Raw genomic sequence first — 144,179 nt, 5'->3', positions numbered from 1 at the left:
AGGTATCCCACGGGGACGAGACGCACGGTTTACCTTTGTGGGTCATTGCAGGCGATGGGCCGACACTCCTCAGCCGGAGGTGGATGGGGACGGTCCGTGGGAGCTGGGAAGGCTTCACCACGCCACAGGCTGCTGCTCCCCGGGGTGCTGCTGTGCCCTGGGCCCCAGAGAGCAGCACCGGCCAAGCTGGAGCTGCAGTCTCAATCCACCCACAGGCAAGCAGAGCAAGCCCCAGCCCTGGACCTCACACAGAGATCCTGCAGCCTCAGCCCCCACAGGCAAGCAGCCCTGCAGAGGCGGGCCTAGTGGGGGGGGGCGGTGCGGGCCGGCGGGGCGCTGCGGGCGGGGTGCGAGGGATCCAGGATGGCCGGCGGATCGGAGTGGTCCACGCAGAGGGAGAGTCGGACGGAGGCAGCAGCTGGAGATCGGCGGCCGCAGGGGGGGGTGGGGAGGCGGCAAGTGCGGCTGCTGGAGAGGCCACGATGGCCGCAGGGGAGGTGGCTACGGTGGCCGCCGGTGAAGCGACGACGACGGCCGCAGGAGAGGCAGCAAGTCAGGTGGCAGCGGAGGGGAGTGGAGGCTGCGACGGCGGAGGGCATCCGGAGCGACGGAGAGCAAGATGGCAGCGGCCTCGTGTCCAGAGCAGCAGAGCATCAAAGATGGCGGCGCCCAAGGAGAAGCCTCGAGGAATCCTCCTGCATCAAAGATGGCGCCGTAAAAAGAAAATGCACCCGGGAGTCTAAAAAGGGCCTTACCATGTGGTGGTCCCCACAAAGGACTTCTGTAAGGCAGAGCGAGTCTAAAATGAGCTATGTTAATGCGAGATGGCGGATTTATAATAAGAATTCATATTTTAATGCTGAATGGCTACTGTATTTGTGTAAAATAATGGATATGAAGTACAATTAATGATAAGAGCCAACAAGGAAATCAGGGATCCGTTACCAGTCAATAACTAGTTAATGTACCAGATAACATGTACCATGCTAACGCACTGTCTATGCCTACCTGCCTTCCGTTGGACAAACAAGGTCGAGATCTCGGCAACGGCTTCGGGTCTGGGGGGGGGCGAAGTGTGATGTTATGTATTGATGTGTGTATCACCCTGGTACCTTAAATGTAATATAAGCACAATGGTACACCACAGAGGGCGCTGTGGTGGGAAACCTGAAAGTACCTGCAAGAGGCAATATAAAAGGCTGTTCAATAAAGGACGAAGGTCACAGCAGTTAGATTAACACTAGACCGTGTGGAGTCAGTGATTTGTGTGCTACATACACCACAAGTTCACAGGTGTTTCAATGAAGGACCTGAGGTTCCAGATCCCGAACTACATATTGAAGATCGGAAGATGCCTGTGCGTGGATTTTTTTAACCTGCGGTGGCCGCTGCACACCAGCCACCACACGGGCGTGACAGAGCTAGGTCTTGTTCCAGTGGCAAGGATTAACCAAGACGACTGGAGACCAGCTCTGCTGCACGAACCTAGTGCGCACACATATCGCAGTGTGGGCTGGCCCATGCTGCCCTTAGGCCCTTGCCTCTTCTGGGCCCTGAATTCGCGCCTCTCCTGGGCCCCGATCACATTGCTCTACAATCTCTCGCTGCTCCATTGCCCCGACCATCCCATCTTCTGACATAACGACTTGTTCACACTACTAAGAGATAATTTAAATGTTGTGACTGTGGATCTAACCCATGCTATACCTGACCTGCAAGTGTTTGATAGGACAGTGCAGACGGAGCCTTACTCTGTATCTAAACCATGCTATACTTGACCTGCGAATCTTCGATGGGACAGTGCAGAGGGAGCTTTATTCGATATCTAACCCGTGCTATACCTGTCCTGCGAGCGCTTTATGAGACAGTGTAGAGCGAGCCTTATTCTGTGTCCAACCTGTACTACACCTGCCCTGAGAGTGTTGATGGGACTGTATAGAGGGAGCTTTAATCTTTATCTAACCCATGCTGTACCTTCCCTGGGACTGTTTGATGGGACATTGTGGAGGGAGTTTTACGTTTTATCTAACCCATTGCTATACCTGACCTGTGAGTGTTCGATGGCCAGTGCAGAGCGAACTTTACTCTGCATCTAACCCATGCTGTACCTGACCTTGCGATTTTTGATGGGACAGTGTATTGAGAACAGTACGTTGTATCTACCACGTGCTATACCTGATCGACTGTTTGATGGGACAGTGTAGACAGCTATTTATACCTTATTTAACCCATACTATGCAGCGCTCTGATGTTTTAATTGAGATGTCGTAGAGGCAGAATTATTCTGTGTCTAACCTGTGCTTTACCTAACCTCGGATCTTTTGATGGACGGCTTTACTCTTTATCTGAATTGTGCTGGAGCTGCCCTGGTACCGTTTGGTACGACATTGTAGAGAGTCATTTGCACCATACCTAAACCGTTCGATATCTGACTTGGGGCTGTTTGATGGGGTAGTGTGGAGGGAGCTTTAATCTGCATCTAAGCTGTGCTGTACTTGATCTGCGAGTGTTTGGTGGGATACTTTAAAGGGAGCTTCTCAGCTTCTAACCCGTGCTATACCTGCCCTGGGAGTGCTTGATGAGTCAGTGTAGACTGATATTTATGCTCTAACCCGTGCTTTCCCTGCCATTTGTATTTCATGGGACAATGTAGAGAGAATTTTACTCTGTATCTAACAGGTGAATGTTTGATGGAACAGCTAAAGTCTGTATCTAACCCATTCTATACCTGACCTGTGAGTATTTGATAGGTCAGTGCAGACGGAGCTTTACTCTGTATCTAACCAGTGCTATACCTGACTTGTGAATGTTTTATGGGACGGTGTAGAGGGAGCTTTACTCTGCATCTAACCCGTGTCATACCTGACCTGCGAGTGTTTTATGGGTCAGTTTAAAGGGAGCTTTATTCTACATCTAATCCGTGCTATGCTTTCCTTGGGACTGTTTGATGGGACAGTGTAGAGGGAACTTTACATTGTATCTCACCCGTGCTGTACCTGCCCAGAGACTGTAAGATGGATCTCTATAGAGGGAGCATTACTCTCTATCTAACCCGTACCATACCTGAATTGGTATACTGCCCTGAAAGCGTTGATGGGACAGTATAGAGGGAGCTTTATTCTCTATCTAGCCTGTGCTGTACCTCCCCTTTGTCTGTTTGATGGGACAGTGTCGAGGAAATTTACGTTGTATCTACCACGTACTATACCTGACTTGAGTGTTTGATGGGACAGTGCAGATGGAGCTATGCTCCATATCGAACCCATGCTGTAACTGTTCTGTGAGTGCTTTTTGCGACAGTGTAGAGCGAGCCTTATTCTGTGACCAACCTGTGCTACACCTGCCTTGAGAGTATTGATGGGACAGCATAGAGGGAGCTTTACTCTTTATCTAACCTGTGCTGTACCTCAGAATTAATGTTTCAGGTTAGATTCTGACGAAGGGTCAACCTGAAACGTTAAATCTGTTTTTCTCTCCGCAAATCCGGACTGGCCCACTGAGATTTCCAGCATTTTCTGTTTTTATTTCAGGTTCCAGCATCTGCAGTATCTTGCTTTTGTGTTGTGCCTAAGATTGTTTGATGGGACAGTGTGGAGGGAACTTTATGTTGTATCTAACCCGTGCTATACCTGACAGGAGTGTTTGATGTAACAGTGCAGAGGGAGCTTTACTTTTTATCTAATCTGTACAGTACCTCCCCTGGGATTGTTTGAGAGGACAATTTAGAGGAAACTTAACACTTTATCCAACCCGTGCTATACCTCACCTGAGCTTGTTTGATTGTACATTATAGAGGGATACTGTCATGTATTCAACCAGCATTGTAACCCATGTATAAACTGACCTAAGTTGTACACCGTGAGAACACTGACCACTAGGTGGGAGACACTCCTAACCTGGACCTTCAGGTATATAAGGGGAAGCTCCACCCACCTTCATCACTTGAGTGCTAAGGAATAAAGGACAGATCACAGACTGACCTTCTCTCAAGCATGGGCCTCGTGTGCATTTATACTGTATAGTAAGGACGTATCAATGGCGACAAGAAACTGGGATTTAAACCACGCGAGCATGGCCACTAGCAGAACAGACGAGAGGTACTGTGTTAAGGAATGGTTGGGACAGAGATTCAACATTGTTAAAGCAGCACACAGTTCTCCAGGCAGACAAGGGCAGTCGGGCATGCCCCAACATGTAGTCGAACCCAGAGGGGGAGTTCGACAGAGACAATGGCAAGCTGAACAGCGATTCACGCCATTGCAAGGGACAATGCAGCCAGTAATGGGGCCATCAACACCTGTTAATGGTGCACTCAAGGACAATAACAGGGGCAGTCAGGGACGATCGACTGGCAAGGGACCTTTTGTTTCAAACCGCAACTCATGCTGGAGGCGTGGAGGCATACATTCAGCCGGAGTTTGCAGAGATGAGCAAAATACCTGCAGAAATTGCAGAAATGGACACTGGGGGAAATCGCTGGAAGCTGAGGTTCAGCGAGTTCATGTGGAGCACGTATACAGTTCATACACCAGGACGCCACCGATAATGATGAAAGTGCTCCTCAATGGCATCCCAGTATCAATGAAGTTAGACATGGGTGCCAGCCAGTCCCTGATGGGTATCAAACAGTTCAAAAAGTTGTGGGCATCCAAGGCCAGGAGGCCAAAATTATTGCCGATTGACGCACAGCTACGGACTTACACAAAGCAGATCATTCCAGTGCTAGGCAGCGCCACGATAGTCGTGACCCACAAAGATTCGGAGAACAGGTTGCCACTCTGGATTGTCCCAGGGGACGGTCCCGCACGACTGGGGAGGAGTTGGCTTGCTGTCATGAACTGGAAATGGGGCGATGTCAATGCAATTTCCTCTGTGGAGCGAGTATCATGCTCACAGGTCCTGGAAAAATTTGACTCATTATTTCAACCCGGCATTTGCACTTTCATGGGGGCCAAGGTAGTGATTCACATAAACCCGGATGCTAGACCAATACACCACAAGGCCAGAGCGGTGCCGTACATGATGCGGGAAAAGATAGAAGGCGAATTGGACCGCCTGCTGAGGGAAGGCATCATCTCGCCAGTCGAATTCAGTGACTGGGCGAGCCCGATTGTGCCGGTGCTCAAGGCGGATGGGTCGGTCAGGATATGTGGCGATTATAAGGCCACCATCAATCGGGTGTCACTCCAAGACCAGTACCCGCTACCGAGAGCGGAGGACCTCTTTGCGACGCTATCCGGTGGCAAACTTTTTTCAAAATTGGACCTGACCTCAGCTTACATGACCCAGGAGCTGGCGAGTGAGTCGAAGAAGCTGACCACCATCACGACACACAAGGGGTTGTTTGAGTACAACAGATGTCCGTTCGGGATTCGCTCGACCGCCGCGATCTTCCAACGAAATATGGAAAGCCTCCTCAAGTCGATTCCAGGGACGGTGGTTTTTCAGGACGACATCCTCATTACGGGTTAAGATACTGAAGAACACCTCCACAACCTGGAGGAAGTGCTACGCAGACTGGACCGGGTAGGTCTGCGACTGAAAAAGGTGAAGTGCGTCTTCCTAGCTCCAGAGGTAGAATTCCTGGGGATGAGGGTAGCAGCAGAAGGGATCAGCCCTACTGCATCGAAGACGGAAGCGATCCAGAGAGCACGCAGTCCCCCATAACACGACGGAGCTGCATTCATTCCTGGGGCTCCTGAACTATTTTGGTAACTTCCTTCCCAAATTGAGCACGCTGCTAGAGCCGCTACACGTGCTCCTACGCAAAGGTCGCGAATGGGTCTGGGGGGATAGCCAGGAAAGGGCTTTTAATAGAGCACGCAATTTGTTATGTTCCAACAATCTGTTAACGCTATATGACCCATGTAAGAAACTTGTGTTAACGTGCGATGCGTCGTCCTATGGGGTCGGGTGTGTGTTGCAGCATGTCAATGCCAAGGGTCAGTTACAGCCGGTAGCTTATGCCTCCAGGAGTCTGTCCCAGGCAGAAAGGGGCTACGGGATGGTAGAAAAGGAGGCGCTCGCATGTGTATATGCGGTAAAGAAAATGCACCAGTACCTGTTTGGTAGGAAATTTGAGCTGGAGACAGATCACAAACCCCTAACGTCCCTTTAGGCCGTCAACAAGGCCATAAATGCAAACGCATCGGCCCACATACAGAGGTGGGCACTCACGTTAGCTGCCTATGACTACACAATTCGGCACAGACCGGGCACCGAAAACTGCGCCGATGCACTCAGCAGGCTCCCACTAGCCACCACTGAGGGGGCTACCGAGCATGGTGCTGAGATGGTCATGGCTGTTGAAGCTTTCGGAAGCGAAGGCTCACCCGTGACAGCCCGTCAGATTAAAGTCTGGACAAATAGAGACCCGCTATTGTCTTTAGTCAAGAAATGTGTCCTGAATGGGGACTGGGCAGCCACGTACAGGGCATGCCCTGAGAAATTTAAACCATTTCACAGGCGCAAGGATGAACTCTCGATTCAGGCCGATTGCCTACTGTGGGGAAACCGCATAGTCATGCCCCAGATGGGCAGAGAGGTGTTCATCAGAGAACTCCACAATGGGCACCCAGGCATTGTCACGATGAAGGCAATTGCCAGGTCACACATTTGGTGGCCAGGGATAGATGCAGATCTGGAACTTTGTGTTCGCAGGTGCAACACGTGTGCCCAGCTGGGCCATGTGCCCTGGGAAGCCCCCTTTAGCCCCTGGCCCGCCAAGCCTTGGTCACGCATCCATGTGGACTACGCAGGTCTTTTCATGGGGAAAATGTTTTTGGTTGTAGTAGACGCCTACTCCAAATGGATCGAGTGTGACATTTTAAATTCAAGCACATCCTCTGCCATGATAGAAAGTCTACGGGCAATGTTCGCCGCCCACGGTCTACCGGACATCTTTGTCAGCGACAATGGCCCGTGCTTCACAAGCACTGAATTCCAGGACTTCATGGCAGGCAATGGAATTAACCATGTTAGAACGGCACCGTTCAAGCCGGCCTCAAACGGTCAGGCAGAACGAGCAGTGCAGATAATCAAACAGGGGATGCTCAGATTCCAAGGGGGTTCCCTACAAACCCGCTTATCACGCCTCCTGTTGGCCTATAGATCTCGACCACACTCGCTCACAGGGGTTCCACCTGCAGAGCTACTAATGAAAAGGACGCTCAAAACCCGATTATCCCTTATACACCCCACCATGAAAGAAATTGTTGAGAGCAGGCACCAGTCACAATATCACTACCATGACAGGAATGCAAGGGCGCGATGTATTGATGTAAATGATCCTGTTTTTGTCCTCAACTACGCTGCAGGGCCCAAATGGCTCGCAGGCACTGTGGTTGCCAAAGAGGGAAATAGGATTCTGGTAGTTAAACTTACCAATGGACAAATCTGCCGCAAACATGTGGATCAAACAAAAAGGAGGTTCAGCAACCCCATAGAAGAAGCAGAGGAAGAACACGATATAGAGTTCACTCCACCACAGGTGACCGAACACCGGAACCAAAGGGAGGAGAGCCCAGTCACTGTGGGCAGTCCGGACAGGCCTGAGGCACTGCAAACAGCAAACACTCAGACCAGCGCCCAACAACCGGAGCCCCAACTCAGGCGCTCTACAAGGGAGCGTAAACCACCAGAGAGACTCAACCTGTGATCCCAATAAGACTTTGGGGGGGGAGGTGATGTCATGTATTCAACCAGCATTGTAACCCATGTATAAACTGACCTAAGTTGTACACCGTGAGAACACTGACCACTAGGTGGGAGACACTCCTAACCTGGACCTTCAGGTATATAAGGGGAAGCTCCACCCACCTTCATCACTTGAGTGCTAAGGAATAAAGGACAGGTCACAGACTGACCTTCTCTCAAGCATGGGCCTCATGTGCATTTATACTGTGTAGTAAGGACGTATCAGATACCATCTGGTTGATGAGACAGTGTAGAGGGAAGCTTTACTCCACATCTAACCTGTTCTGTACCTGACTTGGGAGTGTTTGATGGGATAGTGTAGAAGGAAATGTATCTTTATTGAATCAGTTCTGTTCCTGACCTGCGAATGATTGATAGGACAATGCAATGTAAGTGTTAAGTGTTAATCTCTGCTAAACCTGATGAGAGTATATGATGGAACCATGTAGAGGGTGCTTTACTCTGTTTCTAAAAACTGATGTACCTGTGACTGTTTGATGGGACTGTGTTGATGGAGCTTTACACTGCGTCATGTATCCTACATGGCTACTGTTGGTACTATCACAAGGTGTGCCACCAGAGGGCACTGCAGTGGGAGACTTGTAGGTTACCTGTACAGGTATGCCTGGCCTAGTATAAAAGGCAGGCCACCAGGTGTGATCCTCACTCTGGAGTTAACAAATAAAGGACTAAGGTCACTACAGTTCAAGTACAACATTTTGTCTCATGGAGTCATTATTCGAGCATCCAAGGACACAACAATTGGCGACGAGATTACGAACTTTCACATGAAAATGGCTACCCTTGGTACGTTACAGCAGTTCGCCGATGGTGATGATTGGGACGCCTTTGTGAAGAGGCTCGACCATTTCTTCACAGCAAATGACCTGGCAGGCAACGACACGGCCACACTGGCTGATAAGTGCAGAGTTATCCTGCTAACCAGTTGTGGGCCCACCATCTACGGCCTCGTCAGGGACTTGCTGGCACCAGCGAAGACAACCTCCAAGACGTACGAGGAGCTCGTAACCCTGATCCATGAGCAACTCAAGCTCAAGGAGAGCATCCTCACAGCCAGACACCGGTTCTACACCCACCGATGGCCCGAAGGCCAGGAAATCGTGAAATACGCCGCAGACCTCAGGAGGCTGGCGGCACCGTGTGATTTCGGCAACCATCTCAACAAAGCGCTGCGGGACATTTTTGTCATTGGAATTGATCATGAGGGCCTTCTTCATAAGCTACGGTCGGTGGATACCACAGTCACAGTGCAGAAGGCCATCTCTGTGAGGCAGGCATTCACAACCTCGACCTGCAGTTCTTGGCAAATGACTCCCCCTCAGGACTCAAACCCAGCAGGTACTGTGCACCGAGTGGTGCCATGTTTAGAGGCTGGATTGTAGAACGCGAACCCTCTCAGGGGAGAAAGAACAGGCCCCCCGAGTCCCTTAACTCAGAGTCCACTGAGGGGGGCTAATCGAGTAGCTCCATGCTGGCGTTATGGAGGAAATCACAGGGCTCACCAGTGCCATTCTAAAGACTATGTATGCAAAGGCTGCAGCACAAAGGGCCACCTCCAGCGAACGTGAAAGAGAAATGTGACTCACTATGTTGATGAAGAGTCTGCAGATGGCCATGAATCCAGCGCGGATTACAAAAAGATAAGCAGAGAGGCAGCTCAGCCCCACGATGAGGTATATAGCATGTTTACCTGCACCACCGAGTGTTCCCCGTTGAGGATGCAAGTCGAGATAGATGGCATTCCAGTCTTCATGGAAGTGGACACGGGGGCCAGCCATTCAGTAATGAATCAAGAAACCTTTGAGAGGCTATGGGATAATCAAGCTGAACGACCCAAGTTGGTCCTGGTTCAGGCAAAGCTGATTAACTTATCCCAGTCGTTGGTAATGCGAATGTAAAGGTACTCCATGATGGCGCGGTGCGCACAAGTTACCCCTGTGGATTGTTGCAGGTGATGGACCAACGCTGCTCAGCAGAAGGTGGATGGAGAAGATCTATTGGAAGTGGGAAGACTTCACCCCTCCAGCGATCGACATTCTCAGTGTTCGGAGGCACAGCAAGCTCTCACCTGAGGGTGGGCCAGGCACCAGAGAACAGACCAGCACAGCACCCGAGGCACAGACCGCTCAGCACGACTGCGTGGAGATGGTCCAGCTGAGACGACCCGAACGCTCCTTCTAGGCTCCAGTGGCAGGACTTTGGAGGAAGAAAGACTAAAACTGTAAGCAGTACTCTAGGCGTGGCCTCACCAATAACCTGTAGAGTTGTAGCGGGACTTCTCTGCTTTTACACTCTATCCCCATTTGCCTTCCTGATTACTTGCTGTACCTGCATGCTAACTTTTTGTGTTTCATGCACAAGGACCCCCAGGTCCCTCCGTACTGCAGCACTTTGCAATTTTTCTCCATTTAAATTATAATTTACTTTTTTATTTTTTCTGCCAAAGTGGATAAGCTCACATTATACTCCATCTGCCAAATTTTTGCCCACTCACTTAGCCTGTCTATATCCCTTTGCAGATTTCTGGTGTCCTCTTCACAATTTGCTCTCCCATCCATCTTTGTATCATCAGCAAACTTAGCTACATTGCACTCGGTCCCTTCATCCAAGTCATTAATATAGATTGTAAATAGTTGAGGCCCGAGCACTGATCCCTGCGGCACCCCACTAGTTACTGGTTGCCAACCGGAAAATGACCCATTTATCTCTACTCCCTGTTTTCTGTTAGTTAGCCAATCCTCTATCCATGCTAATATATTACCCCCAACCCCATGAACTTTTATCTTGTGCAGTAACCTTTTATATGTCATCTTATCGAATGCCTTCTGGAAATCCAAATACACCACATCCACTGGTTTCCCCTTATCCACCCAGCTCGTTACATCCTCAAAGAACTTCAGCAAATTTGTCAAATGTGATTTCCCTTTCATAAACTATGTTGACTCTGCTTGATTGAATTATGCTTTTCCAAATGTCCTGCTACGGCTTCCTTAATAATAGACTCCAGCATTTTCCCAACAACAGATGTTAGGTTAACTAGTTTATGGTTTTCGGCTTTCTGTCTGCCTCCTTTTTTAAATAGGGGCGTTACATTTGTGGTTTTCCAATCCGCTGGGACCTCCCCATGATCCAGGGAATTTTGGTAGATTACAACCAATGCATCCACTATCTCTGCAGCCACTTCTTTAAAGACCCTAGGATGCAGGCCATCAGGTCCAAGGGACTTGTCCGCCTGTCATCCCATTAATTACCGAGTACTACTTTTTTAGTGATCGTGATTGTATTAAGTTCCTCCTTCCCTATAGCCCCTTGATTATCCACTATTGGGATGTTTTTAGTGTATTCTACAGTGAAGACTGATACAAAATATTTATTCAAAGTCTCTGCCATTTTCTTGTTCCCCATTAATAATTCCCTAGTCTCATCCTCCAGGGAATAAAAAGATTATGAGGAGGCTTGACAAGGTGGATGCAGAGAGGATGCAGATAGGGGAGACTAGAACTAGAGGGTATAATCTTAGAATAAGAGGCCGCCCATTTAAAACTGAGATGAGGAGAAATTTCTTCTCTCAGAGGGTAGTAAATCTGTGCAATTCGCTGCCTCAGAGAGCTGTGGAAGCTGGGTCATTGAATAAATTTAAGGCAGAAATAGACGATAAGGGGATAAGGGGTTATGGGGAGCGGGCAGGGAAGTGGACCCGAGTCCATGATCGGATCAGTCATGATCGTATTGAATGGCAGACCAGGCTCGAGGGGCCATATGGTCTACTCCTGCTCCTATTTCTTATGATCTTATAAACAGAGTTGAGGGTCTCCAGTCAGAGCTTCAGGAACTAGGGAGGAAGTTAAAAAGCAGGTCCCCAAAAGGTGGTAGTCTCTGGATTACTCTCAGTGTCACATGTTAGTGAGTATAGGAGCAGTAAAATAAGGCAGGTTAAAGTGTGGCTGGAGAAATGGTACAGGAGGGGGTCTTCAGATTCCCTGGCCATTGGGACGAATTCTGCAGCAGGAGGGACCTGTACAAGGTGGGTGGATTGCATCTCAACAGGGCTGGGACCAATGTCCTTGAGGGAGCTTAAATAGTACTGTGGGGGTGGGCTTAAACTAATTTGGCAGGGGGAGTGCAACAGGATCAAGATTAGATATAAGAAACAAGATACACAGAGGGCTGGGAGAGACAAACAGATGAATGCTTGGCTGGAGAGATGGTGCAGGAGGGGCGGCTTTAGATTCCTGAGGCATTGGGACCGCTTCTGGGGGAGGTGGGACCTGTGCAAGCCAGACGGGTTGCACCTCAACAGAGCCGGGACCAATATCCTCACGGTGGGGGGGTGGGGGAGGCGGTTGCTAGTGCTGTTGGGGAGGGTTTAAACTAGCTTGGTAGGGGGATGGGAACCTGAGAATAGATTCAGGAGGGAGGGGAGTAAAGCTGGATTTGGAAAGCAAAAATGTAGAAAGTGAATTTGAAGGACAGAGGAAACAAGGGCTAGAAAATAGTCAACAAGGAGGTCTGGCTGTACTAAATATATACTTCAATGCAAGGAATATAGCGAATAAGGCACATGAGCTGAGAGCACAGGTAGACACTTGGGAGTATGATATTATAGCTATTACAGAGACATGGCTAAAACAGGGGCAGGTATGGCAGCTCAACATTCCTGCTTACAGGATCTTCAGACAGCATAGAGAGGGGGTTAAAAAGGGAGGGGGGGGGTTGCAGTATTGATTAAAGAAACTATTACAGCTGTGAGGAGGGATGATATGTTAGAGGGATCATCAAACGAGGCCATATGGGTCAAACTGAAAAACAAAAAAGGGACGATCACACTGCTGGGAGTATACTATAGACCTCCAAACAGTGAGAGGGAGATAGAAGAGCAAATATGTAGGCAAATTTCTGAGAAGTGCAAAAACTATAGGGCAGTAATAGTAGGGGATTCCAACTATCCTAATATTAACTGGGATAAAATTAGTGTGAAGGGTATAGAGGGTGCGGAATTCCTAAAAAGCATTCAAGAGAACTTTTTTAGTCAGCATGTAGCAAGTCCAACACGGGAGGGAGCGGTTCTGGATTTAGTTTTAGGGAATGAAGTTGGGCAGGTGGAAGGGGTATCAATAGGAGAGAATTTAGGTGCTAGTGACTATAATTCAGTCAGATTTAAGGTAGTTACAGGAAGTTACAAGGATAGACCAGGAATAAAAGTTCTAAATTGAGGAAAAGCCAACTTTGCTAAGCTGAGAAGTGATTTGGCCATAGTGGACTGGAAACAGCTACTTGAAGGTAAATCAGTGTCAGAGCAGTGGGAGGCATTCAAGGAGGATATCCGTAGACCTCAGACCAAATATGTGCCTTTAAAGAAAAAGGGAGGGACGGACAAATCTAGAGCCCCCTGGATGTCTCGGGACTTACAGGGTAGGATAAAGAAAAAAAGGGAGGCTTATGATAGATACAGAGGGTTAAATACTGCAGAAACCCTAGAGGAGTATAGAAAGTCCAGGAGTGAAATTAAAAAGGAAATTAGGAAAGCAAAGAGAGAGCATGAAAAATTCTTGGCAAGTAAAATCAAGGAAAACCCAAATATGTTTTATAAATATATTAAGAGCAAGAGGATAACTAAATAAAGGGTAGGGTCTATTAGAGACCACGAGGGTAATTTGTGTGTGGAGGCAGAAGATTTGGGTATGGTTCTTAATGAATACTTTGCATCTGTTTTCACAAAAGAGAGGGGTGATGCAGACACTACTATCGAGAAGAAGTGGTGTGAAATATTAGATGAAATAAACATAGAGAGAGAGAGGAGGTAATAAGGGGTTTAGCAGCTTTGAAAGCAGATAAATCTGCAGGCCCGGATGAAATGTATCCCAGGCTGTTAAGTGAAGCAAAAGAGGAAATAGCACAGGCTTTGATGATCATTTTCCAATCCTCTCTGGCTTCAGGTGTGGTGCCAGAGGACTGGAGGACTGCTAATGTGGTACCTTTGTTTAAGAAGGAGAAAGGGATAGACCGAATAATTACAGGCCAGTCAGCCTAACCTCAGTGGTGGGAAAATTATTGGAAAAAATCGTGAAGGACAGGATAAATCTTCACTTAGAAAGACACGGATTAATCAAGGACAGTCAGGACGGATTTGTTAAGGGAAGGTCGTGTCTGATTAACTTGATTGAATTTTTCGGGGAGGTAACCAGGAGGGTCGATGAAGGCAAAGCGTATGATGTCATGTATGTGGATTTTAGCAAAGTTTTTGATAAGGTACCACATGGCAGACTGGTCACAAAAAGTAAAAACTCATGGAATCCAGGGCAAAGTGGCAAATTGGATTCAAAATTGGCTCAGAGGCAGGAAGCAAAGGGTAATGGTTGATGGGTGTTTTTGTGACTGGAAGGATGTTTCCAATGGGGTTCCGCAGGGCTCAGAACGAGGTCCCTTGCTTTTTGTGATATACATCAATGATCTAGACTTGAATGTTGGGGGGTATGATTAAGAAATTTGCAGATGACACTAAAATTGGCTGTGTGGTTGATACTGAAGAAGAAAGCTGCAGACTACAGGAAGATATCAATCAACTGGTCAGGTGGGCAGAAAAGTGGCAAATGGAATTTAATCCAGAGAAGTGTGAGGTAATGCATTTTGGGAGGGCTAACAAGGAAAGGGAATACACATTAAATGGTAGGATACTGAGAAGTGTAGAGGAACAAAGGAACCTTGGAGTGCATGTCCACAAATCTCTGAAAGTGTAGGCCAGGTAGATAAGGTGGTTAAGAAGGCATACGGAATGCTTGCCTTTATTAGCCGAGGCATAGAAAACAAGAGCGGGGGGGGGGGCGGGGGGGTTATGCTTGAACTGTATAAAACGCTGGTTAGGCCACAGCTGGAGTACTGCGTGCAGTTCTGGTCACCGCATTACAGGAAGGATGTGATTGCACTGGAGAGGGTACAGAGGAAATTTATGAGGATGTTTCCAGGAGTGGTGAATCTAAGCTATGAGGACAGATTAGTGAGGTTGAGGGGAGACCTCATTGAGGTGTATATAATTATGCGGGGCCTAGATATAGTGGATAGAAAGGGTCTATTTCCCTTAGCAGAGAGGTCAACAACCAGGGGGCATAAATTTCAAGTAATTGGTAGAAGGTTTAAGAGGGGATTTGAGGGGAAATTTCTTCACGCAGAGGATTGTGGGGGTCTGGAACTCACTGCCTGAAAGGGTGGTAGAGGCGGAAACTCTCTCCACATTTAAAAAGTACTTGGATGTGCGCCTGAAGTGCCGTAACCTGCAGGGTTAGCCTCTTGTTGGCCAGCATGGACATGGGCCAAAATGCCCTCCTTTCATGCTGTAATCTTTTATGATTCGATGAAGGGACCGAGTGCACTGTAGCCAAATTTGCCGATGATACAAAGATAGGTGGGAAAGCAAGTTGTGAGGAGGACACAAAGAATCTGCAAAGGGATATAGATAGGCTAAGTGAGTGGGCAAAAATTTGGCAGATGGAGTATAATGTGGGAAAATGTGAGGTTATCCACTTTGGTAGGAAAAATAAAAAAGCAAATTATTATTTAAATGGAGAGAGATTACAAAATGCTGCAGTACAGATGGATCTGGGGCTCCTTGTACATGAAACACAAAAAGGTTAGCATGCAGATACAGCAAGTAATTAGGAAGACAAATGCAATGTTGGCTTTTATTGCAAGGGGGATGGAATATAAAAGTGGGGAAGTCCTGCTACAACTATACAGGGCGTTGGTGAGACCAGACCTGGAGTACTGCGTACAGCTTTGGTCCCCTTAGTTAAGGAGGGATATACTTGCATTGGAGGCATTTCAGAAAAGGTTCACTAGGTTGATTCATGAGATGAAGGGATTGTCATATAAAGAAAGGTTGAGCAGGTTGGGCCTTTACCCATTGGAGTTTAGAAGAATGATTGGTGATCTTATTGAAATGTATAAGATTCTGAGAAGGCTTGAGAGGGTAGATGCTGAGAGGATGTTTCCCCTCGTGGGGGGATCTGGAGCTAGTTGACATTGTTTCATAATAAGGGGTTGCCTATTTAAAATGGAGATGAAAAGGAATTTCTTCTCTCAGAGGGCCGTGAATCTGTGGAATCCTCTACCCCAGAGGGTTTTGGAGGCTGGGTCATTGAATATATTTAAGTTGGAGATAGACAGATTTTTGAACGATAAGGGAGTCAAGGATTATGGGGAACGTGCAGGGAAGTGGAGTTGAAGCCAAGATCAGATCAGCCATGATCTTATTTAATGGCGGAGCAGGCTCTAGGGGCCAAATGGCCTACTCCTGCTCCTACTTCTTTATGTTCCCTTCCCACTGTCCATGGCCCCAAACACTCCTTCCAGGTCAAACAGTGATTTACTTATACTTCTTGCAATTTAGTGTATTATATTTGTTGCTCACAATGTGGTCTCCTCTACATTTGGGAGACTAAACGCAGGTTTGGTGACCGCTTTGCGGAACACCTCCATTCAGTCCATAAGTGTGACCCTGAACTTCTTAAAGGGCCCGTCACTTTAATTCTCTGCTCCTAGGTTGCTGAGGAAAGTAAGGGTGGAGATAGCAGATGCTTTGGCCATAATCTTCCAATTCTCCTTCCATATGGGAGCCAAAACACCAGAAGACCCCTGTTCAAAACTGGTGAGAGGTATAAACCTGGCAACTACAGGCCAGTACACTTAATGTCGGTGATGGGGAAACTTTGAGAAAAATGTAATTGTCACTTGGAAAAATATGGGTTAATAAATGTTAGCCAGATTGATTTGTTAAAGGCAAATTATGTTGGACTAACTTGATTAAGTTATTTGAATTAACGGAAAGGATGATGCGGGGAGTGCGGTTGATATTGTGCATATGAACTTTCAAAGGTGTTGATAAAGCACCACATAATAGACTGGTTAGCAAAATTAAAACGCATGGGATTAAAGGGACAGCGGCAGCGTAGATACAAAATTGGCTAAGAGACAGAAAGCAGAGAACAGTGGTGAACAGTTATTTTTCAGACTGAAGGGAGGTATAAGGTGGTGTCCCCAGGGGTTATTATAACTACTTCTCTCTTTGATACATATTAACAACCCAGACTTGGGTGTTCAGGGTATAATTGCAAAGTTTGCATATGACACAAAACTCAAATGTAGTAAATAATGAGGAGGATAGAAAGGCAATATAAACTAAATGGTACAACTTTAAAGGGGGTGCAGGAACAGAGAGACATTCACAAATCTTTGAAGGTGGCAAGACACTTTGAGAAGGCTGCTAAAATGCCATATGGGATCCTTGGATTTATAAACAAAGGCATAGGACTAGAAATTTGCCAACTTTGTATCGGGATTTTGGCGATAATTCATCATATTTAGCGAAAAACAAGTCGGCGGGAAATTTGGTGACTATACTGGTACGTACTTTCCACATACTATACTGGGAAGAGGAGCGCTGCCGTGCAAGACCCGAAATAGCGTTTTCGACAAAAATTTGGCTTTCTCCGCACCTGTATTCTGTGCTCAGAATACTGACAGGATAAAACCTGCCGTGCAGCCCTGCCAGCAGTGGTAAATATGAAGACCTGCAAAAAAGGTAAGTTAAAGATTTTATTTTTTAATTCTTTTTCAGCGATTCAATTGATAAGTGTCTTGTGAATGTTTTGTGAATTTGTTTTTTTCCAATTTTGGTGGGGGGGGGGTTTCGCCCCTCTCAAGGCCTCTCTCGCAGCACTATCGGCCTCGGACTAAAGTTGGCGAGGATCGTGGTTTACTGTTGCGCAATTAAAGGTTGAATTTTTGGCCTACTAGTGGCAGCGAAGCGAAAACAGTAATTTTGGTGAAACAAATACCGTTTTCACTGAAAACCGAATTTCTAGCCCATAGAGTACAAAAGCAAGGAAGTTATGCTAACCCTTTATAAATCACTGGTTAGGCTCCAACTGGAATATTGGGTCAATTCTGGATACTTCACTATAGGAAGGAAGTCAAGGCCTTAGAAAGGGTGCCGAGGAGATTTATAAGAATTATTCCAGGGATGCAGGACCTCAGTTACATGGATAGACTGCAGAAGCTGGGGTTGTTCTCCTTAGAGCAGAGAAGGTTGAGAGGAGATTTGTTAGAGGTATTCAAAATCATGAATGGTCTAGACAAGAGTACATAGAGAGAAACTGTTCCCATTGGCAGAAGGCTCGAGAACCAGAGGACACAGATTTAAGGTGATTGGCAGCAGAACCAAAGGCGACATGAGGAAAAACTCTTTTATGCAGCGAGTGGTTAGGATCTGGAATGCGCTCCCTGAAAGGGTGGTGGAGACAGATTCAATCGTGACTTTCAAAAAGAAATTGGATAAGTTCCTGAAGGAAAAAAAATTGCAAGGCTATGGGGAAAAGGCGGGGGAGTGGGACTAGCTGAAATGCTCTTGCAGGAGCTGGCACAAGCTCGATGGGCCGAATGGCATCCTTCTGTGCTGTAACCATTCTATGATTCTAAGCTGGAGTTGTTCTCCTTGGAGCAGAGAAGGTTAAGGGGATATTTAATAGAGGTCTATCAAAATCATGAAGGATTTTGATAGAGTAAATAAGGAGAAACCGGTTCCAGTGGCAGAAGGGTTGGTAACCAGAGAACGCAGATTTAAGGTATTTAGCAAAAGAACCGGAGAAGAAGAGGAGACATGTTTTACGCAGTCAGTTATGATGATCTGGAATGCACTACCTGAAAGAGGAGTGGAAGCAGATTCAATAATAATTCAATTGGAGCTTGAGCAGAGCTTGGAGACAGAGCTGGGAGATTTGTAAACGGAGTGATTCGCAAGCAGAGTGAGGAATTTTGTGAGCACAGGAATTTGGTGCAGGGGAGAAAAGTGGTGGAGACATCTGACTGAAAATGAGGAGTGGAGCCACAGAACCCAAGGTCTCTAACTTAGTAAACACAAGAGATGACCTGCGGGACAGCGAGAGGAGTGGCCGTAGATAAAGGTAGGCCCAAGAGCCCACAGGGACGCGAGTGTCAGTGAACGAAGTAAGTGACGTCAGCGCAAGGGAAGGCACTGATTGGTGAGTATTGATGATTGTTTCTTTTTAAAGTTTTAAGTTTATTTCTGTTAAGTTACTTTAAAAAATGTTGTTAATAGTCAAATAAATAAAGACTTGGCAGGCAGCTCGGTCCAGTGGAATATACATCCTGTGCCATGTGGGAACTCCAGGACATTTCCCATGTCCTGGACAACCACATGTGCAGGAGGTGTCGTCAGCTGAAGGAGCTCGAGCTCTGGGTTTCAGAGCTTGAACAGCAGTTGGCATCACTGCAGTGCATCCGTGAGGCTGAGAGCTATGTGGATAGCATATTTCAGGAGGTTACCACCCCGCAGCTAAGGAGTGCGCAGGCAGAGAGGTAATGGGTGACTGCTGGACAGAAGGAGGACCAGGCAGGTAATCTCGCTCTCAACCAGTATTCAGTTCTTTGTACTGGTGAGGGTGATGGTTCCTCTGGGGAGTACAGCCAGAGCCAAGTCCTGGCACCTCAGATGTCTCAGCTGTACAGGGGGGAGTGGGGAGGGAAAAGAGGAGGGAGACAGGCAAAGCAATAGTGGTAGGGGATTTGATAGTTAGGGGAGCAAACAGGTGTTTCTGTGGCTGCAGACGTAACTCCAGGATGATATGTTGCTTCCCTGATGCCAGGGTTAAGGATGTCATTGAGTGACTGCAGAACATTCTGAGGGGAGAGGGAGAAAAGCCAGAGGTCGTGATCTATATTGGTAGCAACGACATAGATACAAAGAGGAATGAGGTCCTTTAGGGAGCTAGGGTAAAAAGAGATTAAAAAGCGGAACTTCAAAAGGTAGTAATCTCTGGAATATAGAAATCGGAAGATAGAGCAGATGAATGCGTGGCTAGAGAGATAGTACAGGAAGGAGGGCTTCAGATTCCTGGGCATTGGGGCTGGTTCTGGGGGAGGTGGTACAGGCCGGAGGGGTTGCATCTCCACAGAGCCAATACAAATATCCTCACGGGGAGGTTGGCAGGGGAATGGGCACCAGGATGTAGCATTAGAAAGGAGAAACAAAAGGTACAAAGGATTGGGAGAGATGGGTAGCACTAAAGCAAGAAATAGTAAGGCATTAGGTGGGGTCAGACTATGAGAACATAGGATGGTCTAAGATAGGTTTACAGTATATGTATGTGAACACACAACGCATAGCAAACAAGGTTGGTAATCTGCAGGCACAAATAGCTACATGGAAATATGATGTTGTTGCAATAATGGAGACCTGGCTCAAAAAAGGGCAGGATTGACTATTAAACATTCCTGAATATAGGGTGTTCAGGAAAGATATGAGGTGATGTGGCAGTATTGGTTAAGGAGAATGTTACAGTGCTGGACAGGGAGGATGTCCTGGCGGGGTCAAGGACAGAATCTATTTGATTATAGTTAAAAAAATAACAGAGTAGCCATTACATTACTAGGTGTATTCTATCGGCCACCAACTAATGGGAAAAATATGGAGGAGCTAATGATCTGCAGAGACATTACAGAGAGAGGCAAGAACCAAAGAGTAGTGATAAAGGGAGATGTCAACTATCCTAATATAGACTAGGATAATAATAGTGTAAAGGGCAGAGAGGGGGAAGAATTTCTGAAGTGTGTGCAGGAGAACTTTCTTGATCAGTATGTTTCCGGCTCGATGAGGTTCTGGTTCTGGGGATTGAGGTAGGTCAAGTGGAGTGAGTGTCAGTAGGTGAACATTTAGGGCTCAGTGATCAGACTATCATAAGGTTTAGATTAACTTTGAAAAAGGACAGGGAGCAATCTTGAGTCAAAATACTTAATTGGAGGAAGGCACATTTCAGTGGTATAAGAATGCATCTGGCCCAGGTAAATTGGAATCAAAGATTGGCAGGCAAAATTGTAGTGGTACAATGGGCTGCCTTTAGAGAGGAAATAGTTCATGTACAGTCGAGGTACATTCCCACCAGGGGAAAGGTAGGGCAACTAAAGTCAGAGCTCCCTGGATGACGAAAGAGAGTAAGATGAAGCAGAAAAAGAGCATATATGACAGATGTCAGGTCGAGAATACATCTGAGATTCAGGCTGAATATAGAAAGCTCAGAGGAGAAGTGAAAAAGAGAAGAGGGGTAAAGAGAAGGTATGAGAATAGAATGGCAGCTAACATAATAGGGAATACAAAAGTCTTCTAAAAGCATATAAATAGTAAACGGGTAGTAAGAGGAGGGGTGGGGCCAATTAGGGACCAAAACGGAGACCTACACATGGAGACAGAGACTATGGCTTGGGTACTAAATGAGTAATAAAAACAGAAAATGCTGTAAATCTCAGTGGGTCAGACAGATAGCATCTTTGGAGACAAAAAGAGAGTTAACGTTTTGGGTCGATGACCCTTCGTTAGAACTGGCGAATGTTCCAAAAGAGCACATTCTTAAGAAGCACTGAAAGGGGGAGGGGAAGAACAAAAGGGAAGGTCTGTGATAGGGTGAAAGACAGGAGAGATTAGAGAGACAAAAGGGATGATGGGCCGAATTGAAATGGTAATGGCTGGAGTTAGAAGGTGGTTAGTTTAGATAGGGTGTGAATGGCGGAATAATGACCAGCTGCCATTGGAGACAGAGAGAAAAAAAACCATAAGCTCGGGGGGGTGGGGGGGGGGGGGGCGGATGAAGAGAAACAAAGATGGTTATGCTCTGAAATTGCTGAACTTGATGTTGAGACAAGAAGGCTGTAAAGTGCCTATATGAAAGATGAAATGCTGTTCCTCGAGCTTGCATTAAGCTTCATTGGAATAGTGCAGGAGTCAGAGGACGGAGATATCAGAGTGGGAGTGGAGTGGAGTATTAAAGTGACAGGCGACCAGAAGCTCAGGGTCACACATACAGATTGAATGAAGGTATTTCTTAAAGCGGTCACCCAATCTGCGCTTGGTCTCCCCACTGTAGAGGAGGCCACATCATGAGCAGCGAATACAGTATACTAAATTGAAAGAAGTACAAGTAAATCGCTGTTTCACCTGGAAGGAGTATTTGGGGCCCTGGATAGTGGGAAGAGAAGATGTAAAAGGGCAGGTGTTGCGTTAATGTTTCGGGTCGACGACTCAATGAGTACTTTGCATTTGTCTTCACCAAGGAAGAAGCTGCAATAGACGTAGTAAAGGAGGAGGTAGAGAAGATACTGAATGGGATAACAATTGATAAAGATGAGGTACTAGAAAGGCTGGCTGTACCTGCCCCGACCTGTGAGGGAACATCAGCGGCAGGTCGGGGCCATAAAAGGAGCGGCGAGCGACAGCCATGGGCAGCATGGAGGCATGCTACTGCAAGGTACAGCATGAGCTGGTGCAGGAGGGTGACGACTATGAAGAGTGATGTAATCAAGATCCAGGTCGATGATTGGAGCATGGACAGATACAGCAGGAGCAGTGAGGTCGGGGCAAAGGAGCTGCGAGAGACTGTGGAGGGATGTGATCGGGGCCCAGGGGAGACATGAGTTTGGGGCCAAGGGCAGCACGGGCCAGCCCACACTGCGATATGTGAGCGCACTAGGTCTGTACAGCAGAGCTGGTCTCCAGTTGTCTTGGGTAATCCTTGCCACTGGACCAAAACCTAGCTCTGTCAAACCAGTGTGGTGGCTGGTGTGCAATGGCCACCCCACGTTTAAAAAAATGCATGCAAAGGCATCTTCCACCCTTCAAGATGTAGTTCGGGTCCTTCATTGAAACACCTATGAACTCGTCCTTTTTTTTGGCGTGGAAGCAAGTCATCCTCGTTTCGAGGAACCGCCTATGATGATGATGACTTAAAGTATATAAGTGAAGAGGGAAGTGAAGGAAGAAATCGCAGAGGTAGTGGCCATAATCTTCCAATTCTCCTTAGAACCGGGGTATGTGCCAGAGGCCTGGAGAATTGCAAATGTTACACCCTTGTTTAAAAGAGGGTGGAAAGATAAACCCAGCAACTATAGGAAGGTCAGTTTAACCTCGGTAATGGGGAAGCTTTTAGAAACAATAATCGGGGACAAAATTAACAGTCACTTAAGGAAATCCAGCAGATTTGTTAAAGGCAAATCATGGTTAACCAACTTGATCGAGTTTTTTGATGAGGTAACAGAGAGGGTTGATGAGGGCAATGCGGTTGACGTGGTGTACATGGATTTACAAAAGGCGTTCAACAAAGTGCCACATAATAGCTTGCCAGCAAAGTTGAAGCCCATGGAATAAAAGGTACAGTGGCAACATGGATACGAAATTGGCCAAGTGACAGGAAACAGAGTAATGGTGAATGGTTGTTTTTTGAACTAGAAGAAGGTATACAGTAGTGTTCCCCACGAATCAGTACTAGAACCATTGCTTTTCTTGATGTATATTAATGACTTGGATGTGGGTGTATATTTCCAAATTTGCAGATGACACAAAACTTGGAAGTATAATGAACAGTGAAGATGATAGTGCTAGACTTCTAGAGGACATAGACAGGCTGGTGGAATAGATGGATACATGGCAGATTAAATTTAAAGCAGAAAAGTATGAAGTGATAATCTTTCTACCAAAATGTGAGGAGAGGAAATATAAACAAAAGCGTACAATTCTAAAGGGGTACACAGAGAGACCGAAGGGTATATGTGCACAATCATTGAAGGTGGCAGGGCAGGTTCAGAAAGCGATTAAAAAAGCTGGGCTTCATAAATAAAGGCATAGAGTACAAAGGCATGGAAATGATGATGAACCTTTATAAAACACTGGTTCGGCCTCAACTGGAGTATTGTGTCCAATTGTGGGCACCGTACTTTAGTAAGGATGTGAAGGCCTTAAGAGAGGGTGCAGAAATTATTTACGAGAATGATTCCAGGGATAAGGGACTTCAGTTACATGTGCAGACTAGAGAAGCTGGGGTTGTTCTCCTTAGAGCAGAGAAGATTGAGAGGAGATTTGATAGAGGTGTTCAAAATCATGAAGGGTCTGGACAGAGTAGATAGAAACTGTTCCCACTGGCAAAAGGGTTGGGAACCAGAGGACACAGATTTAAAGTGACTGGCAAAAGAACCAAAGGCGACATAAGAGAAAACTTTTTTTTATACAGCGAGTGGTTAGGATCTGGAATGCACTGCCTGAAAGGGCGATAGAGGCAGACTCAATCATTGCTTTCAAAAAGAAGTTAGATAAGTACCCGAAAGAAAAAAAAATTGCAGGGCTACGGGGAAAAGGGCGGGGGAGTGTGACTAGCTGAGGTGCTCTTGCAGAGAGCCGGCATGGGCTCGATGGGCCGAATGGCCTTCTGCGCTGTAACCATTCTATGAATTTTCAAAAGAGAATTGGATAACTACATGAAGGGGAAAAATTTGCTGGGATATATGTTAAAAAAAAGGGAACGGAACTAATTAGATAGCTCTTTTAAAGAGCCAGCACAAGCACGATGGGCTGAATGGTCTCCTTCTGTGCTGTATTAATCTATGATTCTATGATCTTCAAAAGGTGAGAGTGCAGTTGGAAAAGGCCATAAAATAGGCAAATAGGATTCTCAATTTTATGCATCAAGGCATTGAAAATAAAAGGATGTAATGTTGAATATGTAGAAGATGTTGGTTAGGCTGTATTTGGAGTATTGCATGGGGTTCTGGGATCCCATTATAAAAAGGGTATTAAAGCTGTGAAAAGAGTACAATGAAGATTCACTAGTTTTGAAGAGAGGCTAAACAAATTGGTTTTTTTCCTCATTAGAACTGAGGTTGTTAAGAGGGGTATCTGACAGAGGGTTTCAAAATTATGAAAGTTTTGAGAAGGTAAAATATTGCTTGCCCCAGTTAGTCAATACGGAGTAGACTTATAACTATCACTAAAAGAACAAAGAGTGGGGTTCAAATATGTTTTCCCCACAATGAAGGGTTGCAGACAACTTTATCACAGATGACTATTGAGGCATAAACTATATCATTTAACTAAAAGATATTTATTTGATAAGGAAGAATATAAAAGGATATGAAGAAAGGGATGGCAAATGGCAGCAGAGAGCTCCAGCAGAAAGGCTAGATATGAATTTGATGGGTTGAATGGAATTTCTGTGGTTCTATTCATCAATGAAAAGAAACCTTTACTTACCTTGTATGATCATCTTTATTCTTTCAATGAAGCATTCTTTACATAATGCAGGAGTGCGATCAGATTACTAACCAGAAAATGACAGATATAGCTCCTTCAAAGCATTTTTGACATTGAGATGGGACTTGTGCGAGTCTTCCTTTCTGCAACATATAAAGGCACCCTCTCCTGAGCTGCAACACAGCTGTTTTTCAAAAACAAGGAAGTAGAACATGATTAATATGAATACAATTATATTCAAATTTTATTCCCAAGAGAGGACACAGATTAGTTAGTGAGTCTCTTAGTATGCTTCACGCAAAGAATGAGAAAGGTCTTATAATCAATCTTTTTTCACATCCTGCACAAACAATAAGAGTCTGGCTTATTACAACCTAGAAGGGGGCGGGCAGAGCTAAATTTAGTAGAATGCTCGGTCCCTGCAGATTTTCTACCCATGAGTCAAGCAGCAGTCTAAAATAGATTCAACATGTTAATTTGCCAAACTGGTTTGAAAATAGTGGACCCAAAAGAATATGGAGCCGAAATTCACCCCCGCTGAAAACCGGTCGCACCTACCATTTTTCTTGTGTTTTGGCCGCCGCAATGGATGCAGCAGCCCAACTTGCGAAATTCAGCTCTTTGTCACTTTTTTGAGAGCGGGTCAGAAGTCGGTCATAGTGGGAGCGGGAACGTCAACACGTCTCTCCCCTTCAGTTAAAGGGGAGAGCCACTGCGAGCTCTGCAGCTTTTAAAGTTAGGTCCACTGGGGGTGCCAGGCTGCCTGTTGGTGGCCCAGTCGAACCCGGGGGCATAATTGTTGGACCGACCTGGCAATTGGCCGACAAAAAAAAATAAGATGCCGACCATGACAGTGCACCCTCTCAGTTAATGGAAGCCGCACTGCCATTTTACACACACAGCAAACAGTGCACCGACAGAAAAAACTGTCGGGGGCACAGAGTGGTGGGCGGAAGATTTTCTAAGGTGAATGTTGCTTGCGGGGTGGGACATCGGCGGTGCGTGCTTTGATGATACACTTAGGAGGGTTCGGCGGCAGCAGCAGGGCGGAAGTGGGGACCACTGGAAAATCCACCAGGGAGAATTTCGCGAGCGGTGGCTATTCGACTACAAATCGGCGGCCATTCGACACCGCCCTGTGGCCACTGCTTTCTGGCGGTAACAGGCCTTATTGGGAGGCTGAGTTTCGGCCCCTATAATTCATAAAACTCAAATAATTTGGCTACAGCATATGCCTATATTCTCTAGTGTTTAGAAGAATGAGAGGTGATCTCATTGAAACATTCACATTTCTTACAGGGTTTGACAATGTAGATTCAGGGAGGATGTTTCCTTTGGTTGGGGCGTCTAGAACCAGGGGTCACAGTCTCAGAATAAGGGGTTGGCCATTTTGGATTGAGATGAGGAGACATTTCTTCACTCAGAGGGTGTTAAATCTTTGGAATTCTCTACCTCAGAGGGCTGTGGAGGCTCAATCATTGAATATATTCAAGACATAGATCGATAGATTTTTGGATATTAAGGGAATCAAGGGATATAGGGATAGTGCAGGAAAGTGGAGTAGATGTAGAAGATCAGCCATGATCTTAGTGAATGGCGGAGCAGGCTCGAGGGGCCAAATGGCCTACTCCTGCTCCTATTTCTTATGTTCTCATGTTCATAAGGTTGGAGGAGTGGCAAAATGTAACCCTGGGTTTTTGCACACCAAGCTTAAGCTAAAAATGGAGCGTAGCAGTTATCTTTAAGATGTTTGAAACATTCAATTGCAGCAAAAATTAAGCTTCAGTGAACATATGTTCAAAAAACTTACATCCATAATAGTCACATAGAAAAAGATCATTTATATAGCTTTTTAAGCCCTTAGGATGTCCCAAAGCGCTTGCAACTAGTGAATTACTTTTGGAATGCAGTTCATCAATCCATAGACAAATGTGAATACACCAGCCTATTTGCACACAGCAGGATCCCACAAACAGCAACAGGATAAATGACCAGTTAAGTCTGTTTTTAGTAGCAATGATAACTTCCTTATTCTTCTTCAAATACTTTTAGATCCACCCAAGAGAGCAGATTGGGGTTTGGTTTAACATCTCATCCGAAAGACCAATAATTCAGTACTGCATTGCAGTATCAGCAAAGATTATGTACTTAAGTTCTGGAATGGGGCTCAAACCCACGGCCTTATAGTTCAGATGAGTGTTACCATTGAGCCAAGGCTGATAATTGACTGACTATAAATCACACCAGGCACTTTGAAATGGGAAAAAATATCCTTTAAATCATGGCCTTTAAACAGAAATAATGGTCCTTAGTGTCAAATAAAACAAGTAACTGCTGAGATTTGGTGCAATTCATATAATAAACCAAAGCTCTGTGGGCATCCACAGAGTGACAATCATTTGCTAACTTCAATTTTGAAGAGGAGGGTAAAAAGGAATCACAATTTCTTAAAAGTGGGATACAACATTTGGCGGGAAGCCTGAACGTATCCTAAGAACGGCATCAGCAGTATGTAAAATCAGGTAAGGCTGATTGATAGCCTATGTGCTGAAAACCAGAGCTACCAACAGTGCAGTCTTCCCTGACAGATATTTTAAATCAGTTTAGAAGAGGCTTCAAAGAAAGAGTACATCTATTTGATTAGCACATTCGCAAATTCAGGTTCCAGTTTAGCACCAGAGATGGACAGTTGGATTCCAGACTTCCATCATGAACTGAGGGACCAGAGCAGGCTCCCCTAATGAACCCGGAGCAGCAGGCTCATGAAAAGCTGAGATTCTAGTTATATGAAACTGAATATGGACAAAGCTAAATTTCAGCTGCAGGTTGAAATGCTGCATATATTCTAAGCCTGAGGATTGGATAATTCACAAGACAATAAAGTGCCAATCACTAACAAAGGTAAGCTGAATCTAATATCAGCCCCTCTCAATAGTGAGACCATCAACTGGATAACTGGTGGTCCATTGGAGAATCTGACTTGATAATTGAGAGAAGTTTCACTTGTGGACTGGTGCAATTGAGCAGATACTGTTCGACACTTCACTATCAGAATCAACAGCTTCTTGACCACAACAGAGACAGACAGACACACACCATATTTGATCAAAACGTGGTTTCAGCAGTTGAAGGCGCTGTGCTTCATCAGCATCTGCTGCTTCTTTATAAACCAATCACGATAGGCACCTGTCAAGATTCGGGATTTTTTTTTAAAAGCCATTTTCTCACAGAGAAGATCTGAAATAGGAGTTACTTTCGAATGCTGGGTTTTAAACAAAAAGGATTGGCACAGGTTTAAAAAGGTTGCAGGCATTTACAAAATGTGTATTAAGGCCAGAAATTGATACTCTTACCCAGGACAATCGGAAATAGAGGACCTGTTATCTCAACCTGGGACTCCCAACAAACATTTGCACCATAGGGGGATGGATTGTCCTTTTCTGTTGAGTTTAACGTGAAGATAGTTTCAAAAGGACGGGTTGCGGTAACAGGTTTAATTAGCAACTGATCTAGCCACCCACAGACAGGAACTAAACCCCACTTCCTGTGGGGGTAGGAAGGAGGAGAACAAAGAGCCACATATTAGCAGGCAGATTTGTTAAAGGAAAAGCTATAAGGGAATTTGCTGAGACAAAGAGGTTAGAACAGCTGCAGAATAGTTAGAAAACATCTTGTTTAAGTCAAATAAGTTGGGAAGCATTAGGTGTTTTTTATAAGAAGATAAGTTGTACTCTGAACTAGATTAAATTGATCATAACTGTTACTCTACGTTCACTCATTGTGAAATAAAGCAGTCTAATGATTTCATTAAGCATAGCCTCATCAAGCATTTGCTTAGTCTGCCTTCAGAGAGACTGAAGAAATTCACATGCGTAAAACACAAATATTGGATTTAGGTCACATGTAGCTTACCAACTTGGGTTGGATGTATTCCTAGAGGTTTCTTTCCATGACCTTCTGCCTCTAACCATCCTGCCTATTTCTAATATTTTTTATAAACAGTAAGGGAAAATGATCAGAGAAAACATTTTCTTTTAATGCCCCTACGATTTTCTGCCTGGTTGCTCATAGCAGTGTCCACAGATCAATCTTTCATTCCTGGAGACTCCAGAACAATCATGGAGGATTGGCAACTCTTGTCACAAGCGGGCATTATTTGTGGCTGACAGACTTGGTGCAATTGCTTGCAGAACAGAGGCTAACTGCCGCTCTGACTTGGCAGATAGACATTACCGTGAGGCTAGTGCCTTGTCCATTATCATCATCATAGGCAGTTCCTCGGAATCGAGGAAGACTTGCTTCCATTCTTAGAATGAGTCCTTAGGTGGATGAACAGTCCAATACAAGAGCCACAGTCCCTGTCATAGGTGGGACAGATAGTGGTGGAGGGCAAGGGTGGGTGGGGCAGGTTTGCCGCACGCTCTTTCCACTGTCTGCGCTTGATTTCTGCATGCTCTCGGTGATGAGACTCAAGGTGCTCAGCGCCCTCCCGGATGCACTTCCTCCACTTAGGGCGGGCTTTGGCCAGGGACTCCCAGGTGTCGGTGGGGATGTTGCACTTTATCAGGGAGGTTTTGAGGGTGTCCTTGTAATGTTTCCTCTGCCCATCTTTGGCTCGTTTGCTGTGAAGGAGTTCAGAGTAGAGCGCTTGCTTTGGAAGTCTCGTGTTTGGCATATGGATAATGTGGCCTGCCCAGCGGAGCTGATCAAGTCTGGTCAATGCTTCAATGCTGGGGATGTTGGCCTGGTCAAGGATGCTAACGTTGGTGCGTCTGTCCTCCCAGGGGATTTGTAGGATCTTGCAGAGACATCGTTGGTGGTATTTCTCCAGTGACTTGAGGTATCTACTGTACATGGTCCATGTCTCTGAACCATACGGGAGGGCGGGTATTACTACAGCCCTGTAGACCATGAGCTTGGTGGCAGATTTGAGGGCCTGGTCTTCGAACACTCTTTTCCTCAGGCGTAGATCTTGATGACTGGGGGGGGGGGGGCGGGGGGGAGGGAGGGGCAGTGCTGTGCAACGAGGAAAGGCTAGTGGAGGACCTTTGTCTTACGGATGTTTAGCGTAAGGCCCATGCTTTTGTATGCCTCAGTAAATATGTCGACTATGTCTTGAAGTTCAGCTTCCATGTGCGCAGATGCAGGCGTCATCCGCGTACTGTATCTTGATGAGAGAGGTTGGGATGGTTTTGGACCTGGCCTGGAGACAGTGAAGGTTGAATGGGTTCCCACTGGTTCTGTAGTTTAGTTCCACTCCAGCGGGGAGCTTGTTGACTGTGAGGTGGAGCATGGCAGTGAGGAAGATTGAGAAGAAGGTTGGGGCGATGACGCAGCCCTGTTTGACCCCGGTCCGGACATGGATTGGGTCTGTAATGGATCCGTTGGTAAGGATGCCCAAGATAGCCAGCAGCTGCCTTCTTGATGAAAATGGTAACCGACTGGGTCTGAATTTTCTCAGCGACATCAATGTAGTAGTAGAACTAAGCACATGCTAAGCAATTCACAACTAGATGATAAATTATCATGCCACTCTGAACTGATGCTATATAGTTGGTGAATCTTAGAAAAGCAGCGCACAAGCAGAGGGATTTGCAGCACCAGGGGTGGCTAAAAGGTTGGTCACAACATGGTTGATATGTAAGCATTGTATTGATGGGCATTGTGACTAGAAATAGGCATATAGTAAAGGCCCTAGGAAACAGAGGAAAGGCTGAAGAGCTTCAACCTTTACTGGTAACTGCAATTCAGAAAACCAAACTAATTGTACCTTTGATAACACTGTTGATTGCCAATATCAAAGTAGGCATCTTGTAGATCAACTGTGGCCAGTAGGTTTGTTGCATAGACTGCTTGAATAACCGAGATAGGGTCACCATTTTGAATCATTCTTTGCAAAGGAACATGTTCAGCGCTTTAAGTTGAAAAATGAGCCCTTATAAGATCATAAGAACATAAGAATTAGGAACAGGAGTAGGCCATCTAGCCCCTCGAGCCTGCTCCGCCATTCAACAAGATCATGGCTGATCTGGCCGTGGACTCAGCTCCACTTACCCGCCCGCTCCCTATAACCTTTAATTCCCTTATTGGTTAAAAATCTATCTATCTGTGATTTGAATACATTCAATGAGCTAGCCTCAACGGCTTCCTTGGGCAGAGAATTCCACAGATTCACAACCCTCTGGGAGAAGAAATTCCTTCTCAACTCGGTTTTAAATTGGCTCTCCCATATTTTGAGGCTGTGCCCCCTAGTTCTAGTCTCCCCGACCAGTGGAAACAACCTCTCTGCCTCTATCTTATCTATCCCTTTCATTATTTTAAATGTTTCTATAAAATCGCCCCTCATCCTTCTGAACTCCAACGAGTAAAGACCCAGTCTACTCAATCTATCATCATAAGGTAACCCCCTCATCTCCGGAATAGTCCTAGTGAATCGTCTCTGTACCCACTCCAAAGCTCGTATATCCTTCCTTAAGTAAGGTGACCAAAACTGCACGCAGTACTCCAGGTGCGGTCTCACCAATACCCTATACAGTTGCAGCAGGACCGCCCTGTTTTTGTACTCCATCCCTCTCGCAATGAAGGCCAACATTCCATTCGCCTTCCTGATTACCTGCTGCACCTGCAAACTAACTTTTTGGGATTCATGCACAAGGACTCCCAGGTCCCTCTGCACCGCAGCATGTTGTAATTTCTCCCCATTCAAATAATATTCCCTTTTACTGTTTTTTTTTCCCAAGGTGGATGACCTCACACTTTCTGACATTGTATTCCATCTGCCAAACCTTAGCCCATTCGCTTAACCTATCTAAATCTCTTTGCAGCCTCTCTGTGTCCTCTACACAACCCGCTTTCCCACTAATCTTTGTGTCATCTGCAAATTTTGTTACACTACACTCTGTCCCCTCTTCCAGGTCATCTATGTATATTGTAAACAGTTGTGGTCCCAGCACCGATCCCTGTGGCACACCACTAACCACCGATTTCCAACCCGAAAAGGACCCATTTATCCCGACTTTCTGCTTTCTGTGAGCCAGCCAATTCTCTATCCATGCTAATACATTTCCTCTGACTCCGCGTACCTTTATCTTCTGCAGTAACCTTTTGTGTGGCACCTTATCGAATGCCTTTTGGAAATCTAAATACACCACATCCATCGGTACACCTCTATCCACCATGCTTGTTATATCCTCAAAGAATTCCAGTAAATTAGTTAAACATGATTTCCCCTTCATGAATCCATGTTGCGTTTGCTTGATTGCACTATTCCTATCTAGATGTCCCCGCTATTTCTTCCTTAATGATAGCTTCAAGCATTTTCCCCACTACAGATGTTAAACTAACCAGCCTATAGTTATCTGCCTTTTGTCTGTCCCCTTTTTTTAAACAGAGGCATTACATTAGCTGCTTTCCAATCTGCTGGTACCTCCCCAGAGTCCAGAGAATTTTGGTAGATTATAATGAATGCATCTGCTATAACTTCTGCCATTTCTTTTAATACCCTGGGATGCATTTCATCAGGTCCAGGGGACTTGTCTACCTTGAGTCCCATTAGCCTGTCCAGCACTACCCCGCCTAGTGATAGTGATTGTCTCAAGGTCCTTCCTTCCCACATTCCTGTGACCAGCAATTTTTGGCATGGTTTTTGTGTCTTCCACTGTGAAGACCGAAGCAAAATAATTGTTTAAGGTCTCAGCCATTTCCACATTTCCCATTATTAAATCCCCCTTCTCATCTTCTAAGGGACCAACATTTACTTTAGTCACTCTTTTCCGTTTTATATATCTGTAAAAGCTTTTACTATCTGTTTTTATGTTTTGCGCAAGTTTACTTTCGTAATCTATCTTTCCTTTCTTTATTGCTTTCTTAGTCATTCTTTGCTGTCGTTTAAAATTTTCCCAATCTTCTAGTTCCCCACTAACCTTGGCCACCTTATACGCATTGGTTTTTAATTTGATACTCTCCTTTATTTCCTTGGTTATCCACGGCTGGTTATCCCTTCTCTTACCGCCCTTCTTTTTCACTGGAATAAATTTTTGTTGAGCACTCTTCTCACTCTTTTGGGATCACAAAATATCATGAGTAAAAACCATTTATGTTTCGATTGTTATGAATCACCTGTATCGTCACAAATAACAAGCAAATATATCCACCAATTAAGGGTCCCTCAGATGATGCAACTGTCCTGCACATTGAAAACATGATTTTGGTTAAAAAATGTACTGGATACCATTTGCTCCTGACCTTCGCTCCCCAAGCATCCTCTCACATGACTACAAAGTTTGACAATCCTACCCTCGTCACTTGTGGGTTGGGGAGGAAGGTGTCCATGAGTATGTCTTGGGTGAGATGCTGGCAGTTGAAGCAGTATGATATACTTCATAGAGGCACACTGCCAGAGTCCCCAGCCAAAATTAAAATAGGGTACCTAGTGCAATCCCTGTTTAGATGTGTAAATGGGGTGGCTGTTCAATCATCGGTGACTCTTCCCATGGTGCCAGTTCAGAAATGGCCCAGAGTTGCTGTAAATGGTGTTTGTAGCATTCCAACAGCTACTGTAGTTGCTCACCAAAGAAAGTTGCAGGGTTTATAGAACTCTTCGAGATGCTAGATTTTGATCTTTTGGTGATTTGTTCTATCCATCTCTCTCTAAATTGCAGCCCAGGGAAGGTTGACCAAGTTAGACCTACCTCGTCCATTGTGCTATCTCTACTCACATCCAAATGGTGATTTAGCAATTATGTTTCAATTAGAATTAGTATGGTACACAAAACTGAGAGTCCTGATGGTTGGATACACATGGCAGATAGACATTTGCACAGGGGGTGTCACTAATTAGGATTTCATGCCACAAAATTCACCGTAGCCAGATTTTCTCCTCAGCAACCATTTCAGTTCCATGCTTTGACGAAGAATCCCATGTATATTGCAAGGTGCAATCTTTACTCCTAGTGGAGGTCCATACTCTGTATATGCGGAACAAATATTTCAGGAGAAACGCAGAGAATGGTTAGAATGTGAAACTATCTGCCACATGGATTAGTTGAGGTGAATAGCATTGATGCATTTAAGGGGAAGCTAGGCAAGTACACGAGGGAGAAAGGAATAGAAGAATATGTATATAGGGTTAGATGAAGTAGGGTGGTAGGAGGCTTGTGTGGAGCATAAACACCAGCATAGACCATTTGGGCTGAATGGTCTGTTTCTGTGCTGTAAATTTTATGTTAAAAGTATAAAAACATTTTGCATATAGTTTGATACATATTTAATACAACATACCCATCGACTAAAGGAGCACAGGGAACTTCAATAATTTTGTTAAATGAATTCATTAGTTATGCTTTTGTGTTATGTGCAGGACTTGTTTTTTTAAACCCAGGTAACATGGCTATGGTATAATTTTCTGACATAAAAAGCTTTTAATCTGTGGTATTTTAAGTTGGACGGAGAATTGGGCAGAGCAAGAAAGCATTTTGCTACGTCAGGGGAGTTGTGACTATGGTAGTTAGGCCGCATTGGAATATTCAACTGGTAACTTTTCACTCCTCCTCCCCCACAGGGGATTGTATCATTAGAACTAAGAATATGGTAGGCGAGACTTCCAAGGATCAGCTAAGGAGGTTAATTTGTACATTTTCTGGGACTGTATACATTCTAGGTGGAGTCAGTGAGTGTGATATCTTCACAGAGCACAGCACACACTGCTTCCTAACATGTAGGCTGCTCTCTCGGAACTCTCCGGAAAGTCTGTTCTGTTTAATGATTAACTATACAGTTGCAGTACACAATACGTCCACATCCACAGTGTGGCGCTACAAGCATTACAAGCTTAGACATTACACTCCTCCTTCCTTAATGAAAAAGCCATCATAACAACCATCATAAATAACTTTCATGCTTATACATAACACAGGATAAAAACTTTTTTTTTTCCTCATTTACAAATTTAACTTTACCACTTGTTTTCTGTTTCGAAGAGGATACCTTCGCTCTCGAACAGAACCTTCCAAACATGGTCTCGAATCTAAACTAATTCGAGGCTCATCCTGAGGAACATTTTCCTCCACGGAATTTCCTTGATTTTCATTTGAACTCACTCTAACTTCAGGCTCTTTGTTTTCCTGACTTGGACTCAGACTTTCATTCTGATTCTCTCCTGGATTTGTTTCCAGTACATTGGATTTCGGATTTGCTACTGGTATATCAAAACTATCTGAAAAGTCAGAAATAATTGAATCATTCCTTCCATGTCTGTAGGTAAAATATGATCAATATGAACAAACCTAATCTGTCCATTATCAAACATCTTTACCAAATATGTGCGAGGACCACATATCTTCACCACTCTTCCTGGTAACCACTTTAACCATTTATGATGATGGTTCTTCACTCTCACCTTCTGGTTTAATTTCACTCTTTTCTTTTACTCTCCCTTTATCGTGATTCTCTTTTTGTCTTAATTGTGTCTCTTCTACAGACAGTGCCAAATTTGAGTTTAATAACGAGAATCTGGTTCGTGGCTGTCGTTTGAGAAACAACTCTGCTGGTGTTCTACCAGTAGTTGTATGAGGAGCATTTCGATATGCAATCAAAAAATTAGCCAATTTGTGATCCAACGATAACTGTCGTTTCCTTGGATTTAGATCTAACATTTGTTTTATGAGGGCACGTTTGACAATTTGTACAGTGCGCTCTGCTGCACCATTCGAAGCAGGGTGGTATGGTGGAACCTTGGTATGTTTCACACCATTTTTGCTCATGAATTGTGCAAATTCTTCTGAACGAAATTGTGGTCCATTATCCGAAACAATTTCTTCAGGGAGGCCAAATGCAGAAAATTTTCGTAAAATGTCTAATGTTTTACTTGTTGTTATTTTCCACATTGGAAACACCTCAACCTACTTTGAATGGCTATCAATTACAATGAACAATTGCTGTCCATCTAACTCAGCAAAATCAATATGTAGCCTTTGCCAGACCCTGGGAGGCCATTTCCGTGGCTGTAATGGTACTGGTGGTGGTTGCTTGCTTACCGATTGACATGTCGTACACTGACTCACGATGTACTCTATATCTTTATCAAGACCTGGCCACCATAAATAACTGCGTGCAAAACTCTTGGTCAAGCATATTCCCAGGTGCTGGTCATGGAGGTCTCCTAATAATTTGGACCTGAATTTATTTGGTATAACCACTCTTGCACCCCACATGATACAATCTTTATCGACTGATAATTCATTTCTATGAATGGAGAATGGATGTGTATCTTTGTCTGTTACCTGGTTTGGCAATCCATTTGCATTATACTCATACACCTTTGACATCACTGGGTCACGTTTGGTTGCTCTACCAATCTCTTCAGCTGTGACTGGCAGTTCATCAATGTATGAAAAATAAAACACTTCTTCCTTATCGGGTGTAAGCTGTGATGGGGAAGGCAATCTAGACATTGCATCAGCATTACTGTGATCAGCTGATCGTCTGTATTCAATATCATATGTATATGCTGACAAAATCAAAGCCCATTTCTGCATTCGGGCTGCAGCTAATGTTGGAACTGGGGACTTTGGATGGAGGATTGCTGTTAGGGGCTTATGGTCTGTAATGTTGGTAAATTTATGACCATACAAGTATTTGTGAAATTTCTTGACCCCAAAAATGAATGCCAAAGCTTCCCTTTCAATTTGCACATAATTTTTCTCACTGGCACTGAGAGTGCATGAAGCAAAAGCAATTGGTCTCTCCTCCCCACTGCTTGATACATGAGAGATCACTGCCCCAACTCCATACGGAGAGGCATCACATGCTAGTTTAATCTCCTTAGATATGTCATAGTGAACTAACCTAATGCTCTCTACCAATTTGTTTTTACACTCCTTGAATGCTGTTTCGCATTCTTTTGACCACTTCCACTGGACCTGTTTTTTCAAAAGTTCATTCAGTGGAAGTAATACTGTAGCCAAATTTGGTAGGAACTTTTTATAATAGTTCAAAAGACCCAAGAATGAATGAAGTTCAGTGACATTCCTGGGAGTGGGTGCATTTCTAATCGCATCCAATTTTTCCATGGTTGGATGTAAACCATCTTTGTCTACAATGTACACTAAGTACTCCACTGAATTTTTAAATAACTCACACTTATGAGCAGACACTCGTACTCTGTGCTTCTCTAGCCGTTTGAGGACTTCATTCAATATTTTATTATGAATTTGCCTATTTGGTGCTGAAATTAGTATGTCATCCAAATAACATACTACCCCTTCAATACCTTGCAAAATCTGGTTCATCACTCCTTGGAATATGGCAGGGGCGGAAGACACTCCAAACGGTAGCCTATTAAACTGATATAGGCCTAGATGAGTATTTATAGTCAGACTCCTCATCTAGTTCAAGCTGTAAGTAGGCATTTGTAAGATCCAGTTTTGAGAAGATCTGACCACCTGTCAGTGTTGTGAACAAATCTTCTATATTCGGCAATGTATTTGGAACATTACCCTCTAGAACCTGGTTTACGGTTACCTTATAATCACCACACAATCTTACTTTACCATCAGACTTGGGTACAACAATGGGTGTAGCCCAATTACATCGCTCTATCTTACAAATAATGTTCTCAGTCTCTAGTCTTTTGAGTTCTTGCTCAACTTTCTCCTTGAGTGCATATGGTATGGAACGTGGCTTGTAGTAAACCGATCTAGCGTCCTTCTGTACCCTGACACTCGCCTTGAATTGGACTGCCCGTTTCGCAGAACACCTTCGGATACTGCTTGATAACCTCTTCCGTTGATGAAAATCTCGCTTCCAGAGAAAATCTTACTCCAATCCAGCTTCTGTGAGCTCAACCAATTTCTGCCTAGTAAAGCAGTCTTGTCTCCTTTCACTACTATTAGAGGCAAGTTCTGAAATTGATCTTAGTATTTCACCGGTACGGTGATACAGCCTACTACAGGAAATTTCTCTCCCGAGTAGTCTCGCAGCTCTATCTTGGATTTCTCCAGTTGGAAATCACACAATTTGTCGCCGTACAATGACTCCGGTACTACACTCACGGAGGCACCCGTGTCAATTTCCATTGGTATCTTGAATCCCACAACATCAATGTGGATTTCGATGCTTTCTGAATCACTGTCCGTTAACCTCATGCGCCTGATGACGTGCAACTCGAACATCTCCTCGTCCTGTTGTTGTTCTTCCATGTTATGAAGTTTCTTTGGATTTCTACTCATAGCTTTGAACGCTGGACTCATAGCTTTAAAAGCTGGTTTACCCTTCAGTCGGCATGCCTTCGCAAGATGCCCAGTCTTTCTGCAGAAGAAAACTCTGCCTTCAGACAACTTTGGAGAACTTTGAGCAATGTGTTTCCCAGGCACCTATAGCACGACTTCGACGCCCTGGTAGAATTTCTAGTTTCTGAGACTTTCTGCCATGGCCGTCTTTTACTTTGAACCTGCAGGTGATTTACCTTGGTTGACTGACGACTGTAATCATTATTTAATTCTCGGGAATATTGTTCAGCCATACTCATCGACCTCGTTGTCTGACAAGCAATCTCAAAAGTTAAGTCATCTGTCGTCAATAACTTCCTTCTGATCGCATCATTTTTCACCCCACAAACAAAACGATCCCGTAATGCTCGGTTTTGAAAGTTTCCAAAATTACAGTGCATTGATAGCTTTTTTTAATGCTATGATGTAATCAGTGATACTTTCATCCGTCTTTTGATTCCGAATCCCAAAACGATAGCTTTCAGCAATTTCTAATGGTTTGGGGTTACAGTGCTGCTCTAGCTTCGTTAAAATCTCTTTATGCGTTGTGTCCTTTGGCTCGTCAGGCACAAGCAGATTTACAAGGCTTTCGTATAATGCCGGACCTGCCACTGATAAGAAAATCGCTTTCTTACATTCCAACACAGCCCGGTTCTGGACTGCATTGTCTGGAACTTCGATTATGTTATTTGCAGTGAAATACATTTCTAGCCGATCCACATACGCTTTAAAACGTTCCCGGTCGTGTTTATATTCACCCAAATATCCGATCACATCTGCCATTTTTAATCTCTAGCTGTTCACACCGTGTGCTGTTTTTTTTACCTTGGATTTTGTAGCTTTCTTTTTCCCCCAAAGACAGAAACTTCCAAAGTCTTCTGTCGGCTGGCTGAATCCTTCACCAACAAAATTTAAGCTTTAAACATCCGAAGAATCTCCCATCTCGCTGCCAAATATGATATCTTCATAGAGTACTGCACACACAGCTTCCTAACATGCAGGCTGCTCTCTCGGAACTCTCCGGAAAGCCTGTTCTGTTTAATGATTAACTATACAGTTGCAGTACACAATATGTCCACATCCACAGTGTGGAGCTACAAGCATTACAAGCTTACAGACATTACAGTGATATATATATATATGGCCATTTCACCTAGTATGAGGTTTTCCTGCACAAGGCTAGCCTTGCTGCACATGTTCTCACACAGGATGTAGTTGAGTTTCATATTCACACTGCTGACGATTATCTGTTGCCAAGCTAAACAGAGGCTTCAGAGTGCAGATGAGAGTTCCACCCAGGGTACATATATAGAGAAGAGAACACCTGCACCACTGGAGGAAGAAAATAAATCAGAAAGGAATTAGGAAGTAGGCTTGTCCATTCAACTATCAATGTCCAAGATGAAAAAAAAGTGACAAGCACAATCAGGAGAGCAAGGCCTTATTTGTTGGGGGCTCCAACATTAGATTTTCATGATAGGGAACTTTGTAAGAAAAAGGAATTAATTGCTACCATGCTATGTTTTCCAGCGCTAGGATAGATGACTTGGATGATAGGGTCCAGGACCGCTAAAGAGGTACTCATGGGAACTATTGTAGCTGTTCATGTAGGGAGAAATATCTTATTTAGGAGAAATGACCATTAAGGAGCCACCGTCAGGAATCATGAAGCACAAGAATTGAAAGATGGTCCAGACTTATGGACTTCAACTTGTGGTGATAGTACTGGGCATGGAAGAAGGGGCTGCAGTACATTAACATCCAGAGCCAATTTGTAGGATGACCAGGGCTAATCAACAAAGATGAAGGTAACCAAAAGGTAGGCATCAAACTATTTACTGCCAACATGGAGGAAGCATCTAGTTTCTTTAAACTAAAAATCAGAGGGAAAAAGACATACATCCTGTAGAAGCTCAACCAGAGTGTCAATGTAAACATTGGGAATTTTAACTCACCTCTGCAGTTGGACCCACTAAGAATGGATGTTAGCCGGAGACAAAATTGCTTCAAATTATCTGGAGAGTTTGGGGCCGAATTGCCCTTTTCTATAAGAAAGCGGCGGCCACAGGACAGTGCAGACTGGGTGCCGAGTCTCTGCGGAGGAGCCGCCATTTTAGAAATTGCCCTGCCTCAGTTTTGGAGTGTAGGGGACCGCTCCACCCGTTTTCCCGGCACAGCATGCACGCGCCGACCCCTTACCGATCGGCGGTGACCCCTTCCCGAAATTGTCCTATGGGAAAGTGCCCTTTTGAAAATTGCCCCACGGGAGTGGCGCTGCCACTGGTCGGTGCCCTCAACATTTTGCTGTCGGTACTCTTTCTGTGGCTTGGCGGCATAGCTGCCCTTAAAGGGGCGATGGCGCTGCTGGCGACTCCATTTTTTTTTGTCGGCCGACTGCTAGGTCGGGCTGACAATTATACCCACGAGTTCGGCCGGACCACCAACAGGCAGCCTGGCACCCCCTTTTGGTTGCAAGGCTGCTGGTCCGGCCGAAACCCTCCCTGATGGCCCAGTGTTTGCCACTAAAGTGGTTGCAGTGTTCGCAGCAGCCCTTCCCTTTAACTGAAGGGGAGGGATGTTATGACACGCTAGCGTGATGACGTCATCAGCACGGCGCTGATGCCTTGCTGTGGTGGCCACTCTAACCTGCCTCCACTTCCGCTCTGCTAGTGACCACTACTCTGACTAACCTCCACTTCTGCTCTGATGATGAGGCCACTTCCGCCCCACTCCAAAAAAAACGACGAAGTGCCGAATTTCTCCGGATTGTCCGCCCGATGCATTGCGGGGGACGGAACGCTTCAAGAACGGTAGGTGCGACTCGTTTCGGGCGTTGGGATTTTTCGGCCCCTTTATATTCAATGCACCTACACAAATGCTAAAAGCATTAGCAAGAATTTGACAGAACTGCAGCTATAGACTGCTACTGGAAACCCGTAACTGATGAGCCTCACAGAAATAGGGCTGGGACTTCAGAATGGGCCTGAATATAGCATGCATGGGTATGCATTGTTTAAGAAAGATAGATTTAGTAGAAGGGGAAGAAGAGTGGCCACGTTCATTAAGAAAGGAATAAATGGGGGAGTTGGGGGCAGGGGTGGGGTGGGATGGAGAAACACTCTGGCTCCAAATGGAATTTAGCAGAAATACCAATAATGGCACAAAAGATTCTTTAATGGACTTTAACTTGTGGTTATAGTTGAAGCCTTAAAGGAAGCAGCATAGAATGAGAGAAAGCCACAATGGCTACATGGGAAATTAATTCAGCAACTGGCAATCAAGGACAGGTATTTCAGGAGTTATTAACAGGGTAATAGTTCTTCAGATAAAGAAAAGTACAACAAAATTAAGTGTTAACTAGAAAAAATATTAGAAGGGCTAAAATGAATCTAGAAAAGAGGACAACATTTTCTCATGTTAGGACTCAAAAGATCAGTTAGGGAACAAAGAAGACCATTGCAGGATAACTTGGGAACAGTTATAAATGATAAATACAGGGCTGAAGAGTTGAAATTATTGAGAAAGTTTGTATCTGCCCCTTGCTTGGTAGATAGTACCAAAATCCAGAAAGGTTGTTTTCAGATTACAAAAGGAAAGGTAGCAGCTAAATTAAAATGGATCAAATGATTAAAACGCAGCAAAGCCTGCCTTAATTTATCCAGGGGTGCTGAACGAAATGGTGAAAGTCTGACTCACTAAGATCTGGGGTAGTGCCAGATTAAAATCAAATCTGGGGAACTACAGACCAGCAAGTCTAACGTCTATTGTGGGAAAAATATGGGAAAGTATCATAAGGGATACTATAAATAAACATGTAGACCTTACAGGAGTTGTAAGGGATATCAAATGCAACTTAAAAAAAACAGAGGACATATTTGACAAATCCGATCCAGCTTTTTCAAGAAGTGGCTACACTAGTGAATCAAGTACATCTGGTAGACTTTGTCTATTTGGATTTTTAAAAGTCTTTCGATTAAGGTGCTACATAGGGGAAATTACATTTCATGCTGTGGGGTTGAAACGGGAAGATGGTAAACAAATTGGCTAAGGGACCATAAACAAAGGATGGTTTTGAATTAGGTAGCTTCCCAGTGGAATTAGTCACGAGTAGGTGACCCAGGTTTCAATGTAAGGTCCCCTTCTGTTCAGAGTATTTATTTGTGATCAGGAGGACATCGACAGCACAGTGATTACATTTGCTGATGACACCAAATTGTGTACCACTCAGAAGCTTAGAAGAGGGTAATAGATTGCATGCAGATGAATTTTGTTAGATTGGGAAAAAAGGTCCAAGATTAGCAAATTATCTTCAATACAGACAAGCTACACTTTTAGGTGCATTTAATAAGGGCATGAAATATAATATGTATATAAGTTATATTGAGAAAGACTTGGGAGTATTCGCTCAACACTCTCTCAAAAGTTTCAAAGCAGCATCAGTAAACTGTGTCCATAAACAATAATGTCTTAAACAATAATGGGTTTATGGGCTACATTGCCTAGACCATACATTACAAAACTAGGACCCAATAATAGGGTTATATAATGCTTTAGTAGGACCTTATTTAGAGTAATCTGTCCCATTTTAGTCTCCTTGCCTCAGGAAGGATTATGTTAATCTGAAGGCAGCAAGAAGGGCAATAATAATGATTTCTGGCCTGAAAAAATTGACCTATAGACTTGACACCTTGAGTTTGTACTTGAGATGAAGATTTAAGAAATAATCAAATCCAGGTATCTAGATTATTAAAGGCAAGAACACCACAATAGTAGTGTGTTTGTGGTGATGGAGACGGGGGGAGATTGGACATGTGAAAGCTTTACTGTCTGATATGGTGATTGACCTGTAGAACAGGATTCCAGAGGAGGCAGTGAAAGCTGATACTTTACAGTCCTTCAAAAAATAGTAGACAGCCTTCTAGAAAAGGTGATCACAGCATGAGGAAATTATTCTGGATAATAATTAATGGATTTATGACACCCCTCCCCGCCCCCCGGGGATTGCTTAATCATGAAGGGTGAGAGAGTAAATTTTGACAAAGGACTCCTGAATTGACAATTTTTTTGTCTCTTCCAAGTGATGGAGAGATTTGGTACATGGGGATGTAACTAGCCAAGGATGGAGGCGAACATAAACAAACATTTGTTTAAAAATCTATCAATTTTATCTATGTTTGAACAAGTATTCCAAAATCGTTACATGACTTACTTCATAGGAATTTAAATTGAATTAATTTTTCTGATTACCACAAGCTAAAGAACTGTTCACTTTATAGGAGTAAAGTAGTAAGAATCAGATATTTACCAGGAATTAAAAATGGACTTGACTTCATCTTCATCATCATGGAGGCTTCTTCAGCTTATTGGGTTAGTCCAGACTGATGTCCTCTCTTTGATTATCATAAATCCTGCTGTATAATCTGTGAACATAAGGTTCATAGAAACATAGAAAATAGATGGAGTAGGCCATTCGGCCCTTCGAGTCTGCACCACCATTCAATATGATCATGGCTGATCATGCAACTTCAGTACCCCATTCCTGCTTTCTCTCCATACCCCTTGATCTCTTTAGCCGTAAGGGCCACATCTAACTCCCTTTTGAATATATCTAACGAACTGGCCTCAACAACTTTCTGTGGTAGAGAATTCCACAGGTTCACAACTCTCTGCGTGAAAAAGTTTCTCCTCATCTCGGTCCTAAGTGGCTTACCCCTTATCCTTAGACTGTGACCCTTGGTTCTGCACTTCCCCAACATCGGAAACATTCTTCCTGGATCGAACCTGTCCAATCCCGCCAGAATTTTATGTTTCTATGAGATCCCCTCTTATTCTTCTAAATTCCAGTGAATATAAGCCTAGTCGATCCAGTCTTTCTTCATATGTCAGTCCTGCCATCCTGGGACTCAGTCTGGTGAACTTTGCTGCACTCCCTCAATAGCAAGAATGTCCTTCCTCAGATTAGGAGACCAAAACTGTACACAATATTCAAGGTGTGGCCTCACCAAGGCCCTGCACAACTGCAGTAAGACCTCCCTGCTCCTATACTCAAATCCTCTCACTATGAAGGCCAACATGCCATTTGCCTTCTTCACTGCCTGTTGTACCTGCATGCCAACTTTCAATGACTGATGTACCATGGCACCCAGGACTCGTTGCACCTCCCCTTTTCCTAATCTGTCACCATTCAGATAATATTCTGCCTTCCTGTTTTTGCCACCAAAGTGGATAACCTCACATTTATGTACATTATACTGCATCTGCTATGCATTTGCCCACTCACCTAACCTGTCCAAGTCACCCTGCAGCCTCTTAGCATCCTCCTCACAGCTCACACTGCCACCCAGCTTAGTGTCATCTGCAAACTTGGAGATATTACATTCAATTCCTTTGTCTAAATCATGAATGTATATTGTAAATAGCTGGGGTCCCAGCACTGAATCTTGCGGTACCCCACTAGTCACTGCCTGCCATTCTGAAAAGGACCCATTTATTCCTACACTCTTTGCTTCCTGTCTGCCAGTCAGTTCTCTATCCACGTCAATACATTACCCCCAATACCATGTGCTTTAATTTTGCATACTAATCTCTTGTGTGGGACCTTGTCAAAAGCCTTTTGAAAGTCCACTGGTTCTCCCTGTCCACTCTACTAGTTACATCCTCAAACAATTCTATAGCAGCAGTGCAGCCAACAGACTAACCAAAGATCACAACAAAATATATTTGTTTTCTCAGGTCAAACTCTCTTGTCCTTCACCTTCAATTATTATGTTACTAGCCATTAATCTTTCCAAGTCCTTGGTAAAAGGTTGACCACCTTACCTGGCCCCATATACATAAAAGTAGATGATGTGAAAGGTCAGGAAAATTAACAGCAAGACAATGCAACTGTTTGGAAAGCATCTGCCAAAACCGCAAGGTGATTGGGCTGCCTGGGCAAGTGGATTGACCATGAAGTAACTTTCAGTGCAACAGATGCAGTTTTATTGATATACTCATCACATTAAGAACATTTAGAAATAGTAATCCCACAGAACAGTGACAAAAGATCTCTTATTTTACAGAGTGTACAACCTTTACAGCCACATGAAACACAAGTGTTTTTTAATCTAAGAGGCATTGCTAAATTAACATTTTGAATTTTGGAAATAGAACATTTTGAATTCTCGAGCAACTGATTCTCATCTGGTGCAAAACAAAAATTGACAACATTTGAAAAAACACAAAAACTACCACAACACAATGAATAAAGTTAAAAATTCACAAAGTGAACAACCATTTAATGTGTGAGCAGTAACCAGCTAAAAAACTATATCCATCATACCACTTCCTATACATTATATGCATAACAATGTCAAAACAAGATCTGTATCGATTAAATAGCCCTGAACCAACTTGTTTGATTCATGAAGTACTCCTGTGTTATATAACTTACAGATCAAAAGTATTTGCAAAGGGATGCATAGAATCACCACACATGCCCTATAATAAAAAGCAGTCCAACTCTCAGCAGTATGGCACTAATCCACACTGGCTGCACAGAGCTACACTTGCTTTGGTATTAAAATGCAAGTCTGTAACAAGCTGCAGCAACCGTAAGGAGTGAACCAAAAGAAATTTCATCGCATCCATTGAACCAGTCTTTTCATGAAGCTTTTTGGAAAGCTGTGTGTACCTGCTAGGCTATTTGTCACAAATCACTATTTATTGGGGTTTATATTTGATTAAAAAAAGTTAAAAATAGATGTTAACATCTGTTCCGTGAATCAGATATTTACCAGGATTAATAAAATGGAAACAATTTTAACGGGTCTAATTGCGAGTTTTATAGCGTAGCTGTAGAATACAATATTTTGCAACTGCATGTGAATTAAACTCGAGTCACCTGAAATTGTTAAAAAGAACAGAGAACTCGCTGAATGGCTTCACAATTATGGCAACCCCAGAACACTACTAGTCAGATTGTGTAAAGAAACCAAAACATTTGTACAATTGACTCCTCCTCCCAACTCTCATACCTTTTAAAAACTTATAATACAAAGAATGAAAGGTAGGTTGAGAAACAACACTCAAGTTGAGACCAGGAGAAACAGTTCACGAGTCGTGCCAATTAACTGACAGTTATTAAGTTTTTTTTGTGTAAAACATTTTCCCATCTGTACATCACATTATAGCCTCTTTATGATGCCGCATTATATGCTGGTTCTTTTCTGACGGCCTACGGAAGCCTTTCTTGCAAAAATCGCATCGGTGAGGGTAGTCCTTTGTGTGAATAGATATTACATGGCGCTTGAAGCCTGAAGCATCAGTAGTGCTATACTCGCAATATTCACACTGGTAAACTTTCTTTCCACTATGTGTCTTCATGTGCTTCTTAAGCTCACTTTGCTGTCGAAACTCTCTCTTGCACCTTTTGCATTTAAAAGGAAGGTCCTTGGTGTGGACTGAAAGAATATGGCGGCTAAGTATAAAAGGATCTGCAATTTTGAAATCACAGTGCCTGCACTGATGAAGCTTTTTACCCTTGTGAGTTGACATATGTTTCTTCAGCTCTGATGGACGATGAAATCCCTTATCACACACCTCACATTTGTGTGGGAATTCCTTGGTGTGCACAGATATTATATGACGTTTAAGGTCACTAGAGTTGGAGCTTCTGTGGTCACAATGTGGGCACTGATGGGTCCTATGTGCCTGAAATAAAGTGGCATGCTTTTGCAGATCTTTGTCATCCAAAAATGTTTGAGGGCAGTGGTCACATTTGTATGGCAGCTCATTGCTGTGCTTGGTTTTCACATGGGTCTTCAGGTTCGAAGCATCAGCAGACCTGTATTCACAGTACTGGCAGTGGTACGGTTTCTCCCCTGTGTGAGTTCGCATGTGTTTCTTGAGTTCTGATGGATGACGGAATCCCTTACCACACTCCACACAGATGTGCGGGAAGTTCTTGCTGTGCACTGCCAACAGATGCCGATTGAGAAGACCCTGTTCAGCTGTCTCATAATCACAAAATTTGCATTTATGCATTTTAGTTTCTTTTTCCCGATTGACCAGTTTGTGAGCGGCCAGTGCTCCTGCCTGAGTGAATCTTTTTCCATACTCGTTATACTCGTATGTTTTCTCTCCTTTATTGATGAGCTTATGACTCTCCAGATGATTATGAAAACTTGCTTTTTTATTTGTTGTATAGTCACAGTCTGTGCACTGATACTTCTTCTTAGCGCTCTGCTCAGGATGGTTCTTCATGTGCCTTTTCAAGAAACCCCTGGATTTAAACTTCTTCCCACAGATGTGACATGGGTAGACAGTTATGGGTTGTCCATCAGGACCGATGATGACAGCTTTAAAACAAGAAAAAAATAATCAGGTAAGCTTTCTTAATCTTTGTACGCTCTATAATATTTGCAACCTTTTTTGTTTTGTTGTTTGAAAAACAAAGAAATAGACTGAAATAATGGCTAGGGTTGGTAGCGTCTCTGAATTTGAAATAAACTGTTCTGAAAATGAAATCAACTTAAAATAGCCTGGCTGATGGTCTCCTTGACCCACACATCTTGCGATCGTCTCTCATTTTGCTGCATAAAGGAGGAAACACACCCCTCCCAACCAAACAAACTGAAAAGTGCCAAATGGAAATCAGAGGATTTCAGAGACAGGCTCAGTGCCTGCTGAGGCTGTAGCAGAAGGCCTTAGAACTGTGTTTGCTGGCACATAAGAAAATGCAAGGAATGTCAATGAGTATTTTTCCCAGCTCGAAAAGTCAAATTAACAGTCTACATGGAGGATATTGTATATTGCACAGGAATGGGGGAAGTGCCCACTGGATAATGCCAATAGTGTAATGCATTATGGATACCATAGTGCCTCTCAAATTTTCCTTGTGAAAAACATTTGTACCCCGTATAATTCCTGGGGTGTGTGCAGGATACTGGACACGAAGATGGGTGTAATTCCATCTTAGAGAGTAGATGCAACAAATATCCTTTTTTAAAATCAAACTTACAGATCAGTATTTTGCTCTGTATTTCTCCCTGTCCACAAACTACATTCCTCTTTAAGCTTTAGTACTTTACAGTTTGCTCAATTCCATTTCTTCCACTTCACATTCTTCTTCGTTTCTTGGGAGACCGAGGGAGGAATTATAACCTAGGTAGGTTAGGAGCGGATGGGTAGTGAAAATCGGAATCCCAGCCTGAACCCACCTCCAACCCATCCCCTTCCGGTTTCAATGGATGTGGGACTGGGTCGACAGCCAACCCGCTGCCAGGAGGCGAGATGTCAATTTAAGTATTACAATGAGGCTGGAAGCCTCTTCTTCAACCTCCATTGTCTGTTTAACTGTAGCTGGTCGTGTGTAAAACCCGACAGTTACAGCAAGGGACCCTGCCTAACCCACCCCCCCCATGATCGGAGACACCCCCAGGCCTCCGATCAATCCACGAGGCTACCCGCCGCCCCACATCTCCCGCTCCCTCCTCTGGCACCCAATCCTCCTCAGACCACCCTACCCCATCACCCCGATCCTCTGCTCGACCTCTTCTTCCTGGGTGCAGTCCCTGATCCTCTTCCCAGCCTGACCCCACCCACCCGATCCTCTTCCCGGCACGGCCCAACCCCCCCCCCGATCCTCTTTCCAGCCCGGCCCAAATCCCCCCGTTACTCTTCCCGGCCCAGCCCCTCATCCTCTTTTCGGCCCAGCCTGACCCCCCCTCCCTGTGCAGCCCAACCCCACCCCGATTCTCTTCCTGGCCTGTCCCCAACCCCCCATCTGATCCTCTTCCCGGCCCAACCCCACCATCCCCCTCCCTCGAACCTCTTCCCGGCCCGGCCCAACCCCCCCCCATTCCTTTTCCCGGCCCAATCCGAAACCCCGATCTTCTTCCCGGCCTGACCAGACCCACCACCCCCCCGATCCTCTTCACATCCCGGCCCCAACCCCCTGACCCTCTTCACAGCCCGGCACCCCCACACGAACCCTCTCTCCCGCCCTCCTCTGTGCAGCCTAGTGCTGTGCTGCAGGCTGACCAGCTCAGTCAGCCAGCCTCTCAATGTGGCTTCACATGCAAGTCAGCCCAACCGTTAAAGTTGGCAGGACCTGCGGGAAACCTGTTCCCGACCGCCTCTGACCTACCCCACCGCCTTCCCCATTAGCCCCCAGTCTCAGTTGCGTGCTGTAATTAACGGTCATTTTGCTCTGCACTACTAAATGCACATTAGCAATTCCCACATTCCTCTTTAATAAATATCGATGTTAAGACTATTGGGTAAATATTGCTTCTTCATATTGTACAGTGCACTTTGAAATATATTCATTCTTAGTGAAATGTGAACAAAAAAAATCCACTTTCTCACAAACACTTGTTTCTAATGCTACCAAATACCATTGGTTTCCACTGGCTAGCTACACTTACCTGTATGCCACTGTCTGCCTTCACCCCTCCTCTTCTTCCTGGCTTTTTGCTTTAGCGCTCTGGTAGTACTTGTGCTGTCACTTATTTGAAGGAACTGACTCGAAGTGCCATTCTTATTTTCTACCTTTGCCTCAAAATTGTTACCTTGAGCAAAACAATACAATTTTTAAAGAATGTAATTTAAATGACATATCAATTAAGGTGTCATAATTTTGTGGTGCCTTATATATGCAAATGTTTTGCAATGCAAAATATATTTGTGCCAAAGATTATTTTTCTTTCTGCAAATGCTGACATTTCCCTCCAAAAGGCAAGTTTAAGGCTCTTGTTTTGTGTACTTCCAGAAACTTTGTGAATTGAGCCAAGAAATGACTGGGAACATAGACAAAGATGAAGCTATCCAGATCCAAACAGTATTTCAGTCAAGAAAATCAATAGTCTGAGATCCGGAATCCTCGACTGAATCCGTGCCGGATTTTGAGCGGCGAGGTCCGAAATCCGGCAAAATTCGAAATCCGGCGCGGATTTAGTCAAGAATTCCAGATTTCAGACTTGATTTTCTTGTCTGAAATCCGGAATCTTTGACTGAATCCATGCTGGATTTTGGGTTTTGCCTCAAAATGTCCAGTTTTCGGACAATAATTCCGGATTCCTGTACAACTATAGTTAAAAATGTGACATTGTCAGGAGTAAAGTAGTAATTTATCAATTTTATTGCAAAACTTCTCAAATTCTACTTTGTCATGGATTTCAAAGCAAATCTTTGCATGAAATTTTCAGATTTATTTTCAGTGTAAATAAAAGAAAATGTTAATAAATGTGCAAAGTATAGAAGTCATTTCTTTAAAATCAACTTCTTATGCAACAAAATACTTGTTCTCCAATGTTCCATCATGTATGGGGAAAAAGATTCAAAAATTACTCATCGGGCTATTTATCCACTAATTTGCTTTTAAGTTTTCTAATGAACCACTATGATATTTCTAGTTTCCAGTGCTTTGGGCCTGCTTCTACAAGGAACTGAGATACGATTGCCCAAACTGATTTCAAATACTGTAGTACCCTTACATACAACAGACACAGGAAACTCTTATCCCATCAATCCAGGCCTTCCAAACATCATGATAGCATGTTAATCCACTATATTATCACGAACCACAATTTCTTTTTAGTGAAGTAGTTTTGAAATACGGATCTGGGATGCAAATTTACCGAAAGCAGTGGTCCTCTAGAAGCTCACAAACATGGCCATTCTTCGTCTGTGTGTGTGTGTGTGTGTGTACGCGCACGGTGGGTGGACGGGGCAGGAAGCAAAGAAACATTGGAGCCAACCTTGAACCCATTTGCTAAAGTATGATCTACACTACACCTAAAGCTCAGATTTCTGATGGTTCTGGTCTGTATGGTTCAATGTCACAGAGTGCACTGAATCATGGAGCTAGGGGGAGGGAATGGGAGAAAAGATTACATTTCTTAATGTAATTAAAGAGATTAAAAGTGATCATAAATCAAATAATTATTTACATTAAAAGATCTTAAACCAATGAATTAAATGATTTTTACTACCTCAATTTTCTGAGGATATATTCCTGCACTGAGGTATGGTTGCAGTCACTGGACAACCTCCAGTATCTTACTGAAATGGCCATTATTCAAGCAAAAGCCAGAACAACGAGCGCCAGTAGGCCGTACGACAGTGGAGGATATCATAGCCAAACATAATCCTGTCCTCACCAAGCATCTACAATTATGTACTCAGTAGAGATCACTCCACTATACAACAAACAGAAGCAGGAACCTTACATAACCTAGTAGAGCCGAGAACAACATGCATTAAAACAGTACCTTTAATGGAAAAACTTGCTACGATGCTTCACAAATGGAAAGAGACAGGAAAACGGATGCTGAGTGATAAAGGGAGAAATTAGGAGTGATCAAAAGTCTGGCTAAATAAAATCGGTTTCCGATGGCTCTGAAAAGAGGAAAAAGTGGAGAGGTGCAGGGGATTAGCTGGAGAGATCGAGAGAGTGGGACTAAGGACACTGATGGTTCTGCTCTCAATGGTGGTGCGAAGGGAGGAGGAACATTTCCAAGGCCAGTTGGAGGGGGTGAAGGAACACAAGGCTGGAGGAAGTTACAATAATAGGGTGGAGCAAAATTGTGCATAAGACGAGCACGAGGTATAAATTTAATACTTTGGTTAACAGGGATCCAGTATAGGTCCACAAGGCTGGTGGAGAAAAATTAGTGGGAGTTTAGTTCAGAACAGTATATAGGTGGCTGTTTTTGTGACTAATTGGATTTTGTGGTGAATATCAGAGAAGATAGGAAAATATTGGAATAATTGAGCTTAGAAGTGACAAAAGCACAGATAAGGGTTTGAGCAGTGGCGAGACTGAGGTATTGTGGAGGTGGGTGGAAATAGGCAATTATAGTGATGGAGAGTGTCATGTATTCAACTATCATTGTAACCCATGTTTAAGCTGACCTAAGTTATACACCTTGAGAACATTGACCACAAGGGGCGAACTTGTGGGAGACACTCCTAACCTGGATTTTCAAGTATAAAAGGGGAAGCTCCACCCACCTTCATCACTTGAGGTCTTGATAATAAAGGTAACTGGTCACAGAGAGACCTTCTCTCAAGTATGGGCCTCGTGTGTATTTATACTTTATAGTAAGGACATATCAGAGAGGAAGTGGGATTTAAAATTCAGTTTGGGGTTGATCAAGACATTAAATGTCTGGTTTAGTCAGCCAATTAACTGACTAACTCAGATATGCTATCAAACCTGGGGCCTTCTTGGACTACATAACTCAGACTTTTACCGGAATCATCAGGAGTGCTGTTAATAAATTCTAAAGCAGGATTACACAGAATATGCAACACAGAAATAGGTCATTTGGCCCAACCAGTCCGTGCTGGCATTTATGCTCCACTTAAGCCTCTGCTCATCCTTACTCATCTAACTGTAATAGCATAACCCTCTATTCCATTCTCCCTCATATGCTTATCTAGCCTTCCTTTGAATGCATCCATACAATTTGTCTCAATCCCTGTGGTAGCAAGTTCCACATTCTCACCGCTCTCTGGGTAAAGAGGTTTCTTCTGAATTCCCTATTTGATTTCTTGGTGACTACCTTATATTGATGGCCTCTAGTTTTACTCTTCCCCACAAGTGAAAACCCTCTCTCTGTATTCACGCTATCAAAACCCTGCATAATTTTAAAGACCTCTATTAGGTTACCCCTTTTCAAGAGAAAAGAGACACATCCTGTTCATCCTTTCCTAATAGGTATACCCTCACATTTCTGATGTCATCCATGTAAAAATGTTTTGCACCCTCTCCAGAGCCTCTATTTCCTTTTTATAATATGGTGACCAGAACCGTACGCAGTACTCCAAGTGTGGTCTAACCAAGGTTCGATACAGGTTTAGCATAACTTCTGGACTTTTCAATTCTCTCTCTCTCTCTCTCTCTCTCTCTCGAGAAATAAACTTGGTTTGCTTTTAAAAAAAAAATGGCCTTATTAATCTGTAATGCTACTTTTAGTTACTTGTGTATTTGTACTCCCCGATCCCTTTGCTCCTCTAACCCATATTTTCCAAGTAATGTGATCTCATTTCTCTTACAAAAATGTAATACCTGTATCTCACTCTTATCTCTATTGAAATTCATTTGCCAATTAGATGCTCATTCTGCAAGTTTATTAATATCAACTTGTAATTTGTTGCCGTCCTCCTCAGTATTGACTATACCCCCCACCAACCCCACCCCCAATTTGGTGTCATCCAAAAATTTAGACATTGCGTTTTTGATTCCAAAGTCTAAATCATTAATATAAATTGTGAACAATAAAGGTCCCAGCACTGATCCTTGTGCGACCCAACCCCACTTTCCACCTGCTGCCACTCTGGACAGCTACCCTTTACCCCTACTCTCTGCTTTCTGTCTTTCAGCCAGCCAGCAATCCATTCTGCTACTTTTCCACTGACTCTGCATGCTCTGACCTTATTCATTCTGCTCATTATGTGACACCTTATCAAAAGCCTTTTGGAATTCTAGATAAATTACATCAACAGCATTACCCTTGTCTACTCTCTGTGTTACCTCTTCAAAGCATGATGTTGGTCAAGCAAGACTTTCCCTTTTGAAATCCATGCTGACTATTCATTATTATATTTCTGGTTTTGAGATATTTTTCTATTTTCTCCTTTAGTATTATTTTTCCTACCACCAATGTTAAACTAACTGGTCTATAGTTCACTAGACATGTTCTATTTCTCTTCTTAAATATAGGTACAACGTTAGCTATCCACCAGTCCTCTGGCACAATATTTTCTAACGAATTATTAAATATGTGCAATAGTGCCTCTGCTATCTTATTCTTTTAAAATGTGCGGAAGCACATCAAGAAAAAAGTTTAGTCTTGATTTTGAAACCATGTTAAATGTAAATCACAAATCCTGCCAGTTTCTTACCATATGCAGCAGCCCATGCAACAGGCACAAAGGCTTTACTGATGCCAGAATCGTCAATCTGTGCCTCATGGACTGTTGTTGCCTCCTCATCTCCAACAATGACCTCCATGTAGACTTCATCAGCAATATCAGCACAGTCTGAATAAAGTATAAATATTGATTTAGTCAAAGTAATTCAAGATTTCTCACAGTTTTTAAAAGTTAATTGAAAAATCATCAAATCTACAGATTTGGATAAAAATATTATGTATCACTCCCTTAAAATCCAATACAATTAGCACAATTGTAAATTTAAAATAGTTAATTTGCTAATGGAAGGCATGTTGGTGCAGTAGAAGATATTCCTCTGGCAGTAGTTTTTGTAAATGCAGTCAGGTTATGTGGGAAGAGCTCCAAATGACATCCGAGTACTTGACACCATTGTAGGAGTTTAGGGTAACAGGCTAAAGTGTGTCGTTCACATCAATCTTCCAACCTTCATAGTTTACTATTGAAGAAATAAGTGTCACAAATGCCCTTCTTCTAAATGTAATGTAATTGGACATTTAAATCAATTAGGTTTAGTAATACTGCCAAAACTTTCCTCTGAAAAAATACAGCTGCAGAATCACTAATTATGATTGCCTTTATATATCATGCAACATGTCAAAACATTTCCTAGCATTTTTAAATCTGTTTCTAGGCCATTAAAAATAATTAACATATCTGTGCTGTCAAATCCTTTTTTGTTTCTGTCGACCCATTAAAGTTCCTTGCCCTATACCAGTTCTGATGAAGGGTGTCCACCTGGAATATCTTTACTTTCTGATGCTGACACACCTTCACTGAATTTCCAGCATTCACAATTTATTTTACCTCCACTAAACGTCTAGTCAGTGCCAAACTAACCAAACTACAACAATCCCACAGGAAAAATGGTCTAACAAGAGAAGTTACAGATAGTATTAGATCAAAGGAAGAGGCTTATAATGTTGCCAAAAACAGCAGTAAGCCTGAGGATTGGGAGGATTTTAGAATTCAGCAAAGGAGGACCAAGAAATTGATAAAGAAAAGGAAAATAGAATGAGAGTAAACTAGCGAGAGACATAAAATCAGACGGTAAAAGCTTCTATAGGTATGTAAAAAGGAAAAGATTAGTAAAAGTAAATGTGTATCCCTTACAGGCTGAGACAGGAGAAATTATAATGGGGAATAAGGAAATGGCAGAGAAATTAAACAAATATGTTGTGTCTATCTTCAAGAAGACACAATAAACCTCTTGGAAATAGTGGGGAACCGAGGGTCTAGTGAGAATGAGGAACTGAAAGAAATTAGTATTAGCAAAAAAATAGTACTGGAGAACTTAATGGGACTGAAAGCCAATAAATCCACTGGATCTGATGGTCTACATCCTAGGGTTTTGAAAGAAGTGGATGCATTGGTTGTCATCTTCCAAAAATCTATTAAGGACGTGGTAAACAGGGCATTTCGATAATAATAATATGAAGATTGGGCAGAGTCAACACAGATTTATGAAAGGAAAATCATGTTTGACAAATCTGTTATAAGTTTTTTGAGGTTGTAACTAGTAGAATAGATAAGGGGAACCAGTGGATGTGGTGTGTTTGGATTTTCAGAAGGCATTCGCTAAGATGCCACACAAGAGGTTATTAAACAAAATTAGGGCTTGTGGGATTGGGGGTAATATATTAGCATGGATTGAGGATTGGTTAACGGACAGAAAACAGAGTAGGAATAAACGGGTCATTTTCGGGTTGGCTGGCTGTAACTTGTGGGGTGCTGCAAGGATCAGTGCTTGGGCCTCAACTATTCACAATCTATACCAATGATTTGGATGAGGGGACCATTTCTAATACAGGGGTATATCCAAGTTTGCTGGTGATACAATGCTAGGTGAGAATGTAAGTTGTGAGGAGGATACAAAGAGACTTCAAGGGGATATAGACAGTCTAAGTGAGTGGGTAAGAACATGGCAAATTGAATATAATGAAGAAATGTGAAGTTATTCACTTTGGTAGAAAAAATAGAAAAGCAGAGTATTTTTTAAATGGTGAGAGATTGGGAAATGTTAGTGTTCAGAGGGACCTGGGTGTCCTTGTACACAAATCACTGAAAGTTAACCTGCAGGTACAGCAAGCAATTAAGAAAGCAAATGGTATTATAGCTTTTATGAGTGTACAATAGTAAAGACATCTTATTGCAATTAGATAGGGCCTTTATGAGACCGCACCTGGAGTATTGTGAACAGTTTTGGTCTCCTTACCGAAGGAAGGATTATATTTGCCAGAGGGAGTGCAACAAAGGTTCACCAGACTGATTCCTGGGATGGGGGGATTGTCCTATGAGGAAAGATTGAGTAGACTAGGCCTATATTCTCTAGAGTTTAGAAGAACGAAATAGAAGAATGAGAGGTGATCTCATTGAAACATACAACATTCTTACAGGGCTAGACAGGGTAGAAGCAGGGAGGATGTTTCCTTTGGCTGGGGAGTCTAGAACAGGGGCCTCAGTTTCAAAATAAGGGGTCGGCCATTTGGGACTGAGATGAGGAGAAACTTCTTCATTCAGAGGGTGGTGAATCTTTGGAATTCTCTACCCCAGAGGGCTGCGGAGGCTCAGTCTTTGAGTATATTCAAGACAGAGATCGATAGATTTTTGAATATTAAGGGAATCGTGGGATATGGGGACAGTGCAGGAAAGTGGAGTTGAGGTAGAAGATCAGCCATGATATTGAATGGCGAAGCAGGCTCGAGGAGCCGAATGGCCTACTCCTGCTCCTAATTCTTATGTTCTTAATCCGCTCAGAGTGTAATGATTAGTTTATACGAACTGCTCTATAAACTGCCAGACAATTAGATGCTTCTTATAGATGAGTCCAAAGTATAGGAGGCCCACTTTAATAACAAGATTTAGAATTTTTTTCAACCCAAAGCAGTAACCAGTATTATATTAATCAATTTTGACAAAAAATCTCTACCTGAAACATCAACCTATAAGTTTACATTTTGAAATTCTCCTAGACCTGTATTTAATTTTACTTGTATTAACATAAGAAATACGAGCAGGAGTAGGCCATTTGGCCCCTCGAGCCTGCTCCGCCATTCAATAAGATCATGGCTGGTCTGATCATGGACGCAGCTCCACTTCCCTGCCCGCTCCCTATAACCCTTTACTCCATTATCGCTCAAAAATCTGTCTATCTTCGCCTTAAATATATTCAATGACCCAGTCTCACAGCTCTCTGGGGCAGAGAATTCCATAGATTTGCAACCCTCAGAGAAGAAATTCCTTCTCATCTCAGTTTTAAATGGGCGACCCCATATTCTGAGACTATGTCCCCTAGTTTTAGCTTCCCCTATGAGGGGAAATATCCTCTCTGCATCCACCTTGTCGAGCCCCTTCATTATCTTATATGTTTCAATAAGATCACCTCTCATTCTTCTGAACTCCAATGTGTATAGGCCCAACCTACTCAACCTATCTTCATAAGTCAGCACCCTCATCTCTGGAAACAACCGAGTGAACCTTCTCTGAACAGCCTCCAATGCAAGTATATCCTTCCTTATATACAGACCCCAAAACTGTACGCAGTACTCAAGGTGTGGCCTTAGCAATATCTTGTATAGTTGTAGCAGGACTTCTCTGCTTTTATACTCTATCCCCCTTGCAATAAAGGCCAATATTCTATTTGCCTTCCTGATTACTTGCTGTACCTGCATACTAACTTTTTGTGTTTCATGCACAAGGACCCCCAAGGTCCCTCTGTACTGCAGCACTTTGCAATTTTTCTCCATTTAAATTATAATTTGTTTTTCTATTTTTTCTGCCAAAGTGGATAACCTCACATTTTCCCACATTATACTCCATCTGCTAAATTTTTGCCCACTCACTTAGCCTGTCTATATCCCTTTGCAGATTTTGTGTGTCCTCTTCACAATCTGCTTTCTCACCCATCTTTGTATCATCAGCAAACTTGGCTAAATTACACTCGGTCCCTTCATCCAAGTCATTAATATAGATTGTAAATAGTTGAGGACCCAGCACCGATCCCTGTGGCATCCCACTAGTCGCTGTTTGCCAACCGGAAAATGACCCATTTATCCAACTCTCTGTTTTCTGTTAGTTAGCCAATCTTCTATCCATGCTAATATATTACCCCCAACCCCGTGAACTTTTATCATGTGCAGTAACCTCTTAAACTGAAATTAATCAAGCAACACAGCAAGTCAATCAGTCATGTAGCTTAATGGTGTACTTCAAAAGTGAATTCTATTTAAAACTGGTAAATTTAAGATTGTTTTCCCAACAATCTTCTATCCTACTATTTTAATTCCTGTTGATGCATATACTATAGCATAACAAATTTTTGTAAAAAGCCATTTCTTCTATTTTTAGTGTTTGCTGACTTAATGTCCCTGGGCTCTCGTTTTTTTTAATGAATCTCAGTTTAGACACAATACCCAGAGTACTAGGTTTGCCTTATTCCACACTACTGCATACAGAAAGAGCAAACATCACTTCCTTCTGAAAAATTACTAAACTAAGTCCATAATCGGTTATCTATCAGGATTCTTAGAGGATTGTATTAGTAGGTAACATGGCTAAATTTACTATTTCTAAATAAGTTATAGTTCTCCTTTCAATGAACACTAAAAAAGAAACCGTACATAGAATTTCTTACTAATGTCATCTTCCTGAGTTGGATCTTTGACTGCCATGTAAACCATCTTTTCACGAGTAATTCTACCAACATTCCCTTGATCAAGCACTCCGGTTATGGTATGACCATTCTGATAATCATTCTCGGCAATAACTTCAGTTTCACCTTCAAATAGAAAACAATCAGACTTTAATGAAAAACTCGAATTAACTTCCTTTTAATTACTTCACCTGGTGTTCTTCAGTTGTAAGTTGCACAATTTAGTTTCGCCCAAGGTTCTCGTGTGCACAAACCTCCTCTGGGGGTAGACAGACTCAATTTTCATTTAAGCAGATGCAAAGTACCACACATTTCAAAAAAGACACAGTTCTTTTGAACATGCTGCTCATCAGGCAATCATATGTAAAATAAAACTAGCCATCACAATCAGTACACCGGTTTCCAGATTCAAAATAATATTGGTTTAAATTTTAATGGAATTAATTATTGAAGCTTCAGCATAGTTTGTTAGTGGAGCAAATCAAATCATAAAAATAAATGCTGTGTTATTTCTTTGGAAAAAATAGGTAAGGCTGTTAAAAACAGATTAATCATCTCAGAGTATAGTATTCTTCCTTCATTTTATGTCATCCTCCATATTCTACTGGTACACAAACAAAAATCACCCTTCTCTTCATGAGATTTTCAAATTTCATCATAAGGCTATTTCTTATTACAAAAATTTGATATACCCCTCGTCATTATCTTCAGTTGTTTTGACCAAGGATGTTTGTCAGTATAAAAGTTTATACGAGGGAACCCAAAATGAGGATTTTTAAAAAAAGTTAGGACAATAACAGCTTTCAACCAAATGATTATATTGTGATAGGCACAATGCTCCATCCCACATTATACCATAAAATATTACTGAACCATATACTTTCAAGTGAATTTTTCAACTGCAACTCTGGGTTGCACTCTGAAAGGATCTCATTCTCAGGGGAAAGCAATGATCTAGAGAAGAGATGCTAGCTTAAGCTGGACAAGGCCTGCTTCTGTTTTTATTATTGGGCCACGGTTGTTGAGCTAGTATCTCTGGTCTCTGAAACAATAACTTGGGCAAGTGTGCCACTGAGAGAAGCAATTTGATTACATTTCCAGAATTAAGGATGCATCATTCCAAAAGAAAATTCCAAAAGGCTGTGCTTTATATGTGAACTAATAAACAGACAGTGATGGGACTGTTCACAATATCGTATTCCATCATTATGAAGAAGATCCATCACTATGGATCTCAGTCCCATTTGCTGTTGCCACCCACAAAACTGGGTGAGGGCAGTAGAATCTCCAAGCTTAGATGTCCCTCAACTAAGTGTCCACCCTAAGGGAGAATGAAATGTAACACAGTTAATATTCTGAATCCAATTCAAAGTTAACTTTCAATGCAAACACTTGGCTCTAATCAAGTTATGTGTGTCTACGTCCACTGAAGAAACCACGGGCCCAAATTTGGCCCACCGTTTTTTCAGCGCACTCATGTGAGATGCGCCGACTTCCTACAATCTAAACGGCGGCAAAAAGATGTCCCCGGATTCTGGCCCCTCTGCCGACTCTCCCGAGACTTGGCGCGCGGCATGGCGAGTCCATTGGTGGGGCGGAGCTAGGGCCCTGCACCTAAAAGAGTGCTGGCAGCTGTCCGCATGTGCAGTAGAGCATTCGCGCATGCGCAGTAGCTCCTCCCATGAATGTGATGATGCGTGCCTGTAGCGTGGGACCCAACGCGTCCTGCCCCTATCCCGGGCCAAGTGGCCTGCTGCACAGGGGGCCGGCCGCTGCCTTCCTGCGCTGAGGGCTACAAGAAACAGGTTGGTGTGGGGAGACTTTTGATCGGGGGGGGGGGGGGGGAAAGAGAAAGAGAGAGAGAGTTTTGATCCGAGGGGGGAGGCGGGGGAGAAGAGAGGAGAGTTTCGATGGGTGGGGGAAGAAGAGTTTTGATCCGGGGGGGGGGGGGGGGGGAGAGGAGAGTTTAGATGGGGGCGGGGGGGAGGAGGAGCGTTTTGATCCGGGGGGAGGAGAGAGGAGTTTTGATGGGGGTGGGGCAGGGAGAGAAGAGAGGAGAGTTTTGATTCGGGGGGGGTGGGGGGGGAGGAGGGTGCGATAACTGTGTAGCCAGTAATTTTAATGAGCTTACTCAAGACTTTCCTTAACCCTGTTGATGAAAATACTTTCCTACGAGCAGAAGGTACTTCTATTTTTTATTTGGATATTTTGAAAAAATTATGTAAATACATTTTATCTCTTTACTTCTTTTATTTTTGTGGTTTAAGCTTACATGAATGCTTGTGTTGTATAGTAAATTATCTTTGCGAAGTTTGTCAGTCCTGTATAGCTGTTTGATCCTATTCACATTCTTTAGTCAAATCATTAAGTATCTACCTGCGCTGATTTCTTAACTCTCCGCAAGGGTTGTGTGTGTGGCTGGCCTAAGTTAGTTTGGAGCAACTATTAGCTGTCCAAATCGGCTTAAATGGCCAAAATGGGCGTAGATTACTGGTAACGCCCCCTTTTGAAAAAAAAACTAAACTAAAAAAAATCCTAACTAACTCACTTACACTGGCGCAAATTGAATGTGCGGAATGGGGATTTTTAAGATACTCCAGAAAAATCAAGTTGCTCCAAAAAAAACGGAGCAACTCCTGGGTAAATTTGGGCCCCATGTATCCTGCACTTCCCAACTAATCAAGAAGGCATCTGCTTTGAATGTTTTATTCTGACCTTCATCAGCACACAAACTGTCTTTGCATAATGGTCACTGAAGACGCAGTATCTAGCCATACCTGGATAGCAAAAGTTAACTAAACAAGGGTTCTCAGGCTAGCAAGGTTCTTGTGGATGTCCAAAAGAATTCATAGGATTTCAGAGAATATATTGCTGTCTATTACTAGGTTTCATTGTCTGAAAGTTGAGACCATCTATTCGGTAGCCATGCTCATAGATAGTTCACTCATGAAATGAGTGTCCAGATATGGGTAAAAGGAGTGTCCCCTCGAGTGCAGATAATGGCCATGATTTTACAGTAGGAATAACGGTGAGGCTACCAGTGATCACTTATCATATAGTGAATTGGACAGCAATCTCCGGCCCCATGATTTGCCAACCTCCGCCTGTCCGCCCCCAGCCCAATCCGCAATATTTCCATATTGCCGGGGACCATCACCAATGGCCTCTGACTACAGTCTTCTAGTGCAGGCTTTCCCACCCGGCAACCAGCCAAGCCTGTCAATCCAGGTAGGAAATGGAATTAAAAAATGATAGTTTCTGCTGTTAAATTCGCCAGGACTTCCACCTTCCTGGAATTTCGTATTTTCCCCTGCAAACATGCTCTCCCGCTCCCTCCCTGCAAATAACGGGGCCAATGTATCCAATAATTGCAACACGAGAAATTTTCTATGGTTTTCACTAATGCTCAAGTGAAAGTAGGTATCTTTTTTTTTATCCCATTTACTTTGCAATGTTGTCTCAGACAGAAAACATACAATTGTGAGGCATCAACATGTAGCTCATAGGTACTTTTTCTGACTAATTCAGGTGGCAAAGCTGAACAACTAACTATTGTTGGTTCTTCTGTAGATCCACCACAGGCAGCTTGGTGAACAACGTGTTTGTAACATTGCTGGTCTATATATATGGTCCTTTCCTCAACTTGAGGAAGGTATGTTGCTATAGTCATGAATTTGACTTTGTAGCAATTGTAGCTAATCTGTAGCAAATTGTATACGTGCAGTTGGTTTACTCTCACTTAATCCATTCTGCAATATAAATGGTGCAAACTTGGCATAAAAAAGGCTTGTATTGCCATTTTCTATTCTGTGCTTCCTTCTAATCTTACAAAACAGAAATTAAGCAGTATAGGAAAAATAAAAACTCCTAGAGAAACCAGCATTCTTACTATTTTTCCAGTCAGACAACCCTTTATGTGAAGGGCAACGAATAAAGAAATTCAAATTCATATAAAGATAACACTGAAAATTATTACAGCATCTCAGTCTTCAAATCACATGTATTCACATTAGTAAATCAAGGCTGGCAGATCAGAACTTTAATTTCTCCACAGTGTGTAATTGGAACCATCTAAGAAAAACTTCTGATAGAGACTTGCGATTGATAATGGAAAATAAATGAATTCTACATTTCAATTCCAGTGCAATTAAATCAGGGAAGAACCAAGTGAGCAGTATGAGCAATTCCAGTAAAGAAACTGTTGTCCATATATTTGCACATCATTCTGGCTTTAATGGTCATAAAAACTGAAAATATGGCCAGTTATGGTTTGTATTCTTTAAATTAAACCATGTAATGGCTCTAGCTAATGTACTAAACAGCCATTTAATGTATTAGATTAGACTTTCACACTAAACTGTACCTTTTGTCCACTGTAAATTTGGTACAGGGAATAAACTTGTATATTTTTTAAAATGTTACAAATTACACATGCTAATATTTACCTATTTCCACATCATCTTCTGGTTCAGCTTTAAAAATATACACTTTTATGACCTCAGCTCCAAACCCATCTTCTTTGGAGGAATCATCTTGCTCAATATCGGTGCTTATTTTTATTGGTGCATTTCCCATCTGGTCCAACTTCTCTCCGACATCATCTACTGCATAAAACAGTTATATAAACAGTTATAGCACATCAGAAACTTTAAGCTTAATAAGTCTTCCACTACAAGTTCTTGGATCTACTACCCATTTTGAGTTGCAATAAATTTCGACCATGAAAATATTTGAGACCAGGCCTCTAATGGCAATTTCTCTCCTTCCCCAACCCCAACAATCTCAAAATGATTTCAACTAAATCCATTTTACTGGCTCAATTTTAATTTTCTTGACTCTGATCTTGCTTCCTCTGCCATGGTTATACACACTGCCAAAATTTTGAAGCATTTTAGTGTTCTTTATTAGCTTGGCTACTTGGCTGCAAAAACAAAAAGGACATAGCATCAAGACTCCAGTACCAGCAGCTGACAAAGAATAAACCACACTAACATCAAAAGGAGCTGGCTTTCTGAGCCTGACTATGTAAGGGACCTGAATTATCAGCACAGCATGTGGCATTTGTGAATTTTGCCAATCAAACTGTGTACATTATTTCAACACTCTAATACTGCTAGGCTCAGCAACTCCTTCAATGTTATCAAAACTAACTGTACATTAATATTCAATAGATAAATGAAAACAGATGAAGCCCAGAGAATATTAATGGGAATGGCATGCTTTTTACTGTGATTTTTCAAATTGATACTCATTAAAACCCACTCTATCTGAATAACTTTTCAAAATATATAATTTCATTGCAATTTAAGATTACTTGCATTAAAATGTGAGAAAAATTACATCTGGGTTATTAATGACAACAAAACAAGCCCCGGATTTGGAAAATCAAGTAGGGTTATACATCTGCAACAGTCAATTCGGGTTCTACCCCAACACTAACTCGCATTGTGAAACATTTAACAGCAATCTGAATCGCTAACAGCAAATTAATAAGTAATGATTTACAAGGTGGCTTTAGTTGATCTACAGCTGCCTAAAGTCTCCCCTTCACATTTTATAAGCCAAGATAACTAAAAAGAGAAATAACAAACCATAAATCAATAAAAACTTAAGTAATTACCATCCCAACAAAAATATTAAAAACTAAATACTATAATATTGGAAACATTCACTTGAGAATGTATTTCTCATACATTTGTCCATATTTAAAATTGTGATATAAAAGCCATTGTTTCTAATTATTAACAAAATAGAATATTCCACATATAAATTCTTTATAAGGAAATATTTCTGATCAGAATATTAATATTTTCTATATTGAGTTCTGTTGTCAGACCTGTAAATGTCAATTATATGCCAGCATTATACATTTTACCATATTTATAGCCCTGTTTATAGATACTATACGTTGCATGATCTGTACAATCTACAGCAAGGCCAAAGCAGTTTATATTGCGAAGAATTGCCATTACAATTAAAAAAACATGGAAATCAGGTGATGGGATGCAGTATCAATTTGGTAGGACATGGTTGTTCACCCACGATTTCTACATGGTGAATTCCCAATCTCAGTCATGCCATCAGGGGAAGATGCTTACAGGAGACTTGCGAATTCCTCAGAAAGGAACAATCAACAGGATGCCACCCTAGACTGCTGTCACTCACCTCCCAGTAGTCAGATGAAGAACAACATTGGCAAAGGCCTAGGAGCAAGTCACCTGCATGTTTTCTTGATGGGGAATGGAGTATAGAGACCTAAATGAAGAATTAAATATCTAAAGAGTAATAAAAAGAAAAAAAATCCAAAGAACAATTCTTGCTAATACCTCACTGTAAATGTCTGATAATGTAAGAACATAAGATCCCGAGCGAAAAAAGGGCATTCTGTCCATCAAGCCTGCCAGAAAGTGCATGTATGATTATTCTATCATGGTGTTTCCTCCCATGTTGATCACCTGCTTTAGGGAATATTAACTCCACATCCCCCCAATATAAAGTAAGTCAAGCAGCACTGCTAAATAGCTCTATAATCCTCAATCCTATTTTTCAACAGATATTCATTCAGTTTATTTTTAAAGGCCTCAATTGCTCCTGAATTGACTACCTTCTCTGGGAGTTTATTCCACATATCCTGTGAGAAAATAAATCTCATCTCCAACTTTGTTGATGTTCATGAATGTTATACTTGGATCCTTTCGTCATATGCTTATTGTCCAAAATGAATAGCTTGCTTACTTACACCTCATTATAACTACCATTATTTTGAAGACATGTATGGGTTATCTTCAGTAAAGTTTAGTCATTCGAGCCTTACTGAATGACTTGGTCCCCAAAGCCTTGAATAATCTTGGCCACCCTCATCTGAACCATTTCGAATGTATCTGCATCCTTTTTGAGTTATGATGGCCAAAACTCAAATCTATACTCCAGAATTGGTCTTGCCATTAATTTGTCAGCATAACTTGCTCTGACTTATAGTCCAATGCCATTCAGTTGAAACCCAGTACATGATTTATCTTATGAATAACAGCCTCACGTTGACTAATTGCTTTTGAATATGATCAATAGTCATTCAAATCCTTTTCCATTATGGCCTCTGCCAACGAAGATTCTTTCATGTTACGCACATGTTTACTGTTGCCTGTTCCAATATGCAGTACTAATTTTATCCATATTAAAATCCATCTGCCATATCTCAGCCCATATTCAAGTCTTTCTAAAGTTAACCAATCTTCTTTCTAACCACTACTTGCCCACAGATCTATGAGTCCACAGCAAATGTAATATTATTCACACCCTGTTCCTCATCATTCACAAATATTGTAAATAGTAAGGGTCCCAGAACACATGGTTACCTTTTCTCAGGCAGAGCTCTTTCCACTGGCCCAGGTTTTGCGATAGGAATAAAGGTGAGGCCATCAGCGCTCACCATTATTGATGAGTAAATCAGACAGCAACTTCCAGCATTCGCACATGTGCAGTTGCTGTCCAAGTTGGCCTGCTCCTTCATAAGCTTCCATACATCAGTATCTCGCCGTGAAACTCGGCATTCAAACAGATGGAAAGCATGAAGTTGCTGTAGTTACCCATTAAACACTCCAGAAAAAGTTAAGGCGTCTCAATTCAAGTGTAAGTAAATTTCAACAGCGTGTTAAACCTTATTTACTGCCCAACAACCTCACTGATACTGAAAATTTACTTTTAAAAGTGTGGTCACATTTCTTCAGATTTGAATTATTCTTGGAGATTTAATTTTTTTTTCTTTCTGTCTCTTATCTCTCTCTTAATCCCATCTTTCTCTCCCTCTCTTTTTTTTGTCACTCTCTGTAAATAATTTTACATTGGATTAAATATTCTTACACTTCCTAGTTTAGACTCCGTGTGCCTCGAGATTCTTCAATTCGAGTGGTTGAAGAGACACGCTGTTGCTTGACCTGTTCAGAGGTCCCAGATCCCCTGTAGAGAGCACTGCATTGCAGTGAACTCAGATGACTGTAATTTGCCGCGAAATGAAAAATGAGCGTCATTCGTTTGCTGCTGACCGCAATATGTTCTGTCTGCCTCCTAGTTTTCAAAACATCTAGACAATCGGTCAAATATTCTACAAGCCTTAGGTTTCCTTATTAGCCTTAAATGAGAAACTGCAAACACCTTTTGAAAATCCAAGTAAATTAGATCAAAACTAATTTAGTTACAAGCTCAAAGAATTCTAGTATATTTGTAAGACATGGCCCATTCTAAACCAATGCAATTGCTCTCTATAACACTTGTGTCTTTTAAGTACTCATTTATAATACCCTATAAAATGCCCAAAAGCGATTTTCCTACTAAGGATGCAAAGAAATGACCTACCAGGTTCATGCCTTTATCCTTTTTTGAATACTAGAGCTACATTTGCCATCCCTCCAGACCTCAACTACTTCTCCAGTTGTTAAGAGCACCAAAAAGTATCATCCAGCTCATCACACCTTTAATTACTTAAGGATTCTAGGATATATTCCAAGTACTCCAAGAGCTTTGTGGATAGCTGAATTTTCGGGTCAGAATCCTGGAACTCCCTCCCTAACAGCATTGTGAGAGTATCTTCATCACATGGACTGCAGTGGTTGACAAAGGCGGCTCACCACCACCTTCTCAAGGACAATTAAGGATGGGCAATAAAGTTGGCCTTGCCAGCGACACCCACATTCAAGGAACAAATTTTAAAAACACAGATTCTTTGCTAACTTCAGCATGTACTATGGATTAATTAATCCCATTTCACATGACTGAAATTTGTCTACAGTCCTCTTTTGTAAATCTCCTCATGGCTGGAGAAGAACTTGGGAGTGGGAAGGGGAGGATCCAATTGTCCTGGTCCATGTAGGAACCAATGACATAGGTCGAACTAAGAATGAGGTTCTGCTGAGAGAGTTTGAGGAGTTGGGGTCCAAAATAAAAAACTGAAACTCAAAAGGTAATTATCTCTGGATTGTTACCTGAGCCAAGCATCAATTGGCATTGGGATAAGCAGATTAGAAGGTTAAATGCGTGGTGTGGGAGGCAGGGGTTTAGTTTTGTGGGCATTGGCACCAGTACTGGGGAAAGAGGGAGCTGTTTCATTGGGACGGGCTCCACTTAAACCGGGCTGGAGCCAGTGTCCTGGCAAATCGAGTAACTCGGGCAGTAGACAGGGCTTTAAACTAATGAAAGTGGGGTGGGAGGATTCAGGAAAGAGTAAATTTAAAAGCAGCAAGAGAAATGACAAGACTCTAGAGCAGAGCTGAGTTTTGAGTAAAAATTAGCAGAGTGTGTCAGGAAGGGACAGAGAGAGTAACAAAGATAATAGGGCAACAGTGACTAAGGTGACATTAGGGAAAAATAGAAATAAGTAAAAGCCAAAGGCACTATATCTGAATGCATGAAGCATTTGCAACAAAACAGATGAATTAATAGATCAAACCTATTAATTTCTATCTGCACTAATAGCCATTATGGAGACGTGGTTGCAAAGTGACAAAGGTTGGGAACTAAATATTCCAGGATACATAACTTTTAGAAGAGATCGGCAAAATGGAAAAGAAGGCAGGGTAGCCCTGATAATAAAGGATGGGATAAAGACAGTAGCGAGAAAGGATCTTAGCTCTGAAAATCAAGTAGAATCAGTTTGGGTGGAGCTAAGCAACAAGGGGCAGAAAACATTGATGGGGGTTGTTTATAGACCCCCAAAGGGTCTAGCGAGAAAAAGGAACTGAAAGGAATTAGTATTAGTAAAAAAAAAATAGTACTGGAGAAATTAATGGGACTGAAAGCCGATAAATCCCCTGGACCTAGGGTTTTGAAAAAGGTGGCAATAGAGATAGTGGATGCATTGGTTGCCATTGTCCAAAATTCCATAGATTCTAGAACGGTTCCTGCAGATTGGAAGGTAGCAAATTTAACCCCACTATTTAAGAAAGGAGGGAGAGAGAAAACAGGGAGCTACAGGTCAGTTAGCCTGACATGAGTAGTAGGGTAAATACTAGAAGTTAATATTAAGGACATGGTAACAGGGCACTTAGAAAATAATAATAGGATTGGGAAGAGTCAACGTGGATTTCTGAAAGTGAAATCAGGTTTGACGAATCTGTTTACAGTTTTTTTGAGGTTGTAACTAGCAGAATAGATAAGTGGAAACCAGTGGGTGTGGTGTATTTGGATTTTCAGAAGTCAATCGATAAGGTGCCACACAAGAGGTTAGTAAACAAGAGGTTAGTAAAGGGTTCATGGGATTGGGGGTAATATACAAGCATGGATTGAGGATTGGTTAACGGACAGAAAATAGAGAGTAGGAATAAACGAGTAATTTTTTTTGGTTGGCAAACTAACTAGTGAGTGACCGCAAGGATCAGTGCCTGGGCCTCAGCTATTCACAATCTGTATCAATGATTTGGATGAGGAGACCAAAAGTAATATATCCAATTTTGCTGATGACACAACGCTAAGTGGGAATGTAAATTGTGAGGAGGAAGCAAAGAGACTTCAAGGGGATATAGACAGGCTAAGTGAGTGGGCAAGAACATGGCAAATGGAATATAATATGGAGAAATGTGAAGTTATCTACTTTGATAGGAAAAATAGAAAAGCGGAGTATTTTTCAAATGGTGAGAGATTGCGAAATGTTAACGTTCAGAGGGACCTGGATGTCCTTGTACACAAATCACTGAAAGTTAACATGCAGGTACAGCAAGCAATTAAGAAAGCAAATAAGTCTTACTGCAATTATATAGGACCCTGGTGAGACCACACCTGTGTACAGTTTTGGTCTCCTTACCTAAGGAAGGATACACTAAGGAAGGAGTGCAATAAAGGATCACTAGACTGATTCCTGGGATGGGGGATTGTCCTATGAGGAGAGATTGCGTAGACTAGGCCTATATTCTCTAGAGTTCAGAAGAATGAGAGGTGATCTTATTGAAACATACAAAATTCTTACAGGAGGATGTTTCCTCTGGCTGGAGAGTCTAGAACCAAGGATCACAGTCTCAGAATAAGGGGGTCAGGCATTTAAGATTGAGATGAGGAGATATTTCTTTGCTCAGAAGGTGGAGAATCTTTGGAATTCTTTACCCCAGAGGGCTGTGGAGGCTCAGTCATAGAGTATATTCAAGATAGAGATCGATAGATTTTTGGATATTAAGGGAATCAAGGGATATGGAGTAGTGCAGGAAAGTGGAGTTGAGGTAGAAGATTAGCCATGACCTTTTTGAATGGGGGAGCAGGCTTGAGGCGCCGAATGGACTACTCCTGTTCCTATTTCTTATGTTCTTATAGAATCAATCATAGAAATTTACAGCACAGGGGGCCATTCGACCCATTGTATCTGTGCCAGCCAAAAAAGAGCTATCCAGCCAAATCCCACTTTCCAGCTCTTGGTCCTTAGCCCTGTAGGTTAAGGCACTTGAAGTGCATATCCAAGTACTTTTTAAATGTGATGAGCTTTTCTGCTTCTACCACCCTTTAATGCAGTGGTTTCCAGACTCCCACCACCCTCTGGATGAAAAAGATTCTTTCTCCTCAACTCCCCTCTGATCCTTCCACCAATTGCTTTAAATCCATGCCACCTGGTTCTTGACCGCTCTGCTAGGGGAAATAGGTCCTTCCTATCCACTATCTAAGCCCCCCCATAATTTTAAAAACCTAATCAAGTCTCCCTTCAGCCTCCTCTGATCGAAAGAAAACAATGCCAGCCTATCCAATCTTTCCTCATAGCTAAAATTCTCCAGTCCAGGCAACACCCTCATAAATCTTCTCAGTACCCTCTCTAGTACAATCACATCTTTCCTGTAATGTGGTGACCAGAACTGTACACAGTACACTAGCTGTGGCATAACTAGTGTTTTATAAAGTTCAAACATAACCTCCCTGCTTATATTCTATGCCTTGGCTAATAAAGGAAAATAACCCGTATGCATTCTTAACCACCTTATCTTCCTGTCCTGCTACCTTCAGATCTGTGGATATGCACTCTTCAAGGTCCCTCTGCTCCTCTACACTTCTAAGTATCCTACCATTTATTGTGTATTCTCTTGCCTTGTTAGCCCTCCTCAAATGCAATACCTCACATTTCTCTGGATTGAATTCCATTTACTATTTTTCTGCACACCTGACCAGTCCATTGATATCTTCCTGCAGTCTACAGCTTTCTTCCTCACTATCAACCACACGGCCAATTTTTGTATCATCTGCAAACTTCTTAATCATGTCCCCTACATTGAAGTCTAAATCATTGATATATACCACAAAAAGCAAAGGACCTAGCACTGAGCACTATGGAATCCCACTGGAAACAGCTTTCCAGTCACAAAAACATCCATCAACCATTACCCTTTGCTTCCTGCCACTGAGCCAAGTTTGGATCCAAATGCCACTTTCCCTTGGATCCCATGGGCTTTTACTTTTCTGACCAGTGTGCCACATGGGACTTTGTCAAAAGTCTTGCTAAAATCCATGCAGACTACATCAAACAATCAACCCTCCTTGTTATCTCCTCAAACAATTCAATCAAGTTAGTCAAACACAACTTTCCCTCAACAAATCCATGCTGACTGTCCTTGATTAATCCGTGCCTTTCTAAATGAGGATTAATACAGTCCCTCAGAATTTTGTCCAACAATTTGCCCGCCACCGAGGTTAGGCGGACATGTAATTACTCGGTCTATCTCTTTCTCCCTTTTTAAACAACGGTACGATGTAATCAGCCCTCCAGGATTGAAAAATGAGGGTCATAGCCTCTGCTATTTCCTCCCTTGCTTCTCTTAACAGCCTGAGATAGTACTCCACCACAATCTGTAACCTCATGGCCCAGCATATCCCTCACTCTACCATTACCACCAAGCTAGGGGACCAAACCTGGTTCAATGAAGAGTGTAGAAGAGCATGCCAGGAGCAGCACCAGGCGTACCTAAAAATGAGGTGCCAACCTGGAGAAGCTGCAACACAGGACTACATGCATGCTAAAAAGCGGAAGCAGTATGCTAGAGACAAGGCTATGCGATCCCACAACCATAGGATCAGATTAAAGCCCTGTAGTCCTGCCACATTCAGTCGTGAATGGTGGTGGACCATTAAACAACTGACAGGAGGAGGAGACTCCATGATGGCGGAGCTCAGCACGTGAGTGCAAAAGACAAGGTTGAAGCGTTTACAACCATCCTCAGCCAGAAGTGCTGAGCGGATGATCCACATTGGCCTCCTCCTGAGATTCCCACCATCACAGAAGCCAGTATTCAGCCAATTCGGTTCACTCCACGTGATATCAAGATAAGGCTGAAGTCAAGGGGAATCAGGGGGAAAACTCTCCATTGGCTGGAGTCATACTTGGCACAAAGGAAGATGGTTGTGGTGGTTGGAGGTCAATCATCACAGCCCCAGGACATCACTGTAGGAGTCCTTAAGGTAGTGTCCTAGGCCCAACCATCTTCATCAATGACCTTCCCTCCATCATAAGGTCAGAATGGGGATTATTTACTGATGACTGCAGCAGTGTTCAGTGCCATTCACAACTCCTCAGATAATGGAGCAGTCCATGCTCGCATGCAACAAGACCTGGACGACGTTCAGGCTTGGGCTGATAAGTGGCAAGTAACATTCGCGCTACACAAATGTCAGGCAATAGCTATCTCCAACAAGCGAGAGTCTAGTCACCACCCCATGACATTCAATGGCATTATCATCGCCAAATTCCCCATCGACAACATCCTGGGGTCACCACTGACCAGAAATTTAACTGGATTAGCCACATAAACACTGTGGCAACAAGAGCCGGTCAGAAGATGGATATTCTGCGGCTGGTGCCTCACTTCCTGACTCCCCAAAGCCTTTCCACCATCTACAAGAACATAAGAAATAGGAGCAGATGTAGGCCATATGGCCCCTCGAGCCTGCTCCGCCATTTAATATGATCATGGCTGATCCGATCATGGACTCAGGTCCACTTCCCTGCCCATTCCCCATAACCCCTTAATCCCTTAGCAGTTAAGAAGCTATCTCTGTCTTAAATGTGTTCAATCTTTTGGCTTCCACAGCTCTCTGAGGCAGCGAATTCCACAGATTTACAATCCTCAGAGAAGAAATTCCTCCTTATCCCAGTTTTAAATGGGCGGCCCCTTATTCTAAGATTATGCTCCCCTAGTTCTAGTCTCCCCTATCAGTGGAAACATCCTCTCTGCATCCACCTTGTCAAGCCCCCTCAATCTTATACATTTCGATAAGATCACCTCTCATTCTTCTGAATTCCAATGAATAGAGGCCCAACCTACTCACCCTTTCCTCATAAATCAATCCTCTCATCTCTAGAATCAACCTAGTGAACCTTCTCTGAACTGCCTCCAAATCAAGTATATCCTTTCGTAAGTATGGAAACCAAAACTGTACGCAATATTCCAGGTGTGGCCTCACCAATACCCTGTATAACTGTCGCAAGACTTCCCTGCTTTTATACTCCATCCCTTTTGCAATAAAGGCCAAGTTCCATTGACCTTCCTGATCACTTGCTGTACCTACATACTAACCTTTTGTGTTTCATGCACAAGTACCCCCAGGTCCCGCTGTACTGCAGCATTTTGCAATTTTTCTCCATTTAAATAATAACTTGCTCTTTGTTTTTTTCTGTCGAAGTGCATGATCTCACACTTTCCAACATTATATATGATGGAATACTCTCTACTTGCTTTGATGAGTGCAGCTCCAACAACACTCAAGAAGCTCGGCACCATCCAGGACAAAGCAGCCTGCTTGATTGGCACCCCATCCACCACCTTAAACATTCACTCTCTCCATCACCGGCACACCGTGACTGTAGTGTGTACCATCTATAAGATGCACTGCAGCAACTCACCAAACCCACGACCTACACCACCTTGAAGGACAAGGGCAGCAGGCGCATGGGAACACCACCACCTCCAAGTTCCTCTCCAAGTCACACACCATCCTGACTTAGAAGGATATCGCTGTTCCTTCATCGTCACTGGGTCAAAATCCTGGAACTCCCGAAGGAGTACCTTCACCACAAGGACTGCAGTGGTTCACCACCACCTTCTCAAGGGCAATTAGGGATGGGCAATAAATGCTGGCCTTGCCAGCGACACCCACAGCCCTGGAACGAATTTTTAAAAATACATTTCATCCAGGCCTAACGATTTATCTACTTTCAAAGATGCTAAACCCCTTAATACTTCCTCTCTCACTGAAGTGAAAACTGATGTGAACAATTCATTGAACCTGCCATATACCTCAAAAACATTACTCAGTTTATCCTTCAGCAGATCCATTTGTGCTTTGACCTTCCACCTATGATTAACATTGTTGTAAAACCTTCTTGGGTCACACTTGCTGTCTTCTGAAATTAATTTCTCCACTTCTCTTACTTTTTCCTAATTATTTATCCTCAGGTCACTTGTATCCCAATTCTTTGTATTATTTTTAAAGTATTTTTGCTTTTTTTCTCTCTTCTTCCTACCCTCCTTTTAAACCACTATGGTCTAGGTCATGCTGTGTTTTTTTTTTAAATGGAATGTACTTTCTTTCCTCATCCTGTACCATATCCTTAAATACATTACTTTGTCTTCTATTACTCAAGGATAATTTCCCAATAAATTTCCAGGGCCTACGGGTACGTATGCGGTGCACACACGCCTGTAGGGGCCACGCAAGTTCTGGGTTTTTGCACACGAAGCGCATGCCTGAAAACCCAGAACTTGCGATCTATCATCCTGGCTACAGATCAGTCATGCCCGGGAAAAGGGCATTCGCGGGCGGAAAGTTACTGCCCAGTGAATGCCGATGAATTCTTACGTCTGCTTTTACCAGGCCTGCTTTTACCAAAAAAAAAAGTTTAAATGAATATAAAATTAAATGTATTTTAAACATTAAAACACCTGTAAATTAAGTTATTTTTAGGCTGTTTAATATTTATTTATTCTTTAAATTTAATTTTTGTTTTAAATGTATAATTAAATGGTATTTTAATTAATTTTAATTAAGTAATTTAAAACATTTATTTGGTATGTAAATGTGTTTTTTTACATGATCCCCATTCATGCCTATGGGGATTCCATACGTACAGAATTCCCGTAGGCATGAATGGGGATCACCCTTCTTTCATTGGCTGTGCCGGCCCACATGATCTTAGGGGCTCTTGTGAGCCGCCTGCGCCCCGGGATATGCGGGCCATTACGCCTATCTACGCGTAAAGGCCCAGGAGCACGAGTCTCCGTGGATCCCGAGGCGCCAGGTAGGCGCATATTTTAATTTCCAGGTCGGAGGCATTGCCCTACAGGAAGCCTCTGACTGCAAATTCAGGCCCAATATTTCCTAAAACTTTTCAGAACTTCAAAATCTGCTGTTCCAAAGTCTTGTTTCACCATAATACTGTTTGAGGCCTGAACATCTAATAATAAAATGATTAGATCCAGTCCCTCCATGTACGTGAATCAAATTTGATGCCAAACAGCTTATTCACTTAAAAGTAATTGAAGACAATAAAACAACAACCTGCAGCAAAGTTCTGGGGAAAGGGTCTCCTAAAAATGGTTCTATGTCACTTTGTAATCATTTTGTAGAATATATTTAAGATATTGACTTAAAAAAAATCATAAAAGGAATTTTTACATTAGTATTATTTATAACTGATCTTAAACCATGTATAATGTTATCCTGGAACATATATTTTTATTCTATATGCTTAGCCACACAATAACAATGTGACTAAATCCATTTTAAACAGACATTTTGTCAAAATCATTTGAACTGTTAAAGGCCTAGATGCTTATCTCAGGTTGCAGGTCTACTGAACATGTTCAGCTTCCTCACGTCAAACATTAATGGTTGCGCTTATTTGTACTGCAAAAATGGCCAACATGCTCCACCCTTTGTTTCTGATTGGTCCCCTTGGAGGATAAGCCACACCCTGGTTTCACAGCAATGTGTCACTGGAACCGCCCATCCCAAGGTCTCACTGACCTTGTAAATTATTACTCGATCCACTTAGACTTCTTGAAGCGACAGAGGACAGCAAGGGCCAGCCAAAGTCCCGTACCCCAGTCCAAGTGCATGCCTCCCCCAGCTGAAGTGCCTTACCCCCGTCCAAGTGCATGCCTGCCCCAGCCGAAGTGCCTTACCCAACGCAATTAGATGGGGCATTGTGTACGGATTGTTTACAGGTTTATTGGATATGAAGTGAATAGTGACAGTGTCGTGACTTCTGGATATCATTCACTCCAATGATGTCTCTTGTAGGGGGTTGAAAGAACATGATCCGTCTTTCCTGAGTTTCCTCTCTCCCCTCTGATTCCTCCCCCTTTCCGTGTCTCTCCCTCCTCCCCCCAGCACCCCCATTCCGCTCTTGGTCCCAAGGCTGGCCTGGGGGGAAAGAATTGGAGCCTCGGGTCCTGCTTCTCGGCACCACGTGCATGGAATGATTCAGGCCGGGAGGGCACGCAGAGCTTGACAGGGATGGGGATTGTCGCATGTCTGTCAAAAGAGTGCAGTGCGGGGGGGCTGGATGGATGCCTGCCTGTCAAAGAAAAGTGTAGTACAAATAATTACTTCGAACATTTATATACTAACTAAAATGGTTCAAGTCCCTGTACAATATATACTCGGTTGGTGTCAGGCCCAAATCATGTACATAATGTTACATTTATCTATATTAAATCATCTGCCAGACACAAGCCCATTTCACCATTGCATCTAGATAGGACTGTAGTCTTTATTTTGTTCGTCCAAGGTTCTAACACCGGCACAAATCTTTGTTATCTGTGAACATGCAGACAGTTCCTCCAATGCCTTTATCCACATCATTAATATAGTAAAGAACTACAGCCCCTAAACCAATCGCTACAGGACTCCACACGTAACCAATCTCCATGCAGAACCGTAACACCAACCCTCTTCTTACAAGACTGCAACCAATTCCTTACCTACCCCAGGATCTGCCCGCTAATCCCAAAAGGACTTTATTTTATAAATTAATCTATTGCATGGTACCTTGTCAAAACCTTTTTTGAAAATCCAAGTATACTAAGCCAACCAGGCTACCTTCATCAACCAGACTAGTAACCTCCTCAAAATATTCAGCCAGGTTGGCGTGTCAAGACCACCCCCCCACCAGGCAGTTCTCCGAAACACAAAGAATATGATTTTTTACAATTCAAATCAGTTTCATTTATGTTTTTAATGGCGACCAGAGAGTGAGTAAATTAATCTAATCAACTTGAATTGAATTTAAATCAAGCCCAGAGAAGCAAAAGGTCAATTTTCCAATCCCGCTGCACTACTTGTACAGCTATTGACAAAAAACTATGAATTCCAGTTTCTGCAGCTCAAATTTTTTAACACTACTAAAGTGATTTTCATTATTATGACTAAACATCTCTGAAGAGAAGTGGAATCACTTTGCATGACCATAGAGCTCACCATGCTTATAGTAATCCTTATAATTAATGCTCAGGGGTTAAATCAAAAGCACAGAACAGGGTCTGGGTGGTGCAGGTTAGCAAATACTCTTCCACTTTTTAAAGTTGGGTTCTGTGCCTCTCCAGACTTAAAGGATGAAAATCTCCTCTCTCTACTGGGATTAAGGGTTCTATTTGAAATGAGTTTGCGTAGTATGAACCACATTCCTAGTGGGTATGGCCACAGGATAGCTTAGATGGCAAGGAAAATATTGCATTAGTGTTCTGTTCTAAAATCGAGGCATATTGTTTGGGCAAAGTAAAGGCAAATTTACTGATCTGGGATTACACCCTAATCTATTTTGATCACTAACAAAGTTCATTCAGAAACTGGAACACTACCATCATTTCATCAGCTGCAGAGGTCTTGCTCAAGAATTTCAATAAAACTTCCTTCCAGTTGTCCACTTATAAGTCTATATATAATTAAAATGGCTAAACTGCTATATTATACGCAAACCATTTTCAAAATAAGGATACAGGCAAAATTATGACACAATGTGTTTCATTATCTAGCCACTGATCTCTCCCTGAAATCCAATCATAAAAATTTGTACTTTTAACTTGTTTACGTAATTATAAACTTGTCAAGACCAAGTTAATTTTAAAATAAATGTGAAATTAGTTATAAAGCCTTTATGAAATTCAGTACACAAAGTTCATTATGTACTCCTTGTTCTATAATTTTGCATGAATGATTTGTCCTCAGCATAAATTACAGTGACAGATAAACAAGTGCTGGAATTCTGGAATGCATTACAGAAGCAAGTCGTGCTCATAATGTGATTACCAAAACTTGTTTTTTTGTAATTTATTGCTGAAATTGGTAAGAGGGCAAGAAAAAGATGAGGGATGGATGAAAGAAATGCACACAGAGAAACAAAATGATAAGAGGAAAAAGGGAAAGAGACAGAAAAAAAATCAAACAAAGCATACTGTTACTATCAATCACTTACAGACAAGGTCAGATTCAATGGCCCCAAGTTTCCACACGCGGCAAAACAGGCGCCCCTCCGAGCTGGGCGCCCGTTTTTCGCACCGAAAACAGCGCCTGAAAAAAAACGCGCTATTCTCGAGTGCTTTGCAGCTCGATGTCTGCTTGGTGCGGCGCACAGGGGGCGAAGCCTACCACTCGCGCTGATTTTATAAATAGGAGGGGGCGGGTACAATTTAAATGAATTTTTTTCGTGCCGGCAACCCTGTGTGCGCGCGTTGGAGCGTTCGCGCACGCGCAGTCTGAAGTAAACATAGGCACTCGGCCATTTTAAAAAGTGCTGCAGAAAAAGCGAAAATTTGTTTATTGAACCGTTGCAAAGGCTTGCATTTTAATTTTCTTGATATTTCTGTGTGTGAGGTTGAGGGAGTGCATTCTGTAATTAAAGATAGACTGTGATAAACGGGACACATGCACTTGTTTGAGACTATTCAAATTCTTTGTAGCTGTTCAGTTTTTAAACATTTTTTAATAAAACCACATTGCCCTTCCATGATCAGCACTGAGGCTTCTTGCAGCTTTCTCCCCCTGCCGTCCGTTGGACCCGACGGCAAACGGCTGCCTCAAGTACTGAGGCTTCTTGCAGCTTTCTCCCTCCCTCCTCCTGCCGTCGGTCGGTCCCGACGGCAAACCGCTGCCTGAAAGGCCTGCCTGAAGCACTTTCACACAGGTAGGAACATGGTTTTTCTTTGCTTATAAATTTTTATTCAGGTTGGATTTATTTGTATAATATTTGTATAAGTATAACTAAGGATTTATTGTAGAATTTAATGACTTCCCTCCCCCCCACCTCGTTCCCGACGCCTAATTTGTAACCTGCGCCTGATTTTTTAATGTGTAGACAAGGTTTTTTCAAGCCTACAAAAATCTTCACTTGCTCCATTCTAAGTTAGTTTGGAGTACGTTTTCACTGTGGAAACTTTCAAATCAGGCGTCAGTGGCCGGACACGCTCCCTTTTGAAAAAAAAATTCTGTTCAAAAGTGAAACTGTTCTACCTGACTAGAACTGCAGAAAACTTAAATGTGGAGAATTCCGATTTCTAAGATACTCCGTTCTCCATCAGTTGCTCCTAAAAATCAGGAGCAAATCATGTGGAAACTTGGGGCCAATGTGCCTTAACCTCAACCTTCAAAGCAATCCTCAAAGTTCTTGGAGGAGATAACAAACCTCATGGACAAGGTGCTTACTTAGATTTTAGCAAAAGGACCAATCTCTTGTGGCAAAAGGTTGGAGGGTATAGGTGAAGTGCTTCTGAAATGGATTGAAAATTGGTTCCAACAGAGACAGCAAAAGGTGGTTGTTTGTGGAGCTGGATCAGCATGGAAACTGGCAACTAGCTACAGTGCTGAGGTCATTGCTGTTTATATTGTACCTAAATCACTTGGTAGTGGAGATAGAAACAAAAGTGTCCAAGTTTACTTCATAACAAACTAAGAGACTACAAACGACAATCTGCCGGCTGGTCAAGCACAAAAGGTCGTGGATAAATTGGGAAGCTGGGCTAGTGAGTGACATGTCATTTAATGTGAATAAATACAAAGCTCATATTTTGGGAAAGGATAATTAACAGTGGCAATACAAGTTAAATTATATTATTCTACAGGACACCACACAGGAGAGGGATTTGGGTGTACTGATGGATAGATCGATGAAGCCATCAAGACAATGGGTGGCACAGGTAAAGACTTCAATAGGATCTTGGGCTCTGCAGCCAAAGGAGTACAGCATGAATCACCTGCAGTGATTCGGAGCTTGTACAGTGCACTGGCCCAGCCCCACCTCGCACGTGAAGTATTGTGTACAATTCTGGTCACCATTATAACAAAATTATCCAGACACTGGAGATGGTGCAATTAAACAGATAGCTGCATTAAGGCACCAGAGTTTTGAGGATAGGCTGCAGAAGCTGGGATTTTTTACAATGGAAAACATTAGGCTCAGGGGATGATCTAAGGGAAGTATTCAAGATCCTAAAGGCCAATGACAAGATAAAAGTCCGTACAGTCACAAATTCTACAAGAGGGCATAAAACTTTAAACTTAGAAGAGGGAGGGTGAAAAGACAGTTTAGATTCAACTACTTTAAGCAGAGGGTGGTAAATGTATGGAACAGACTGTCAAGAAAGACAATGGGGCAAATTCAAGAGAAAGCTGGATAAGTCTGTGGAGAGAAAAAAATTTATAGAGTGGTATTGTGGGATATGATATGACACAGAAGGAGCATAATGGTCTTTTCCGGCCTGTATATTTTTATATTCCTGTATAAGTAGAAAATGTAGTACTAGCTTATATATTTTTCCACATACAAAATACTAAACCACAAAATTTGATAAGAATAAAATGCCTAAAACAGTAGCTATAAGATAAGGATAAAAACTGATACAACTTAACGCGATATAGTAATGGCAGTTTTCAGGGTTGGCCCTCATGGTTTAATTCATCATCTAAACTTCTTGCCTATATAAATGTTGTAACTTACTCCTACATTGCCCATTATCAGAAACTTGGTACAGCATACCTTCATTTTTTGTGAAAAGTTTCTACAGTAGCCTGATGGGCATAAAATTACAAATACAAAATTCCAGTTCCCAGCAATAATATAAACACAAAAGCCACATTCTTACTTTCTACTTACAGGATATCATTAAGAAATCCTCAGATGCATCTTTTCCATCGACCTGGGCTTCAATAGTCATGGTTGGGCCAGAAACAGTCTCTTGATTTTGAACTACTAAATCATGGTTTTGAATTACAGTCTCTGACACAGCATCTACTTCCATAACTTCTTCTGAGACCATCCCAGGAGAGAGGACATCTGTAACTGAATCCTGGACCACGTGTTCAAAATGTTCCTCATCCTGCACTGAAACAAGGTCCGACACTAGTACTTGATCCGGAACACCAACAGTCTCAGTTATAAGATCTGAAGCCAGAACATGGTCCGGAACCGAACTGGTGTTCAAGTCTTCTTCAATGGTAACATCAGTCTCCAGTACTGAATCCGAGACAATCACTCCTTCGGTAACATCACTTTCAGCAATAATATCTGGACCCTGCACCACTTCATGAATATTAGTTGTGAGACCATGTTCCAGTGTAACTTCTTCCCCAGTGACATCAGAGACCAGCACTGCATCAGGCACAGATACAACAATGTGATCTCCATCAATGTGGGCTGCACCAGCCATTCCAGTCACTGCAACACAAACATTAGATTAGGATTGTGCCAGTTAGTAACGTTTTCTGTTAATTCAAATCTTTTTACTGATCGTCTTTGTTCTGGGGTCAAATTATATGAGGCATGGTGGATGCATAGTTCATATCCACACATACACACACACACACGTGATAATATTAAAATAGCAAAACAAAGACTGAACTATAAATTTGGCCATTATTACTAGCTTTCAAATGAGCTGAGTAAGTGCCCATATATACTTGCTGAAAGAAAATCTGAAAGAACTGGTTAATTCAATGAAACAACATGTAATTTTAACTCACTAAATATACAATTCACCTGGAATTATATAATCATATTCAATCGCTCACCTGGATAAGTGAAATATATAACTGATATATGTTGGAGTTGGCTGCCATTAAATTAAACATGGATCCACATTCTTCCTGGTCCAAGCATGCAATAGCCCACTTTTATTATTTCCCAAATCTGCCCAGTTGTCAGGCTAGTACCTTCCCTGATGTCAGCGAAAGATCAGGCTCAAGTTGGTGGATCAGTCCCAAATGCTATTACTTTAGAACTCTCCTTTAAATCTCTACTTAAATATATTGATAAGTATTGAATTATACTATATAAAGCTAACAACTTGACTCTTGCACTATAAATTTCAAAATAAGTAAACTACTTACCAAAGTCCTGCATAATCATAGCATGAGAGACTTTTGACTCCTGTGAATGTAACTCAAGTCCTCCACCTCCTTGATCCATGATGTACAGTTTTCATCAGTGTCTAAACAAAAGATGCATGTAATAATTAGCTATTTAAACTAAAAAAGCATTTTAAATGTTTTCATGAGCATACAAGTAAACTTTTCAAGATAACCACATCTTTTAAAATAAGATAATGAATATGTCATATTATGACTGCAATGCCACAACTGTTGGTCCATAAATTAAAAGACATAGGTTCCAAATGACTTCTATTTAGCACACATACAATCTAGCGCCAATCACAAATTCATAGAACGATACAGCACAAAATGCTGAATTCCAGAGGTGAGGTAAGAGTGACTACCCTTGACATCAAGGCAGTATTTGACCGAGTATGGCATCAAGGAGCCCTAGTAAAATTGAAGTTAATGGCTGGAGCAATACCGCATGAAGTAAAATAGTTGTGGTTTTTGGAGGTCAATCATCTCAGCCCCAGGACATCACTGCAGGAGTTCCTCAGGGCAGTTTCCGAGGCCCAACCATCTTCAGCTGCTTCGTCAATGATCTCCTCTCCATCACAAGGTCAGAAGTGGGTATACGCTGATGATTGTATTGTCACAGATCATGAAGCAGACATGCCCGCATGCAACAAGACCTAGATGACATTCAGACTTGGGCTGATAAGTGGCAAGTAACATTCGCGCCACACAAGTGACAGGCAATGATTATCTCCAACAAGTGAGATTCTAACCACCGCCCCATGACATACAACGTCATTACCATCGCCAAGTCCCCCACCATCAACATCCTAGGGGTCACCACTGACAAGAAACTTAACTGGACCAACCACATAAATACTGTAGCTACAAGAGCAGGTCAGAGGCTGGGTATTCTGCAACGAGTGTCCCACCTCCTGACTCCCCAAAGCCTATCCACCATCTACAAGGCACAAGTCAGGAGTGTGATGGAATACTCTCCACTTGCCTAGATGAGTGCAGCTCCAACAACACTCGAAGCTTGACACCATCCATGACAAAGCAGCACGCTTGATTGGCACCCCATCCACCACCTTAAACATTCACTTCCTGCACCACTGGTGCACCATGGCTGCAGTGTACCATCTACAAGATGCAGGGCACAAACTCGCCAAGGCTACTTTGGCAGCACCTCCCAAACCTGCGACCCTTACTGCAGGTTGGACCTCTCTGGTCTGGGACTCTCTGGTCCGGAAATATCTGTGGTTTGGTATTAGTTGGGCCTGAGGGAGAGAAGGGTTTATACACGGTTGTGGGCAACGACACATAAGCGTTCTGCGCAGAAAGCCACTGCGCAGCATTTAGTCGTTATCTGGAAACACTTTTTTAAAAAAAGCACCAAACCAGCGCGTTAACCATTGCTGGGAGTAGCTGTCAGTCAGTGAGTGTGTGCGGCAATTGGCTGGAGCGGTTGTCAGTCAGTGAGTGTGTGCGTGGGTGCTGAGGGAGCCACCCAGACGCTGTCAACAGGTACCGGTTAGACTAGGCTAGGCGTGAGCTCCCGTGATTCGGAAAATTCTCTGTTTTGGCACCGATTAGGTCCTGAGGGTACGGGACCACAGAGGTCCAACCTGTACCTAGAAGGACAAGGGCAGCAGGCGCATGGGAACACCACCACCTCAAGTCCCGCTCCAAGTTACAAACCATCCTGACTTGGAAACATATTGCCGTTCCATCGTTGCTGGATCAAAATCCTGAGCTCCCTTCTTAACAGCACTGTGGGAGTGTCTTCATCACAAGGACTGCAGCAGTTCAAGGCAGCGGCTCACCATCACCTTCTCGAGGGCAATTAGGAATGGGCAGTAAATGCTGGCCTTGTCAGCAACACCCACATCCCAGGAACGAATAAAAAAAAAAAGAGGCCATTCGACCTGTGCGTTCTCTTTCATAGAGCTATCCAATTAACCCCACTCCCCTTTCCTCATAGCTCTGTAAATGTTTTCCCTTTAAGTATATATCCAATTCTCCTTTGAATGTTACGATTAAATTTGCTTCCACCATCCTTCCAGGAAGTGCACTCCAGATCACAACAACTCACTGTATAAAAAAAAGATTCCCCATGTCACCTCTGATTATAAGAACGTAAGAACTAGGAGTAGGAGCAGGCCACATGGCCCCTTAAGCCTGCTCCGCCATTCAATAAGATCATGGCTGATCTGATCTTGGACTCAACTCCACTTTCCTGCCTGTTTTCCAAAACCTTCGACTCCATTTTAGTTCAAGAATCTATCTATCGCAGCCTTGAATATATTCAGATAACTGGGGTAGAGAATTCCAAAGATTCACGACCCTCAGAGAAGAAATTCTTCCTCATCTCTGCCTTATTCTGAAACTATGCCCCCTAGTTCTAGATTCCTCCACGAGGGGAAACATCCTCTCAGCATCTACCTTTCAAGCCCCATCAGAATCTTGTATGTTTCATAAGAATATAAGAACATAAGAATTAGGAACAGGAGTAGGCCATCTAGCCCCTCGAGCCTGCTCTGCCATTCAATAAGATCATGGCTGATCTGGTCGTGGACTCAGCTCCACTTACCCGCCCTCTCCCCGTAACCCTTAATTCCCTTATTGCTTAAAAATCTATCTATCTTTGACTTGAAAACATTCAATGAGCTAGCCTCAACTGCTTCCTTGGGCAGAGAATTCCACAGATTCACAACCCTCTGGGAGAAGAAATTCTTTCTCAACTCGGTTTTAAATTGGCTCCTCCGTATTTTGAGGCTGTGCCCCCTAGTTCTAGTCTCCCCTACCAATAGAAACAACCTCTCTGCCTCTATCTTGTCTATCCCTTTCATGATTTTAAATGTTTCTATAAGATCACCCCTCATCCTTCTGAACTCCAAGGATTAAAGATCCAGTCTACTCAATCTATCATCATAAGGTAACCCCCTCATTTCTGGAATCAGCCTAATGAATCGTCTCTGTACCCCTTCCAAAGCTAGTATATCCTTCCTTAAGTAAGGTGACCAAAATGGCACGCAGTACTCCAGGTGCGGCCTTACCAATACCTTATACAGTTGCAGCAAGACCTCCCTGCTTTTGTACTCCCTTTCGCAATGAAGGCCAACATTCCATTTGCCTTCCTGATTACCTGCTGCACCTGCAAACTAACATGCACAAGGACCCCCAGGTCCCTCTGCACCACAGCATGTTGTAATTTCTCCTCATTCAAATAATATTCCCTTTTACTGTTTTTTTTCCCAAGGTGGATGACCTCACACTTTCCGACATTGTATTCCATCTGCCAAACCTTAGCCCATTCGCTTAACCTATCCAAATCTCCTTGCAGCCTCTCTGAGTCCTCTACACAACCCGCTTTCCCACTAATTTTTGCGGCATCTGCAAATTTTGTTGCACTACACTCTGTCCCCTCTTCTAGGTCATCTATGTATATTGTAAACAGTTGTGGTCCCAGCACTGATCCCTGTGGCACACCACTAACCACTGATTTCCAACCGGAAAAGGACCCATTTATCCCGACTCTCTGCTTTCTGTTCGCCAGCCAATTCTCTATCCATGCTAATACATTTCCTCTGACTCCGCGTACCTTTATCTTCTGCAGTAACCTTTTGTGTGGCACCTTATCGAATGCCTTTTGGAAATCTAAATACACCACATCCATCGGTACACCTTTATCCACCATGCTCAATAAGATCAATAAGATCACTTCTCATTCTTCTAAACTCTAATGAGTACAAGCCTAACCTTTCCTCACAAGACAACCCTTTCATCCCAGGAATCAATCTAGTGAGCCTTCTATGAACTGCCTCCAATGCAAGCATATCCCTCCTTAAATAAGGAGACCAAAACTGTACGCAGTAGTGTGGTCTCACCAACGCCCTGTACAGTTGTAGGACTTCCCTACTTTTATACTCCATCCCTCTTGCAATAAAGGCCAACATTCCATTTGCCTTCCTAATTACTTGCTGTACCTGCATGCTAACCTTTTGTGTTTCATGTACGAGGACAACATGATCGCTCTGTACCGCAACATTTTGTAGTCTCTCTCCGTTTAAATAATATGTTGCTTTTCCCTATTCTTCCTACCACAGTATACTCCATCTGTCAAATTTTTGCTCAATCATTTAACCTATCTATATCCCTTTGCGTCCTCCTCACAACTTGCTTTCCCACCTATCTTTGTATCGTCAGCAAATTTGGCTACAATACACTCGATCCCTTCATCCGAGTCATTAATATAGATTGTAAATAGTTGAGGCCCCCGCACTGATCCCTGTGGCACACTACTAGTTATAGTTCGTCAACCTGAAAATGACCCATTTATCCCGACTCTCTGTTTTCTGCAGTTAGCCAATCCTCTATCCGTGCTAATATGTTACCCCAACACCATGAGCTCTTATCTTGTGTAATAACTTTTGATGTGGCATCTTATCGAATGCCTTTTGGAAATCCAAATACACTACAGCTACCGGTTCCCCTTTATCCACCCTAATCCTTACAGCTTCAAAGAATTCTAATAAATTATTCAAACATGATTTCCCTTTCATAAAACCATGTTAACTCTGCTTGATTGTATTATGATTTTCTAAATGTCCTACTACTGCTTGCTTAATAATGGATTCCAGCATGTTCCCCACTGACAGATGTTAGGATAACTGGCCTATAGTTTCCTGCTTTCTGTCGACTGGATTCTTTTGCGAATCACCTTAAATCTGGGGACTGACTATTTGTACCGCCCTTCTGCATCCTCTTGAGACGTCGCCCCCGATGCCTCCCACCTCAAATCGGAACCGGGGGCCCCAAACATGTTAATTCTGAAGCCTCCTGCCGAGCCGCAAGCCCAGAACCTCCGACCGGACCCCGAGCCTTCCATTGAGCTGTAGTGGTATCGGCGGGGAGTGAGAGAGCCTGGGGGAGGGCAGGGGGCAGAGAAAGAGAGAGAGAGCGAGAGAGAGATGGGACAGAGGGAGGGGGGGGGGGGGGAAAGAGAGAGAGAGAGAGAGTTGGGGAGGGGGGAAAGAGAAGCGAGAGAGAGCTTGAGAGGGGGAGAGAAAGAGCTTGGGAGGGGGAAAAGAGAGAGAGCGCGCGACAGGGTGGGGGGGGGGGGGGGGGAAGAGAGAGAGAGGAAAGAGAGACATATGGATTTGGGAGGGGAGAAATCGGAGAGGAGCGAGGGGACTCAGGGAAGACGGATCATGTTCTGCCAACCCCCTTGACACCCACACCCGATTTCTCTGAAAGCTCGTGCGTGTTACATGGGACAACGTTAGAGTGGATGAAATCCGGAAGTCAAGACGCTGCCACTATTCACTTCATACCCAATAAACCTGTTAACAATCCGCACGCAATGCCCATCTATGGTCGGGGGGACGGGGGGGGATAAAGTCATGCACTTGGGTAAGGGGCTTTGGCTGGGGGAGGGATGCACTTACGCTGGGGTAAGGGACTTAGGCTAGGGAGGTAGCACTTGCGCTAGTGTAAAGGACTTCAGCTGGTGTATGCAGCACTTACGCTGGGGTAATGGCCTTTGGCTGGAACTTGGTGGCTTCTGAAGTCAAAATGGATCGAATTAAAAATTGGAAAGACAGTCAAAACTTGGGCTGGGCGGTCCCAGTTACACATTCCAGGAGAAACTTCAAGGTGTGGCTTATCCTCCAAGGGGACCAATCAGCAATAGGCAAGGCGGCCATTTTGGCAGTACAAATAGATGTATCCTTAAATCTGTGTCCTCTAGTTTGTAAGAATAAGTGTTTGTAAATGATAAAATTAATTCTGTATATGTATAAATGTTAAAAATGAGATTATATGAAAAGACAATTTTGAAAGAGAAAATGGATGCTCACAGGCTTCCAGCATGTTCTGTGTGTATATTGTCTTCTGGCGGGACAGAGCTTAAAGATGTGTATTGGAAAGCCATTGACTTAATCAAGGAATGCGCCGGTCCTCCAGACAGACACGTGGGAGGTGAGCTAATAAGGAACTGCCCTGGAACCAAGATCCAATCCTAGGGCTTTCTGAGCAACAATGGCTTTGAGAGGTAGAAGAACTCAAGCCAAAGACTTCTCTCTCTCTCTTCTCTCCTGAGCACACGGCAAACCGTCCGCTGAAACCAGCCGAAACAGCAGGCAGTGTGCTCAGCCAGCCAGCCAGAGGAAAGGTGACGTATAGCTTTTTATAAATCATTATGGGAACATTGTATCTGTTGTAACTAAGTAGATCTGTAGGATAGCTGACAACTGCTGATAAATGTGCATGTGTGTGTGTTTAATAAACTATTCCGAATTGTTTTAAAAGGATCAGTCTCGCTGTCAATTTAATGCCAGAGATTTAGAGATCTTACAGGTTACCAACCCTTCTGCCACAAGAAACAGCCTCTCATTGGAAAACCATTCATGATTTTGAACACCTCTATCAAATCCCCTCTTAACCTTCTCTGCTCCAAGGAAAACAACCCCAGCTTCTCCAGTCTCTCCATTTGTCCCTAAACAACATACGAAAATGTCGAGCAAAGAAAGATCAGCTGATCAGATTTGGATCACACCACATGGGGAATTTCAGATCCAAAATCACATACTATACATATGGCTCAGCATATTTGACTGCAAATGCACGTTTAAAGTTGCAGTGTTTCAGTTTCTCTATAACTAAGGAAAATTCCAGGCTGCTATCTGCAAATTCATTTAAAAGCTGATGGTGATCCCACTCAGAGCACTGCTCAAGTGTTCATGGTGGATAAAGGAAATGCAACTTAACCAAGCTCACAACCATAACAGTATATTATATGGAAGAGAATGAGAAGGATCATCAACTTGGCACTTCTGATTGAAGAAGCTTTCCAACACTTCAGCCTTATCTGTTGCATTCATGTTCTGGGCTCCACCACAGTAGAGGATGGGAAGTCCATAGAGCCTCCTCCTGTTAGTTACCTAGTTTTCCACGAACAATCTCGATTGGATGTGTAGGGCTACAGAACTTTGCTCTAATCTGTTCATTGTAGGTCCACTTAGCTCTGGCTATAGCATACTATTTTTGGCATTTAGCATGCAGGTAGCCCTGTGGAGCCTCTTCATTAGTTTCACACCTCATTCGAAGGTAATCGCTGGTACGGTTCCTGACACCCTCTTCTACACTCCGCATTGAACAAGGATTAGTCTCCTATCTTAATAGTGATCATGGAGTGAAGGATCATGGGTCATGAGGTCAGATTGTGGTAGTACACAATTTTCCTGCTGGTGATGGCCCACAGCAGCAACTCATGGATGCCTCGTTTTGAGCTGCCAAATCTATCCTTAGTCTGACCCATTTAGCATAGGTAGCTGTGGCACACGACAGAAGATGCTTTCAAGGTGAAGATGACACTTGATCTTCACAAGGACTGTGTGATGATCACTTGCCAATAAGATCGTGTACGGATGTGTCCATGATAGGTAGTTTGGTGAGCATGAAGTCAAGAAGGTTACTTCCTCATGTTAGTTTCATCATCTGACCCACGCCCAACCTGCCACGATACACTTCAGGAGACAGTCAGGTCCCTTTTTCAAGTCTCTCATGGTGGTGCACATTGAAGTATCCCATCCATTCTGTGGCCTTGCTTCTCTCAGAGCTTCCTCTAAACGAAATTGTTATTTTGCATATATTTTGAAATATCAAAATGTGAAACTACAGTAGCTTCTTCTGCTATCCTTTCTAGACTATGATCATTTCATGTTGCTCTTTCTAATTTGTTCCAATTGTTGATTCCTTTTCTTTGTTATTTCTCTTGCTTAAATGAAAATAATGAAAATGAAAGGAGAGGATTACATAGGATATACAGCACAGAAATAGGCTATTTGGTCCAACCAGTCCATGCCGGCATGTATGCTCCACTTAAGCATCCTCCCATCTTTCCTCATCTAATTCTGTCAGCATTCCCTTCTCCCTCATATGCTTATGTAGCCTCCCCTTAAATGCATCTATATTATTTGCCTCAACTACTCCCTGTGGTAGAGAGTTCCACATTCTCACCACCCTCTGGCTAAAGAAGTTTCTTCTGAATTCCCTATTTGATTTATTGGTGATGATCTTATATTGTTATGCTCTTCCCCACCAAGTGAAAACACTCACTCGATCTACTCTATCAAAACCCTTAATAATTTTAAAGACCTCAATTAAGTCAAGCGAAGAGAGTCCCAGCCTCTTCATCCTTTCCCGATAGGACGATCCCAGAAATACGAGGGAATACCTTGTAATTCTTCTCTGCACCCTCTCCAGTGCCTCAATATCCTTTTTATAATATGGCAACCAGAATTATACACAGTACTCCAAGTGTGGTCTATGGAAAGGAAAGACAAAAGGATAGAGGGAAGGTAAAGTAAAAACAATCTTGCATTTATATAGTGGCATTCATATCCCAAATCTTGCCCAGGACATTATTTATTCCTTAACCAAAATTACTAAATAAAACAGATACCTACTCATTTTCACATTGTTGTTTGTGGCACCTTTCTGTATGCAAATTGGCTGCCATGTTTCCTACATTACAACAGTGACTACACTTCAAAAAGTACTACATTGGCTGTAAAATTCCTTGAGACATCCTGTGGTCATGAAAGATGAGATACAAATGCAAGTTATTTCTTTTCTTCCTTTGCTCTTCTTTCAATAGAACTAGGGATTCATTATATCCACCTGAACAGGCAGATGGCATTGGTCTAATGACTCATCCAGAAGGCAATGCAACACTCCCTTGGTACTACGCTAAAGAGTAAGCCTGAATTATGTGTTGAAGTCCTGGAGTGAGACTTGAACCCAGACTTTGACCACTGAACCAAGCTGTCACGGTTACGAGTTTTATATATGGAACAAATAAATACTGGGGTCAGGAAAATTGCTATTTTCAATAAAGGCATACACAGCACAACTTCTGAAATTCAAAAAGCAAATTTAATAGAAACTGCGCTAGATATATACAATATTTTTTTTTAAATGTTGAATTTTGGACTACCTTCTTCTTAGGCAGTCCCTTGTATCGAGGATGACTTGCTTCCACACCATAAAGGGATGAGTTCGCAGGTGTTTCGATGAAGACCTGATATTTCAGGTTCCGAACTGCATATTGAAGATGCCTATGCGTGGAATTTTTAACGTGTGGTGGCCGTTGCACAACAGCCACCACATGGGCTTGACAGAGCTAGGTCTTAGTCCAGTGGCAAGGATTAACCAAGACGACTGGGGACCAATTCTGCTGCACGGACCTAGTGCGCACACATGACACAGTGTGGGCTGGCCCGTGCTAACCCTGGGCCCACGACTCTTCTGGACCCTGAACTCTCGCCTCTCCTGGGCCCCGATCACGTCACTCGTGTGCTCCTATGGGGAACAGCGGACGTGATCTTTGCAGCACGACAACTACAGGAAAAATGCAGGGAGTAGCCCCAGCCCTTATACATGGCCTTTTTCGACCTTACAAAGGCCTTTACTGTCGACTGTGAGGGCTTACGGAGCGTCCTCCTCCGTTCTGGGTGCCCCCAAAAGTTTGTCAATGTCCTTCGCCTGCTCCATGACGACATGCAGTCTTTGATCCTTACCAGCGGATCCGTTACAGACCCATTCCATGTCCGAACCGGGGTCAAACAGCACTGCGTCATCGCTCCAACCCTCTTTTCAATCTTCCTCGCTGCCATGCTCTACCTCACTATCAACAAACTCCCCGCCGGAATGGAACTAAACTACAGAACGAGTGGGAAGCTGTTTAACCTACGCCGCCTCCAGGCCAGGTCCAAGACCACCCAAACCTCTGTCGTTGAACTGCAGTACGCGGAACGCGCCTGCGCCTGCGCACATTCGGAGATTGAACTCCAGGATATAGTCAATATATTCACCGAGGCATATGAAAGCATGGGCCTTACGCTTAACATCTGTAAGACAAAGGTCCTACACCAACCTGTCCTCGCCGCACAGCACTGGCCCCCAGTCATCAAGATCCACGGCGTGGCCCTCGACAACGTGGACCACTTCCCATACCTCGGAAGCCTCTTGTTAACAAAGGTAGACATTGATGCAGAGATTCAACTTCGCCTCCAGTGCGCCAGTGCAGCCTACGGCCGCCTGAGAAACAGAGTGTTCGAACACCAAGCCCTCAAACCTACCACCAAGCTTATGGTCTACAGGGCTGGAGTAATACCCGCCCTACTATATGGGTCAGAGACATGGACGACTTACAGAAGACACATCAAGTCACTGGAGATATATCACCAACGATGCCTCTGCAAGATCCTGCAAATCCCCTGGGAGGACAGACGCACCAACATCAGTGTCCTCGCCCAGGCTAACATCTCCAGCATTGGAGCACTGACCACGCTAGATCAGCTTCGTTGGGCAGGGCACTTAGTTTGCATGCCAGACACGAGACTCCCTGAACAACTGCTATATGCGGAGCTCCTTCATGGCAAACGAGCCAAAGGTGGGCAGCGGAAATGGTACAAGGACACCCTCAAAGCCTCCCTGGTAAAGTGCGACATCACCACTGATGCCTGGGAGACCCTGGCCGAAGACCGCCCTAGGTGGAGAAAGTTCATCCGGGAGGGCGTTGAGCTCTTCGAATCTCAACGCTGCGAGCATGAAGAGACCAGGCGCACGCAGCGGAAGGAGCGTGTGGTAAATCAGTGCCACCCCCCCCTTCCCCCGATGAATATCTGTCCCACCTGTGACAGGGTTTGTGGCTCTCGTGTTGGACTGTTCAGCCACCGAAGAGCTCACTTTAGGAGTGGAAGCAAGTCTTCCTCGATTTCGAGGGGCTGCCTATGATGATGTCGAATGCCTTTTGGAAATCCATGTCTACCACGTCAACCGCATTGCCCGCATCAACCCTCTCTGATAACTCAGCAAAAAACTCATTTAAGTTGGTTAAACACGATTTGCCTTCAACAAATTCCTGCTGGTTTTCCTTAATTAATCCACACTTGTCCAAGTGGCTGTTAATTTTGTCCCTGATTATTGTTTCTAAAAGCGTCCACACTACCGAAGTTAAAATGACCAGCCAATAGCTGCTGGGTTTATCTTTACACCCTTTTTTGAACAAGGATATAACATTTGAAATTCTCCAGTCCTCTGGCACCAATCCCGTTTCCAAGGATTGGAAGATTATGGCCAGTATCTACGCGATTTCTTCCTTCACTTCCGTCAGCGTCCCAGGATGCATCCCATCCGGTCCTGGTGACTTATTTACTTTACAGCAGCCGTTCTAGTACCTAGTCTTTATCAATTCTTATCCCATCCAGTATCTCCTCTACCTCCTCTTTCACTGTCTATGGCAGCACACCATACGCACATATATGACCCCCTCCCTCCCTCAGGTCCTCTCACACTGATTTTTAGAGATCGCAGTGTGGGTGAGCACATTGATCCGACAACTGAAGAACAACAAGGCTTCAGGAGCAGATGGAATCTCCGGTGAAGTACTAAAGAATGGCGGAGAAGTAGTCTTGGCCTGAATCCATGACCTCATCTCTCTTATCTGGAAGGAGGAGAGCATGCCAGGAGATCTCAGAGATGCCATAATCGTGACCATCTGTAAGAAAGGTGACAAGTCCGATTGAGGTAATTACAGAGGAGTTTCCCTGCTGTTTGCCACAGGGAGTCATCGCAAGAATCCTCTTCAATCGTCTTCTCCCAGTGGCTGAAGAGCTCCTCCCAGAGTCGCAATGCGGATTCCGCCCACTAAGGGGCACAATGGACATGATCTTCACCGTGAGTCAAATCCAATAAAAATGTAGGGAGCAGCATCAACACTGGCTATCTTTGACCTCACAAAGGTCTTCGACTGTCAACCGTGAGAGATTATGGAGTGTCCTTCTCAAATTCAGCAGCCCTCAAATATTTGTCACCATCCTCCCCACCTGCTTCATGACGACATGCAAGTAGTGATCCTTACCAACAGATCCACCATGGACCCAATACACGTGCAGACTGGTGTCAAGCAAGGATATGTCATCACACCAACGCTCTTCTCAATCTTTCTCTCTGCGATGCTCCATCTCACCCTCAACAAGCTCCCCACAGGAGTGGAGCTAAAGCACAGGACAAACGGGAAATTGTTCAACCTCCGTTGCCTCCAGTCCAGATCGTTCCAACCTCTGCCACTGAATTACAGTATCCAGACGACGCTTGCATTTGTACACACTCGGGAGGTCGAACTCCAAACCGTTGTCGATACCTTCACCGAAGCGTACAAGAGTCTGGGTCTTACATTAAACATCCGTAAGACAATGATTCTCGACCAACCTGCCCCCTCCACACACTACTGCCCCCCACCCCCGATTATCAAGATCCGTGACGGGACCTTGGATAATGTGGACCACTTCCCATACTTTTATATCCTATGTCAGCAAGGACAGACATCGATGATGAAATCCAACATCGCCTTCAGTGTGCCAGTGCAGCCTTTGGTCGCCTGAGGAAAAGGTGGTTCGAAGATCAGCATCTCAAACCCGGCAGCAAACTCATGGTCTACAGAGCAGTAGTGATACCCGCCCTCCTATATGCTTCAGAGATATGGACAATGTACAGTAAGCACCTCAAAGCACTAGAGAAGTACCACCAACGCTGCCTCCACAAAATCCTGCCAATCCATTGGCAGGATACGCGTACCAACGTCAGTGTTCTCGCTCAGGCCAACATCCCCAGCATTGAAGCATTGACCACGCTCGACCAGCTCCGATTGTCCGCATGCCTGATACTAGTCTGCCGAAACAAGTGCTCTACTCCGCGCTCTGACATGACAAGCGAGTCCCAGGAGGGCAGAGAAAACGCTTCAAGGACATTCTCAAATCCTCCTTGAAAAAGTGCACAAGACCGCTCAAAGTGGAGGAGAAGCACCCAGGAAGGCGCTGAACACGTCCGATTCTCTTCGTTGGGAGCATGCGAAAGCCAAGCACAAACAGAGGAAGGAGCACACGACAACCCAAGTGCCCTACCCACCCGTTCCTTCAACCACCACCTACCCCACCTGTAGATTCCGCATTGGTCTCATCAGCCACCTTAGAACTCATATTAGTGTGGAAGCAAGTCATCCTCGACCCTGGGGGACTGCCTAAATGTAATAATTACTGAAGAACAACCGTTCTGACCCTGAAAAACTAATTTTATATTTGTGGAATGTTAAATTTTTCCTTGATGATAAAAATTTAATGGTTTTTTATAAATCAGGTTTGTTTTTAAGTTTCTTTACAATATTTCAGCTTCTACCTTAAACCCATGTGTATGTCCCAATCTTTATTTTGCTTTCTGTACAATGATTAGAAAGTGAAGGAGAATCAGTGCATTTTACTTCCTAGTTTTTAAGTCTGTGAGAATTCATCAATGTGCTTGGCCAGCTGGATGACATCACTGTTGCTGGACGCTGGGGATCCCCTAGACTTGGCGCCAGATACAAATTAACGTTGGGAGAGATGAAATCGACGCAGATATCGCTAGATCTTGGTGGGCAGCTACTTCGAGGTCTGCGGCAAGCGCCATCCCTTCATTGCTAACCACAAAGTCCAGGACATTGTTGCAGAATATATCCCCATCATGCGACTGTGGAGCTCCTAATCAGACATTGGAGCACATCATTGAGCACAGCCCTGAGAGGAAATTTGCAGGCAGTCTACAAGATAGCCTGGATATCTGACTTAGATATAGACATTTGATTTGCTTTGGTACTACCATACGAAAGAAGAAGCAGAATGGATTGAAACTACAATAAATTAATTTCACCCAGAACATTTGATAGCTGCCAAAGTGATAGCCACATGTACGCTGATGGCACCCAACTCTACATTACTACCACTTCTCTCGACCCCTCTTCGGTCTCTAAATTGTCAGACTGCTTGTCCGATACCTAGTTCTGGATGAGCAGAAATTTTCTCCAATTGAATATTGACAAGACCAAAGCCATTGTTTTTCGTCCCCTCTACAAACTCCGTTCCCTAGCCACTGATGCCATCCCTCTCCCCAACTTCTGTCTGAGGCTGAACCACACTGTTCGCAACCTTGGTGTCATACTTGACCCTGAAATGAGCTTTCAACCACATATCCGCAGCGTAACTAAGACTGCCTATTTCCACCTCCGTAACATCGCCCGTCTCCACCTTTGCCTCAGCTCATCTGCTGTTGAAGCCCTCATCCATGCCTTTGTTACCTCTAGACTTGACTATTCCAACGCACTCCTGGCTGGCCTCCCACATTCTGCCCTATGTAAACTAGAGGTGATCCAAAACTCGGCTACACATGTGTCCTAACTCGCACCAAGTCCTGCTCAAACATCGCCCCTGTGCTCGCTGAGCTGCATTGGCTCCCGGTTAAGCAACACTTCAATTTCAAAATTCTCATCCTTGGTTTCAAATCCCTCCATGGTCTCGCCCCTCCCCATCTTTAATCTCCTCCAGCCGCCACCCCCCCCGCCGAGATATCTGCGCTCTTCTAATTCTGCCCTCTTGTGCATCCCTGATTATAATCGCTCAGTCATTGGTGGCTGTGCCTTCTGTTGCCTAGGCCCTAAATTCTGGAATTCCCTGCCTAAACCTCTCCACCTCTCTCTTCTTCAAAATGCTCCTTAAAACGTACCTCTTTAATCAAGCTTTTGGTCACTTGCCTTAATTTGGCCTTATGCAGCTCAGTGTCAATTTTTATTTAAACTCAATACTCCTGTGAAGCGCCTTGGGACGTTTCACTATGTTAAAGGTGCTATATAAATACAAGTTGTTGTTGTTGTTGATATTTGTCTCATCTGTCAATGTTGGATTCAAAATTAAGTCTCAAAAGTGAAGATACAGTCTAACTTAATTCCAACCCCCAAATCTTTTGACAATAACTGTAAAAGTCAAAAGAGCAGTTTTTTTCTGAGTTTGAGTGATAACTGTCCATTTACACTATCAAGGAATAGGAATGGCCATTACAGAAAGAAAGCCTGTGCAAGCAATATTGTCAAACCAAAATTTTAGAAATCAGTCATTAGTCTAAAAGTAGAGATTGAAGTGTTATCGTAAATTGTAGTAAGGGGGTATAGGACATCTACATTATAACTGCAATCTGGCCAAATATCTATTAAGCTTTACTTTAAATTTTAATCTTGGAGAAATCCCTGCTAGTTGTGGCTAAAAGCCCAGCTTTAAATAGCTGGTTGAGATCTAATTTTTATAGGTGCCAATATGTTTAAGAAGAAAAAGACTTGTTTAGTATAGGATTTTCTATAATACAAGAATGAAAAAAAATAACTACAGTTGTGTGCATATTCCATTTTGTCTAGCTAAGGAATGCTGGGTAAATGCCAGTGTTGCAGCTGTGCTGGAACAGCTGAATTGCCGTGGGACTGCAGACACAAAGATTTCTTCCCTAAAAGGAAATTAGTGAACCAGTTGGGGTTTTACAACAATTTGATAGCTCCACGGTCACTTTTTTTTTTAAACTGATATCTGCTTTTTATTTCCAGACCCCAGCTATTTACAATATATATTAATGATTTGGATGAAGGAATTGAGTGTAATATCTCCAAACACTAAACTGGGTGGAGGTGTGAGCTGTGAGGAGGACGCGAAGAGGCAGCAGGGTGACATGGACAGGTTAGGTGAGTGGGCAAATGCATGGCAGATGCAGAATAATGTGGATAAATGTGAGGTCATCCACTTTGGGGGCAAAAACACGAAGGCAGAATATTATCTGAATGGTGGCAAATTAGGAAAAGGGGAGGTGCAACGAGACCCGGGTGACATGGTACATCAGTCATTGAAAGTTGGCATGCAGGTAAACAGAGAAACATAGAAAATAGGTGAAGGAGTAGGCCATTCGGCCCTTCGAGCCTGCACCATCATTCAATATGATCATGGCTGATCATTCACCTCAGTACCCCTTTCCCGCTTTCTCTCCATACCCCTTGATCCCTTTAGCCGTAAGGGCTATATCTAACTCCCTCTTGAATATAACCAATGAACTGGCATCAACGACTCTCTGTGGCAGGGAATTCCACCGGTTAACAACTCTCTGAGTGAAGAAGTTCCTCCTCATCTCAGTCCTAAATGGCTTACCCCTTATTCTAAGACTGTGTCCCCTGGTTCTGGACTTCCCCAACATCAGGAACATTCTTCCTGCATCTAACCTGTCCCGTCCCGTCAGAATCTTATACATTTCTATGAGATCCTCTCTCATCCTTCTAAACTCCAGTGTATAAAGGCCCAATTGATCCAGTCTCTCCTCATGTCAGTCCAGCCATCCCTGGAATCAGTCTGGTGAACCTTCGCTGCACTCCCTCAATAGCAAGAACATTCTTCCTCAGATTAGGAGACCAAAACTGAACACAATATTCCAGGTGAGGCCTCACCAAGGCCCTGTACAATTGCAGTAAGACCTCCCTGCTCCTATACTCAAATCCACTAGCTATGAAGGCCAACATGCCATTTGCCTTCTTCACCGCCTGCTGCACCTGCATGCCAACTTTCAATGACTGATGAACCATGACACCCAGGTCTCGTTGCACCTCTACTTTTCCTAATCTGCCACCATTCAGATGATACTCTGCCCTCGTGTTTCTGCCACCAAAGTAGATAACCTCACATTTATTCACATTATACTGCATCTGCCATGCATTTGCCCACTCACCCAGCCTGTCCAAATCACCCTACAGCCTCTTAGCATCCTCCTCACAGCTCACACCACCACCCAGTTTAGTGTCATCTGCAAACTTGGAGATATTACACTCAATTCCTTCATCCAAATCATTAATGTATAATGTAAAGAGCTAGGGTCCCAGCACTGAGCCCTGTGGCACTTCACTAGTCACTGGCTCCCATTCCGAAAAGGACCCGTTTATCCCGACTCTTTGCTTCCTGTCTGCCAACCAATTCTCTATCCACGCCAATACATTACCCCCAATACCATGTGCTTTGATTTTGCACACCAATCTCTTATGTGGGACCTTGTCAAATGCCTTTTGAAAGTCCAAATACACCACATCCACTGGTTCTCCCTTGTCCACTCTACTAGTTACATCCTCAAAAAATTCCAGAAGATTTGTCAAGCATGATTTCCCTTTCACAAATCCATGCTGACTTGGACTGATCCCAAATGCGCTGCTATTTCATCCTTAATAATTGACTCCAACATTTTCTCCACTACTGATGTCAGACTAACCGGTCTATAATTACCCATTTTCTCTCTCCCTCCTTTTTTAAAAAGTGGTGTTACATTTGCTACCTTCTAGTCCATAGGAACTGATCCAGAGTCGATAGACTGTTGGAAAATGATCACCAATGCATCCACTATTTCTAGGGACACCTCCTTAAGAACTCTGGGATGCAGACAATCAGGCCCTGGGGATTTATCGGCCTTCAATCCCATCAATTTCCCCAACACAATTTCCCGCCTAATAAGGATATCCATTAGTTCCTCCTTCTCACTAGACCCTTGGTCCCCTAGTACATCCGGAAGGTTATTTGTGTCTTCCTTCATGAAGACAGAACCAAAGTATTTGTTCAATTGGTCTGCCATTTCTTTGTTCCCCATTATAAATTCACCTGAGTCCGACTGCAAGAGACCAATGTTCGTCTGCACTAATCTTTTTCTCTTCACATATCTATAGAAACCTTTGCAGTCAGTTTTTATGTTCCCGGCAAGCTTCCTCTCGTACTCTATTTCCCCCCTCCTAATTAAACCCTTTGTCCTCCTCTGCTCAATTCTAAATTTATCCCAGTCCTCAGGTTTGCTACTTTTTCTGGCCAATTTATATGCCTCTTCCTTGGATCTAACACTATCCTTAATTTCCCTTGTTAGCCACGGTTGAGCCATCTTCCGTGTTTTATTTTTACTCCAGACAGGGATGTACAACTGTTGAAGTTCATCCATGTGATCTATAAATGTTTGCCATTGCCTATCCACCGTCAACCCTTTAAGTAGTATTTGCCAGTCTATTCTAGCCAATTCGCGCCTCATGCCGAAGTTAGCTTTCCTTAAGTTTAGGACCCTAGTTTCTGAATTAACTGTGTCACTTTCCATCTTAATAAAGAATTCTACCATATTATGGTCACTCTTCCCCAAGAGGCCTCGCACAACAAGATTGCTAATTAGTCCCTTCTCGTTACACATCACCCAGTCTAGGATGGCCAGCTCTCTAGTTGGTCTCTCGGCATATTGGTCAAGAAAACCATCTCTAATACACTCCAGGAAATCCTCCTCCATCGCATTGCTGCCAGTTTGGTTAGCCCAATCTATATGTAAATTAAAGTCGCCCATGATAACTGCTGTACCTTTATTGCACACATCCCCTATTTCTTGTTTGATGCTGTCCCCAACCTCTCTACTACTATTTGGTGGCCTGTACACAACTCCCACCAGTGTTTTCTGCCCTTTGGTATTCCGCAGCTCCACCCATACCGATTCCACACCATCCACGCCAATGTCTTTCCTTACTATTGCATTAATTTCCTCTTTAACCAGCAACCCGCCTCCTTTTCCTCTGTCTATCCTTCCTAAATGCTGAATACCACTGGATGTTGAGTTCCCAGCCTTGGTCACCCTGGAGCCATGTCTCCGTGATGCCAATCACATCATACCCGTTAAGTGCTATCTGCGCAGTTAATTCGTCCACCTTATTCCGAATACTCCTCGCATTGAGGCACAGAGCCTTCAGGCTTGTCTTTTTAACACACTTTGACCCTTTAGAATTCTGCTGTAAAGTGGCCCTTTTTGTTTTTTGCCTTGGTACAGCAGGCGGTGAAAAAGGCAAATGGTATGTTGGCCTTCATAGCTAGGGGTTTTGAGTATAGGAGCAGGGGAGGTCTTACTGCAGTTGTACAGGGCCTTGGTGAGGCCTCACCTGGAATATTGTGTTCAGTTTTGGTCTCCTAATCTGAGGAAGGACGTTCTTGCTATTGAGGGAGTGCAGCGAAGGTTCACCAGACTGATTCCCGGGATGGCTGGGCTGACATATGAGGAGAGAATGGATCAACTGGGCCTTTATTCACTGGCGTTTAGAAGGAAGAAAGGGGATCTCATAGAAACATATAAAATTTTGACAGGACTGGACAAGTTAGATGCAGGAAGAATGTTCCCGATGTTGTGGAAGTCCAGAACCAGGGGACACAGTCTAAGAGAATAAGGGAAAAGCTATTTAGGACTGAGATGAGGAGAAACTTCTTCACTCAGAGAGTTGTTAACCTGTGGAATTCCCTACCGCAGACAGTTGTTGATGCCAGTTCGTTGGATATATTCAAGAGGGAATTAGATATGGCCCTTACGGCTAAAGAAATCAAGGGCTACGGAGAGAAAGCAGGAAAGGGGTACTGAGGTGAAACAGAAAATAGGTGCAGGAGTAGGCCATTCGGCACTTCGAGCCTGCACCACCATTCAATAAGATCATGGCTGATCATTCCCTCAGTATCCCTTTCCTGCTTTCTCTCCATACCCCTTGATCCCTTTAGCCGTAAGAGCTATATCTAACTCCCTCTTGAATATATCCAATGAACTGGCACAAGACATGAATGATAATAGTGTTACAGGAGCTCAAGTTGTATGGCATTGCACGATTAGCACTCGGCTGCAATACCAAATTATTTTTCCAAAGAGAATCTAGGACACTATAGCAGATGCTTTATATATTTCCGCAGTTCCAACTACATGTGATGTATAAGCTGCTTTAACTTTAGAATGTGATTGGCGACAGCTGGCCAGCGAAAACTCTTCCCTTGATTTTCTTTAGTGAGGCATCTGGCACTCAGCAACATCCCACAGCAAGTTGACGGAGCCTGATCAGCATTCAGGACTACCTATAAATTGGAAGCGGTCCAAGCCACGAATGTCCAATCTCCAAGTATGACCATTTAATGTCAAGTTCAAACACACTTCTCCATCTGCCCAACATACATCTCAAACCTTCTTCCACTGCACCTCGATTTTAATTAAGGGCAGACCTAAATAAACCAACCTGCAATATAAAACACAATTGTAGGGTATAACTCCTCTCTTTTGTTAAGTAAATGCTTCATATGTCTTCTCTATATATTTAGCCACACAAAGCTTTTGTGATGGACTAAGATTCACTGCTTGATGCAGCTAGAGGGTTTACAAAATAGATTTGCCTATCTGTTTACAGATCTCTTATAGGCTTGTGGCAACATTTTACCTATTCTTCTATTGTCAAATCACATGGGTGTCCCAAAAAGGGAGACTCAAGAGGAATGTCTACTGGAAAAACACTGCAGCACCATAAATCTGCTTAAGCAATAGAGGTTTCTAAGGGAACTGCAATTTTCAATCAAGGCAATGTGCCATCCATTCCTATCCTGGAATGGAAGCTTGATGTCCAATTGGACATATTGGAGCAGCTTCTGGTGCATTTCAACTTCTCTCGATTTTTTCCATGGTTTTTGAAATCAATAGGAATGCACTCTTAAAAGGGGTGTAAATGGAACATGACTCTCCGAAGGGGACTCAGAAAGAAAGAGTTTGGGAACCTCTGGCTATCCTTTAAGATTACAGCTGTTCTCAATGCTTTCGCTTGTTTGCTGTTATGCTTATGGATCTTGAATGACATTTCACAGTGCCAGTACTATCTGCTCCCTTTTTCCCCATACACTAGATAATGACACTTACTTTTGAGGGCTTGAGATGGCTTTTCATGTTAAAAAGAGGCTTTATAAATGCCAGTTATTGTTTACATTATTCTGCAGTCTTATTATTTTGTTTTATTATTTCAGCTTTCAAATTTGAATTTATTTCTATTCCTAGAGTGTCTTCCAGCCCTTTTAGGAGGTCCCTGCAGTCTACTTTCTTTAACCCAAGAGCTTAGATTGGCGAATAATAATAATAATAATAATAATAATAATAAGGCAGAATTAACATTGCAGGAAAGTTGGCCAATGAGATGACAGGCTAAAATAGACATTTTTGAGACTGGCACTGGAGGCATGATGGCCAGCTCTATAGGATTTCAATATAATTCGATAAATCCATGCATATTTTTACCAAACTTTACAATTTTCCATAGAAGCTCAGCTCAGTAAGTGATGCACTAATTAAATTTGGTTAGTGCATGTTCACTTTGAAAGCTGAATGGTATCCTGTATCAATGTCAAGTATTCACACCAGGATAAATGCAAAATAAATTTTCCCTCTATTTTACCCCAATAATGTATCTTTACCTCAGGGCTCAGAAAGCACCTCTAGGATGCCAGTATGATAAGTTTACCCTCATTTCTCACACAAACGATTTGAAACCATTTAGCTATATATATATATATAAAATTAAGCATCCTGCATGCAAGTATCCACAGAATTGCATCTCTCAAACAGGTCATGCTGATCTGCTGAAATATTCTATTGCAAAGCAATCAAAAACCATTCCCATTCATTGGTCAGTTAAGAAAATTTCAATCAGCAATAAGAAGCACCAAAAACCCACCAATCTGGAATCAGCAACAAACATCTAGGATAGATTGGCGAATGATACTTAAGGGATTGACTGTGGATGGCAATGGCAGACATTTTGAGACCGCATGGATGAACTACAACAATTGTACATCCTGTCTGGAGTAAAAATAAAAAAGGGAAGGTGGCTCAACCGTGGCTATCAAGGGAAATCAGGGATAGTATTAAAGCCAAGGAAGTGGCATACAAATTGGCCAGAAATAGCAGTGAACCTGGGGACTAGGAAAAATTTAGAACTCAGCAGAGGAGGACAAAGGGTTTGATTAGGGCAGGGAAAATAGAGTACGAGAGGAAGCTTGTTTCTAAAACAAAAATCAAATTGCTCAAATAATTACTTCATATTGTTTTCAGCTAAAAATAACATTTACCGAACACAAAAAAATGCAAATTTAATAAAATCATTAAACCCAAAAACTTGTAATGTAATGAAGTAGCTGAAAAAAGTTTTCCCTACACACGTCTACTCTTCGGTTTGGGACCTTCTAGAGTTGGAAATTTGACTTGGTCTTGGTTGCTGGGGATTTCCAGTTGCGTGTGACAAAAAGTATGTTTGTTAACAGATGGATAATTAGAGTTGTAGTTTTCACCCTCATCTTGTGAAACTAGTATGATGAATTCACCACAATAGATATCGCATGACAACCAGAATCCTTCAACTGCCTGGGGACTTAAAGGCTCTTGTTGATAAATTGTGCGAGAGGGCACACAAGAGAGCAAGATATCAAGGGAGTTACACTTTTCACCGTGCTCCTGTGGAAATAAGATTACATGGAGCGTACATGATGGCCTGTGTCACATGGCAACCATGCAGAAAATGTCCAAATAACTATGAGGCACGAGTAATGGAAAAGAACCATAAGGATTTCTACAGATCAAGCCATCGAAAAAAAATTGAGCGAACAGACGTGTTGGGAAATTTCTTCTGTTGCGGAGGGGCGGATCTTTGCTCCAGAACCAATGAAGGGATGTTAATGAGACTGACCACTGGACTGACTGTTGACTTTGTGGCTGAAGTCAGTCAGGCTCAAACCAGAGTGAACAACTACCTGTTAAAGATACTGATCACGGGTGACAGTGGGAAAATCTTCCCTGGAGCAGTACTATCCCAACGACAGCTTCATCAAGAACTACAAATTGTAGACAGGAAGAAACAAAAAAAAATCTTTAATAGTTAATAACCAAGAAGAGAGGAAAATCTTGGGGAATGAGAAAAGGGGAACAGAGGAAGAAGAGGGGAACAGAGGACTTGGGCCTTGAGCAAATTGGTTAAATGCACTAGTGGGTGATACAACAACCCAAAAAAATGAGTAACTGAGAAGAGAAAGTTTTGAGTGGGAAGAACAAATTTATTTGCACTTTAAGCAGGTTTTGTAAAGTGGTAGGTAAACAATATTACAAATATTTTTGAGAGGCCTGAACCTCTCAGTACCGGTAAAATGTTTAATTTTTTTACCTGGCATCAGTTATGTAAATCTACTGCGTTATAGAACAAGCACAACACTTCTTCATTTAGGCTACAGCAGGGCCTCGGTAAACATCAAAATCCATACTCCAAGTACTGGACTGCTACCCAAGTGCAGCATCACAAAATATTTACAAGTTTGTACTGAAATACAGGCAATTCTGTACTGTGAATTCTTTACATTGCTGAAATATGATTGAAATATCTCATCAATCATGGCTGGATGCACACCCATATCAAAGAAAATTAAAAAAATAATTCCTAGCACCAATATTCTAGGTTCTCAAACCTAGCAGAGTTATCCAGCTATATATAGCAAGTGAACTGTAACATTGTTATTACCAATTTAAGGGTATCTAAGGTTAAGACATGGCAGGAGAGCTCGGTCACGTGATATGCTCCTCCTGTACCATGTGGGAACTCGGGGACACTTCCGGTGTCCCTGGGCGCTCCGTGTGTGGGAAGTGTATCCGCCTCGAGCTCTTGACGGTCCGCGTTGCGGAATTAGAGCCGAGGGTGGATTCACTCTGGAGCATCCACGATGCTGAGAATGACGTGAGTATCACGTGTAGTGAGTTGGTCTTACTGCAGGAGAAGGGTCCACAGCCAGATAGGGAATGGAAGACCAGCAGGAAGAGCAGTGCAAGAAAGATAGTGCAAGGGTCCCCTGTGGTCATCCCCCTGCAAAACAGATACACTGCTTTGAGTACTGTTGGGGAGGATGACTCATCAGGGGAGGGCAGCAGCAGCCAAGTTCATGGCACCATAGCTGGCTCTGCTGCAAAAGAGGGCAGGAAAAAGATTGGGAGCGCGATAGTGATAGGGGATTCGATGGTGAGGGGAACAGATAGGCGTTTCTGCGGACGCAACCGAGACTCCAGGATGGTATGTTGCCTCCCTGGTGCAAGGGTCAAGGATGTCTCAGAGCGGGTGCAGGACATTCTGAAATGGGAGGGAGAACAGCCAGTTGTCGTGGTGCACATTGGTACCAACGACATAGGTAAAAAAAGGGATGAGGTCCTACGAAAAGAATTTAAGGAGCTAGGAGCTAAATTAAAAAGTAGGACCACAAAAGTAGTAATCTCGGGATTGCTACCAGTGCCACGTGCTAGTCAGAGTAGGAATCGCAGGATAGCGCAGATGAATACATGGCTTGAGCAGTGGTGCAGCAGGGAGGGATTCAAATTCTTGGGGCATTGGAACCAGTTCTAGGGGAGGTGGGACCAGTACAAACCGGACGGTCTGCACCTGGGCAAGACCGGAACCAATGTCCTAGGGGGAGTGTTTGCTAGTGCTGTTGGGGAGGAGTTAAACTAATATTGCAGGGGGATGGGAACCTATACAGGGAGACAGAGGGAGACAAAAATGAGGCAAAAGCAAAAGACAGAAAGGAGATGAGGAAAAGTGGAGGGCAGAGAAACCCAAGGCAAAGAACAAAAAGGGCCACTGTACAGCAAAATTCTAGAAGGACAAAGGGTGTTAAAAAAGCAAGCCTGAAGGCTTTGTGTCTTAATGCAAGGAGTATCCGCAATAAGGTGGATGAATTAACTGTGCAAATAGATGTTAACAAATATGATGTGATTGGGATGACGGAGACGTGGCTCCAGGATGATCAGGGCTGGGAACTCAACATCCAGGGGTATTCAACATTCAGGAAGGATAGAATAAAAGGAAAAGGAGGTGGGGTAGCATTGCTGGTTAAAGAGGAGATTAATGCAATAGTTAGGAAAGACATTAGCTTGGATGATGTGGAATCTATATGGGTAGAGCTGCAGAACACCAAAGGGCAAAAATCGTTAGTGGGAGTTGTGTACAGACCTCCAAACAGTAGTAGTGATGTTGGGGAGGGCATCAAACAGGAAATTAGGAGTGCATGCAGTAACGGTGCAGCAGTTATAATGGGTGACTTTAATATGCACATAGATTGGGCTAGCCAAACTGGAAGCAATACGGTGGAGGAGGATTTCCTGGAATGCATAAGGGATGGTTTTCTAGACCAATATGTCGAGGAACCAACTAGGGGGAGGCCATCTTAGACTGGGTGTTGTGTAATGAGAGAGGATTAATTAGCAATCTCATTGTGCGAGGCCCCTTGGGGAAGAGTGACCATAATATGGTGGAATTCTGCATTAGGATGGAGAATGAAACAGTTAATTCAGAGACCATGGTCCAGAACTTAAAGAAGGGTAACTTTGAAGGTATGAGGCATGAATTGGCTAAGATAGATTGGCTAATGATACTTAAGGGGTTGACTGTGGATGGGCAATGGCAGACATTTAGAGACCGCATGGATGAATTACAACAATTGTACATTCCTGTCTGGCGTAAAAATAAAAAAGGGAAGGTGGCTCAACCGTGGCTATCTCGGGAAATCAGGGATAGTATTAAAGCCAAGGAAATGGCATACAAATTGGCCAGAAATAGCAGCGAACCTGGGGACTGGGAGAAATTTAGAACTCAGCAGAGGAGGACAAAGGGTTTGATTAGGGCAGGGAAAATGGAGTACGAGAAGAAGCTTGCAGGGAACATTAAGGCGGATTGCAAAAGTATCTATAGGTATGTAAAGAGAAAAAGGTTAGTAAAGACAAACGTAGGTCCCCTGCAGTCAGAATCAGGGGAAGTCATAACAGGGAACAAAGAAATGGCAGACCAATTGAACAAGTACTTTGGTTCAGTATTCACTAAGGAGGACATAAACAACCTTCCGGATATAAAAGTGGTCAGAGGGTCTAGTAAGGAGGAGGAACTGAGGGAAATCTTTATTAGTCGGGAAATTGTGTTGGGGAAATTGATGGGATTGAAGGCCGATAAATCCCCAGTGCCTGATGGACTGCATCCCAGAGTACTTAAGGAGGTGGCCTTGGAAATAGCGGATGCATTGACAGTCATTTTCCAACATTCCATAGACTCTGGATCAGTTCCTATCGAGTGGAGGGTAGCCAATGTAACCCCACTTTTTAAAAAAGGAGGGAAGAGAGAAAGCAGGGAATTATAGACCGGTCAGCCTGACCTCAGTAGTGGGTAAAATGATGGAATCAATTATTAAGGATGTCATAGCAGCGCATTTGGAAAATGGTGACATGATAGGTCCAAGTCAGCATGGATTTGTGAAAGGGAGATCATGCTTGACAAATCTTCTGGAATTTTTTGAGGATGTTTCTAATAAAGTGGACAAAGGAGTACCAGTTGATGTGGTATATTTGGACTACAGAAGGCTTTCGACAAGGTCCCACACAGGAGATTAATGTGCAAAGTTAAAGCACATGGGATTGGGGGTAGTGTGCTGACGTGGATTGAGAACTGGTTGTCAGACAGGAAGCAAAGAGTAGGAGTAAATGGGTACTTTTCGGAATGGCAGGCAGTGACTAGTGGGGTACCGCAGGGTTCTGTGCTGGGGCCCCAGCTGTTTACACTGTACATTAATGATTTAGACGAGGGGATTAAATGTAGTATCTCCAAATTTGCGGATGACACTAAGTTGGGTGGCAGTGTGAGCTGCGAGGAGGATGCTATGAGGCTGCAGAGTGACTTGGATAGGTTAGGTGAGTGGGCAAATGCGTGGCAGATGAAGTATAATGTGGATAAATGTGAGGTTATCCACTTTGGTGGTAAAAACAGAGAGACAGACTATTATCTGAATGGTGACAGATTAGGAAAAGGGAAGGTGCAACGAGACCTGGGTGTCATGGTACATCAGTCATTGAAGGTTAGCATGCAGGTACAGCAGGCGGTTAAGAAAGCAAATGGCATGTTGGCCTTCACAGCGAGGGGATTTGAGTACAGGGGCAGGGAGGTGTTGCTACAGTTGTACAGGGCCTTGGTGAGGCCACACCTGGAGTATTGTGTACAGTTTTGGTCTCCTAACTTGAGGAAGGACATTCTTGCTATTGAGGGAGTGCAGCGAAGATTCACCAGACTGATTCCCGGGATGGTGGGACTGACCTATCAAGAAAGACTGGATCAACTGGGCTTGTATTCACTGGAGTTCAGAAGAGTGAGAGGGGACCTCATAGAAATGTTTAAAATTCTGACGGGTTTGGACAGGTTGGATGCAGGAAGAATGTTCCCAATGTTGGGGAAGTCCAGAACCAGGGGTCACAGTCTAAGGATAAGGGGTAAGCCATTTAGGACCGAGATAAGGAGAAACTTCTTCACCCAGAGAGTGGTGAACCTGTGGAATTCTCTACCACAGAAAGTAGTTGAGGCCAATTCACTAAATATATTCAAAAGGGAGTTAGATGAAGTCCTTACTACTCGGGGGATCAAGGGGTATGGCGTGAAAGCAGGAAGGGGGTACTGAAGTTTCATGTTCAGCCATGAACTCATTGAATGGCAGTGCAGGCTAGAAGGGCTGAATGGCCTGCTCCTGCATCTATTTTCTATGTTTCTATATCAGTTGAGCTCCACAGAAAAACTTGCATTTATATAGCACCTCATCACATTTCTTGAGATGTCTTAAAGTGCTTCACATAGAATTACTTTGAGGTGAAGTGCATAGCAAGACTCCACAAGCAGCAAAAAGAACAACCAGTTAATCTGTTTTCGGTGATGTTAGTTGAGGGAGGAATGTAGGCCAGGACACTGTGAGAACTCCCTTCCTTTCTTTGAATCATACCATGGAAACTATAAAATGTACCTGAATAGGCAAAAGGAAAATGAACAACCCTTTCGATGCTAGGCATCAACTGAAGGGGTGCCAAGAGAAACAGAAAAGTTAGTACAAAAGGTAGCTAGCTCATACAGAACAAGTTTTTAGTATCTCCTGATTACTATCAGAGACTGAAATACATGCTGATCAACAGAAGGTGCTATAAAGCTTGAGGCCTAAAATTATCAATCTCCAAGAAGCTAATACAAGTCTTAAAAAAATTTGAATTTCTTGTACATCAGAATTAGATTCATAGGAACTTACAGCACAGAAGGAGGCCATTCGGCACAGTGTCTGTGCTAGCTCTTTAAAAGAGCAGTCGTGCTTAGTCCCACATACTGGCTTTTTGTCCGTAACCCTGCAAGTTCCTCACCCTCAAGTACCTGTCCAACTCCCTTTTAAAATTATTTATGGAATCAGCTTCAACCACCTTTTCAGGTAGAGTATTCCAGATCCCAACAACACTCCGAATGAAAAAAATTCTCTTCAACTCCCCTCTAGATCTTTTTTCAATGATTTTGAATCTATGACCTCTAGTTACTGACCCACTCACCAGACAAAATATATTTTCCTTATTTAATCTATCAAACCTCTTATCATCTTGGATATATCTTTATTAGGTCACCTCTTAATCTTCTCTGTTCAAAGGAAAACAGTCCTACCATTTCCAACCTCTCCTTAGAACTGAAGTTCCTCTTTCCTGGTAACATCCTGGTAAACCTCCTTTCTAATCCCTAGTAACAGACAAAACTTGCTAACTGAGGTTAAGGGAGAAAGAGTACTCATAAGCATCTCCTAAATTAATTGTAAACTCAAAATACATTGCCAACTTAAATTTATCTGATTGTTTCTGCTTCCAATTAAATTTTCCATTGCTGATGGCACGGGTTGAATCATTCTTGTATTGCTCCATCATCTGTTCCTGATAAAAGGAACATTTTGTGTGAAAATAAAGATCATAAATTTAGCAATAAAATGCAAGGTACAAACTTAATGCATTTAAAAAGCGCCTTATTCCACCTCTCATTCAAAATTCTCATTCTCTACCGCCCACCCAAATATGATTAAAAACTTTAGCACGGATATATCCTCACTGCTTTCATCCCTCAGCCTATGCACCGAGCGACTTCTCATCCTCGGTGACTGCAACCTCAATTCATCATGCTCTCTCTCCTCGGAGTTCACGACCCTCCTGTCCTCCCTTAATCTCTCCCGCCATGTAAATTCCTCAACCCATATTCGCGGCTATCACCTCAACCTTGCAATCTCTCGTGGCCTTGCTATTCCAACCGTATCAATTAAAGATAAAGCCACCTCTGACCATTTCCTTGTATCGCTTTTGACCCACATCCCTCTTCCCCAATTCAAACCTACTTACCTCCTTCTGCATCCGCCCCTGGAAAAAAATCTCTCTCTTACAACTGCACTTATCAACTCAAAACTGTCCAATATTTGGCTCTCTTTTAACAATGACATTTCTGCAGCCACCGATCTGCTCAACCACACCCTCACCACCACCTTTGATGCCCTAGTCCCTATTAAAAAGATTACTCTCTCCCATGCTGGCCGTTCCCCCTGGTTATAGCCCTCATCTTCGCCCCCTCAAGTCAAAAAGGCGCAGACTTGAACGGATGTGGCGGACAACTGGTGGCGGACAACTGGTTTAGCCATTCACTGCCAGATCTGGCTCGAACACATGAAACATTATCGGTTCCTACTCTGGTCTACAAAAACTGCTCATTATTCGAGGATCATTCTGGATTGCACAAATAACCCCCGGCTACTATTCTCTACTGCTAACCGTCGCCTTAAACCCCTCTCTCCTGTCTCCATCACACTCATCTCCAACATTCCCTTCCTTCACCTAGCCCACAGGGCCAAATTTCATCTGAGGCTCCCACCTAAATTCATACCTTTCTCTCATTTCTCTTTGATCTCCCCTCTTGATCTCTCCAAACTCATCTTGTCCAAGAGACCCACTTCCTGCTCTCTTGACCCTATCCCCACTAAACTGCTAACCACTCAACTTGCTTTTTTGGTTCCCATGTTAACCGACATTGTTAATGTTTCCCTTTCCTTCAAATCTGCTGCCATCACCTCTCTCCTCAAAAAACCAGCCTTTAACCCCAATTTGCTTGCTAGCTATCGCCCTATTTCCAACCTCCCTTTCCTGTCCAAAGTACTTGACCGTTTTGTTGCCTCCCAAATCCATGACCATCTTTCCATGAATTCAATGTTTGAATCCCTTCAATCTGGTTTTCGCCCCTGCCACAGTACCGAAACGGCTCTCATCAAAGTCACAAATGACATCCTTTGTCAGTGTGACAAAGATAAGCTACCTCCTCGTCCTTCTGGATCTGTCTGCAGCCTTTGACACAGTTGACCACTCCATCCTCCTCCAACTCCTCTCCAACGTCCAGCTAGGTGGGACTGCACTCGCCTGGTTCCATTCTTATCTATCTAATCGTAGCCAGAAAATCTCCTGCAATGGCTTCTCTTCCCACTCCAGCATCGTTACCTCCAGTGTCCTTGGCTCTTTTTTTTCTCATCTATATGTTGCCCCTTAAAGATATCATCCGAAAACACGGAGTCAGTTTCCACATGTACGCTGACAACACCCAGCTCTACCTCTCCACAATTTCTCTCGACCCCTGATGGTATCTGAATTGTCAGGTTGCTTGTCCGATATCCAGTACTGGATGAACAGAAATTTTCTCCAATTAAATATTGGGAAGACCGAAGCCATTATCTTTGGTACCCGCCCCAAACTGTGTTCCCGAACCACTGACTCCATCACTCTCCCTAGTATCAATCTGAGGGTGAACAAGACTGTTTGCAACCTAGGTGTCATATTTGACCCTGAAATGAATTTCCAGACACATTTCTGAGGCATAACTAAAACCGCCTTTTGCCACCTCCGTAACATTGCCCGCCTCCGCCCCAACTCTTCTGCTGATGAAACCCTCATTCATGCCTTTGTTACCTCAGCCATGAACTCACTGAATGGCGGTGCAGGCTCGAAGGGCCTACTCCTGCACCTATTTTCTACGTTTCTAGACTTGACTATTCTAACTCACTCCTGGCCGGCCTCCCACATTCTACACTACGTAAACTTGAGGTCATCCAAAACTCAGCAGCCCATGTCCTAACTCGCAATCACCCATCACTCCTGTGCTTTCTGACCTACATTGGCTCCCGGTTAAACAATGCCTTAATTTCAAAATTCTCATCCTTGTTTACAAATCACTTCATGGCCTTGCCCCTCCCCATCTCTCTAATCTTTTTTTGCCTCACAACTCCACAAGATGTCCGCGCTTCTCAAATTCTGTCCTCTTGAACAACCCTCATTATAACCATCGGTGGCCGTGCCTTCAGCTGTTTGGGTCCTAAGCTCTGGAACTCCCTCCCTAAACCTCGCCGACTCTCTTTCCTCCTTTAAGGCGCTCTTTAAAACCTACCTCTTTAAACAAGCTTTTGGTCATCTGCCTTAATTTCTTCTTTTGTGGCTCGGTATAAAATTTATCTGTTTTGTCTTGTCATCATCATAGGCGGTCCCTCAAACGAGGATGACTTGCTTCCACATGACTTCACAGATGTTTCAATGAAGGACCCGATGTTTCAGTCCAGAACTCCAATTGAGGGGGTGGAAGATGCCGGTGTGTGGATTTTTTTAACGTGTGGTGACTGTTGCACATCAGCCACCATAAGGGCTTGACAGAGCTCGGCCTTTATCCAGTGGCAAGGGTTAACCAGGACGACTGGAGACCTGCTCTGCTGCACGGACCTAGTGCGCACACATATCGCAGTGTGGGCAGGCCTCTGCTGTCTCTGGACCCTCGGCTCTTCTGGGCCCCGCACCCTCATTTGTTGCATCTCCGCCATGATCTCTCGCCGCTCCTCCGTCACAAACATTCGCCGCACCTTCGCCACAATCTCTCGCCACTCCTCCGCCACGATCTCCCGCCGCACCTCCGCAACAAACATCCGCCAAACCTCCGTCACGATCACCCATCAAATCTCAGCCACAATCCCTCAGCACTCGTCGCAAGTCCGCCACGACCTTCCCGCTCCTCCGTTTGCGGCCGTGTTTGGTTGGGGATGGATTCGGTTTGTTTGGAGCCGGGTTCTGTTCATTCTGTTCAGCTAAACCACGGCTGAATTAACGAGAATGTTATCACAATGTGACTTACCTGGGGTATTGTATTAACAGCACCACCTTGTAACTATTGTAATAAGAAATGATTTCCATATACCTTGATAAATAACTTGTGCGTGTTCCTATATTGTCACATTGACACACTTTTCTGTCGACATTTACTTTTCAATTTTGCTGTCAGCTATCACTATGCAATTGCAAACATCTGCAAATGTGGAGCTGAAGAGCAAATTTCTGAAATCTCTCACTTGTAAACTTTAACGTAGAAAAATGTCCCATGGCTTATCAGAGGCGTAATCAGAAATAAATGGATACCATTCCAAAGAGATGGGTTTTAAGGAGGATCTTAAAGGAGGAGAGGTGGATGGAATTCAGAATGTGGTGCCATGGTCAATCCACTGGTGATAGCATAATTATTTCCAGAGGAAATGCTGATCTGATAATTTCATAGCTAATAAACTATGAGTGGGCTATGTTAACTTTAGAAAGGAGATAATTATAATAAATATCTGACAAAAACTAAAATTTAAAATATGCCCAAGAACGTAAGACCAAAACTTGCATGGAGTACCATGCAAGTGTTATAAATAGTATTTTTCACAAAATGGATTTGAAAACCAATTATTTTGTTTGCATGAGATCTGGACTGGAATTTTGTGTGTGGATGAGTGCAGCTCCAATAGCACTTTTGAAATAACAATACTCCATAGATACTTATTACTTGAGGAGTAGATGGGTAAGTCTTCAGCAGAATATCTTTTCTGTACAGTTAGACTTCGGTAATTACATACCTAAGCATAATTTTGATTCAAATATAGAATTATTGCTCAAACCACTGATCATTCACTCGCATTGTATACAACACCTGATGGCAAAAGAAAATCTTAATCTACGGTTCATTACTACTTAATAAGATGCAATTCTAAGAAGAGGGTATTGGCATAAAATGTAAGGAATTTAGCAGTATTTTCCAAAATTAGTTCTCATTTCCATCAGGGAGTTTTCGACTGCAACAGCTATAATAATGGAACTGCATCAATTGTGCTTTTTATTCATTGTTGCATTAGGTAAATGGCTTTCCAGTCATTAGCATAATGTTGAACTCAAACCTACTTTTTTCCTTGCATTTGCAAATGGAAGAAACATATTAATTAATCTCTTAGGCAGTCTCTCGTATCGAGGATGACTTGCTTCCACACCAAAAAGTTCACAGGTGTTACAATGAGGGACCTGATATTCCAGGTCCCGAACTACTTCTTGAAGGGTGGAAGATGCCTGTGCATGGATTTTTTTAACGTGTGGTGACCATTGCACACTAGCCACCACACGGGCTTGAGAGAGCTAGATCTTGGTCCAGTGGCAATGGTTAACCCCCTCATCTCTGGAATTAACCTTGTGAGCCTTCTCTGAACTGCCTCCAAAGCAATTATGTCCTTTTGTAAATATGGAAACCAAAACTGCACGCAGTATTCCAGGTGTGGCCTCACCAATATCCTGTATAACCGTAGCAAGACTTCCCTGCTTTTATACTCCATCTCCTTTGTAATAAAGGCCAAGATTCCATTGGTCTTCCTGATCACTTGCTGTACCTGCATACTAACCTTTTGTGTTTCATCCATTAATATCTTGCCTAGCATTTACTGATTAAATGAAATACTTAAAATGGAGATATATTGGAAGGCATCTGTGGGTAGCGCCCTCACCTCCGAGTCAGAAGGTGCTGCGTTCAAGTCCCACTCCAAAGAGTTGAGCACAAAATCTACGCTGACAGTCCAGGTAGTCGGGAGGTGCCGTCTTTCGGATGAGATGTTAAACCAAAGCCCTGTCTCTCGAGTAGATGTAAAAGATCTCATGGCACTATTTTGAAGAGGAGCAGGGGAGTTCTTCCCAGTGTCCTGGCGGATATTTATCCCTCAACCAACATCACAGATTATCTGGTCATTACCATATTGCAGTTTGTGGGAGCTTGTTGTGCACAAATTGGCTGCCGCATTACTTGTGACTACACTTCAGAAGTACTTCATTGGCTGTAGAGCTCTTTGAGACAACCTGAGGTTGTGAAATGCACTATTTAAATCCAATTTCTTTCTTTTCTTTCAATATAACTTTTTTTTTTAAGTCATAGAAAATACATTATCTATTACATCTAAACATTTCAACATATTACATCCAGCTTTAGTGTACTGAAGTGGTTTAAGGACTGATCTTCCCATATTCACTTGACTGAAAGTGTAGATATGAGAAGAAACCAATAGCTTTTAATTTGCTGATCTAAATGCCTGTGTACAATGTTATTATGTGCACCAATAAATGCTTAATTTGAAAAGCTCAAAACCTGCACTGCCCACAATTTTCACTTTGAAAATCAGCATTTAAAGTCAAGAAAAAAAACGGATAAACTTGATTTATAAAAGGTAATACAGGTGAAGCAATGTCAGCATAGTGCTTTGTCATCGATAAATCTCCATCCAGCCTTTCAGATCCAGTGCAAGGACATACAAGTGTTTAAAAAAAAAAGGCTGACACCATAATTTATTGAAAATTCAAAACGCCAGTTTAGAATTCTGTTCTTTTTAAATCCCATAATTTTATTGTGCAATTGATTTGCTTCATATTGCAGATGATTGGATACTATAATTGATCATGATTATTCTGTATACATTGTGCATAATAACCAGCTTTAAGAAAGTCAAATTTCTACACAAGCAAAATAAAATAAGTAAACTGTACAGGAGGTAAGTAGATTTCACATTTGATGGAGGCATTACTAATGAGAGCACTGAATGTGGAAATGAAGATCAGCAATTTTTCCTACTACAGTACTGAACTTTATCTGCAACACCTGCCTTAAATGACAGATCCTTCCTAAATAGTACTGCATTATCATTATCTAACTCAATGTACTGAACAATCTGGCACATGCAATTTAGGACAATTAGATTTCAGTGAAGAAAGTAAGTCTTCCACAACAGATATTCAGGTTCTGAAGGTCAAGTATACAAAAAAAATCGATAATAGTTGGAAGTATGTGAAAGTTATTTATACATAGTTTTGGTCTTTGGAATGATCAAAATTCTGTGGAAGATGCTGCATTGTAATCCAATTATAAACAGCATCAACTCCTATCTATCATTACAATTTCTTTGGTTGGTCATATCTACACTTGGTATGAAAAACCCTTAAAATGCAATAATCCAGATTTCCAGTAGTTTCATCTCCAGAGCGCTGTGCAGATGTGAATTAGTAGTTACCTGGACTAGTAATAATTAAACGGATCAAAGCATAACATAAGAAATAGAGCAGGAGTAAGCCATTTGGCTCCTCGAGCCTGCTCCACCATTCAATAAGATCATGGCTGATCTGATCATGGACTCAGCTCCACTTCGCTGCCCGCTCCCCATAACCCTTTACTCCCTTATCGCTCAAAAATCTGTTTATCTCTGCCTTAAATATATTCAATGACCCAGCCTCCACAGCTCTCTGGGTAGAGAATTCCAGAAATTTACAATCCTTAGGGAAGAAATTCCTTCTCATCTCAGTTTTAAATGGGCGGCCCTTTATTTTGAGACTGTGTGCCCTAGTTTTAGTTTCCCTTATGAGTGGAAATAACCTTTCTGCATCCACCTTGTCGAGGCCCTTTATTATCTTATGTTTCAATAAGATCACCTCTCATTCTTCTGAACTCCAACATGTATAGGCCCAACCTACTAAACCTATCCTCATAAGTAAAACCCCTCATCTCAGGAGTCAACCTAGTGAACCTTCTCTGAATGGCCACCAATGCAAGTATATCCTTCCTTAAATACGGAGACCAAAACTGAATGCAGCCCTCAAGGTGTGGCCTTACCAATACCCTGTACAGTTGTAGCAGGACTTCCCTGCTTTTATACTCCATTCCCCTTGCAATAAAGGCCAACATTCCATTTGCCTTCCTGATTACTTGGTGTACCTGCATACTAACTTTTTGTGTTTCATGCATAAGGACTCCAAGCCCCTCTGTACTGCAGCGCTTTACATAGAAAATAGGTGCAGGAGTAGGCCATTCGGCCCTTCGAGCCTGCACCACCATTCAATAAGATCATGGCTGATCATTCCTTCAGTACCCCTTTCCTGCTTTCTCTCCATACCCCTTGATTCCTTTAGCCGTAAGGGCCATATCTAACTCCCTCTTGAATATATCCAATGAACTGGCATCAACAACTCTCTGCGGCAGGGAATTCCACAGGTTAACAACTCTCTGAGTGAAGAAGTTTCTCCTCATCTCAGTCCTAAACGGTCTGCCCCTTATCCTAAGACTGTGTCCCCTGGTTCTGGACTTCCACAACATCGGAAACATTCTTCCCGCATCTAGCCTGTCCCGTCCCGTCAGAATCTTATATGTTTCTATGAGATCCCCTCTAATCCTTCTAAACTCCAGTGTATAAAGGCCCAGTTGATCAAGTCTCTCCTCATATGTCAGTCCAGCCATCCCTGGAATCAGTCTGATAACCTTCGCTGCACTCCCTCAATAGCAAGAACGTCCTTCCTCAGATTAGGAGACCAAAACTGAACACAATATTCCAGGTGGGGCCTCACCAAGGCCTTGTACAACTACAGCAAGATTTCCCTGCTCCTATACTCAAATCCCCTTGCTATGAAGGTCAACATACTATGTGCCGCCTTCACCACCTGCTGTGCCTGCATGCCAACTTTCAATGACTGATGAACCATGACACCCAGGTCTCGCTTCACCTCCCCTTTTCCTAATCTGCTGCCATTCAGATAATATTCTGCCTTCGTGTTTTTGCCCCCAAAGTGGATAACCTCACATTTATCCACATTATACTGCATCTGCCATGTATTTGCCCACTCACCTAACCTGTCCAAGTCACCCTGCAGCCTCTTAGCGTCCTCCTCACAGCTCACACCGCCACCCAGTTTAGTGTCATCTGCAAACTTGGAGATATTACACTCAATTCCATCATCTAAATCATTAATATATATTATAAAGAGCTGGGGTCCCAGCACTGAGCCCTGCGGCACTCCACTAGTCACTGCCTGCCATTCTGAAAAGGACCCGTTAATCCCGACTCTGCTTCCTCTCTGCTACCTAGTTCTCTATCCACGGCAGTACGTTACCCCCAATACCATGTACTTTGATTTTGCACACCAATCTCCTGTGTGGGACCTTGTCAAAAGCCTTTTGAAAGTCCAAATACACCATATCAACTGGTTCTCCCTTGTCCACTCTACTAGTTACATCCTCAAAAAATTCCAGAAGATTTGTCAAGCATGATTTCCCTTTCACAAATCCATGCTGACTTGGACCGATCCAGTCACTTATCTCCAAATGCGCTGCTATTTCATCCTTAATGATTTGATTCCAACATTTTCTCCACCACCGATGTCAGGCTAACCGGTCTATAATGACCCGTTTTCTCTCTCCCTCCTTTTTTAAAAAGTGTTACATTAGCAACCCTCCAGTCCATAGGAACTGATCCAGAGTCGATAGACTGTTGGAAAATTATCACCAAAGCATCCACTATTTCTAAGGCCACTTCCTTAAGTACTCTGGGATGTCGACTATCAGGCTCTGGGGATTTATCGGCCTTCAATCCCGTCAATTTCCCTAACACAATTTCTCGCCAAATAAGGATATCCTTCAGTTCCTCCTTCTCACTAGACCCTCGGTCCCCTAGTATATCCAGAAGGTTATTTGTGTCTTCCTTTGTGAAGACAGAACCAAAGTACGTGTTCAACTGGTCTGCCATTTCTTTGTTCTCCATTATAAATTCACCCAAATCCGACTGCAAGGGATCTATGTTTGTCTTCATTAATCTTTTTGTCTTCACATATCTATAGAAGCTTTTTCAGTCAGTTTTTATGTTTCTGGCAAGCTTCCTCTCATACTCTATTTCCCCCCTCTTAATTGAACCCTTTGTCCTCCTCTGCTGAATTCTAAAATTCTCCCATCCGGTTTGCTGCTTTTTCTAGCTAATTTGTATGCCTCTTCTTTGGAATTAATACTATCCTTAATTTCCTTTGTTAGCCACGGTTGAGCCGCCTTCCCCGTTTTATTTTTACTCCAGACAGGGATGTACAATTGCTGAAGTTCATCCATGTGATCTTTAAAGGTTTGCCATTGCCTATCCACCATCAACCCTTTAAGTATCACTCACCAATCTAATCTAGCCAATTCACGCCTCATACCATCAAAGTTACCTTTCCTTAAGTTCAGGACCCTAGTTTCTGAATTAACTTTGTCACTCTCCATCTTAATAAGGAATTCTACCATATTATGGTCACTCTTCCCCAAGGGGCCTCGCACAACAAGATTGCTAATTAGTCCCTTCTCATTACACATCACCCAGTCTAGGATGGCCAGCTCTCTGGTTGGTTCCTCGACATATTGGTCAGGAAAACCATCCCTAGTACACTTCAGGAAATCCTCCTCCACCGCATTGCTACCAGTTAGGTTAGTCCAATCAACATGTAGATTAAAGTCACCCATGATTACTGCTGTACCTTTATTGCACGCATCCCTTATTTCTTGTTTGATGCTGCCCCAACCTCACGACTACTATTTGGTGGCCTGTACACAACTCCCACTAGCGTTTTCTGCCCTTTGGTATTCTGTAGCTCCACCTATACCGATTCCACCTCATCCAAGCTAATGTCCTTCCTTACAATTGCATTAATTTCCTCTTTAACCAGCAATGCCACCCCGTCTCCTTTTCCTTTCTGTCTGTCCTTCCTAAATGCTGAATACCACTGGATGTTGAGTTCCCAGCCTTGGTCACCCTGGAGCCATATCTCCGTGATGCCAATCACACTGTTAACTGCTATCTGCGCAGTTAATTCATCCATCTTATTCCGAATACTCCTCGCATTGAGGCACAGAGCCTTCAGGCTTGTCTTTTTAAACACAATTTGACCCTTTAGAATTTTGCTGTATAGTGGCCCCTTTTTTTTGCCTTGGGTTTCTATGCCCTCCACTTTTACTATTCTCCTTTCTAGCTTTTGCTTCTGTCTCCATTTTATTTCCCTCCGTCTCCATGCATAGGTTCCCATCCTCCTGCCATATTAGTTTAACTCCTCCCGAACAGCAATAGCAAACACTCCCCCTAGGGCATTTGTTCCGGTCCTGCCTAGGTGCAGACCGTCCGGTTTGTACTGGTCCCACCTCCCTCAGAACCGGTTCCAAAGTCCCATGAATTTGAATCCCTCCCTTCTGCACCACTACTCAAGCCACGTATTCATCTGAGCTATCCTGCGATTCCTACTCTGACTAGCACGTGGCACTGGTAGCAATCCTGAGATTACTACCTTTGAGATCCTGCTTTTTAATTTAACTCCTAGCTCCCTGAATTCATCTCGTAGGACCTCATCCAGTTTTTTACCTATATCATTGGTACCTATATGTACCACGACAACTGGCTGTTCACCCTCCCTTTTTAGAATATCCTTGACCCTTGCACCAGGGAGACAATTTTTCTCCATTTAAATTATAATTTGCTTTTCTATTATTTCTGCCAAAGTGGATAACGTCACATTTTCCCACATTATACTCCATTTGCCAAATTTTTGCCCACTCACTTAGCCTGTTGATATCCCTTTGCAGATTGACTGTTCGGTCAGGCATTTTCTAGTGTTGATGGCTCGCTTGCTTATTTAAACTCTTGCTCTGTGAAAAGTTACCACAAAGAGGACAGAGGAATATGATGGGCTCCACTGACCTCACAAAAAGAAATGCTCATTGAACATGATCACAAGGAGGCATTCATTATAGCATTTCTACAATTGTTCCCAACTCGGGGACATATTTTTTTTGAAGTATAACCAACTAAGACTTGCTGCATTCTAGCAAACTAAACACAAACTCCATCGGGACTGCATTAAAACAAACAGCTCTGATCACATAAATCCAACAACACCCACTGGCTCCTGATGGGCATGTCCATGAGAGTGACTTTCATGCTGCTGGCAGAGTGCAATGAATTCCACAAAATATCATTCTTAAGTGCTCGTTCACAATAAGATTATTCTGAATAGGGTCTTATATTTTATAATGCAAATGTTTAATATGAAAGGGTAACCACTTCTTGAAATCATTTTCCCACAGGTATCTTCTCTTCGGAGAAATAACACAAACAGATTACAGGTACAGGAAGTCACACGCGATCACGTTAGAAGTGGGCAAAACGTCACTTTTGTCACCCCGACACAAAAGGTGGAGATAAAAAGGGGGCGGGGCAAATTTAAGATAAAACCGCTTTTGGTATTAATAAATAATATGTACGGTAATTTCACATTGTGGTTAATATTTTACTGCAATTTCACATCACATTTTAATCGAAAGACGCGCATTTAAACCATTATTTTTTTTAAAATCATCATTTATTAAGTGGTCAGTTCTTCCAGATGAATCAGGATACAATAAAATCGCACGAATTGCAATGGGCGGCTGTTATTACTGATATCTCACTCAGTGAAAACCAACTGCCCATCCAAAATTATAACCCGACAACTGAGCGGGTAATGTATGCGTGTCACTATTATGGTTCCGAACAGTGGACGTTTGTTGCAAATCTCTTGGATGAATGTGCGCGCACACACACACACCATTTTCCATCTGCAGCAATGCCGCGGCCCTGGTGGAAGAGCAGGACGACGCTTCCGTTGCAGTGAAGTTTAGACACGGGAAAGGAAGGTTGATCATGGCCGCTTCCCCCCCTTCCCTTCCCTTCCCCTCCCCCCCGGAGTCAGACACCAATCGCCCGCCCAGCCCAACCGCCGACATCTTGTTTCTCCGCCATATTACGCTCCCTGTCCCCAGCGCTTGTTCTGGCCGTTACGGGGCATATTGTCTCAACACACCAAGCCGCCGGGGCCCGAGCTCGGCCTGAGCCCCCCACCACCCCCTCCTTCCACGGTACTTTACATTATTTATTTATTTTAATTTCATTAAACCGGGCCGCGTACAACAATCGAACTCACTCCAGTCTCTCTCTCAGGCCGCCACCGCCTTCTCCACAGCCGGGAGTCCGGGCCGAAGCGACGAGGATTCTCCCCCTTCTCTCTCTCGCTCGCTCTCTTCCCCGTCGGTCCGTTGAGATTTCAGGCCTTGTGTCGGGGTTTGGGCCAAGGGCCAAGGCCGCGGCCTAATTGCGGCCTAACTCAGCCCTCCCCTTCAATCACCTCAGCGCCGGGCCCTCGGCTGCGCCCTTCGGATTCCGAACCCCCGCCGCCTCCTCCTCCTCCGCCCTGCAGGCGATGGGCGGGAGGGCCCCGTTCGCTGTCAGCCGTTGGACTTGCCTGTTGTGCACAGCCTGTCGTCTGCCTCCGATCGCCCGGCCGCTCCCCCCCGCCGTGTGATGCCAGGGCCGAGCGCTCCCCGGATCCAGGCCCCGCCAATTAGGCTTCGATCTGGCGGCGGCTGCGGGCTGAGCGCGCGCGCCCGCCCGCACCGGCTTTTCGGGGTTACGTCAGAGCAAGACAGCTGAGGAGCTGCAGCCCGAGCCGCAGGGTAGAGCGCAGGCAGGGCAGGGCAACTGCCGGAAAACACCGACACCGGGCAAGATCTGCAGCAAACGCAACAAAATAACGCAATATATATATATAAAAAGGCAAAAAGTGTGCTCCCAACCGAAGAAAGAGCCACACAGTGTCTTTATTTCAATATATACGCTATATTCCGGGGGTCAAAACTACTACAAGGCCCGCCAAAACTGCCTCTCACGGACAACATTTTGTACTTATTGCCTTCTTTTGATTCGTGTCGCATTAAATAAAAAAAAACAGTTCCTTCAAGTCTAAATGGGCACATCGGTGAACAAGAGAAATTGGAAGGTGACGAAGATGGGATTTGTAAGCTTCGTCACTCCTTAACATTTCTGCAATATTGACATGACAGAATAGTAATATAGGGAAGAATCAACTACTTTTCATCAAAACATAAACTGTAACACACTACCCAAGACAAAGATTGTATGTTGGAAATAAGACCAGAAATAATCAATATTGCAAATTTAGGTGAACACCCACAAAATACCACTACAGCCCTCATTTCATTATCAGAACACTGGCCCTCACTAAAACTACAGATCAGACCCTCTTTACTGGAGGTATGGAAAAAAGAAACGACAGGACTAAAAAAAACTCTTCTCATTTTAAAACGTGTTTGCTTTAAGTTTATATGCAACCATAAATGGGAGGAAATAACTGACAAAAGTAAGTATTTTTGTTTAAGATTTCACTTGGTATGAGCTCTTTTATTTCTGTCATTGTTTATATAAGGATTAAAAAAAAAGTTTTATTCACAAGAATACACCATTTCATTTTTGGTACATTTGTTGCAACATTTCATCCATTTGTCAGAAGAGAGGCACCCAAGAGAGGGGTTGGGATGTGGACAAGCCCCTCAATTCAAATACAAACATTCTGGCCGGAATTTTGTCTACCTCGACGGGTCCAGTGTGGGCACTGTTCGTGGTGGGTCGCGACCCCGCTGCTGGTTCCATCCCGCTGTTGAAAATTAACTTGTCTTAATGGAGCCTATTAAGCTCAGCCAGCACGTTACCCGGCCCAGTTATATGGAGTGGGTCTGGTGACATCATTCATGGCGTGTTTTCAGCCAGGATCTTTAAAGGTTCCATGGCCACCTTAGATTTGAAGTTTAATTTAACGTAATGCTGTCAGTGCACTACAGAATTGTAGTGCTGCAAACACTGACAGATAGCACAGAGGCAGAGGGCTACACCCAGGTTCTTTGATGACTCCCTCCATATGCTTATGGAGGGAGTCAGAGCAATCAGGGCAGTCCTCTTCCCTTCCGATGGGCGGAAGAGACCTCCCCAGGAGACCAAGATACAGATTGCAGAGGAGGTCACAAGCAGGGAATATGATCAGGAGGACATGGTGCAGTGCCACAAACATTTCGATTATCTCATTACATCAGGAAACGTTAGTACAAAGCTACACTCGACTTCATTCTGCTGTGCCTCTCATTACATCCCCATAACTCTGCCTTCCCTTCCCAATTCCTGCACATCCTTACACCAGTCCTGCTACAACTGTACAGGGTATTGATGAGGTCACACCTGGACTACTGTGTACAGTTTTGGTCTCCGTATTTAAGGAAGGATATACTTGCATTGGAGACTGTTTAGAGAAGGTTCACTAGTATGATTCCGGAGATGAGTGGGTTTACTTATGAGGATAGGTTGAGTAGGTTAGGCCTATGCACATTGGAGTTCAGAAGAATGGGAGGTGATCTTATCGAAACTTATAAGATAATGAGGGGGCTCGACAAGGTGGATGCAGAGAGGATATTTCCACTCTTAGGGGAAACTAAAACTAGGGGACATAATGTCAGAATAAGGGGCTGCCCATTTAAAACTGAGATGAGGAATTTCTTCTCAAATCTATGTAATTATCTGCCCAGAGAGCTGTGGAGGCTGGGTCATTGAATATATTTAAGGCGGAGATGGACAATTTTTTGAGCGATAAGGGAATAAAGAGTAATGGGGAGCGGGTAGGGAAGTGGAGCTGAGTCCATGATCAGATCAGCCATGATCTTATTAAATGGTGGAGCAGGCTCGAGGGGCCAGGTAGCCTACTGATCCTATTTCTTATGTTCTTATGTTCATACCTCACACATCCACGTTCTCTACCCGCTGTCAAAAATAATAACTTTCCCACCTGACCCACCACCAATCGTGCCCGCTACCACCCTGGAAAATTCCGGCCTCTTGTGTTTTATTCAAATATATTTTCCACAGGTAGCTTTTTTAGAATGTAACCAGTTATTTAAAGTCTGGTCCCAGTGTGAAGTTTATTATTAGCTTGGAAATTTTTGAATAATTGAGTATGTTTGGAGTCTTTGAAATAATTCTCTCCGGAATCCTCAAAAAGTGCGTTTGAAATTGGACAGCTTCTTAGATGGCGAGAAAAGAAAAAAAGACAACCACTATGTAAGAAAAAATATCAATAACCTAGTTTAGCACAGCAGTTGCAAACTATTATGTATTTTCTACTAAAACAAGGAGGTAGCTCAACTTAATAATTACTGTAAAAATATATGCTGTGGTACTACTACTACTAATTGTTTTCTAGTACTGTTTAATAAATTTGTTTGGCAGTTACAGCCTATGACAAGGTGTAGTATATTACTATTCTGCTGCCTTACGAAGATAAGGATCTCGTTAAAGCATACAACAGAACTAGTACTGAAATAATGTAAAAAGGTTCTCTATTCATTATACAGGCATGCTACAAATTTTATTTAGATAGCGGGACAAATGAAACCATACCTGGAACATAGATAGCTAGGGCTCACTTATGAGAGTAGTCTGAAATACAGAAGCCAAAAATATTTAGAACAAAAAAAAGGTTAAAGAATCCTCTAAATTTAATAGGCCAAATTCATTGGTTCCTGTCTCATCCTTCAACCAATCTGATTGGTTGATACTGACAATCTCCAATCCCAGTAAAAACAACTTTTGTCTTGTGAAACTCACCAAACAGACACAAAGGTTGAACTCCTGACTGTCAGCTTAAAACAGCAATGGTTAGCATATAAGAACATAAGAAATAGGAGCAGGAGTAGGCCATTCAACCCCTCAAGCCTGTTCTGCCATTCAATCAAATCGTGGCTGACTTCAACTCCACCTTCCTGCACTATCCCCATATTCCTTGATGCCCTTAATATCTAAAAAAAATCTATCGATCTCTGTCTTGAATATACTCAAAGATTGAGCCTCCACAGCCCCTTGGGGTAGAAAATTCCAAAGATTCACCACCCTCTGAGTGAAGAAGTTTCTCCTCATCTCAGTCCTAAATGGCCGACCCCTTATTCTGAGACTGTGACCCCTGGTTCTAGACTCCTCAGCCAGAGGAAACATTCTCCCCGAATCTACCCTGTCAAACCCTGTAAGAATTTTGGATGTTTCAATGAAATCACCTCTTATTCTTCTAAACTCTAGAGAAGATAGGCCTAGTCTACTCAATCTCTTCTCATAGGACAATCCCCTTCAGCCCAGAAATCAGTCTGGTGAACCTTCGTTGCACTCCCTCAATGGCAAGTATATCCTTCCTTAGGTAAGGAGAGCAAAACTGTACACAATACTCCAGGTGTGGTCTCACCAGGGCCCTATATAATTGCAGTAAGACTCTTTACTCTTATACTCAAATCCTCTTGTAATAAAGGTCAACATACCATTTGCTTTCTTAATTGCTTGCTGTACCTGCATGTTAACTTTCAGTGATTCATGTACAAGGACACCCAGGTCCCTCTGAACACCCAGGTCCCTCTGAACACACAACATTTCCCAATCTCTCACCATTTAAAAAATATTCTGCTTTTCTATTTTTCCTACCAAAGTGGATAACTTCACATTTCTCCACATTCCATTTGCCATGTTCTTGCTCACTCACTTAGTCTGTCTATATTTCCTTGAAGTCTTTTTGCATCTTCCTCACAACTTAGATTCCCACCTAGTTTTATATCATCAGCAAACTTGGATATATTACATTTGGTCCCCTCATCCAAATCATTGATATATATTGTGAATAGCTGGGGTTCAAGCACCTTGCGGCACCCCAACCCGAAAATGACCCGTTTATTCCTACTCTGTTTTCTGTCTGTTAACCAATCCATGCTAGTATATTATCCCCAATCCCATGAGCCCTAATTTTGTTCAATAACCTCTTGTGTGGCACCTTATTGAATGCCTTCTGAAAATCCAAATACACCACATCCACTGGTCCCCCCTTATCTATTCTGCTTGTTGCTACCTCAAAAAATTGTATCAGATTTGTCAAACGTGATTTCCTTTTCATAAATCCATGTTGATTGTGCTCAATCCTATTATTGTTTTCTAAGTGCCCTGTTACCACGTGCTTAATAATAGATTCTGGCATTTACCCTAATACTGATGTCAGGCTAATTGGTCTTTAGTTCCCCATTTTCTCTCCCTCTGTCTTAAATAGAGGGGTTAGATTAGTTACCTTCCAATCTGCGGGATCCGTTCTAAAATCTATGAAATTTTGGAAGATGACAACCAATCCATCCACTATCTCTATAGCCACTTGTTTCAAAACCCTAGGATCAGGTCCAGGGGATTTATCGGCAATCAGTCCCATTAATTTTTGCAGTTTACTAATACTAATTTTTTACATGTCTTCTTTCATGAAGATAGACACAAAGTATTTGTTTAATTTCTCTGCCATTTCCTTATTCCCCATTATAATTTCTCCTGTCTCAACCTGAAGGGGACCCACATTTACTTTTGCTAATCGTTTCCTTTTTACATACCTACATATATCTCTCACTAGTTTACTCTCATTCTATTTTCCCTTTCTTTATCAATTTCTTGGTTCCCCTTTGCTAAATTCTAAAATCCTCCCAATCCTCAGGCTTACTGCTCTTTTTGACAACATTCTAAGCCTCTTCCTTTGATCTAATACTATCTTTAACTTCTCTTCGCCACAGTTGGACCACTTTTCCTGTGGGATTTTTGTGCCCGAAAGGAATGTATGTTTGTTGTAAATTATGTATTAATTCTTTAAATTGTAGCTATTGCTTGTCTACCGTTTTAATGTAGTTTCCCAATCTACCTTAGCCAACTCGCTCCTCATACCTACATAGTTTCCTTTGTTTAGATTTGAGACCCTAGTTTCGGATTTAACTAAATCACTTTCAAACTTAATATAAAAGTCTATCATATTATGGTCACTCTTTCCTTAGGACGCCTTTACTATAAGGTTATAAATAAACCCTTTCTCATTGCACAGTACTAGATCTAAAATAGCCTGTTCTCTAGTTGGTTCCCCAACATCGAGAACACCACCTTATATTCCATGAATTCGTCATCCACACTATTACTGCAAATTTGGTTCGCTCAGTCAATATGTAGATTAAAGTCCCCCATGATTATTATATTACCTTTGTTACATGCCGTTCTAATTTCCTGATTTATACTGTGCACTACTGTTTGGGGGCCTATAAACAACTCCCACCAATGTTTTCTGCCCCTTGCTGTTTCTTATTTCCACCCAATCTGATTCTACATCTTGATTTTCCGAGCTAAGATCCTTTCTCTTTACTGCCTTTATACCATCCTTTATTATCAGGGCTACTCCTTTTCCATTTTGCCTATCTCTTCTAAAAGTTATGTATCCTGCAATATTTAGTTCCCAACCATGGTCACTTTGCAATCAAATCTCCGTAATGACTATTAGATCAAACCTATTCATTTCTATCTGTGCTATTAATTCATCTACAACTCTAATAAATATAAATGTTCTGATTTTCAAATTTTATAAAAGCCCCTTCATTACATCAAATACAATAAAACTGTATTTTTTTGTAAAATAATTTTAAAGATTTTAATCCAGCTCAATATTTACATAAACTAATTTTAAGTGTTTGTGCATCATTTTTTATTTTACATTTTTAATTTAGGATTTATAATAGCCCTTATGCTGGTGAAAGCAGGCCCTATGCCTGCTTTTACCAGCCGTAAGAGTCTTGTGGGCAATTGCTAGGCAGTTGTTGGACAAATAGCCCAACTCAGCGCCAGCTAAAGTGATTTTCTAGTCGGTTCGTATGATCTGTCAAAGTGTTCCTTGACAGATCGCAAGTTGTGGAATTTTGCGCATGTGGAAACCCGGAACTTGCAGGGCCTTTCAGAAGGATTACAATGGCGTATGCTAAGCATACGCCGTCAAAGACACCATAAATTCTGGCACATAAAATTCTTAGAGGGCTTGACAGGGTAGATGCTGAGAGGCTGTTTCCCCTGGCTGAAGAGTCTAGAACGAGTGGTCATAGTCTCAGGATAAGGGGTCAGCCTTTTAGGACTGAGATGAGGAGAAATTTCTTTACTCAGAGGGTTGTGAATCTTTGGAATTCTCTACCCCAGAGGGCTGTGGATGCTCAGCCATTGAGTATATTCAAGGCAGCGATTGATAAATTTTTGGGAACTAAGGGAATCAAGGAATATGGGGATAGTGCAGGAAAGTGAAGTTGAGGTAGAAGATCAGCCATGATCTTATTGAATGGCAGAGCCGGCTTGGCCTACTCCTGCTCTCATTTCTTACTTTCTTATATTTTTATGTATATTTATTAAAAGTAATTTGTATGTTATTTAAATCTCTTGGACCTTAAAATATATTGTCTGTTTGTAGAACAGAGGGTTGTCAGCAATGATTTTGGTAACAGACAAATGGTAGATTCTTGCAATTGAATCACAATTTAATGGAAGTATTAAGCTATGACAACTGAAGTGATACTGTTTTATTGGAATGTTACATGGAATATTTACCCTGTATATGCTGCAAGAATAGGTTAATATACTGGACATTCATGCAGCGTTAACCGATTACAGTTGTACCAGCACTGAAATAAATTTGTGTCAGTGAAGCGATGCTCAAGCCAGCTGTATGTGGGCATCTTAGCAATTCATTTTCTAGGGTCACAGATTAAAATTGGCCAGTAGAAGAAACCAGATGGAAATCACCATCCATGGCACTGTACCTTAGCAAATTTGTCTGCCCTCAGCATAGTAGGGCTAAGAGGAAAAACAAAGAGGGGGAAAATGTAAATGAAATCCAAGCAAACCAAAAACCCATATCTTGACTATATTACACACTGATAAATGAGAAACATCTTCAAGGTCACACATACAAGACTGGTAATCTCACAAACCAAACAGCAAGCAGTAATGAAATGTGATTCTGATTCCAAACAGGTGGGACAGCTAAGTTGTGGAAATAAATCTCCGTTGACTTTCAATTTATTACTGCAATTTTTCTGAAACGAATTGAATGGCAATACATAAGGTTATGTGGAGATCTGTGGTATCAGCCAAAAGCCAAGCCAAGTAATAAAAAGCTTGTTTAGATAGCAGGTGCATAACACTATAGGTGAATACTGCAGGGGATCTAGTGCGTCTATTCTCGTGTAAATATGAACATTTTATCTTCTCTGTTGATGAATTTTCTAACTAAGGAGAAATGTTTCAAATCTACAGTGCCAAATCTGTCTTAATTTCTAAAATTGTAATACCTATATGTTTAGTTGTCTCTTTTAAAGGATTCACTCAACATGGTAGGAATTATCAATTAACGATATAACAGATAAGTGGAACTTGATAAAATAAATGTTTTGTTTCCAGCCCAGAGTATATTTCTTTTGCTGCTGCCATATTTTCCATGCTTTCAAGAGAAAAAAATGTCAATCTATTTTGGTAATTTAAAACAACTGAATATAAAATCCTACCCTGGTATCAACACATACAATAGATGGCAAAATGTACAATACAAAACGTAATTTAAGTACAAAGTGCATAACCACTAACATAGTAACTTCAATACAAAGATATATGGGTTTAGTAGTATTTAATAAGCCTGTAGGTGGCTAGGGCTGTGCCATTTCTAAGTTGAAAAAACCTTTACATTGGCCAGACTTCTGCTCTCAGTTGAGAAGAACAGAAAAGCCCAGTAGTCTTACATCGCCTTGGAGCCAAACTGTGAAAAGATGACAAAGTTTTCTAGAATGTTAGAGAAACTTAGAATCTGATTTGGTCCATTAGAATCATGTTTGCTATAAATTGCTATACAATAGGGAGCCGAACTTGATCAACTTACCACCAATGCCGCCGACATTCCTCTGCTTGAACTGCCCAGTGCCACTTTCGATGTGGCCTGGAGCGAGCGGGAGCAGAGAGCCGCTGGGAAGCACCCGCCGACGTCAGCAGACAGCCGATGCACGCAAGTGACCTCACGCCCGCCGAAATGCCAGATTGGTGCAGGCTGGAGTTGGGGCAGGACGGCGGTGGACCGCTGAATGGAGGCTGCTCTGCCCTCAATGGTAAGTGTCAAGATCCTGTAAAAAAGGTAAGTGGAATGTTTTAAAATTATTTCTTGACAGGTACTTACTTGGATGGCGTCCCCTGAAGGTTCTCAGATGTTTCTTTTTTTTTTGTTCATGATTTTTATTTTTAGTTCTTCAACCCTCCGTGGGGCCGACTCCAGCCTCGGCGGCACTTGGGCGGCAAGCACCTCTGCCGCCGAGAATGAGACCTCACGCCCGCTGCCGCCCAGATTGCCAGCGTACGTCATTGATTTGCCGCCCGCCGACCTTCGAGGGACCTCGGTGATGAAAACCTGCCGAAAGTAATGTCCGGTACATCGGCGGCACTTGGGCAGGTGGAGGCCTTGACCAAATTCGACCCCTAGGTGTTGATAGCAATCATGAGGCCATGAATCCTTAGCCAAGATTACTCTATGTTCCACAATGGAGAAGGATATATGAAGGACTCGTGAAAATATTAATATTAAACAATTTTGGGGTTCACTTTTGGAAACATTTAGATGTGGGTTCAGTTTTTATAACTGATTTCTCAATAATGAAACAGTGATGTATATAAGTTTATTAAATTTAGAAATCTGTTTTGTCACAAGGAGAATAAACCACTATTTAAAGTGTGTGTAAAACTACTTAAAGTAAAACATTTTAATCTTGTGTAACTACATTCCATAGTATGTTATTGACACAATTGGGAAATGTTATCAGGAATCTTCCATGGAACTGTGAGTAATCCAAGAAGTACTTTTTTATCATTTAGCCAGGTCTGCAAACTTATAGCAGAGTAGTTTTTCACAGAAATCAGACATAATGATCCGTAATACTCACATTTGCATGAAAATGACACATCAACCCCAAGAATTCAGAATATCCAGTTCTTCAAGGACATGGGCATAATTGTTTCTCTTCCAAATGTTAAATGTGCATGCAATGTCATTGTTCCTGTTCATAATAAAATACCATTCCTGTGATGTGTAGCACTCATAATCTTCTCATTCTGAACAGATATTCATTCTGAACTTCAAAAATAAACTACTGCTACTGGAGGAGAGATGGATATCTGGTCAGGAAACTATAGTCCAGTTAGCCTAACATTTGTCGTTGGGAAAATACTGGAGTCCATTATTCATCATATCATCAATCTTAGGCAGTCCCTTGGAATCGAGGAAGACTTGCTTCCACTTTAAACATGAGTTCTTAGGTGGCTGTACAGTCCAATACGAGAGCCACAGTCTCTGTCACAGGTGGGACAGATAGTCGTGAAGCAGTAGCAGGAAATTTGGGAAACCATAATACAGGTTGAACCTCCCTGATCCGGAATTCTCAGGACCTGGCCTGTTCCAAAAGAGGGATAGTTAAGGGGAGGTCACGTGTTTTCAGTGTCTGTGTGCGCAAATTGGCTGGAACAACTGTCAATCAGTCAGTCTCAGCTCACATTGGAGACCAAACTATTCTAGAGTTTGGAGTTAGGATATTCTCGAAATCTATTGAATGGTTAGCTGATCCAAAATATTTAAAAGAGAAGTACTTTGAAAACATTTTCTGAACAATTTATTTTGGAATTTCCATCAGTGTGGTGTCGGAGTGCTGTCAGGCTCTGAGGTGTCGTTGGGCCCTGGGGTGTCGGAATGTTGGAGGGCCGTCAGGCCCCGAGATGTTGGAGGGCCGTCAAACCCCGAGGTGTTGGAGGGCCATCGGGCCCCGAGGTGTTGGAGGCCTGTCAGGCCCTAAGGTGCTGGAGGGCCATTGGGCCCAAGGATGTTGGAGGGCCGTCGGGCTCCGAGGTGTCGGCGGGCCTTCGGCCCTGAAGTTGTCGGCTCCGACGTTGGATAAGTTTGGTTAAATTTATTTTGCATTGATACGTAAATTTATTTTTCATTGATATTTTTCACTGGCCGCATTGTGCACATGCAGCATCCGGCGGCCGGGAATGGTTCCGAATGAGGGGTGGTTCCGGATAAGGGAATTACAGATAAGGGAGGTTCAACCTGTACAGTCAAGCAGAGTCAGCATGATTTTATGAAAGGGAAATCATGTTTGACAAATTTACTGGAGTTCTTTGAATGTAACGAGCAGGGTGGATAAGGAGGAACCAGTGGATGTGGTGTATTTAGATTTCCAGAAGGCAATCGGTAAGGTTCCACATATAAGGCTACTGCACAAGATAAAAGCTCATGAGGTTGGTGATAATATACTAGCATGGATAGCGGTTTGGTTAACTAACAAAAAACAGGATAACGGGATAAATAGGTAATTTTCCGGTTGGCAAACGGTAACTAGTGGGGAGCCACAGGGATCGGTGCTGGGGCCTCAACTATTTACAATCTATATTAATGACTTGGATGAAGGAACCGAGTGGAATGTAGCCAAGTTTGCTGATGATACAAAGAAGGGTGGGAAAGCAAATTGTGAGGAGGACACAAAAAATCTGCAAACGGATATAGACAGGCTAAGTGAGTTGGCAGATGAAGTACAATGTGGGAAAGTGTGAGGTTATCCACTTTGGCAGGAAAAATAAGGCAAATTATTATTTAAATCAAGAGAAATTACAAAATGCTGTAGTACAGGGTATTGGTGAGGCCAAATCTAGAGTATTGTGCACAGCTTTGGTCACCTTATTTAAGGAGAGATCATCATCATCATAGGTAGTCCCTCAAACGAGGATGACTTGCTTCCACATGAGTTCAGAGGTGTTTCAATGAAGGACCCGATGTTCCAGTCCTGAACTCCAATTGAGGGAGTGGAAGATGCCTGTCCGTGGATTTTTTTAACGTGTGGTGACCATTGCACATCAGCCACCACATGGCCTCGACAGAGCTAGGCCTTTATCCAGTGGCAAGGGTTGAACCAGGACGACTGGAGACCTGCTCTGCTGCACGGGCCTAGGGCGCACACATATTGTAGTGTGGGGTAGACCTGTGCTGCCCCTGGGCCCTCGGCTTTTCTGGGCCCTGTACCCTGATTCGCCGCACCTTCGCCCACGATGTCCCACAGCGCTCCAGCTCTATTTATAGATCCGACCTGCGGTGGTGTTCTCACACAGGTCGGGGCGGCCCACACACACTCGTATATACACACACACACATGCACTCGTATATATACACACACACACACTCTCGTATATACACGCACTCACATACATACACACAATTATACACACACTCACATACACACACACACTCTCACACACCGATGTACACACCACTCACTCACTCACATACACTCACGCACAAGTACACAGGCATACAAGCACACACCCACTCACACGCAAGCACACCCTCACACAGAAATACTCATGCTCACTCTCACACGCACAGACTTCCTCACAGGAACCCTGGCTGATTTTAACTCTTCCAAACCCATTAAGGTGTTTTGTGTGTGTGTGTGTTGGGGGGGGCTCAGTCCCATACCGGGTGTGTGAGATCAGGCTAACTCAGCACAGGCCTTTCCTGCTCCCTGTGTGTGTGTGTGTGTCTGTGCGTGGGAGGTGGGGGGGAGAGTTGTGGTTCGTTATATTGTGTAACTCCTCTGATCTCCGCTTTCGATAACTGGTTCTTACCCCCACCCCCCACCCTCCATCTCTCTCTCCCCAGGACAATCACGAGGAGGATTTCTTCCTGTACGTTGCCTGTAGCGATGAAAGTGTCTATGGAGACTGAGACCAACCAGAGCAGTGCTTTAAACCTTCCGGTGTCCCAATTTAATTTATTCTCCTTGAGCCGAAACTTAAAATCAACCAAAATGTAACTTGTGAAATTGTAACAGACCACGGGCATCGCTCAGATTGACCAGACCGAGACTTCGGCCAACATTGATGGATAAACCTGGTTGTACATTTCCCCTTCTCTGTGCCCACCCAAGCCCATCTCTTTCTCTGCCCAACAGATACAGGGACAGAATTCTAGGGACCAAGACCCCCTCTCCCTCCTAGTCAACTGTTTGACAGTGTCAGCCGTGGCTCAGTGGGCAGCACTCTCGCCTATGAGTCAGAAGGTCGTGGGTTCATGTCCCACTCCAGGGACTTGAGCGCATAAATCTAAGTTGACTGTCCCAGTGCAGTGCTAAGGGAGCGCCGTACTGCGCTGTTGGAGGGGCAGTGCTGAGGGAGCACTGTCTGAGGGACAGTACTGAAGGAGCGCCATACTGCGCTGTCGGAGGGGCAGTACTGAGGGAGCGCAGTACTGAGGGAGCACCGCATTGTCGGAGGGGCAGTACTGAGGGAGTGCTGCACTGTCGGAGGGGCAGTACTGAGGGAGAGCTGCACTGTCGGAGGGGCAGTACTGAGGGAGCGCAGTACTGAGGGAGCACCGCATTGTCGGAGGGGCAGTACTGAGGGAGTGCTGCACTGTCGGAGGGGCAGTACTGAGGGAGTGCCGCACTATCGGAGGGGCAGTACTGAGGGAATGCCATACAGCGCTGTCGGAGGGGCAGTATTGAGGGAGCGCAGTACTGTGCTGTTGGAGGGGCAGTACTGAGGGAGCGCCGCACTGTCGGAGGGGTAGAACTGAGGGAGCGCTGTACTGCAATGTCGGAGGGGCAGTTATGAGGGAGCACAGCACTGTCGGAGGGGCAGTACTGAGGGAGCGCCGTACTGCGCTGTTGGAGGGGCAGTGCTGAGGGTGCGCTGTACTGCACTGTCTGAGGGGCAGTACTGAGGGAGCGCCATACTGCGCTGTTGGAGGGGCAGTACTGAGGGAAAGCTGCACTGTTGGAGGGGCAGTACTGAGGGAGCGCCGCACTGTCGGAGGGGCAGTACTGAGGGAGCGCTGCACTGTCAGAGAAGCAGTACTGAGGGAGCACCGCGTTGTTGGAGGGACAGTACAGAGGGAGTGCTGCACTGTCGGAGGGGCAATACTGAGGGAGTGCCGCACTGTCGGAGGGGGAGTACTGAGGGAATGCCATACAGCGCTGTCGGAGGGGCAGTATTGAGGGAGCGCTGTACTGCGCTGTCGGAGGGGCAGTACTGAGGGAGCGCCGTACTGTGCTGTCGGAGGAGCAGTACTGAGAGAGCGCCGCACTGTCGGAGGGGTAGTATTGAGGGAGCGCCGTACTGCACTGTCAGAGGGGCAGTACTGAGGGAGCGCTGCATGTCGGAGGGGCAGTACTGAGGGAACGCCGTACTGCGCTGTCGGAGGGGCAGTACTGAGGGAGTGCTGCACTGTTGGAGGGGCGGTACTGAGGGAGCGTAACTTAACCCTTGGGAGACCAGGTATCGTTGTGACTCTCTGGGGGTGGAATCGGGTTAGGTCACGTTTGGGGGCGGGACTTCGCCAAGGGCTCACCACGCATATACTTGCATTGGAGGCAGTTCAGAAAAGGTTCACTAGGTTGATTCCAGAAATGAGGGAGTTGACTTATGAAGAAAGGTTGAGCAGGTTGGGCCTAGACTTATTGGAGTTTAGAAGAATGAGAAGTGATCTTATTGAAACATAAGATATTGAGGGGGCTCGACAAGGTAGATGCAGAGAAGATGTTTCCCCTTGTAGGGGAATCTATAACTAGGGGGCATAATTTCAGAATAAGGGGTTGCCCATTTAGAACTGAAATGAGGAGGAATTTCTTCTCTCAGAGGGTCCGGAATTCTCTGCCGTAGAGAGTTGGAACATTGAATATATTTAAGGTGGAGATAGACAGATTTTTGAGCGATAAGGGAGTGAAGGGTTATGGGGAGCGGGCAGGGAAGTGGAGCTGAGCCCAGGATCAGATCAGCCACGATCTTATTAAATGGCAGAGCAGGCTTGAGGGGCCAGATGCTCCTATTTCTTATGTTCTTATGTGTGACTGTGCCACCACACCACAAGATAGGTTCAGATAAGTAAGGCCCAGAAAGGACCTGCAGTCTCTCCATTACACAATCTAGATGTTTCTTAAATGATAATAGGGGGACATTTTGATCCCTCCCACCTGGCAGAAAAAGGACAGTAGCACCCTGAAAATGGTGTAGAATGATTTACTGCCCTGTTACTGGTGTCACTGTGGCTATTGCAATCTTCCTTCGGGCCTACTGCTGGATGACTGGGGTGCCTGCCTCAGTCAGGCAGTAGGTACCTTTAATTGGCAAATTGAGCCATTTTGCCATTTTAGGACAGTACTGCGCACCGTACATGCTCTGCCCAGTATCAGCTGGCAGTCCAGCCAAAGAGGAATCCGGCAGGTAAGTTTTATAATATCTTTGCTGCACTGGAATAAGCAGAAGTACTCCTCCAGGTTCCAAAAAACAGCCTGGCTGCTGCCACCCAGGGGTAACCCCCCCCAACCTCACCAACCGTCTTGAGATTGGACTGCCGCCACCCCAAGAATCTACCTTCTTCTGGTCCAGGGGCTGACCAATATTGCACTCGTTTTCTGCCAGTAGATGTCAGCCAAATGCTAACGTGGCTCGGCCCTCAAAATGGATTGGGTCTCCTGCAAGGAATATCGGTCGGCCCAACGTGAGTACTCCACCAACTTTCTCATAAAATGCCCTGAATATACCTTTTGGTAGTTTGACCCAGAAAGTAAGCAAGAAAGAATTTTCATTTTTCGAGCACCTTTCACGTCCTCAGAATGACCCAAAATGTTTCACAGCTAGTAAACTACTTATGAACTATAGTCGTAGTTGTAATGTAGCCTATTGTCACCATTTAATTTGAAGTGGTGTTCTAGATTTACCTTTTCTATACTGTTTACCATCTTATATACCTGCAGCAACTTCCCTCTTAGACATCTCCTTTCATAGAAAATAGATGCAGGAGTAGGCCATTCGGCCCTTCGAACCTACTCCACCATTCAATAAGATCATGGCTGATCATTCCCTCAGTACCCCTTTCCTGCTTTCTCTCCATATCCCTTGACCCCTTTAGCCATAAGGGCCATATCTAACTCCCTCTTGAATATACCCAATGAGAATGGAATCAAGTAGGTTCACAAGCTACTTCAAATACAATTTCTGTCCTGACAAATGTTCAAGAACTCAAGCAAGAACCGACAGCTCACAGAGGAAGAGGGTTTAGGACAGGAGCTGAGTAGAAAGAAGAAAGTGAGTGACCATCTAGGAGGGGCACCACAGTCACAGGTGGAGGGAGCCCCTAAGTACGGGAACTGTCCAATAGATACCTGGTATTGGGGAGTGTAAGGTGGATAGAGACAGTGAGGTGGGGGAACTGAATACTGGAACTGTCCAATGGATACCTGGTATTGGGGAGTGTAAGGTGGATAGAGACAGTGAGGTGGAGGGAGTCCCTGAGTATTGGAACTGTCCAATAGATACCTGGTATTGGGAGTGTAAGGTGGGTAGTGACAGTGAGGTGGGGGAACTGAGTACTGGAACTGCCCAATAGATACCTGGTATTGGGAAGTGTAAGGTGGGTAGTGACAGTGAGGTGGAGGAACTGAGTACTGGAACTGTTCAATAGATACCTGGTATTGGGAAGTGTAAGGTGGATAGAGACAGTGACTCAGAGGATGGCCTTCCTGAGTAAAACGGTGTGGCACCAGGGAGCAGGAGGCCACCCCGAGTGGGGTGAGGTTGAGAGGCATGTGGGGCACAGGATTAGGAGAGTGATAGTAGTGGGAGATTCTATAGTCAGGGTAATAGACAGACTGTTCTCTAGCCCTGAGCCAGGCCCAAATGGTAAGCTACCTCCCCGGTGCCAGAGGGAAGAACATCCTGGAACAGATGAGACCACGTCTGGGAATGAATGGAGAGCAGACAATAGCCATGGTCTGAACCAATAACATGGAGAGAAAAACATTTATCAAGGACATATTAAGAGTGAAGCACTAAACTAAAAAACAATTCATCGAGCTGGAGGTCCCAGAATGGTTTTGCACTGGGCTGTTTATGGAGGGAAATATGAGGCAGGTCAATGTGGGGCTGCAGGGCTGGAGAAGGAGGGCAGGGTTCACGTTCTTGGGGCACTAGAGTGAGTTCAGGGAGAAGGGAAGGGACGGCCGCAATCTAAACCCACCAACAACAATGGTTTTACTCGAAGGGCCAAATGGTCTACTCCTGCTCCTATTTGTTTTGTTCTTGTGACGGCGCAGGAACATCAAGAACAAACAAACTTGCATTTATATATCGCCTTTCACATAATAAAACGTCGCAAGGCGCTTCACAGGAGCATTATAAATCAAAATGCAACACCGTACCATATGAGATATTGGGACAGGTGAACAAGAGCTTGCTCAAAGCGGTAGGGTTTAAGGAGTGTCTGAAAGGAGGAGAGAGAGGCAGAGAGATTTAGAACAAAAGGGTTTTCCAGAGAGCTGTGATAATAGAGAATCAAGGTGTACGCAGTTCAGAAATAGGAAGGGAAACAGCACAATCCTGGATGGAATTTGCAGGCCAGCAAGCTCTGGAGGTGAGATAGAGGGGGGGCTGGGGGAAGCTGCTTGTAGAGGATGCAGTTCTGGGGAGATATAAAATATTTCCTTTAGTTTCTAAAAATGATGGTGGATGTGAAAATGTCAGTGTACTAAAGGAAGATGTGGGTCAATATTTTGAAATTACGATAGAAAAGGATTTGGATCTGCATAAAATAGGATGCATTTATCATAAGTGACTGGACTCGTATATAGTGCACACATACTGTTAAAGCAAATCTTAGTGTGGCCCTGAAGGACTGTGTCCAGGCTGAAGTTCTGTTCTCCCTGTATCATCCTCCCCCCAGATTGTCCTTTCTCAGCTCCAGCCAGGTGATGCTAAACACTCAGGTGGGAAAGACAAAAATCTACAGCAATGTGTTGAAAGCAACATTAATTTATGTGTCTACAGCCCAAATAGTAAACTCCAGTCCAGTTAAAGGAGTTATTACCATCAGCGTTACAGGAGTTATAAACCCCAACTGTCAGAATGAAGACGATTCAGTCCGGGATGTGATTAACAGCAGCAATGTCAGTAGAATCCAACCCCTGCAGTTACTTATGAACTTGCTCGTTTCTCAGCACGTGGGATGACCGACTGAATCCCTTCCCACACTCGGAGCAGGTGAATGGCCTCTCCCCAGTGTGACTGCGCTGATGTCTCAAAACTATAAAGCCAATGTATCACCAGTCTTTCCTTATAATTCGGCTGTTTGATACCTGTGATTAGTTTTGCGATTTTTCTATGAATTACATAGGAAAAGGAGTAGGCCATTCAGCCCCTCGAGCCTGATCCACCATGGCTGATTTGTATCTTAACTCCAAGGCTTCAATGACACCATTGTTTTACATTGATCGGAAACGGACACAATGCTGTAATCTGCCCAGAGGCTCTACCCCCAGAAACAGGCCAGTGTAAAGTGTTCCTAAATCTTGGTGGAGTTTGCAGCAGTTCCACTCAACTCCTAGCCCAGCCTAAACAGCTGAGCAATTTTGGGGCTATTGGATCCTACCATTGCTCAACCAGGAATATTCTCTTTAATGCATATTTAATGCATCAATTCATAGTCCAAAAAAGAAGTGTTTTGTTTTGGTAACAAACAAAACTGTATTAAAAGTGTGGAATGTACTGAGAATTTACAATGTTGGGTAGTTAAACAAAATAGGCTAAAAATGTAATCAGATGGTCTGAAGTAAATGCCTCGGCATTAACGACCTGTGAGGTTAATAGATGGATGATAAGAATGTGATGACCCTCAGCAAAGAGAAAAGCAGTAGGTAAACACAGAGATGGATCAGAAAAGTATTGCATTACAGTTGGATCCCAATAAATGCATGATTAGGTTGATGAGTCATTGATGTTGGCAATGTATTTCATGCTGTGTTGATTTCTTCAATCATCCATTTATCAGACAATATTAAAGTTCTTTGTTTCAAAGTGTAACCATCCCTCCTGCCTATATCTTTTTTAAACTCCTGAGGTGATTCTTCTTCAAACACTTAATTCTGTATGTTCCAAAGTACTCAGTGTCATGTATGTAACCTTTATGTAACAACACTGCAATACTGTATATACGTAAGAAATGCACACCTTGACCACAGGGGGTGAACTTGTGGGAGACGCTCCTCACCTGGTTATCCAGGTATATAAAGGGAGGTCCCACGCAGGGTCATGACTTCTTGGTCCTGTGAATAAAAGTTCAGGTCATGGAGTGAACTTGTCCATAGAATGTGCCTCGTGTGGATTTGTGGTATTGTGTAAGGACCTTACATTGGCGACGAGAAACGGGAATCAACGACCCACGAGAATGGCCACCAGCAGCACAGATGAACGGGACTGTGTTGGTGAGGACTGGGACGATTTCATTGAAAGGCGCCAGCAGAGTTTTGTCATGAAAGACTGGCTGGGAGATGCAGCGGCCAACAAGCGAAGGGCTCATCTGCTGACCAGCTGTGGATCTAAGACTTACGCGCTCATGAAAGACCTGCTAGCACCCGAGAAGCTGGCGGACAAAACCTTTGAAGAGCTCAGCAAACTAATCGGTGAGCACCTCAAACCGGCGAGCAGCATACACATGGCCCGACACAGATTCTATACCCACCAACATCGGGAAGGACAGAGCATACCAGATTTCATTGCGGACCTCCGGCGCTTGGCCAGCCTCTGTAAGTTCACAGACGCCTGCAGGGGGGAGATGCTAAGGGATTTCTTTATTGAGGGCATCAGTCCTGCTGGGATTTTCAAAAAGCTAATTGAGACCAAGGACTTGACCTTGGAAGCGGCGGCGTTGATGGCTCAGACTTTTATGGCAGGGGAGGAGGAAACCAAGATAATATACGCGCACAATTTTGCCTCCAACGTGGCGATGGATCAGGGAGTCAATATAAATGCGACACAGAACCCCGCAGGCAGGCAAGGGCAGTTCGACACACCCCAGGCAGCAATAGACCCAAGAGTAAGTCTCCAACAGAGACAATGGCAGGCTGAATGGACATTTACACCCCCCCAGTGGAAAGTGCGGCCCGGGATGGGGCCATTGACACCCACTAACAGGGTGCTCAAGAGCAGTCAAAGGGACAATCAGTGAGGAATGTCTTGTAACAGCTCTTTTGTTCACAACAATGGGAATCTCAGTTCATGCTGGAGGTGTGGGGGCAGACATGCTGCCAGGACTTGCAGGTTTCAACAGTTCACCTGCAGAAATTGTAACCTCAGTGGCCATTTAGCCAGAATGTGCAGAAAGCCTGTAACCAGGCTAATATACAAGGCGGATAAACCAGATGAGGGGTCTGCGAGGCAGGATGATGCTTGGGACAAATCAACGGACGCTGAAGTTCAGCGGGTTCATGTGGCAAACATTCACAGCTCATATACCAAAACGCCACCTATGATGATGAAAGTCCTATTAAATGGCATCCCTGTACGCATGGAGCTGGACACGGGACAGCCAGTCACTCATGAGTGTTCAACAATTCGAAAAGCTGTGGCCACTCAAAGCCAGCAGACCCAAACTAGAACGCATCGAGATGCAATTGCGGACGTACACCAAAGAAATCATTCCAGTGCTAGGCAGTACAATGTTGGCGGTCACACACAATGGATCGGTGAACCGGCTGTCACTCTGGATTGTCCTGGGCAATGGTCCCGCACTGTTGGGAAGGAGCTGGTTAGCTGAGATGAACTGGAAATGGAGGGATGTGCACGCCATGTCATCTGTGGAGCGAAGTTCATGCTCAAGTACAGCAATTTGAGTCACTATTTCAACCTGGCGTCGGAACTTTCAAAAGCCCAAAGTAGTGATACGCATCACCCCGGACGCCAGGCCAGTGCAGCACAAAGCCAGAACTGTGCCGTATATGATGCGGGAGAAAATTGAGAGCAAGTTGGATTGGTTGCTGAGAGAGGGCATCATCTCGCCTGTTGAATTCAGCGACTGGGTGAGCCCCATCGTTCCCGTCCTAATAGCGGATGGCTCGGTCAGGATCTGTGGCGACTCCAAGGCCACTATCAACCGGGTGTCCCTACAAGACCAATACCTGTTTCCGAGAGCGGAGGACCTTTTTGCCACACTGGCAGGTGGCAAGCTGTTCACCAAGTTGGACCTTACTTTAGCCTACATGACCCAAGAACTGGCCGACGAATCTAAACTACTGACCACCATCACCACGCACAAGGGACTGTTTGTTCACAACAGGTGTCCGTTTGGCATTCGCTCAGTGGCTGCGATTTTTCAAAGAAACATGGAAAGCCTGCTCAAATCCATTCCTGGAACGATTGTATTTCAGTACGACATCCTCATCACAGGTCGTGACACCGAGGAATACCTCCACAACCTGGAGGAGGTGCTACGCTGACTGGATCGGGTAGGCCTGCGACTCAAGAAGTCTAGGTGTGTGTTTTTGGCTCCCGAGGTCGCATTTCTGGGCAGGAGGGTTGCTGCAGATGGGATTCGGTCCACCGAATCCAAAACGGAGGCAATTCGACGAGCGTCCAGGCCCTGCAACACATCGGAGTTGCGTTCATTTCTGGGACTCTTGAACTATTTCGGGAACTTTCTGCCGAACTTAAGCACATTGTTGGAGCCGCTACACGTGCTCCTGCGTAAGGGTTGCGATTGGTTTTGGGGGGCTGTCAGGAACGGGCGCGGAACCTACTTTGTTCAAATAAGTTGTTGACCCTGTACGACCCCCAAAAGAAATTGGTTCTGGCATGTGATGCATCATCCTATGGGGTTGGGTGCGTGTTGCAGCAGAGTAATGCTGAGGGCCAACTACAACCTGTGGCTT

General features: G+C 43.5%; 1 protein-coding gene and 1 long non-coding RNA gene across 5 annotated transcripts; one reads left to right on the top strand and one right to left on the bottom strand.

Moving 5' to 3' along the window:
- Window positions 1-44,947: 44,947 nt before the first annotated feature.
- Window positions 44,948-123,313, bottom strand: znf711 (zinc finger protein 711). Of its 4 annotated transcripts, XM_070883032.1 has the most exons (9): window positions 122,678-123,312; window positions 90,225-90,314; window positions 81,986-82,086; window positions 80,754-81,314; window positions 63,097-63,255; window positions 58,634-58,777; window positions 53,953-54,090; window positions 49,470-49,613; window positions 44,948-47,399 (listed from the first exon to the last, which is right to left on the bottom strand). In XM_070883032.1, the coding sequence occupies exons 3-9, from the start codon at window positions 82,062-82,064 to the stop codon at window positions 46,222-46,224; spliced, it is 2,403 nt and encodes an 800-aa protein (XP_070739133.1). In that variant the 5' UTR covers window positions 82,065-82,086; window positions 90,225-90,314; window positions 122,678-123,312; the 3' UTR covers window positions 44,948-46,221. The 4 variants fall into 4 exon arrangements, with proteins under 4 accessions (XP_070739133.1, XP_070739131.1, XP_070739134.1 ...); XM_070883030.1 differs by lacking the exon at window positions 90,225-90,314 and having other exon boundaries at window positions 122,678-123,311; XM_070883033.1 differs by lacking the exons at window positions 90,225-90,314; window positions 122,678-123,312 and adding an exon at window positions 90,146-90,208.
- LOC139265731 (uncharacterized) lies at window positions 122,121-132,520 on the top strand. Its single transcript, XR_011593608.1, has 3 exons — window positions 122,121-123,910; window positions 131,307-131,552; window positions 131,687-132,520. It is a non-coding gene; the product is annotated as an uncharacterized lncRNA (long non-coding RNA).
- Window positions 132,521-144,179: the final 11,659 nt, after the last annotated feature.

The sequence above is a fragment of the Pristiophorus japonicus genome, chromosome 6, assembly GCF_044704955.1.
Source record: "Pristiophorus japonicus isolate sPriJap1 chromosome 6, sPriJap1.hap1, whole genome shotgun sequence".
Classification (NCBI taxonomy): Eukaryota; Metazoa; Chordata; class Chondrichthyes; family Pristiophoridae; genus Pristiophorus; species Pristiophorus japonicus.
This window is presented reverse-complemented; position numbering and strand designations above follow the sequence as displayed.

Excerpts from the sequence above, each read along its gene's own strand:
- znf711 (XM_070883032.1), bottom strand. The coding sequence starts at position 82,064 with ATGGATCAAGGAGGTGGAGGACTTGAGTTACATTCACAGGAGTCAAAA. Across the intron at positions 58,778-63,096 it reads AGAAGATGATGTGGAAATAG|GTGAAACTGAAGTTATTGCC; the intron begins GTAAATATTAGC and ends TTCTATTTGAAG. Across the intron at positions 54,091-58,633 it reads AACTCAGGAAGATGACATTA|ACTGTGCTGATATTGCTGAT; the intron begins GTAAGAAATTCT and ends TACTTTATTCAG.